The sequence below is a fragment of the Mizuhopecten yessoensis genome, unplaced genomic scaffold (genome assembly GCF_002113885.1).
Source record: "Mizuhopecten yessoensis strain PY_sf001 unplaced genomic scaffold, ASM211388v2 scaffold716359, whole genome shotgun sequence".
NCBI lineage: Eukaryota > Metazoa > Mollusca > Bivalvia > Pectinida > Pectinidae > Mizuhopecten > Mizuhopecten yessoensis.
This window is the reverse complement of record NW_018480077.1, coordinates 1,461,904-1,595,174: the sequence shown is the minus strand read 5'-3', so window position 1 is coordinate 1,595,174 and position 133,271 is coordinate 1,461,904. Positions and strand designations below refer to the sequence as shown.

Here is a 133,271-nt window from a genome sequence, read left to right as displayed (position 1 = left end):
CTGTAACTGTACGATAACGCAAAGTGTACGTGTTGGTATATATTTGGTTTTATTTCCATCCTTAAATCATGGTAAACCGATTGACATGTAAACGTGAAGACTGCAAAATACAGAAACAAAACATCTATTACATTTTGGAATTAAACATTACTGAATTGTTATATGGACAGAGTTATCTTTTAAGTAAATTTACCTGCTAAATGTATCAGCACCAGAAACATGTAAATATGACCGATTTTAACACTAATATTGGAATAAAAATACATTGGTCGACCTCTATAACATAATGAGAAGGAAATACAGAAAACTTCGCTTTACAGAGGTTTCAACATACAGAGGTTCCGGTCTGCACAGGTAATATTGTATACTGGCACTGTGCCATTACACTCAACACATATGAACTGATAACAGTTATAATTATCTATATTTGTGTTGGTTTCTAGGGCAATGCATACGCCGACAACTAACTTATGAAATGTACAAAATAACAACATAATTATACCTTAGCTTGCATGTCATAAACAGTGAATTTATAGTATAAAATAGACTAGAAAACACATGACTGGTTTCTGGGCCGAAATGACTTAACGACCACGTGCTTTGACATGAAAGGAACAAAATACATAAAATATTGCAAGTTATCTATATTATCAAGGTGTAAAGGATTATTATTTGAGTATTTACTATATTTGCCTTATTTTGGCTAGATTGACACTTACAACTATGGCTCAACCAAGTCCACATTTCACAAAACAAGGTATGTTGATGAAGCGTGCCTCATTGTACGCTCACAATGGCTGCTCGATGATAAAGAGTAAAAGAGTTCCACAAAGGGCAGTAACTCGTAGAATATTATACAAGAAATATATATAGTAGACACCAAACCAAGGGAGGTAACTCGTGAAGTCTTGTATACAAACAAATATCAGTAAGCGTAACGGAACAATCACTATCAATTGACATTCGTTCTTTCCAATCATGTTCCTCTTTCAACAAAACAGATTTATTCACAATTATTTTCCATTGCCGTTTTAATGGGAATACACTCGTTCGAATATACTTGTTCAACATATTATAAAGATGGTACTTTTAAAAATTCTCAAAATATCATTTAAAAGTCCAAAATGGTCACCAGATCTGTTCAGCATTGATGCGTATAGTCTTCTTAAAAATATGCGCGATGACAATGTATTTTTATCTAAATAACACGACCTTCCAAAAAACAACAATTTTCTTATATCTATATAACTTTCTATGGATGTCCATCCAATCAATCCATAGCACATATCAGTACGTGTTCTGTTGCTAAAACCTTGCATTGATTTCAAAATAAATCTTTGCGCTCTTTCCAACAAAAGTAACTCTTTCTTTGATAAAATCCATAGTTCACAACCATACAGTGCTGACGTATATACAACTTGTTTGATAAGTTTTCTGGCAGTAACTGGATTTAATGCACAAGGATGTGCACCACTCTTAATCAAACTCATTGTACCACTTTTCAATTTGCTACAAGCACGCATTGTACGTTCATATGTTTGGAATTTATTATTTAACATAATACCAACGTGAACAATATCTTCCACTTCCGGTATAATATTTAAGCAAGTGCGCACCATTCAGTTTGTCTGTGACACATGTGGCAGTTATACCAGTTGGTCTGCCACATCTATGCAGTTTATTGCTTATATTTATATTTCAATAATGAGAATTCGCAATTTTTTTTTTATGTCTTTTCCAAATTTCAAATTTCCCGCTTATTACCGTCAGGTCAGGTCAGTATCTAGAACGGCAAAAAGATAACAACTGACGTCATGCGCTATTTCCCATACAAAATTGAAAAGACTCCGCAACTTTCGTTAATAATTCATTTGATTTTGATTTATATATATATCATATTCTCGATTCATAAATAGTAACAAATGACATTTTGTAAGTAACTAATCAAGTGTCGTAAAACATTTTTCCGATTTTATTGCGACCTATATCCGGCGCACGAACTCAACGGAAGCCCGCAGTAATCAGGTCAGAGTTATATTTACAGTCCGGCATGTTGTTGATGTTGATCGTGCAACCGGAGAAGGTTGATTGGTGAAAAATCCAGGCGTAAAATTGTTTGTTGATCTCACAGACACTTGAGACAGTCAGCTGGTGTTCGGGATCAAAGCAGAAGATACCGATAAGTTCGGTAGTGACACTGTTAAGTCGCTCGGAGGGGCAAAGACCAACTTCAGTTATAGTCTCATAAGATGAAGCTGCTATTGGCAGTACGTTAGTAGTAATATAGAAGGGCTTTGCCACACCAAATGTAAATATTATCATATAAATAAAAACTAGTAGCACATTTCATTTTTTTTCTTCTTATTAAAATACATAATCTTACTTTTGTTGTTAGAAAACAAAAATCTCCATTTTTACCATAATCTTCACAAATCCGTAGCATATATTCCAAATCAGTATATGTATTGCTTACGAGGCATATATCATCAGCTTGAGTGGGTATATTAACTCTAATGTCGATGATCATTGATCCCTTGCCACTCTGTTCAATATTTTTCAGCAATATATTAATAAAAACTAAATACATATTCGCAGATAATGCGCTCCCTTTTTAAAATACCTTTCTCCATGGGTACCCATCTTGATTGTAATCCATTAAAAATAATGCAACTTTTGACACCAGTATTCATTCCTTTCAATATTTCCATACTTTCAAGTTCAAGCCAATTTCATAAAGTTTGTATAGCAGGCCTGCGTGCCATACCGTATCAAAAGCTTTATTGCTATCTAAAAATCCAACACTCATTATCATCATTTTCTAAGTTATATCTTATACATTCCTGTAAATTAAATGATGTACATAAACTACATAAACCTTTCTGATAGGCTGCTTATTACCTACTACCTACATGGAAATGTATCTGATTCAAGAATTGAACTTATTCTTTCTGATATTAACATTTCAAAAACTTTAAAAATAACTGGTAATAAAGTGATACCTCTGTAATTATTGGGATCATCTTTTGGTTTATTGTTCCCTTTATATAACGTACCAATATTTCCTTTCTTCCAATCAGAAGGTATATATTCATTATCTATTACAAGGTTAAATAACCTCGTTATGTATCTAAATAACTGTTCGTTCCCATTAATAAGATGCTCGTACATTACTCCATCAAATCCTCCTGCTTTTTTGTTATTTAAACTTTTACAAATTTTCTCGACTTCTGAAGCAGTGACTTGATTATTAAAAAAAACGTCGCGCTCGTTGTGTATATTCTTGTCAATATCCCTTACACTTTTTAAAATATTATCGTAAAACTGTTTGTCGAAAAGATTACACTGAACATCTTTAAAAAGGTTTTCGAAATGTGTAGCCCAAACTTCCACTATATCATTAGGTTTGCAGAATGTTTTACCGCCATATTCTATTTTAGTCTGCGTATATCTTGACCTAGCTTTCTTACTCTTAAATAAATCCCATAACAGTTTCTGATCTATTTCTCCAGACTGATCTATTTTTTCAAATTGCTCCGACATGTACCGGTTAAAAGCGTTCCGCAGTCGTTTTCTAAAATCAGCTTTGACATCTTTATACTCTCTATAACTGTTTACAGTAGGTTCTCTAGGTTCATTTTCATCTATCCATCTTGTCCTTTTTTGAAGCATAATTCCGTGTACCTCTTTTAACTCCTGATTCCAATAGGGTTTAAGATACGTCTTATGCTTTACTTTCGGAAGTGTAAGCTCGGAGGCTTTCAATATACACGAAGTGATATTCTGTTGGAAAAAATCAATGTCACTGTTACTTACACGTACATCTTTATCTGGTACTACTAATCGTGATAACATATCATCCAAAGCTATTCTGTAGTTTTCAATGAATCCGTTCGATATCGATTTCTTCCAAATGTATCCTGTGCGCCACAAGTAGGAATACTAACTGTGCATATCACCGGACTGTGTTCGGATAAATTCAATTCACAGTCATTTAAAACATAACATTTATTCACAAGATCGTATTCACTAGACTCTATCAATATATGAACTATCACAGTATTGAACCCCGTTTGTGGCCAGAATGTAGGAATTGGCCCTTCTCACACAACTTGCACATTTACGGATAATAATTATGCTCTATCCAAGAAATTTTGAAAATAAACGGTACGTTCGTCGTCTTTAAAATCATATCTCGGTCCTCTGACCTTTACATTCATGTCTCCGAGAAAAAACACATTCCCTTTATCCGAATACGTAAAATATAAACACTCCAAAATATCGACGTACTCAAAAAAAACATCATTGGACTTTGACGCTGCTGGCATATAAACAGCAAAACAATTTATAGTTTGGTTTGCGGAAACAATTATTTCCGCACCAACAACTCGCGGATTGCGAGTGAACGTAATAATTAATCGGGACGCGACACAGGTATTGGCGGCGTAACAAAGGACCCTACAATACTCTACAATCTCCTTTCCAAACCACAGTATTTGTTTTGACTAGGATATCAAAAATTGTTCAGAAAAATAACAGTATATCTTTATTCTTCGTTGACAAAATTTATTAAAACTGCTTCATGTTTCATTCAATTTTATAAGTCAGACACAGTATCTTTAACTTTGAAATGTATTGTAAGACTTCATAGACTTTATATTCACAATGTTTTAAATGGAAACATGCTAGTTATCAGTTTACTGCTGGTTTCTGAAGACGTCTCCAATTCGATTGATTCCATCTCTCTTTCCGCCAAAAAATGTGTATTTTTTCACCAGCAGGTATTGTGAATTAAATTACCATGAAAACCGCTTGGTTTTAGAGAGTTCCTTAAACTCTATCTTCACGTCTATTCATTCCCTAACCGCAATCCTCTGTATTACATAACAGTATTTTCCATCAGATCTTCCTGTTGCTACTACTTCATCCCCTCTTCGTCAATCTCCTCCTCATATCCCTAAATTCTGCCTCAGCCCACTCCGCCCTCTTCCAATCCATCGTTCCGTTCATTCTCCTCCTCCTTGCGCTGTTGTCTCCTAATCCAGGAGTTCAGACAGTCGTCCCCAGTGGTTTTCAGTCCGGCCACGGTCAGTTGTTGGCGAGACAGTTCTGGGCCGACAGTCAGGTTTGTTGGGTCATCGCCATGTTCCGATGTTTCCGTTTCGCTAGATACACGAACTCCTTTGGCAGCTTTCGGGCGGACATTTGCGTCCGTAGTAGAACACCCGGGGATAGACTGTGCTACCATAAGACTGCTCACATCATTCTCAAATGCGCGGATTTTCCTGGTCATTTCCGGTGTCCGATTTCCTCTGGCCAGCATGGGGTCAGAGTCCGATCCACTACTGCTCCTAATGGTGGCTGATTCCTCGACATCCTCGTCGCTGTCGTCGGAGCAGTTATATATCTCAACGACATCAGAAATGTCATCGCTGTTGACATAGCTGAACCGTTTGTAGTCTTCCACCTGACGGATGATTGCCCTAGTAATACGGCCATCTAGGGTTAGTGACGACCCCCTGAACTCGTTACTTCCGCTACGAAAGATATCGACCGTATCTTGTCCTCCGTCCACAAGGAAGTCTTCAACACTTGAGGCTGATGCGCAAGACTGACCAGAATTAGTCTGGCTAATGATGACGAATGTTGTGTTGCTGACAGATCTAGCGAGACGAGGCGGGACCGGCCTGCTCGGCCTTGAGCAAGGATGTACTTGTATAACTCGAGCAGGCGGACAGGGGCTGGTCTTTCTGGCTGACACTCGAGATACTGCTGACCTTTGAGATTCTTGCGGACTCTGTGATCTTCCTGTGGTGGTGTTCACAACTTTGCTATTTTTACAACCCATTATATTAAGCTGAGTTTGACGTCGAACACGAGGAATTAACTGAAGAGATGAGAAGAGTATGGCTATGTCGTTATTAACGTGCATAGAGATGGGCGATCCCGAAATACACGTGATAACTTTGTTGTGACGTCATCGATATTGTTGCGTCATAGAAAATGAAGGCCATGGAACAATGGACCCTTACTGACTGTTCTAGTTTCACAAAACAAAACAAGACATACTATCTATCAAAAGATTCATTTCATTTGCGAAAAAAGCCTCCTCCTACGAGAAGTAAAAATATGATTTTATTGCATTGGCGCTGTACGGCGTCCACCATGAAAATGGGTTAGAAAATAAGAATTGGACTAGATATTTAAGTGGTCGGACGTGCAAATTCAAAAACAAAAACGATTTTTGCAAAATGATCAGCATAATGAGAAAGCCTAGAGTTTTACCTGGATGAATCTGCGACTTTAACAAAATGAAATATAACCGGTTGTGATTTCTGTTGAATATTAAGTAAAATTGATCTAACGAGTGTACAAGTATAGAAAAGATCATCCTACAGTCTATGTTTAATGTTTATTTTGACGAAATGATAACTTTTAATATGTCGGCACTGATTAATGCGTTGACAAATTCGTTGTTTGTTTAACAATCATGTTGTCCAAATGTCACAATAATTAGGAACATACATGTCTTGTTGATAATGGAGGCAACATTCACAGATTGAAAGAAAAAAACACATCTTTTAACACGAAAAACTGTTAAAGACATACGCCATATACATAGACGATCCATCTACTGGCCAATTGACACAATCGTTGCACAGGGACATGATATATGTAACGAATTATCAGGTCCCTGTGAATCGTTGTGTACAGTCTACAGTTTAGGGAGTCCATGTAAAGTACGAAACGAAAGCAAAACGAAACGTAATCAAGCGAAACGAAATGCAATATTTTCTTAATGTATGACACAATTAGCATACGAATATTTAATACATGTATTAAACGTTAAAAACGGATGTAATAATGAAATTGGTTTGAGACTGAATCTCCTTCTGTGTCATGACACAAATTGTATGAAGACTGAGCCAAAGGGACAAAACCTATCCGACATTCAATTAATTGCTGGGAAATAAAACGAAGTTTGCGTAATTTAGAACACTATTTGTTTGCGAGTTGTCTCCCTTTATACAATATCCCTGATGTCCCAGGGAAGAAATCTCTCCGCCATCGATACTTTTTTTTTAGTCAATTGTAAATATTTAGCAAATATTGTTCTTCCTTAAAAAAACATATCGAGAGGGGAAAGAATCTATAATAGTTTCGTTTGTCAAAACAAGATACCGACTCCCACTTATTTTTGTAGTCGTTATGTACATAACCAGTGCTGCAAGTCAAATGTTAGAAACAATGGCAGGTTCAAAACTGCAACCAGTCAGTAAGAAAAAATCAAGGACATTGATGTAATTAATAAGAGAGGACGAAGATAGCCAACGATGGCATGATGGCAAGATAGGAGAGGATTGTGAACGTTATCAGGCAATCCATAAAGAATCTTGAATTTGTTATATATGTCGGGCGATTTGTCATAGCGTTGTGTGATAGATCCATGCAGTTTCAAACTCGTCGATAGATTTTTCAGGTTCCCTGGTAAGTTACTAATTATATGTAAACATTTACATTACACCTTACACCAAACATAACCCTATGGGTTTTACCATAAAATACGTCAAAGGGATATAAATATTGCCTTATCGTATCTGCCGAGTTTCACCATAACATACGTCAAAGGGATATAAATATTGCCTTATCACATCTGCCGAGTTTTACCATAAAAAACGTCAAAGGGATATAAATATTGCCTTATCGTATCTGCCGAGTTTTACAGTAAGTCTTCATTGACGAAGTACTCCTACCCCTTTTAACATTGGGGTTATATTTCCAATTATACTATTATACTTTATTTTATGCCTAAGACATTTTTATACTTTTAATAGAAATCGTATATCATGTACAAAAGCTAGTTAATCACGAGTTACTTCCCTTCATTCAGTAATCCAATTTAAATCATTTTCAGATGATCAATTTTAAGATAAACACGAAAAATAAGGGAAAAAAACAACATATAAGCATGGGTAACCAAAATAAGATATAAATAATTAAAAATGATAAATTATTTCAAAAGTTATAAAAATGGATTATTTGAGTAATTTCTTTTACATTGTCAATTTGTTGTATTATATACATTGTAGTTGTCAATTTGTTGTATTATATATGTCAATTTGTTGTATTGAATACATTGAAGTTGTCAATTTGTGTTGTATTATATACATTGTAGTTGTCAATTTGTGTTGTATTATATACATTGTAGTTGTCAATTTGTGTTGTATTATATACATTGTATTTGTCAATTTCACTCAGATTAAATGCATCATGTTCATTGTAAATACATTACATTGCTTTTTTTCTTGATTTCATTTACAAGTAAAGGAAGGCATTTAATTGAAGTACATTCTGACATTCTGCTACCACTAGCCCTCCACCTCTGTGTCGCGGGTTCGAGACCTACGTGGGGCAGTCGCCATGTACTGGCCGTAATCGACAAAATATGTGGTTCAAATTAATAAGGGAAGGAATTGATGGAAAGTTATTAGTGTTAATAAGGTCTTTGTATAATAACGTAAAATGTTGTGTTAAGTATAATGGTTCATTATCTGACTTCTTCAATTGTGTAAACGGATTGTTTCAAGGGGAAATTTTGTCTCCATTATTGTTTTCATTATATGTAAATGACTGTGAGATGCAATTTTTAATTGACAACTGTCCATCGATAGAAATTCAAACTTTAAATCTGTTCCTGCTGATGTACGCAGATGACATGGTAATTTTTTCGGAAACACCAGAAGGCTTGCAAGACATGTTAAATTCTTTAGAAGCATTTACAAAAAAGTGGGATCTAACGGTCAATACAGATAAAACAAAAGTGCTGGTTTTTAGAAATGGTGGTATTTTAAGAAACAATGGAAATTGGACATATAACGGATGTCCTTTGGAAATCGTAAATGAATTTAATTATCTAGGTATGTTGTTAAATTACAACGGCACTTTCAGAAAAACACAGCAAAAAATAGCAGATCAAGGAAGGAAAGCTTTATTTTCAGTTATGAATGTATGTCGTAATAATTATTTTAATATTGAAACCCAACTATCAGTATTTGATACATATGTAAACAGTATTTTGTGTTACGGTTCAGAAATATGGGGTTTTCATAAAGCCCCGGATGTTGAAAAAATACATATTATGTTTTGTAAAAAATTACTCGGTGTGCGTAAAAATACTTGTAATGCTATGGTTTATTTAGAGCTTGGTAGATATCCATTATCACTGCTGAGGAAATTCAGAATTTTTAAGTATTGGATAAAGATTATAAATACCGATAATTGCATTTTAAAATCATGTTATGAAGACATGTTAGTGCGTAACGACAAATGGGTAATTAATATCAAGAATGAATTATATAGAATAGGTCTAGGTTACATATGGCAAACAGATAACATTGATAATAGCTGTTTGATTATAATTAAAGAAAGACTTTTAGATATTTATAGACAAGATTGTATAGAACAAATTAGAACATCATCAAAAGGATTTTTTTATACATGTCTTAACAAAGAAGTTGGTATACAGGGTTATTTAAGAAAATCGTTTATGAAAGGTTACTTAAAAGAAATAACAAAAATTCGGCTTTCAGCCCATAATTTAAATGTAGAGAAAGGTCGTTATCAAAATATTCCGCGACTTTTAAGAATCTGTACCGCTTGTGATATAGATGATGTCGAAGATGAATTTCATTTTATTCTTAAATGCCCCTGTTATTCTGATTTACGTGAGAAATTTTTAAAAAAGTACTATTGTAAAAAACCGAGCATGTTTAAATTAATTCAGTTATTTAACGGACAAAACACAAATGAATTAGCAAAATTGGCCAAATACATTAAAGCTGCAAATTCAAGAAGAGCTTTATTAACATAAGTAGTTATGCTCTCCGAGTGTTTTGTCTCGTCTGTGTATTTATTAGTATTTTCGATATTTGTCAATGTTATGAGAAAGTATATATATATATATATATATATCATGTATATGTGTTACACTGATGAGTCGCAAGACTCAAAGTTAATAAAGAACTTGAACACTGAGGTCAGTGGGGGTTTTCCGGCTTTTCTCCACCACCGAAACCTGGCACGTCCTAAAAAGACCATAGCTGTTAAAAGGACGTAAAACACAAACAAACCAAGCCATTCAAGGGAAGTATCAGTAGGGGTTAATGTTTCAAGGAACTCTGTGATTTTCGATGACGTTTTGAAGTACACACAGGCAAACAGGGCCACAGCATCTTCGGTAGCATCATCTTGTGCTCATTTTCTGTTAGCACAAGATGATGGGTTTATAGAACTTGTAATAATCTTCATCGTATTGCTTCATTGAGTAAAAACAAATAATTGATTTTTAATTTTTAATTTTATTGTACTACACATGTTGTATTTTCAGTTCGATACTTATTTTGATGAAAAAGAAACAGACACATGGTGATATAAATTCGCCCACTACGTTACGTGTTTTAAGTGTATTTTCGTGTATACCATGGACGTTAGATCTCTACTGTGTCGATTTCAATCTGAATAATATGGAATCAAGTTCATAATGTGACTTGTAGTTTTCACTTTTGTGATAGGTTCAGCAGGTTAAATGTATATCATCAATTTTGTGTTTTCATAGTTCATTATAGGGTTAATCTTTATGATAGGGATAGTTTGGACGACGTGTTATTTTTTCATCGACACAATGCACGCTAGAACACTACTGCGTGGATTTCAATCTAAACAACTGAATATCTACGTATTATTTAACGAATATTATGTATAAGTCGAAGTGTGCAAATATCTTAACATGCTAATGTATTCAAATACACTTTCAAATTAGAAATTTCTAGTCTTCCTCCTTCCCGATACCTTCGCTGTTACTAAGGCCAAATAACACTGGACACCAGTATATCGCTCATCGCAGTTGACGATTGAAAGCTGAAAAGACAAGCGTTGTAGCGTTCTGTAAAAATAATAATTGTTTTCTGGTTTTCATGCAACCCCCTCCCCCCCCCCCCAACCCCATCAAACACTCCAAAATAACTCTAACTACTGTGATAACATCATTCAATAAACATCAATGCAGGTTTCTGTTGATTAAGATTTACATCGTAAAGAGGGAGCTAGCGTCAGCTATATGCATGCACGAGGAACAACGCTCCAACAGAAACTGTACATAATTTATGCATAAAAAATTATGGTAAAATGTAGAATTGTTTCACGTACTCGAACTTCATCGACGTCAAGACAAGATACATAAATCTATTGAAATTGAAATGACACGAATCTTCGCTAACATAGATCACCAAAGCTCAAAACGGTCTTGGGTTCACATAATATAACACGCAATGGTGTCATGTTTCACACTTTGGGTACTTTCGGTCCTATTTTGAATGCACATATCATTTTTTTTTCCCCTTTACACTACAACAGACATTTAAACATACCACGCTATGCTAGTTGTATGTATTTATACAAAGACTGTTCGTATGTATAGCACTAAACAAAACAAAGATACGCTTGTCTGGGTAAGCCACAAATGAAAACTATCTATTTAAACAGTTTACAATAAAGCTAGTCTCTATTGGTACTTCTACAAAGACGAACATGTTTACCTCGCTACTTAAAGAAAAACGTCACAGTGACCGTACTTGTAAAATTTGAGTCCAAAAAGCTTGCAACATGTTCACAGCGAAAGTGAAATACATGCTAATGTATTAAACACACTCGGTTTGTCAAGCAAGTCATTGCACGTATTCGCTTTTACGATGGCAATTGTCCTATCGAAACTGAAAAGTAAACTCTCTTTCCCAAATTTACGAGCCATGTATTAAGCTAACAATGTTTCTGAAATAGTACCCGGCTGTGTATACCTCTGGCGTTGATAGTTCCAAAGGGAGACTTTCAATTAAATACGCCTCTTCTCCTGGATAGTGAGCGAACCGGGGATAGGGACCTCCTGACGTGGAGGTAAAAAGGCACTCGTGTAGGTAACATCCTTAATGCATCCGGTATTTTCCGGCCTGGAATCCCCGGAGTTCCTCATATTTCTGTCGTGTGTGGATTGTAAATCGATAGAAGGCTGTCATTATGGAGACGACGGTTTTCCAGGGGGACGTTATACAGAGTGAAACTGACATAGACGTCAACGGGGTAAGTCGTGTCACATTATGTCCGTGTATTTATGTTTTTGACTTCATTTTTATGTTAGCTTATGCCCGGGCGAAGCCTGTACACATCAGCTTTTTTTGCATCAAGTAAAATTACCGCTGTCCACAGTTATGTTTAATTTCGGACGTATGAATAATATTACAATAAAAAATACCATGTATCATGCATATTTACCTTTTGAAATATAACTACTTAGTTGATATCTCCAACGCAACACAATTTTATTAGTGTGGTATGCAAACATTTTAGATACAAATGCAATTCACCATTACTAATTTTTGGTGCATTACCAGGGGTGGGCGTGGCCTTTGATTACTAGACCAATCTATCCAAACTACATCCTAAGCATTTACTATTATATGTAAGCAAAATAGATAAATTTACATTTCATTTTCGATGAGGGCGTTTCGCTTCACTCGTTAAATTTAACACTAGAAATGCAGTTCATATGAATATAACTGCATCTTCCCTCCCACCTTCCATTGAATTGTCCCTCACTTTACCGTTTAAAATGTCTCTGTCACCTCTTACGGTTTGAAAGGTAGCTCGCGGAAGAAACATACAAGTCTACTGTCGGTAGAGTTCGAGACTGAAATTATAGAATGGGAGAAAAATAATCTCCCTCCACCATCCCCTAGCGGGTGTGCTTGTGTAATTCTCTAAAACCCCAAAGAGCCTTGGATTATATTAATCGAAACCCAACTTGGTGACTTCAAACGTGGCACTTGTACAGGGTTAAGGCTGTATGTGTATAGACACCTATCTCCCACGCCTCCTTTGTTGTCTGATCACGTTTATCGGTCATGCGTTCATACGTACAAATACACACAATGGCAAACATTTAAATCAGCTTTCGTGCAGTACAATAATTTATCTACCAAGGTTGAAACATTGTATTGGTAAAAGGTAAACACCCATAAGTTTACATTTTGTAAGGGCAACATGATTGAGGATTTTACAATGTATTTAAAATACTTAGACAAATATATCGCAGTTTGTGTTTTGACAAACAGATGCCGCTTTTGTTATTTAACGAACGAGTCACAATTTGTCATCTGACGAATGGGTGACGCTTTTGCTGTTTGACGCATTGATCTCTGTTTGTTGTGTGACGCACGGATGACGGTTTGTTTTGTGACGCACGGATGACGGTTTGTTTTGTGACGCATGTATCATAGTTTGTTGTGTGACGCATGGATCACGGTTTGTTGACTTGTTTTGTGACGCACGGATGACGGTTTGTTGTGTGACGCATGGTTTACGGTTTGTTGTGTTATGCATGGATCACAGTTTGTTGTGTGGCGCATGGAACACGGTTTGTTGTGTGACGCACGGATCATAGTTTGTTGTGTAACGCATGGAACACGGTTTATTGTGTGACGCACGGATCATGGTTTGCTTTGTGACGCACGGATTAAAGTTTGTTTTGTGACGCACGGATTAAAGTTTGTTTTGTGACGCACGGATCATGGTTTGTTGTTTTATGCACGGATCACGGTTTGTTGTGTGACGCGCGGATTAAAGTTTGCCGTTCTTATTTGGTATGTTGTTATCTACACATGGGACGAGGATGATGATGACGACGATGATAATTTTAATCCTACATGTCTACCGAAAATAAATCTTACAGCAGACGTGATCTGTGTGGCCCTCCGACCCATTCGATTTGTATACACCGCTTTTTTCCTACTATCACGAGTCAATGACACATTGAAATTATCCCGCCTCATTGGCCGGCTTATTTAAGCTTCAGCCGGCTCCCGTGGTTTATAATTATGCCCTTTCTGAAATATGGTATCCAGCGACTAAGAGTTGTTTTATCTTTATCAAACTACGTTTTTGCTCAGTTACTTTGTACATTTTTTTTGTAATTACAATTGAACTTCCTCAAAATGAATCAATTAATACGCAGCTTTGTTACCATAAAATTACGGTTCGCCCCCCTTACACCCATCGAACCGTTAACCAAGCGAATATAAAAATCTTCCTAGTCATCTGGTAAGATAGGAGTGGGTCAATGCTGCACTATACAGTGATTGTTTTAACTCAAAGTGATGAAAACAAGAACATCTATGATATACTGGAAGCGCCAGTTTTTTTAATTTGTTTTGTAAGCAAACCAATTTAAGGGGGACTTTTTATAAACTTATTATCTGTTTTCCAGTTCTGTTTATTGATACATGCAAAATGACGCAATTTCCATCGTCAGTGACATCTTTTTTTGTGGTACAGCACAATGCAACTGTCTGGCTTCCGAGAGTTAGATTTTGTTTTCTAACAGAGTCAAGATGCGGGTATGTCTGCACAGTTTGGTTGGAAATAGAAAGCACTGTGGTATAAATTGTGACTCAAAATTCACCAGTAATATTTCAAATAAACTTGTAGCGTTAAAGGGACCCTTCGCAACTCAGACGTGCATGATTCACATGTATTGACACTCTATTTGCACATAGCGCCTGGGTTAATCAGGTTAATTAAAAATTCTTCCAATTACGTCATGCTTTAAACACCTCAATGCTAATTGATGTCGACTGTTTCCTCGCCAATTCTATCGAACATAACAACATTAGCATTCAAATTTCATAAAAACTACACAGTCAAAGCCGTAACCCTTCAGGCAATTCTGAAAAACAAGTTCATGTCTTGAATTGTAATTATCGACTTTAAAAAAGAAACCGCAGATGAAAAATTATCGGAAAGCGACAACAACGTATTAAATTAACTAAAATGTCGCCAAGACGTCGCTCGCTCAGAGATATTGCTTCAGACTTGTCAGTCACTGTAATATCTGTACAAACAGGTTACTTTGTAGTGTTACTGACATTACAGACAGAAAACGGGTTAAGGTACATGTATGTGACAGGAGAGAAGTGAATTGACAGAAACATGAATAGACAAGTTTGAAGTACTATTTTTACAAAAGTTTTGAGGAAACTGCTATTACCGAGTTGATACGGCTATTCCCGAGTTGACACGACTATTCCCGAGTTGACACGACTATTCCCGAATAAATAAGCTATTTCCGAGTTGCTACGACTATTCCCGAGTAAGTTATTTACGCACAAAACTTTTAATCATATACATGTACCAGGTTTCCTTAGGATTTTCCAATGTTGACAGTAGACAATATGACGGGTGCCACCTGTTGTATCGAATACGCTCATCAATCCATAACACCAGTTCGTGCCTGTTTCTCATGCTTGTGTGCACTGCCATAGTGGATGCCTGGATTGAACCAAGACTTTCTGGAAATGACTACATTGATAACGTCTATAGTAATGTTACTATTATGTCAAGATAGAACTAAGATGAAGCAAATATGAAAAAAATGGAATCTAAGAAATGTAGTGTTACCAACTTTGATGGTACCTACCGAAATGAGATTGTTTCTCTTTGTTGTTGTTATAGCCATTGTGAGGTGTCTTACCAAATCAAGGCAGTCTTACGTTGTTCGCCTTTGTATAATATTGTGTTTCAGACGCTAATATGGTGTTTCTGACATTTTGTTGGGTCCTACCGAAGTGAAACAGTTTCCGTATCCCCAGACACTGGTTTGGGAAATATAGCGAAAGCAGACACGTCTCACGTCTTTGATGTAGGTGAGACTTTCAAATGAAAGCCTGGTTAAAACGTTAAACAATCGCAAACACTCATATACTTAACCATTGAACACAGCCAAAGGTAAAACACATGTATACATGTTATATACTGTTACCTGAATAATTGATCTGAAGGTGGCGTGCTTAATATAGTGTAAACAAAAAGGGAAATAACTGCCTACCTGTATCTAGGTCATTTGTTATTTTATAGACAAATTAATTATAGATTCTGTTTTTGCATGTCTATCTACCAGCATAGACCGAAACTGCTCAGGGACGGTTCGTGAGATAGAAGTTGTTGTTATAAACCTTACACACATGTTACTGCTATCACCATCTTATTTCTTTTTGTCCAATGCCTAGATACATTAGAACATGACTGTACCGACATTATAGAATAGAATGCAACCAAACTTAACTGACATAATGTAAACAATACAACATGACGTCACCGAAATAATTTTACACATAAAACCTGACTTTACAGACATAATTTAATAGATTGAAACCTGACTTCACCGACAGAATATACTACAATGAAACCTGACTTTGTCGACATTATTCGATAAAGTGAAACCTGCCTTTACCGACAAAATATATTACAGTGAAATATTTTTTTACCGACATAGTGTAATACAGTGAAACCTGACTTAGCCGACATAATTTAGTAATTAAAACCTGGCTTTACCGACATTATAGGTTACAGTGAAACCAAATTTTACCGACATAATTTAATACAGTGAAACCTGACTTTACCGACATAATGTAATACAGTGAAACCTGACTTTACCGACATACATTAATACAGTGAAACCTGACTTTACCGACATAATTTAATAGACTGACACCTGACTTTACCGACTTAATATAATACAGTGAAACCTGACTTTACCGATGTAATCTAATACAGTGAAACCCAAATTTACCGACGTAATCTAATACAGTGAAACCTGAACTACCGACATCATCTTATACAGTGAAACCTGACTTTACCGACATAAGTTAATAGAGTGAAACCTGACTTTACCGACATAATTTAATAGAATGACACCTGACTTTACCGACTTCATATAATACAGTGAAACCCGAATTTCCGATGTAATATACTACAGTGGAACATGAACTACCGACATCTCATACAGTGAAACCTGAACTACCAACATCATCTAATACAGAGAAACCTGACCTTACTGACATAATGTAATACAATGAAACATGGCCACCAGCTGATATTACCTGGCTCTTAAGAACCCGGAATATTGGTTTCTCTGTCATGAATTGACCAAGGCACTGCCACTTCTGATCAAAAGTCTCATTGATTTTGCTTGGATAACGAAATTTCACGGGAAAATGGATATATTTTATAATTTTGTTCGTATAACTAGAACTAGAACTAAATAACGGAAGGAGAATTATGTGTTTCCGGTATCACATGTCGCACACGTCATGGAGTCGCCTGTCATATACACGGAAGTGTGTAATCCTGTAAGTCGTCATCAAAATGATAAATCTGGTATTGGTACATATGAATGTAGTACAGTAAAAACGAACGTTTAAAATGCTGTATGTTCTTGTCCACCGGTTGCCCCCTTTTCGCCTGTCAGGGGAGGTTACTGCGTAAATGTGTGTTCAATAGCTACATTTGTTCTCATTTAAACTTCCACGCATCGACTTTTTGTAGTTATAAATGTCATATTTACTGATAAAATCGACGCACTAAAAGCAGAATTGAATCATTCAAAATAGAAAAAAGTGATCAACTTAGGAAAACATAGAACAATCCATGACGAAATAAATATGATTATTGATCGATTTTAATAGCTCTTGTAAATGCCATGACTGATATACATATATTTAAAGTAACCACGCCGCGACAACTTGATCCCTTTTTGACTATGAACATGCACTGCCTATACCCAGGGGAGATAATTTATGTTAAATGGTGTGGCCGAGATACACTGCAGTAGTCGGTATCTCGCAAAGGAACTAAAGGTACCTTCTAACCACATGTATGCAAACATGTGTTACGATTTTCTGTCCACATGTATAAGTTGTGGAATTCGTTAACCCAAATTCGCGAAATACCCACTGAGGAATTAAAAGAACATTTCAAATGGTACATTTGGGAAATATTATATTTACGTAATGGTCGCTGACGAATAATTCATATCATAACTTGCCTTTTTAGGTGAAGTACTTGTATTAGTAAATGTACATTAATGTTGGGATCCACATTGATAAACTGTATATATTTGACAGACATGATTTCTATACGACCCACGCAGTGCCCCAGAAACGCTACTTTATGACGTTCGTATCGTTATTTTCGGCGATAGGGATGAAATCTGAACAACAGTGGCGCCATCTTAACGACATTTATTGGCACAGTTTAAACATTGCTGGTTGTGTAAGCTTTTTATACACACTTCACTTAATCATGTCATTCGTTTTAGAATTCTAAAATTTAGTCACAGAAATATTTGATTCTGGTTTTCGTTCACGTAAGACTTAAGCCATTTTTTTTCTATTAAATAGGCTACAAGAGTCCAGTCTCGGACGAATAACTCAAAATATCTTTTGATATAAAATACATGTTAGTTGTTTCTGACAAAAAAATGTACATGTCATGACTTTTTGGAAGCATTCATCTCCCGGTTTGACATGCGTACATGTTCATATTCTGACGATATAATACGGCTACGGTCCCTTGTCTCTTTGGGAAGTTGCTATATGTTTCTGGCTGTTGGAAAATGGAAATTGTAATTGAATGTACTGTTGTGTCTCATTATGGAGTCTTAGGACAACGTGACAAAGACCATACAAGTTTTTCAATAAGGCTTTTATTTTTCGCGTGTAAACAGCTGAAAATCACAAAACGCCTCGCTTTCAGTTAAGAACTATCCGATGCTGAAGTTCGACTGCAGCTCATGCCATAATTTCTCTTTGCTGCAGTTGGTAGCCCTATTCTCTTAGTTTTACGTTCCCTGTCTCCGGTACACATGTAAGCATTGAGCTGATTTCAGTTGGCATTCATGAGCAATAACAGTGCCAACTGGAAAAAGGCAAATTCAATAAAGCCCGCTAGCATGAATGCCAACTGAAAGCAGTTCAATAATTATATTTACCATTTTTGGAATCTGTTCATCTCAAAGACAATTAAATTACTCTCATAATTATTCAGCAATAGTTCAAATAATGTATGTATTGTGTATAATTTTTAATGAATAGAACAGCCAACGCCTAGGGAGGGTCAGTGGTATCCAATGAACAATTATGACGTCATAATGATGACGACGTCAACAATCGGTCCATGACATTCATAGCCTATATGATTGCCAGCTGGATTTGGTACGGTTATACAGCGTTGATGTCAATAGATGGGTAATACACACACATGCACTCTTACACAACACACATGGGGGCACGTCCTCAATTACATGCGCTGTTGATAAGACGTGAAACTCTATAAAACCTAACCTATCATACACGGTTATTGTCAACATGGTAGAATTTGTATAATATGGAGTGCCAGTATCGGCTGGGGCAGTTCATTTAACATTGTTACTCTTGTCCCTTGCGTGGAGGAAACATAAATGAACTGCTGAAATGTACCACCGGATAATGAGTCATTAGGGTACCATACCATATGATTTGTAAGCATCTGAATATGCTTTTACTGACGGTCAAAGAACCATCGTTTCATTATTAAAACTTGTGAAGTAGCATCATCCAGCTTCCATAAGCTAACTGGCTAGTAGGACTTAACCATGTGTTATATAAAGTTGAAATATTTGAAATAATATCGAAGAATACCTTCACATCAACTCGATTTCATGACGTCACTGTATTTGAAATCGTTTTCAATTAAACTTGTATGGTATCGTATGATCAGTTAGAATCGAACCATACTGTCCTCTCCATGTCACGTGGTGTGAGTTGACGTGTCAACCAAATTACTGTATCCAGTTGGTACTAAACTAACTGTTGTTGTATATGACCATGGCCTTTGTCCAAGACGGCTAACATCAACACATACCAGTACATACAGATGGTTATAACGCCTTACATATGTTTACAATAATCTATAAACAATTTAATTCAACACCGAGGAATAAATTACTTTTTTTAGTTCGGAAGTTGGAACAATAGGTTTCAGCGACAACAGTAAGTAACGCTCATTGTAGGGTATGGAGGCCGGATTGATCCCCGTGTAACATCTGTCGTGTGTTGACACTACTGTACACATCGATCCAATCGTCCTATTGTAGGAATGCATAACTTTTATATTTATCTTGCTATGAAATACAGTTGTTCACAATGCTAACAAACTATAACCTCACTGCAAGATCCGCTATACAAAAAAACATACATTATTAATTGTCATTCCGATCTTTGCCGAATCTTGCTGGCTAACCGACCTCTTCTGAAGCTTGCTTGCTTTCAGATGTGTCTCGTCAGTTTTTACAAGGGACTTTGAAACATCTTCTCTCTAAATGGAAAATCCGACATTTGTTATGGGCGCTAAGGAAAAGCATAATGTGCTCGTACCGACGGTAGGTGTGTGTTTTTTGTACTTCTGACATTTTCATCTCTGCATTCCCTAAGGTCATATTTTAAATTAATCCTTTTCCAATTTTAAAACTAGGACTTTCTGAAGAGGTGTAGAGCGGATTTCCGTTTTGTAAGATCACTTCTATCCGACTCTTGTAAGATGAATAGGTCACTGGATTTATGACCGTTAATATCAAGGGCCTTTATTCATGAAACCGTTATCGTGCTCAAACGCAGAGCCTGTGCTAAATTCCAATCGACAATAAGTGAAAAATTCATAAAATGATCATATTTTGTCAATAATATGTAAGAAATTTGGAGAAACTTGAAGCCGAATACTGTTTACAATGGTAACACTTGCCTTTTAATCGTGGTACGCGGTTTGAGCGAGTTGCACGAAAATCGGATTCAGCCCAGAGGTCTTGCTTCCACCCTTGCACCAATGATCCCCATAAATTTCGTTTTTTTCTGCAAATAAAATATGTTATGCAGGTATTTTCTAGTATGTAGACAGAGGAAAATGGCATATACATACATTTGTAGGGTTAATAGCAAATATATAAAACTATTATAATTACTTGTGTATTTAATATCAGTAACGTGGTAGATTGCGTCAGAGTTGTCATTGTGGCGTTCAGCAGATTGTCAAATGTCATTAAATGGCAAACACTCCATAGTATTATCTTGGTATCGGTTTCAAACCCTGCTACAGATATGCTTTGAAATCAGAATACTTTCGGATATATATAAATATTGATAAGCATGTATTATGACGCGTTCAGTATGTTTTTATCCGTCATATTATCCGCAACCAGTTGTAAAAGTATAACTATTTTTAATTGTGTATTTTGTGTAAAAACAAAACGAAAATTATATATGCAAGTGTTGCATTTTCAATGCTTGTGCTCGCTCGAAATAACAGATAACGAACATCCTTTCATTTGAATAACTAAGTTCTGAAAATAAAATTGATTTCGATATATTGAATATGAATGTGATTGATAATTCATCGATAGCGTAGATTAAATAGACACAGAAAAATCAAATTCAGGTAACAATTATTTCAAAGTAACTTGATATCAATTATTTTGTGTTGAGACATATTTGTTTTCGTTTCGGTTGTGGGATCGGTATAGGACCGGAGTTCAAATAAAAATACTAAAATCAGATCATAGATTGTTGTTATATAGCTGGCAAATACTGTAATCTTTTATTTGTCTCATATGTGAAATGATGCCAGCGTTTTAGAATTTCATTAATATTTTTCAAGTATTTTCAAGCAAAAAGCGATGACAAAGTTGATGCCACGTCAACAGAAATATATTTCCTTGGCAATATATCCGAGGACCTGCTGATCTGAGAAAAGCAGCTCTGTTGACCTAGAAACTGTTCCTATTGACAGTCTTAAGAACGTAAAATACTATTTATTGGCAGGGTCTGCATATTCATATTAATGAATGAGACCCGGGGTACAAATAATGTTAATTAATTTCCACGAACATACCCGTCTATTTTTTTCTGTAACACTATCCTTGTCTAGGGTAAGGCTATAGACTTGCTTATTTGGAGATATTTCTTGTTTTTTTTTCTCTCAGGAAAATGTTAATGAGTGCAACAAATAGTCTGATGTATCTCTATAATTTCTGTATTATTAACTTTTTCACCCCAGAAATTTCATAATGAACTACGCCAACCTTTGAAATGGAAGAGCTCAAATGAGTCTTCAGGGGTGAATGACGCTTTAACCACATGGCCACCGCGGCCACCTTGGTAGGGTTATAGGTGGCAGACCAATAGAGTGGGAAATATGAATGCAACGTCAGCAATAATCGACTAGTATCGGAGGGGACAGCTCTTGGTTTTAAACATGCTGGATATGTATTTCACGTGCTGAATTTCCTTTGAACAGGCTGGCTTCGTTGCAGTATGGACACAATTCCTTCGGATGTCATTAAGTAATAACAATATATATTTACAAAAATAAATAAACAAATAAACTGAAGATTGATAATGAAAGCCGATAAAACGTTTTTTTTATTTGTTTTATAACTTTCCACATATTTACGAATAATTTTTAGTGAATTTCAAAAAGAAAAATGGATCTGTTTAATATTTGTTTGTAGCTCATGAGATGTGACATGACGCTAACGAGATGTGACATGACGCTAACGAGATGTCAGTTGACGCTAACGAGATGTGACATGACGCTAACGAGGTGTGACTTGACGCTAACGAGATGTGACATGACGTTAACGAGATGTGACTTGATAATAACGAAATGTGACTTGATAATAACGAGGTGTGACTTGATAATAACGAGGTGTGACATGACGCTAACGAGATGTGACTTGATAATAACGAGGTGTGACCTGATAATAACGAGATGTGACTTGATAATAACGAGACGTGACTTAATAATAACGTGATGTGACTTGATAATAACGAGATGTGACTTGATAATAACGAGATGTGACTTAATAATAACGAGGAGTGACATGACGCTAACGAGATGTGACATGACGCTAACGAGAAGTGACTTGACGCTAACGAGATGTGACATGACGTTAACGAGATGTGACTTGATAATAACGAGATGTGACTTAATAATAACGTGATGTGACTTGATAATAACGAGATGTGACTTGATAATAACGAAATGTGACTTAATAATAACGAGATGTGACTTAATAATTACGAGATGTGACTTGATAATAACGAGATATGACTTGATAATAACGAGATGTAACCTAATAATAACGAGGTGTGACTTGATAATAACGAGGAGTGACTTGATAATAGCAAGGTGTGACTTGATCATAACGAGATGTGACCTGACAATAACAAGATGTGGCTTTATAATAACGAGATGTGACCTGATAATAACGAGATGTGACCTGATATAACGAGATGTGACTTAATAATAACGAGGGGTGACATGACGCTAACAAGATGTGACTTGATAATAACGAAATGTGACTTGATAATAACGAGGTGTGATTTGATAATAACGAGATGTCACTTAATAATTACGAGATGTGACTTGATAATAACAAGATGTGACTTGATAATAACGAGGTGTGATTTGATAATAACGAGATGTCACTTAATAATTACGAGATGTGACTTGATAATAACAAGATGTGACTTGATAATAACGAGGTGTGATTTGATAATAACGAGATGTCACTTAATAATTACGAGATGTGACTTGATAATAACAAGATGTGACTTGATAATAACGAAATGTGACTTGATAATAACGAGGTGTGACTCGATAATAACGAGGTATGACTTGATAATAACGAGGTATGACTTGATAATAACGAGGTATGACTTGATAATAACGAGATGTAACCTAATAATAACGAGGTGTGACTTGATAATAACGAGATGTGACCTGACAATAACAAGATGTGGCTTGATAATAACGAGATGTGACCTGATAATAACGATATGTGACCTGATAATTATGAGGTGTGACTTGATGATAACGAGATGTGACCTGATAATAACGAGATGTGACCAGATCATAACGAGATGTAACCTGATAAAAACAAGATGTGACATGATTATAACAGGTGTGACCTGAAACTAACGAGATGTGACCTGATAATAACGAGATGTGACCTGATAATAATGAGGTGTGACCTGATAATAACGAGATGTGACCTGATAATAACGATATGTGACCTGATAATTATGAGGTGTGATTTGATGATAACGAGATGTGACCTGATAATAACGAGATGTGTCCAGATAATAACGAGATGTGACCTGATAAAAACGAGATGTGACATGATAATAACAGGTGTGACCTGATACTCACGAGATGTGACCTGATAATAACGAGGTGTGACCTGATAATAACGAGATGGGACATGACGCTAACGAGATGTGACATGACGCTAACGAGATGTGACATAACGCTAACGAGATGTGAGTTGACGCTATCGAGATTTGACAAGACGTTAACGAGATGTGACTTGATAATAACGAGGTGTGACTTGATGATAACGAGGTGTGACTTGATAATAACGAGGTGTGACATGACGCTAACGAGATGTGACTTGATGATAACGAGATGTGACTTGATAATAACGAGGTGGGACTTGATAATAACGAGATGCGACTTGATAATAACGAGGTGTGACTTAATAATAACGAGATGTGACTTGATAATAACGAAATGTGACTTAATAATAACGAGATGTGACTTGATAAAAACGAGATGTGACTTGATAATAACGATATGTGACTTAATAAAAACGAGATGTGACCTGATAATAACGAGGTGTGACTTGATGATAACGAGGTGTGACTTGATAATAACGAGGTGTGACTTAATAATAACGAGATGTGACTTAATAATAACGAGATGTGACTTGATAATAACGAGATGTGACTTAATAATAACGAGGTGTGACATGACGCTAACAAGATGTGAGTTGATAATAACGAGATGTAACCTGATAATAACGAGGTGTGACTTGATAATAACGAGGTGTGACTTGATAATACCGAGGTGTGACTTGATAATAGCAAGGTGTGACTTGATAATAACGAGATGTGACCTGACAATCACAAGATGTGACTTGATAATAACGAGATGTGACCTGATAATAACGAGATGTGACCTGATAATAACGATATGTGACCTGATAATTATGAGGTGTGATTTGATGATAACGAGATGTGACCTGATAATAACGAGATGTGTCCAGATAATAACGAGATGTGACCTGATAAAAACGAGATGTGACATGATAATAACAGGTGTGACCTGAAACTAACGAGATGTGACCTGATAATAACGAGATGTGACCTGGTAATAACGAGGTGTGACCTGATAATAACGAGATGTGACCTGATAATAACGAGGTGTGACCTGATAATAACGAGATGTGACCTGATAATAACGAGGTGTGACCTGATAATAACGAGATGTGACCTGATAATAACGAGGTGTGACCTGATAATAACGAGATGTGACCTGATAATAACGAGGTGTGACCTGATAATAACGAGATGTGACCTGATAATAACGAGGTGTGACCTGATAATAACGAGATGTGACCTGATAATAACGAGGTGTGACCTGATAATAACGAGATGTGACCTGATAATAACGAGGTGTGACCTGATAATAACGAGATGTGACCTGATAATAACGAGGTGTGACCTGATAATAACGAGATGTGACCTGATAATAACGATATGTGACCTGATAATTATGAGGTGTGACTTGATGATAACGAGATGTGACCTGATAATAACGAGATGTGTCCAGATAATAACGAGATGTGACCTGATAAAAACGAGATGTGACATGATAATAACAGGTGTGACCTGAAACTAACGAGATGTGACCTGATAATAACGAGATGTGACCTGATAATAACGAGATGTGACCTGATAATAACGAGGTGTGACTTGACGATCACGAGATGAGATTTGACGCTGATGTGATGTGACCTGATAATAACGAGTTGTGACTTGATGCTGATGACATGTGGCCTGGACTGGCAATGACGAGATATGACCTGCTTATAACGAGATGTGACCTGGAGATGATGAGATGTGACTTGACGCTGACAAGATGGGACCTTATACTGACGTGTTGTTACTTGACTTTGACGAGATGTGTCCTGACGCTGATGCAAATGATATGAAAACGTTTCGAATAATTTATGTTACACTATCTCATAACAATATAACTGTGTGAGTTAATTAACGATTACGGTTTTTGTTTTTAGAATTCACTACACGATGGGAAAGCACATAGCAGCAATTAAATATCAACAAACTATATTTCCATGCATCGTCGGCTATATAGGGCCGTTGAGCAAAAATAAAAAAACAACCTATATAATATTGAAGTATTCAACTTTAATAAGAATTTTAATAATCCGGACAGCTGTCACTGTATGACATTAACTTACATCTGTGCTGTTTCCATGAGGCTCTAGAGGGAAGCAATTTATACAAAATATTTATCAAATGAGCAATGCAAAATATTTATCACGGACCTTTAAGGAAACATAAACTTATATATATACCTACATTGCATCAACCGATATGTTCCTCCATCGCTATTGTCTCCGGGTTACAATAGGAAAGGCAAACAACATATTTTTTTTCATAATAGAACCTAATGTTTGTATATACCTACCCAAGATACATCTCGCCACTACTTTACAAAACACTCTCAAAAAATTCACCTCGCTCTACTTCTGTATATAAGTCCTGTGTAATAGTCAGCCCAGCTCAAAGCCACCTCAGGGGTGATTCCAGGATTTTTTTATTGCAAAAAAACTTCAAAAGGTGTCTGGTGGCATCCCCCCCCGCCCCCTTAGGACAAAAATAGAAATCAAGAAAAGCTCTAATGCGATTTGGGCATTTTGAGAGTGTAATTTAGCTTTATAATTTAATCATTTTTTAAAATTTATTTTTGCTTTTGTTTTTCGTTTTAAGCAATCTTTCCCAATGGAAATGGTTTAATTAAACATTTCAGCATGATTAAAAAAAGCGATCTTAACGAGGCGATTAATTTCTTTTTCAAACACGAATTAGATCCCCATAGAACGTTTGGACCCTATCCTCTTACAATAGTTAATAATATTCCTTTGGGAGACAAATATTTGTAGCTAAACCAAAATGGCAGTTGTTCCAATAAGGAAACAAAGCTGTCCTATGTTGCTTGTCCCCAGAGTCCGTAAAATACTTGTTCTATGCAAGTGATGTGTTCTTGCGGTTTATTTACCTGTTAAAACTGATAATGAAATAAGGTTTCTAGATAAAAACAAACTTTGACGAGTAGGACCTGTCCGTAAAATGAATTTAATGTAAATCGCAACATTTCATCGACACGACCGCTGCACCACATGGTGAAATTATCATTATCATTTGAAGTGCAGTATGTCTTAAGAGTTCGTACAACTCCCTCGTATTTATATTTATAATGTTAGACATTTTATTGTATTTCACATAACATTTCTCTAGAACCAACACTCATTTTAATGACCTGTGATATTTTCCTTTACTCGTCTTGAAAATGATAGGGTGGACATTTATTTTCCGTTTTATTTCGCAATTATTAATAAAACTGTTATCATATTTAATGACTCTAAACTGAAAGTTGAAAAGTGAAAGCGCTGTTAGGTTTAATTTTGAGATACCAAGAAAACAAACGAAAAATGGGCAGGGCAGGGCAGAGGGCAGGGCAGGGCAGGGCAGGGCAGGGCAGGGGCGGGACTGGTTGAGCCTATGGATAGTTGAACCGTTGTGGCAAGAACAAGTACGTTATGTTTATGACGTCTTAACATTTTTTTTACATCAAGAGGTTTCTTTTTCGCCTTGGAGATTACGTCATTAGTTGGTATTTATTATTTTATTGTAATATTTCGCATTTGGATATAAATGATGAAGATATTGGAAAAACATGTAGAAACACGCATCCCTCGGTGTCAATTTTTTTCAGTCGTACTCCTAAATAACACCGGAGATAATTAAATCCTACCGCTACATATATTTTTCAACTGTCAGCATAATGAGATCGGGCGGAATGCTGTGCTGGGCGCCTTCGGCATGGTATTTCAGTAAGATGGCACTATAAAGTCGGCATCAGATCCGTGCTATCACAAGGAGGCATTTATACCAACATACACTGCATCCAGCACACATACACAGATGTAGGCATACACAACACACATGTATTATAGGCATACACCACACACATGCAGGCATACACAACACACATGCAGGCATACACAACACACATGTAGGCATACACCACACACATGTAGGCATACACCACACACATGCAGGCATATACCACACACATGCAGGCATACACAACACACATGTAGGCATACACCACACACATGGAGGCATATACCACACACATGCAGGCATACACCACACACATGCAGGGATACACCACACACATGCAGGCATACACCACACACATGCAGGCATACACCACACACATGCAGGCACGTCCTTAAATGAGGGCGAAAAACCTATAAAACAAAACCAAATTCTATTTTTTGGGCTAGTTTAGCCAATTTGACCGTTTGACTAGTTAGACTTATACTCAGTACATGTAGCTCAAATTGCCCATAAATTGGTGCAAGGCGCTGGCACTAAATTCCTGCCGGAAGGCGATTCACTTTCAAGGAATAATGCAAAATACACATTCGTTTACGCAGCGTAGATAGCCATACGAACAACTGAGTAGCCATTTTTTTGTTGGAATGATCCTGAAGAGTCTGATGACTACATGCCTTAGTAAATTAGATCACAATTTAATCTATAGTACTTTATTTTGTGATACAACCGCTGTATATTAGAAAAACAGTCTTCATATAAATAAATATAAACAGCTCACTGTCTATTCCGGTAAATAAAATATGTATAAAGAAAACATGAACATTTGTTTCCTCTAGATTAGTCACTACAATACCCGAATCCCTGAGAACATATGCACTTTTAATCCAATTTTAGCGACGTATACATTTATCAAACCCCCGTTGGCGCGGATGATAAAGCGGATGCAGTCTTAATATGGTAGAAAACCGGAATACCCGTAAATAAACAAAGGTGACCCCGTACCTTTTTACATCCGATCGGAGAATCGAACCCTGGACGCCTTGATGAATTGCGTTAGCATATTTTATTATGCCAGGATATACCACATACGCCATCCGACGCAGGGCCCGGGACTATGCTATGACAATGCATCTAACGTTACTAGTTGTATTGAAGATTATTGCTGAACAGCTCATACAATTTGCAGTCGATGTATTGCCTAATTGTTCCATCTCCTCCATGACGTGGTAATTGTGATGACGTCACAATACTATTTACGTGCATTCCGGGATCGCCCATCTCTATGCACGTTAACAACGACATAGCCATACTCTTCTCATCTCTTCCGTTTATTCCTCGTGTTCAACGTCATACCCAGCTTAGTAATGGGTTGTAAAAATAGCAAAGTAGTCAACACCACCACAGGAAGATCACAGAGTCCGCAAGAATCTCGAAGGTCAACAGTATCCCGAGAGTCAGCCAGAAATACCAGCCCTTGTCCGCCTGCTCGGGTAATACAAGTACATCCTTGCTCAAGGCCGAGCAGGCCGGTACCGCCTCATCTCGCTAGATCGGTCAGCAACACAACATTCGTCATCATAAGACAAAGTCATTCTGGTCAGTCATGCGCATCAGCCTCAAGTGTTGAAGACTTTCTTGTGGACGGAGGACAAGATACGGTCGATGTCTCTCGTAGCGGAAGTAACGAGTTCAGGGGGTCGTCACTAACCCTAGATGGCCGTATTACTAGGGCAATCATCCGTCAGGTTGAAGACTACAAACGGTTCAGCTATATCAACAGCGATGACATTTCTGATGTCGTTGAGATATATAACTGCTCCGACGACAGCGACGAGGATGTCGAGAAATCAGCTACCATTAGGAGCAGTAGTGGATCGGACTCTGACCCCATGCTGGCCAGAGGAAATCGGACACCGGAAATGACCAGGAAAATCCGCGCATTTGAGAATGATGTGAGCAGTCTTATGGTGGCACAGTCTATCCCCGGGTGTTCTACTACGGACGCAAATGTCCGTCCGAAAGCTGCCAAAGGAATTCGTGTATCTAGCGAAACGGACGCACATGGGGGAGATAAAGACCTGTCAGACACACCAAGTCTGATCGCCTTTCCAGAACTTTCTCGCCCACAACTGACCGTGGCCGGATTGAGGACCACAGGGGACGACTGTCTGAACTCTTGGATGAGCAGACAGCAGCGCAGGGAGGAGAGTGAAGAGAATGAGGTTGTAAAGGAGGAAGGAGTCGGTTGATGCATTAATGAGGAGGAGGAGGAGGAGGAGGAGGAGGAGGAAGAGGAAGAAGAAGACTGTAGAGGTCTAATCCACAATGTCGTGCTGGAGTCGTGCTGGAGATAGTTGTGAAATGAAGGAATGTAAAAAAAAAGGACATCCATTTCTTGAATAAAAAGCGAAGGCAGGAGAGCTACCGAACTGAAAGAAAGATAGGATGGGTTGATGTTCCTTAAGACTAGAAGCTACAAGTATGCGGGGAAATCCACAGAGTTTGGTGATGACGTGCACGAAGCAATAGATGTAGCATATAATAAGGGTTGATAGATTAGGCCAGAATCAGGATGGGCATTTCCTGGTATGGAAAGGAACAACTTAAAAGAAAATCTTCTGAACATTTTGTAAATTCTCTTCAGTTATCATGAATTCCCCATGGTCCCTTTTATAGAGAGCATGCCAATCTATGTTTCCTATTTCAAAACTGTGTTACGGCGATTTAAAGTGCCAACATGACATTTGTTCCCGTGCTGGTCTTCACTTAGACGCTAATTGTAGATTTAATCAAAGTTCATTTACACATTGAAACTATTTGGTTTGAAAATGGTGTGTTTGTTTTTATTGTGTTTGGTTTTAGAAATAATCATAAAATGTGTTCACTTATGACAAAAAGCCCTAATGAATAAAGAGTAATTAAAAATGAAAAGTAATTAAACATTATCTATTTTAAGATCATTCTGAGCGAACACATGTACATAACAAAAACTGCAGTACCCTAATTATGTACATTTAAACATGCCTTGAAGGTCTGGTGAGACGTCGCCTCTTTGAATTATATAACCATAGATTACTAGTATTGACATTTTGATCTGTATCAAGGATGAGCAGGCATACAGAAATACATAACTTATAATAGTTTTTTGACAAGAGACGACATTTTAAAGGTAAGTGTGTAAGTTTAGGAAGGTGGGACACCGTTAAGGTCTAAAATATAAAAAATCAATGCCCGTAACTGACATGACCCGTAACTGACATGACCCGTAACTGACCCGTAACTGACATGACCCGTAACTGACGTAACTGTCATGACCCGTAACTGACATGACCCTAACTGACATGACCCGTAACTGACCTGACCCCGTAACTGACATGACCCGTAACTGACATGACACACATGCTATAAGGTATGTAACTCCAAGTTCATCGATCGACATTCTCTTATTACACAAATTATTTTCGTTCATGATTAAACTTTCTTTCCTTTAGAATATAGAAAATAATAAAAGTCCACTAAATTGGAATATTTAAATTTGATCTGCTTTGCTTCTAGATAAACCTACAAAAGTCAGCTGAGTTATGAAACCAATCATTTGGCATTTCTCACAGCAAGGGACGAATCCCCTTCCCTATCAATCTATAATAATGATATCATTATTTAAATAGTTAATAGCATTTGTTATCTGTGTTTATATTGATTTGTATGTATGGTTTCTGAGTGTGACGTCATGTTTGGTTGTTCCCGTGACGTCTTAGTATTTTTCTACTTTCTGAGTGTTATCTGTCATACCCTAAGGAACGACAGATACATGTTAGTTATATTCCACAGGTACAAAGGGAGACAATTCTGAGACTGGTTGGAGAAGTCATGATAATAATGTTGCAGATCGCTGGCCAATACTGTCCGTTTGTTGTACCAAGTTATTGAAAATCTACTTCACATTTAACGACATATGCGAAGTTATAATATCAATTAATTGTCAAGATCAAAAAAACCAGAAATGTTAAAATTCGTTATGAAAGCAGGATTGCAGTGAAACAATTATAATGCTCGTTATTCGATTTGTCTGCAGGCCGGTTTAGAACTATAGGACCATAACGCTGTAAAGAATGCAGTTTAATGCTAACTGTTACTGTATAAATTTAGCTGACGCCAGCACACATGGCACTTATTCTTCTCACTAAACTATAAATATGTCTCTAGTATTTCCATTTTGTGTGATATCCGATTTTATATGCGATGGAATATTTTAAGATGACATCAGTAATATCGCATTTTCGCTGTAACTGCACAGCGCACTTTGGAGACGGGATCTTCGATCTAATAGCCATTAACACACTTTAGGAGATCGTACTACATAATAATTCTGTTTCATTCTCAATCTCGAAATATTCAAGAAGTTTATTTTGACAATAATTACGACATTTTGTTTTGTTTAATTTTGTTTAACGTCCTATTAACAGATAAGGTCATTTAAGGACGTGCCTCCATGTGTGTAGTGTATGCGTGCTTGCGTGTGTGTATGCAGCAGAACGACGTTTGTGTCGTCTGCAACTCGAATTTGACATTACGGAATCGTCGCCCGCACAAATGATTCCTGTTCCTGTGCGATTTCTCTCGTCAGAATCGTTTTCCCGCTCTGGTTCGATTTTGACCCGAACCGAAAAAATCAACATGGCCACCAGCGGCGATAGGGGCACATACTTGGAACATAACTATCATTTTCTTTAGAAGAATACCATTTACCGTTATTATTCGCGTACATGTTTTGCTTTTCTGTCCCCTCCCCCCCCCGTTTTATCCAGTATTCATTTGAAATAAAACCCGGTTTATACGTTTGTTTCAACGTATATCTTATGTTAGGAATGTGTTTATTTTTTTATGTATTTTTACTTTTATAATAGTTCATATTATAAGATGTACGCTTCTCTTGTTGAATGCATCTATACTTAATTTTAAAGGAAAGCATTTCAATCATTGTATTAACCTTTTTGGGGTGGTTTTTACCGCTGCCGGATTTGTCAGGCGATAAGCATCAATCGGGTTCACATTTGGAATTTCCGTCATAATTCGAATTAGACATCACACCGATTCCGTTTGGAAACCTTTTCTCATGCACCACGTGTAGTTTTCGATGTGATTGGTTGCTTACAACATTTCATTTGGTAAGTTTATCTCGGGAATGGAAGTGAATTGTCGTACTGTGTCCTAGTGTGTGTGTTGTGCACGCTATGGATGTAGTTATTTTGATCTAAACGAACCGAATATAAAGACTATCTGAGTATAAACCTCCTTAACTCACGTGCTTTAAACTTTCAATGTGTATTGTCCAATATGTACAGTCAATCTCGTTATCGAAGTTTAAATATGGTTTTAGAGGTCTCGTAGCTGCCCGAGGCTGCCCGAATCATTCATTTGAACACCATTATAAAGCGCTGCCATTCCCACAGGGACATGAGAATTGATACAATAGGTATGTATATATAATGGGCATGTTGTTTAGAGGGTACTGTATGGCGTGTAAAGAGTTTAGATCAACATTAGGTAAAAACGCCACCCAAATGATGTTATATAGCCTAATAAGTCTATACAATATTATTATCTATACAAATGTACATCAACAAGTTACCGGCTCCCAGGGGATATTGACTCATTCACCCATGGAATTTCATAATGAACTATTACAGCCTATTAAGAGTTCAAATGTGTCTTCAGGGGTGAATGAGTTAAATACATTGTCGCTGACAGGGGTTTTAGAGCTAGTGTTTTCTATTTGAAAGGATTCGATCTATATAAAATAAATCATATTGTCTTCCTGATGACCTGCTATCCATCCTTGAGATCGTATTCTAGATATGTGACGACTTTCCTATTGTCCTGTATTTGACCGGAAACATCATGACGGGCGCCACGTGTGGTGTAGGAAATGCTTAACCTTATTTAACACCCGATTTTCTCTCCGTAGTTCATGTTGTTTTCCCATTTGTTTCGGTGTTCCTTCGGTTTGTGATGCTGTCAGTTTTGAGTTCTATTTTTTTCCATAGGCCTGTATGGTAGTTTCATTTTCAATGTCTCCTGGTTTCTCTATCGAATGAGAATTATTTGAAAGGTGAATCTTGAGAAAGAGATCACGATTCAAAATGACATATGTGGTCCACTGTAAGGCATACACTCACGGACGATATGCATGAAATAGAGTCGGGACACTTTCGACTGCAATTGTAAATGACAACATTATGCCTAAGCAGTTATATTCCAAAAGACGTATTTCAAATACCAAAGTTTGGCATTTTCTTTTATTGGTCCTGGATCATTTGCCATTAATTAGTATCCGGGTTAACCGGAATTCAGCAATCCGAGGACAGAGTCATACGACTTGACATATCTCTGTGGTAGCTCAAATATATTTAATTTTGCCTTTTCACTTTGTCACCAATTTAGCTTTAATTCGTTATTTAGTTTTAGCTCTTTTTGCTTTTGCGGGTTTCCGTCTTTTCGTTATTTCGTTGGCGTCATATATGAGCTACCGTACCGTCTTTGAAGGCCCACATTGCATTTCCGGGAAAGGGGCGCAACTCTTGCATGGCCTTATATCCAAACGCTCGGATATGCACGGGTACTGTAATGTTTTCCTATAGATAGATTGCTACATGTACATGTATATATGCATACAGCTTGTACATGTGTCTAACAATACAATTCTTTTAGTTGTACTGCCGATGTCATAGTTTTCAATTCTACCATTTTAAACAACAGAACACGCAAATTTGAAACTAATTAGGATCACTGGTTACAAGAACACCATGACAGCTGATACTGCTTTGTCATTCACAGAACATCACTTACGATATGGAAACGTGGAAACGTGTTAAGATCTCACTTGGTCCTAACAGCTTTCCGTTTAAGCAACATTGGGAAGATTTGACAGATTGAAATTCGTAATGGAACACATACATTCGATTAAAGTTGGAACGTCCTAAATAGATAAGGAGATATATCCTTAGACTATAATGCGTCCGATTGGACATCTGTTTGTCGTTTTTACGACGGTTTGAAGTTAATATTCCTGCACGGTGTCATTACCAACATTGTATATACTTATTTTATCGGTGAATTTTTATTTTCTCATTCGCAACAAATACTGTTAGGTGAGACTAAAGGAGTATCTTCTCTACTTTGGGGGTATGACCAAAAAATCTCCAGCCCGATATACTGCGATGCTCCAATTTGAATTAAATAATTATTATTCATAAAAAATCAAGATTATTCTGTTTATTAAGTTTTCCATCATAAAATGCATTCGCTTACGTAAACAGAAAGTTCATCTCCCGTCAAATACGATTGAGTAAAAGGAATTCTGTATTTCGCCGCCGTCACAATAAGAAAAATACACGTCAGGACGTCCGTGACGTTACATTAAACCATTAAACACTGCTCTCTGTTTGGTCAGTTAAATGTGAAAATATATATATAAAAAAACCGTATTTATTTATTATAGAATTTATCATTTCACTGTAAAACCTTATATTTAACTTATGAAAATGTAATGATAATAATTCTCCAATTTGGGAGGAGAGAATAATGTATCTCCTCTAGATAGGTAAATCTCAAACATCGGGCTGACGTTCTCAAACATCGGGCTGACGTTCTCAAACTTCCCGACATAAAGTAAAGATTAAATGAATTTCTGACACCTCTATTCCTACATATGTAACTCCTTAAGTCCTGACTTCATTCGCTCAGTACTATATAACAAGTATAACGTTATTTCTCCTCAAAGACTGAATCCTAGACTTTTGTTCTGGCTATTTGGTGATTGATGGTAGACAGTGTTACCGTTATATATACATGTCTGGCCAGTGCATGTAGCTTTACAATTTATTTTGATCTTCGGGAAAAAAAGTGAGCATGATTTGAGAGCTTCATACATATTCATATATGTACGTATACTTGTATTTCTACAGGGATTTAAACAAACAGCGATCGTATATAAGCCGACTGCATCAGGTGATACTGCAGTGAAGATCTTGCTTGTTCATCATTGATGTCGGCTAACGGTTAAGTCAGGTCCAATAATTTATATATTCAAATTTCCATACGTATATATTAAGTTGACAAATTATTTTCTTCAATTATTTATGTTGCGGCTTATATCTTGTGAATGTCTGTTCTAAACGCAGGGCTTAATTGTCCGGTAAGTACAGCCACGAAGTCCGTGTACTCGAGGAAATCCCTCTGTCCCGCGAAATAAATGAGAGGTCCATGATTTATTTATAGTTTTCACAGGAGAGAAATGCTACCGTGATTAAAACGGTAGGAAATGTAACCGGAATAGGTTCGCGCATTTCGCTACTACATGTGCACACCTTTTCTTGTTGTTTATTTGTGATTACGACAAGTTCTGCGCGCAATTTCCCGCCGTTCACGTTTTACAGCCACGGGAGCAATTTGTTGCTGCCATAATTTGGATGCGGAAGCTGGCATCGTGTGGGATTGTACAGTAAAGCGGATATATCATGATCCCTTCATCTCCATAGATTATCGAGATAAATCCCGCGTACCTACGACCCTCAAAGAATAGGGTATATGTTCATGTAATTTCTACTGTAGTAAAAATCTATTTCATCTTCATCTGTCACACCAAGTGCGAACCTAAGGTGTAATACGTGGAGTCCATCAGTATTTGACCTGAATCCAAGGACAGTCAGTTTATAGCGTCACGAACTGCATTTTAAAATCAGAATTGGTCAGAACGACCTTCATTAAGTATCTGATTCCAATGTATATATTTCTCTTAGCTATTCAGACATAATATATCAAAAACACACACAGATTTATAGTATTCATGTATTGTTTTTTTCTCATTAATTTTGTTTGGGAAAGTAACATCATACGCCTCAAAAGTCAATTGCTTGATACGGTAAAAAAGTCAACAACAGACGTTTTCAAGAATATAATATACTAACATAATCACAAAATGTATTGAAGTCCGCGAATATAGATGTATCCGTGTTTGGTCCCCTGTTCTAATCTGTTCTGGCTTAATTATGCATAGTGTGTCTGCCTGTGTTGGCTAATCTCGCGACGTTCATCTGGTGCCGTTCTGATATAGGTTTCTTATACGATCCAAAGTAGACGCATTTCTAGTGGCGTGCTGACTAAAACTGCAGAAATCTGCAATCTCCAGCTGGTTTGGACATAGGGTACATTTCATTTGCGATAGCATTCAGGACATTCGACAGTCAGTGGCCACACTTGGCGAAGGATTTAAAGGACTGCATATATATATAACCAATAAAACAGTGCAATTTGATAATTGGAAGTCTCCATTTTGGTTTTGAAATCATGCCATATAAATAGTTCAAATGTAAACAGACGTAAAGGCTTGGAGAAAAAGCTCGGAATTTTGTTTATTTCGGATTAATAACATATTTGATGACGGAGACTAATAGAATCTATCGCTACTGGTTGTGTAAGATAGAGAAATCTCAACCCGAGGACTAAGATTTAAAAATCTAGCACCGGCAAAACGGGAGATAAATCTGTCAGATGTGGGAGAAACTATTATACACGTGTAATTGCAGTAAGTTTATTACTCACACGGTTCTGACAAAACATGAGTATCCCGGGGTTGTGTAATGACATACTTTTAACGGCTACGTAAACCTTATTACCCCGGAAGGTAAATCTGACCACAGCGATTTGTATTTTGTGAACGGTTTGTGACCTTTTCTGCCATTAAGGGAGTTTTCATTAAGCATGAGAAACCCATCGGTGATCTAATGATACACTGTAGGTATAAGTAAGACACATTGACCGGGTGGGACGGATGTTGTCGGGCTGCAAAATCAATAAGTGTTTGGGAAAACAATTAATACGGTGCAATATGAGAAAAACCGATCGCCTTGCAGCCTTGCAGCTGCCTCACCTGGACGACATAAAAACAGAAAAAACAAATGTTGGTTAAGTGAAATGATCCGTTGCCTTTCATCTTTTGAATTTTCCTCAGGTGAATATCGGAGACATAAAACGAAGCACTTTTAAGCAACAAGACAGATTAGTTGATTAAAACGGGTCACAGAAGAGAACAACTGATTCGCCATTAAGTAATTGAAAATATGCAAAATTCCGCTACACCTTTAAATGTCTTCTGCACGTTAAATTCATTCACTTCACTATGTTGCACTGTTTGACCTAGAATTTTTATAATTGACCCCAGGCAATCCATTCTAAATTCGTGGTTTGAAGCTTTATTGTCTAAAGAAAAGTATGGTTTAATAGACGAAAATTACTTTCATATAGATTGAAAAATGGAACGGTATGTGTTGGACTATACTGTGACCGAACCATTCTGTGAATGATCGGCTCAGCCGTTCGTACCGCACAATTGGAAGCTTCTGTTATTGAATATATTGAACGAAGTTGTAAAGTGCGTCAGTTAGTAGTGAACTCAACTGAGGGTTTATTGATTACGCTGAATACACACATGATAGAGTAGGTGTTTTTTTTTATATTTATTGTTTATATCAATGAAATTGCCTCAAAGACATTTGTTAGAAAAAAGAACTTCAAGATGAAATACATTACTTATTAATAAAATCAATATTATGATTGTGTACTTGACAATGTTAAGTTTAAATACATGTACAAACACCCACGTACATATGATACTAACAAACGTTGATTATTGTTTTGAAAAATAATCTTAGAAACATAATGCATATACACGACTTTCGAATTTGGTGACAAATATATCTTCATTGTTATTCATCTAATGATGCTGTTAAAATTCTCCCAGAAGTCCATTGCTATTTCTTTGTGTGGTATGAGGGTCGATGTTTTTTCTCATGCTCATTAGAGTGACTTGTGAGTTTTGTTGTCACTAGCCTCGCTCTCGATGCGCGTACGTGACATCACTTGAATTTGACCTAGATTTAAATGGTGGGTGTTGTCGATGAAGCAGAAGACACCTACCCTTCTGGAATACCTGGTCTCATCCTCGTATTTTTCAAGGGTCTCCATGTTCCTTTGTTCACAGTTCCTCTCAGTTTTATCGATTCTCGAGTTCAAATTTGAGTTTTGTTATCACTTTGAAATTCTCAGTTCGTATTGAATTCGTCTCAACACCAACACTATTCTTCCTATGAAATCGACCAAAGCAGGATTAAATTCTTATATGTTTATTGTAACATGATTTTCATTAATTGTAACTTGTAAAATTCGTCATTGGAGAATGTGTAAGTTAATATTTCAATAAACAATATTATCTTATAATGAAATACAAAAACAGCTTACAAATACCATATTTGCTTGAAGTTAATTAATTCCTGCAAAAATCTGAAGACATGTATTCCTACGCACAGGTTATGGTTGAACCAGACAAGATTTGGTAGTATCACTGAGTCCAACTTGAGTAGAAATTGAAATATTACGAGATGAAGCTAATGTCCCGTTTTAGTGATGATTGGTTTGGTCAATTGACAAAAATGTCAGTATTTTACACTTTCTGCACTTGCAGGCTTTCAGATTTCAGATCATGAAGAAAAATAGCGCTATATTAAAGAGGAAACAGATACTGTTTCTGTTGTGTTGCTTATCTCAGTATCTGTTTCCTCTTTGCTGTTTGGATCTGCTTTCGCTTCAACTACTCCATGTGTGCAGGCAACACGCCTATCCTTCAAGTCCTAATACAACACGCCTATCCTTTACGTCACAAAGGAGCCGCTCCGCTCAGCCCTTCACAGACAAGGCCAATTTGATTTTGCTTAGTGACAACGTGTGGTTTGAATTCACGTCCCTTGTCGCTCTGTATGATATGAGGTCCACCAAATCTAACAAAAATGAAATGTGATTTGGTCGATGAGCCATTTCATATTCTCCCTTGTTGTTTAGATGTCGTAGTCTGCTGAACTTCGTCAGGAGGTGATGTTCTGCCTGAGCCACTTATATGTAACATGACTGGAAGTCTGGCCACACGAGGTTATGTCGTTTGACGTCAGTGGTTGCAATACCAGTTTAGTTGTTTCCTGAAGTTGGAACCTCTGAACCTGTGATGAGTTTACTATTTAAAATTTTCTCCTTCAATTGACTACACGATATAAGCATAAGCCTATGGTCATCAAACAGAAATATTTTAATATTATAAAATAAACGGGAATATAAATCGGTCGTGTTTTCCTTTCGCGATATCAAGTTCGCGAGAATGTTTATGGAAGGGAAGTCGTGATTAAAATTAGTAATATTCGCGAGAATTAAGTGATATACGTCATATATTTGGTGGTACGTTTGAAATCTTGTCACTACTTTAACAGAAGAATGTGATTGCATTAGGTGTCACGCCATTGTATCCATGTCCTGGCATTTTCGTTGAGATAAACGATAGCATGTAACACCTCCAGTAGACACTGTCGAATGCCATTTGCTGCTTTGAAATGTATTTGTATAATTTAACAAACAAAAACATGTGGTCAGTTTTCAATATAATATTTAACTAATAACACAGAGGTTCCCAATATATTTCGTTCTGTTTCCATATTTCTTCTGTAAATTCATTTTGGCCTTTCTGGTTTCCTTTTGCGTACTGAAGTGTTAGTTGGAATTTTCTTCACCGCTCTTGTTAGTTCACTTAAATTATCCGTTTTGCAACCTGTGCTACAGCATTTAAAGTTATAAGGGGAAGCAACTCTGTTACACACGCATGTGTTTCCATTAAAGAGCTTCGCTCGGGCGCCTTGACGTTCTGAAGGTAAATTCATATTAGTAAAAACACGTTTATTCGGAGTTAAGCTTGTAATGCTTAAACAGCAGCCGTAGCATTATTACTTCAGTATTGCTATTGGATATCATATGGGACATTTGCCAATATTCTAATAGCAAACAGTTTCTACTATCAGAAACAAAACGCTTTTGTTGATGGCACGTGTATATAAACTGATATGTACCGATACTATTTATCGATACTGTTACTTAGAATAGCAGGCCCACAGTCCCACCGCTAAAAATCGCTAATTGCTCATAATTGTTTTCAGTGCAATATAACGTGTCATTACGACTAAGAAAAATCGAATGTTTTTCAATACTTCATCAACATTCACATAAATAGATCCTAATCATCTGTAGCGGTGACAAGGATACTATATGGCGTCACTCAAACCACAAGTGGCAAGAAAGTTCAATATTTTGATTAAGAGATACCTGTGTCAATTGCTCGATTGAGAACGTCGGCCCATACATAGCCACACACTCCCGAGTCCGTTCTTGTCAGCTACAAAGCAAGCAGCATGAGAAAACGTATTGGAACACATTTCCCCTCAATCAATCGGGCCCCTTCGCTTTATTATTTATTTCCATAATGAGTGCAATTCTCCAATACACTGCGGTAGTTCGGTGGCTGAAGTTGTCGTATAGGACTGCCTGGAACAGGCCGGTCTATATATATCTAAACTATATATTGACAATGTCATTTTCGTAGGCAGATTTCACACAGATTCTGACACGGGGCTCCGTCAGAGTGATCCGGTATTACACAAGGCCGTCGCGATGCCTGATTGTAGCTACGAGTTCTATGGATTACAGTCAATTTTATAGTTTAACCTGTTAAGTGTGAATTACGACATGGTTGATCAAGTTGGAATCGAAAAAGATCACTGCCAATTCAAACTGATATTATAAACGCTTCTGGGATCTATTTTGATTGTGATAAACGCTTAACGAACCCAGACAATTATTCTTAGTTTTACAGTATGAGCTGGTCATCGAAACACTAGTAATTTGTTTCAGATATTTTTTGTCATTTTTCGAATGGGATGCATAGAGTAGAACTTTGCTTCAGAGCTACACCATGGATAAATACATAGACATCCGGATGCGAATTCGCCATATCGTGCAATCGGCTGTCGTAAGTAACTTTTATTTTGTTATTTTGTTTTTTGAATTCTTTGTCTCTAACGTAACAATGTACCAATCACTGCAAAAAATAACAGGTTTTTCTTCTTCTAGAACTGGAGTGTAATTTTGACACGTCTAGGATTGTAATACAATTAAATTGATTTGATATGCATTTATATTTTATAATTTTCAGACAATATGGTGTAATCGAGATCACTTTATGTGTGTGCTTCTGCTATGATTTCAACTCTAAACTGCCGATAGCATTTCCACCAACTGTTGCATGCATAAAATAGAATCGTAAATTTGGTTAGAATCATCGGGTGGAAGCTAAGATTCCTCTATGCCGTTGATGGATATTCATTTCATTATTGACAATAATGTACCCTGTTTCTGGCTTGTTAGTTCAGTAAACACTGACAGTATAAGTGTTCTTAATTTTCAAATACTTAATCTTGTTAGCTAAATCTGAGATCCCTATGCATATTTTTAACGCGTTTAGTTGCAAGCTGAAGCTCAATATCAGATAATCAAACTTAAAGCAAAGCCTTTTTTAGATATTGGTAATTCCTGTCAAACTTGTTCTCTTATTTGTTACTGTCATTGAGGATTGCTGATCTAGCAATTACATGTAGCTAGATTGAGATGAACTTTCGTTTGTTATTCGAGTCTGTTACATTTTTTGTCCATTTCTTCCATTGTAAGTTTTGAGTATTCATTCATGTACCTGTACTAGGGATACATACCAGACTCGTATAAAGTTTTCTACCCGAAAGATTGATTGAAAGAATGAACGTAAGCACACATAAAATTCAGTAATAGATACATAGATGGATACCGATGTGCCAAACACACTATACAGCTGCGGTGTCGTCATTCTAGGACCCAGCGTCGAATGTAGGGGCTAAAAAGGTGCAAATCTTAATTGGTATAAACTACAAATGAAGCAGAGTGGCAGTGGCAAAAAATAAAGACAACACCGCGGCTTAACTACATCAACTGTAACAATTCAAGTGTATATAATATAAAACGTGACACTACTCAAAAATTATAAAATTGGCTATCAAAGTTACATCATGCCCCGGGGACTTACAGATCGACAAGTACAACCTACCGCCTTGATTTTCTAAGGATGAAAGCACACTCAGGTGATTGCACCGATAGGACTTGGTAATAGATACAGTAGGACAACATAGAGTAGACTGCACCATACAGATGTTTCGTCCGCCTTGGACTCATCGGTGATGCTCGGGGCCAAACAGTACGGGGGGATCCAAATAGGTCTAAAATGCGGTTTAAAACAGAAGGGGAGGAAAAAAACCCCTCAATAACATGAACTAAAAAAAGTAAGAAGATGTGTCACAAACAACTTTCATACTGCTTCACTCTTAATAAAAAAAAATCATTCGTGGATGTGTTTCATTAGAAATGTCTCCTAGCTCTTCTTTTATGGTATTATTAACTGCTTTTTAGATCCTTCTTTCAAAGTGTGTTTTAGGATTTCATGTATTTTTCTATAATGGCGACGAAATGGCCAAATGTAGTTATGTTACTAATGATTAAAGAAAATTTGATTGTGTTTTATTGCATATGTTAATAGTAAAATGACCTTAAAGCTTTTACTATTCAGCCCTTGGATTTAAGGTGTCAATTTAGCAGCTGATTTGATAAAGTTACCAAATTGTCTGTATTCTAACACTGATTGTACTTATGCACAATGTAATCTAAGATTTGAAATCGTAGCTGTTTTAAAGCCCTTTACAATAAAGCCATCCTTATAGAATTGTAACTATTCCTTAGTGACCCTGCATTAGCTGCAGATTTTCATAGAAACCGGTAATTAGAGGGGATATACGAATGTTGAATTGGTCGGTGGGTGGGAGGAAAGGTCATTGGATTATGTTTATGGGTTACTGATTTGGGAGAAAGGTAATACATTTATGGGCATTGGGTTATCGAATATGATTTTAACGATATGTTCATAGAGGAGGTCAGAGGTTAAGTGGGAGATATCAAGATATCATAAAGCAGGGATACGGTGTGAGTATGGGATATAACAGCACAGCTCATATACAAGATTTCCTAACCAAACTTGCCATACAGAGCAGTATTGTGAGTCTTGGTTCAGCGTAAACTTGTGCCTACGAAGAAAAGTATAAAACCTATAAATACGACAAACCTACTGGGACTTATCATTCGGCGAGGAATCTCTTTGTAATTAATCTCAAAGAGGAATGGAGCTGGGGCAGTTCGTTTCTGTTTGTTTATAATATTAACAAAAATTCAACATTTTTTTCATAATGTAAAGATGTAATAACTGACGATTTAATTGTGAAGTTTAACTGAACAGATGCGCAAGTATACGATCGTTATTGGTAAAACATTAGTATCTCAAGGACGTTTGCATGAGAATGGCTCAGGTGATGATTCCTATTGGAGTTTTTTATGGCATCAGGGAAATCATCTGATGTTTAGAATTCTATGAAGAGGTCAGTCAGATCTGGAATTAAAGTTAAAGCTTTACCAATCGTTCTTTAGAAAGTACTAGGAAGTCAGACTTTCCCGTATAGATATTTGTCAATCATTACGACTCCTAGACTAATCTCTTATCTCAGACTGATATTGATCGCAAAAATTAAGTTATTTTATATTCCCCAGAAAACTATTTTTGTGGACTTTCGATTAAACCGTTTTACTTTGTCAGGGGATGACCGTTTTTTTTGTGGTCTGAAAGCAATTAAAATCAACTCGCTGAGCAACGGTATGGCTAGTCGCTGACATCGGCTGTCAATATCGTATCGAGACATTTCGCTTCAGGTGCACACTAATAATACCACAGTCAGACAAATGGTTAATATATTGAACGTACTTTAGAGTTTATTTAAAACGGCAAACTGATCAATCTAGTTCCGGATTTATCAACGAACGACTTAAAGAGTTGTTTACTTTTTTAATGATTTTTACCGGAAGTGAGTGGGCGTTACATTCAGTGTCGACTGTCATGAAATACTCACTGTGTTGAATGTATATGAAGTAAGTGAACTACAAACTTACATAGGATTGACGAGAGAAATCATGACGGGGGCCACATGTTGAGCAACAGTCAAATACTCTTCTGAAACGCATAAGGACATTTTCTATGTTGTGTTGGGGTTCATGATGTATCTCCTTTTGTTTTGGTGTAAATTTCTTTCCTGTTTGTGATATCTTCTTTAGACTTTATCTTCAGATTTTGTCCATGTGGTTTAGACATACACTATTTATATACCGACTACAAAGATACCTTTCTTACAGTTGTACTGTATACGGCATACCACATATTTAGAATAAGCGCTGATGTCATGAGATTATCTAAATACATTTCTATTGCCACTAACAAGTGTAAAAATAATCAGTACACATGTGTGTTAGATGGAGTTGTACATGTATCAGAAAACCCTTCTTTTGCCAACCGAAAAAACCACACTACATCAATATTGGGTATCATTTCCTCCACTGCTAGAGCACGAAACAAAGCGTTGGGTTCAAACACTTACCAGCCAATATAGGAGACGATTACATGTACATCGTAGAGGTGACTGAAAAAGTGGAACAAGGATGAACTGTAACGAGAATAAACGATTCCAATCAGTATATACTTGAGGCTACGTACTTGTCTACCTACTGAAATGGTATTATTATACTTCATATCATTTCAAAATATTTCAAAATTCAATTGAACCTTACATATTAAAAATCGCGAGTCTGTCAAGCGGCCTGAGGTGATCTGGTCTGACCAGATAATTCTCAATCTCACCCGATGAAGTGTGTCATGATTGTATCATCATTGTCTCCCGATACTGAAGTTATACACTCAGTATGCCCCGAAATCAAGACACAGAGAAACGTTTACATCCGTTATTAGGGAAACAATATCATGGTCACTCATATGTGAAGCTTCTTGTTGCTTGTAGATGTTGGGTGATTGGCTAATAAATCTCTGATGATAGTAGGTATTAGCCCTTCATTGCCAATTAATTTAGAGTGCCCGGTAGGCAAAAATAGGATTGACGTAGATAAACGATAGATAAAACTATATCATTATGATATCACATGTAGTATTTATTTACATGTGGCACTATAATTTAATAATTTGCACCGAATTATTATACCAATAACAATAATGACGATCAAGACACAGGTTTACTGAAACCGGAAATACTTGAGTATCTATCAATTTTTAACCGGAAATGTATGAAGAGACTTTAAAATCGGAAATGAAAACTTAAAAAAATTTCAGGATATGATTGTGTCGTAGTCAGTATGCATTGAAAACAATGCCTTTCAGTTCTTATAGTTCTTACTAATTAATATCTTTATAATGTCACATACATCCGAATAGTCACTGAGAAGAGCTTCTTGTATTTGGAATTTTCTGCTCCTTGTTAGATGAGGACCAAATATTCATCTCCATAGCAACCTGAATGTAGCTGATAAAGCTTGTGGATGGTTGTGTATATTAAACGTGTTTTCCATGATGGCGTTTACAAAAGTGACGTCACAGCAGCCAGCCACTATTGCACCGGCTTAAAATCGGGAATAATTAGACTACGGCCAACTATGCTTAATTCATAGGTTATAAACATTGGTTGAAGGTTGGGGATTCCTGATTTGTACTTTTATCAGACTGCTGTTCATAAGTTATCAAGTGTTTTGTTGTGTAGCTGTTTGGTTGTTCAGGTGGACAAATTTGACTTGTTAGGTCTATCAGCTCTGACACAATACCTTTCGGAAAGTCTAGCACACCTTCCTTTAAAATATTTTGCCAAATAAATTTGCAAGGGTACCATCCTATTAATAATGGAATCACAGTAACCCCGCTTAAGAAATCTTTCACAAGGATGTGGACAAACCGTTGCAAAGTGCACAAACAATCTTAACAAAATCGCCAATTTAAGGATATGGCTGCTGTGTAAAATATTTCCGAAAGCCTTCGAATGTTTTATCCAGCTGTTTGTCTACCCAATTGTTCAACTAACCTCGGCACATTTGCTTCTTCAACAAAATGCTGCATTTTGCATATTGGTAGAAAATGAGGCATTTCTATTTTGAAATTATTCCAAAAGAATTTAACACTCAATAGCATCCCGAAAGCTCTAACTATGATAAGGTCATCATCGTTGTTTTACCATATCTTCATGTTTTCTAATTCGTGATTAAACATGTCTTAAAATCATCCGCCATATACCAGTACGGTCCCGGAATGGAACAAAGGTTTGACTCGGGGCTGAACTTAGGCATACACAACATGTAGCCACTGAAAGGAGGAGTTGTGACTTACTTCTATTTAACGCCACTCTACCTGAAATGGCACACGGTCAGAAAATGGTTCGACTTAAACTTTAATTGGTGTATTTTCCTCTAATGGTGTACCAAAGAAATAATTACCTGCATTTTTACTAAATAGTTTTGTTTTCAGTGGTATTAAAGGGCGCACGATGACTTCAAAGGTAGAAAACCAGAAGGGGTTCATTACAAGTATCTTTCAATGTTAATTTCTGGTCCTTATAACCGAGTTATGTGGTTATACAATTGTAGTTCAGATTGGTATTTATAAAAGCAATTGGCAAAAAAACTTTAACATGAAATAAAATCAAGTTTCATTACCTGTGGTTTGATTTACCGATTTGGGTACTAATCATGGACGAAAAACGGACGAAATCTCACTGCGAGATTAGCGTTCTATGTTTTTTAAACAAACGTTTTCCTGAAAATGAACTCGCATGGGTTCTCTTTGTTAAGAATCAAGAAACATTCAGCCACACGATCTGGATGTTTTAATATCATCGAAAACTGTCACTATCACTCGAAAGTGTACCAATTGTGGACGTGTGACGTAAGATATCAGCCCTGTCTTGGCTTATATTCAAAAACAAAATATGTGGTATAATTCTCAAATACGTCATATATATTTAAGTTTCAAATACCAAACTGATCAGGGACAAAGTACGTCATTAAATGCTTGTCATGCAAAATATTTTTGCCAAATAGAGTTAAAAGTATAAAGACGAACCGGGGCGGAGTTTTCAACAATAAAAGACACGAAACACTTCGTGCACTCTAGTTTGTCGATGATCGAAGAGAAGGCTGAACCTTGTTGAACAGATCAGAAAACTGAACCCTTATTAGACGAGTTAAACAGAAACAGTCATCATCATTCAAGCTATAACCGGATTGATTATTGAGATCCTGAATTACTAAATGTTATACCATACATGTACCATTACAAAATAATGATAAATATGATACTGTTAACAAGAAAAAATAACATGAGTTGAATACTAGTAGATTATTTCATATTTTGGACACGATGATGACATTAATTAAAAATACAATGCCTTTTATAAGTTCAAATTCATTATAACTTTGAGCTTTACAGCTCATCTTTAGAGTGATAAACCGTGGCTTATTTACTGCCTTCATACTCTGTTTTGAACATTGTTTGAAATACAGCAGCTGGATCAAGAAAAAGACGATTTCACTCTTTGCAGTAATAATAATACAGTGCTGAGAGAGCCCTTATTACTCTCTTTGGAATTGTTAGTTATTGTGTTCTAAATTAACAAACAGGCAGTGCAGGACTATCAAGTCCCACACGTACAAACCATAATAGTGCCGTGATTAGTCCGCGGAGCGCGGAGGCATATACAATACATATATTATTTACAGTGTATAGTTCGTACGAAAAGTTGTTAGGACATTGAGCGAAATAGTCAAGGTATTAAGTACCAGGTCCACTCGCGGATTTGTAATCAGAAAAGTGTTGCAGATATTAGATTTTAGTTTTAGAGTTTGTTATAATATTTAAGACACTATTTCAAACAAGTCACCGTTATATAATATATTACATGATCAATATGAAATAAGTCTCGTTTTATTCATTTTATAAGAATTAACCAAATACAATAACTTTTTGTCACAAAATATGATTATAATTACTTATAAAAAACACAGGCTTAACCTTTGGTGCACCGTGATAATATTTCATTACTAGTAACTCTGTTGGGTATCATGATACTTACACCCTCAATATTTAAAACGTAGCGCCTGTAACGGTCAGTGGTCAGTATCATCAGTTTTCTCCCACACACCAGAAGGATCGATCAATTACCGTGGATTTATGAACCTTCCTGTATATACATATTTAGTCTGGCATAATTGAATAGCAATCGTATAGAGAGGCTCGATTTCTTACAACACATTTGACAGCAATATCGAACGGTCTCTTTCCAGTGTTCATCAAGCTCTATAATCCGAAGGCCCACTTGTCCGGAAGTCCGGTAGTCCAAAGGCTCGTGTTTCATTTCCAAATAGAGACTGTGTTTTGTTTGTTGATATGGCTCATTAAATTGTTCTCATGGTTTATATTCTTATATAATCTATGCAAATGTACCTTTACAACTACCTCGGGACAGCCATGTCTTCGGACATCTGGGACTTCGGATGCCGGATGCTGATAGAGCGAGCCTTCTGACTATTATGTAGTACCTAGAATATAGAGTTGGGATGGCGTGGAGTGATTTGTGTTATACTGTGTGTAGTGGCGGAGATGGAATCGTTGTGTCTGTATCGCTGACCGATAAGGAGGGTGTTTTTTGAGGTACGTACGAATATTTACAACAACTTATACTGTGTTGTGTCCTCAATGATACTTTCCTCTGATTACGCCTCCGCCATTGTGCATTCTGGCCTGTCAGGAAATCCAACCAGCTCTTAAAGTTATGTCCTCAATTCATTCACTGTTTTTTGAAATCCTAATGTTCTTCTTGATGCTCTTTGCTGTACGTTTAGCATGGATACCTTACCCATAACCTCAACACAGTACCAAATAACTGCCCTTACGTCCTATGAACTAAGATGACATTTTCCGTCATTGTTTTGTATTGTAAACTAGTTGACCTGTCCTTAGTAGTCATGTGACATGGTGGAGTTTCATGCCGGATGCCTTCGGTATGATATTCCAGAGAGGTAGCTCTGTAAAATTGGCATCAGTTCCACCGCTCCATCTCAAATTACGCATTGTGCTTGAATGCATTAAAGTTGGCGTTAATAGAATAAACACAAATCAAANCCCCCCCATAACTAGTCTCTCATTCAAAATGGCTAAGTAATGTATACTATTCAATACGACAAGTTATCGACTTACACTCGAGTAAGTCTTTTCGACAGCGAGGTCAATGACATCTGTATAAAATGTGACTTGTGCAAGTCTACAAATTAGGAAATCGATGAGGTATCGTGGTATAACTGGAAGTCCAATTAGGACCACTAGACAGATGTTGTATACCGCAAATCACGCATACGTTGCGTAATGTTGCGCTTATTAGTGAAGATAGTTGACAAAGCTGAACACATTTATTTCCCTTTCACGAAATTCTGTCAATTTCTAACACGACGAATTCTTTTTTTAAATGTTTAAAACAAATTGACGAGAATTAATAAGTTTGTTGCTGACTTGAGGGAATTTTCTTTAACCACGAAATATTCAATATTCGATGGAAAAGTGCTGAATATGCATGGAGCTAATCAATCATGAAGTGAAAAAATCATATAACAAAAAGAGCTGTAGTTTGAAATTTTGAAATTTTGGCGAAATGAAATAAGAATACGTTGAAGTATACTTGTATGTACAAGTTCATATGCAAAGTTATCATAAAAGCATCAAATAGTTTTTGATGGAATGTAACAGTTTTAATATCACCCGCTAAGTCCTCACATGGCGTCACAGATTCACGCCAACAGCAAAAATACTGCTGCTTTCCTCCGATTTTAATGTGATGTGCTGTTTAACATGCTTTAATATAACTTAATTTATTCTACAACAATTATGAAAGAAGTTATTTCAACTTATATTAACCACTCTTGTAGGCCCGGATTTGTAGCGCGCGCAGGCCTTTGTGTGGGAGGAAACCGGAGTACCCGGGGAAAACCCACTTGGTCGGGCAGGCGACCCCATACCTTTTCACGTCCGATCGGGGAATCGAATCCCGGCCGCCTTGGTGAAAGACAAGTGCGCTATTCACTGCACCACCCGACCACCCTGCTTAACATGCTTAGAAAATACGATTAAAAATATCAAAGTCATTCAAACTGTATGTATATACGACTTTATGAAACTTATTAAGGATCGTTATATACAAATAAAATGTAATGGTAGTGGGATTCGGGTCATCTATACTTGGCTCGGGTTGATACACCGATCAACACGGTAATGTGTAAAAATTGTATATTTAATGAAAACAATTATTTTATTTGACTAGCCATTCCATGCAGAGATGGAATCGATCAAATCGGGTCTGTCTGTATCTAAGTGGCACAACTGCGGAGTATAAGTTTGTTTTATACACGATACAAACACAGAAATTATCACGCATGCCGGTGAGGTCTGGGGAGACAGTTCGGTTCTGTCTGCACTGTGTGATGTAGGGAGAAGGTTTATTATTTGGCCGCTCCGATGACCAGGTTTTTCTGCTGTTGTATTCAACATTTACAGTAATGAACCAGCTATACCACTATCCCACACGCCATTTCGCACCAGGGTGAAACCTTACCGGTGCTATTTTCAAATATAAATACTACCTTTCAGACGGAAACTGTAACCCCTAAAACCCTTGCATGAGAGAATGCTATAATTTTATGGAAATCCGTGGATAGTTTTTGAAGCATTTATGTTTTATTATCCATTATTCTTGCTTTATGTCCCGATCTCAATGCATAGTCTGCGCATTTCAAACGCTTGTATTATACGATTGATCTGATCCAAACACCCAGTCTCTGTTACTCAAATGTTTGAGCTACGTGATCGATCCCCTAGTCTCTTGGCTGTCGTATGTAAATGGTATTTAAAAATATTGAAATTTACAACAGAATCCTGTCGGACCGCCCCATCGATTTTCTCCCATTAAAAATTCCCTGGTAAAAAAGTCAATTTTGTAATTTGCATCAATAATGTGTGATTTCCAACTTGTGACTCCGGCAATGTTAGCGGGCGTTACACTTTGTCGTGTTTCCTGCACGACACTCTCAGATAGCTACTGAAGTAATCATGTTGATGAGACGCATGTCAAATATCGATAATAATTTTTTAAACTTCACAAGATTATATTAGCAAAATGTCGCCTCGTATTGTTAGCTACAGCACAAACACTTCGGCCGTAGTGAGATTGCAATGTGTATTTTACACCGGAAGTGGAATGACGTCATGGTCTTCGCCAACAGAGACACATACAAAGGTTGTTTGGCAATTGTGTTAAAACGCCACAGAATGTCTATTTTTATTTGATGTGAACAATTGAAACGTTATTACTGAAGTATCAGAGGGAGCATTCCTTCACCAAGGTAACACAGAAACTATTTACCTGTTTACATTTGTAGTTAATATAAAGCACGTGTATCCAAAGAATAATGTCAGTTATGCAAGGAGAAATCTTAAACTGCCTTCATTAGGAATGGTATCATTATCTAAGGCATTATAGTATTAGCAGATATCTTGGTGGTGTTGCATGAATACTCAAAATGCATCTAGATCGTTCTTAAAACAGAACCCACTTCTACCTAACTTTATAACCAGATAGGAAAATTTGTAAGTCTTAGTATTAAGGAGGATCACCATAAGATAAAATGCACAAATATACTCATATCTCAATAAAACATTGACAATGTGAACACTTGACTTAGCGCGTCTTTAGATGTAGTAACGTAAGGTTTATGATGTCATTCTACCTCCAATTTATTTCTGGAATTAGTAAGTTGTTTGTTTGATTATTTGTTTGTTTAACATTGTTAAATGCAGAATACAATAAATTGATGTTAACATTTTCTTTTCACTTTTCTTGCATATATTTATTATTTCAAAGTGAACATTTCGTTTGGCTGACGATAAGCTGACGTTAAGCTGGATATACACAACTGACCTTATTACAACTGTCCTTCTACTTTAACCCCCAAATACGCCGACACTGTGGTAGTCACGTGAGGTGTACACTGGTATGTACCTAAAAGTAACCGATTTCTAGACAGGAGACATTGAAATCTAATAGGAGATAGTAAAATGTCCAAATTAGGAAATAAAAAATGCACGAGGTGATTGTTACGTAGATTGTGGGAAGGGTGAGGCGGGGGAGGGTCGGATCGATAGTATCAGATGTTTCAATACACCCAGCGACACAGCTATACGTGATGAAAAACCTATATAGCTAGCGGGTGATACCACAAACACTTAAACAACTACATATAGGTTTTTGTTAATGGGATTTTTGATAAAAGCCTCACAGGACTCAAATTGTTTTATATTTAGAGATAAACATCAAAAATAACGTTCTCTACAAGGGTGGTCATGTTGAAAGGGTTTCTATTCCACTCAAGGATTGAAAGTAGACACAAGACATGTTTTAGCGTTAACACTTGTCGCATGGTATTTAGGTGTGGATCATTGAGCGATCGCCCTTACCTTTAAAAGAGTTTGTTAACTATGTTTGAACTACGAATCCCCTGAGGACGATTTGTGCTTTTTCTTGACAACATTTTCGCAATAATCCAGCCGACTCTCCAGACAAGCCCCTAGGAAAGATTTTACTGCCCGACAGTTTATATGTCGTTGCAAAAAAATGTCACGTGATTTTGTTCTGACGTAATTTCAATGTTTGACGCCTCTCTTCATTTATAATCGATGACTGGAATGCTCTATTGGTACCATTTCAATGCTAAAGGATTTCAAGACACACAGAAAAGACGTCATCAGTTTTGATTTCATAATTAAACAGATCGTAAACACCATTCCGGTATTTTGGCGACATTACCGTAGATCTATCAAGATTAGAATGGATGGACTGTTCAATAGTGCCATATTATCTGTTCGCTAGGTTAAGCTCAATTGATACAAAAAAAAACAGGGTCAAAGCTGACCTGTCAATTAATTCACGAAACGCTGGTTCGTTTGGACTTTCGGAATCCCAATCATGAATTTGTTCACATTGGAAACGTGTATAAGATGAAGTTATTGAAATGAATGTGAAGACATTTTATTTCAAATGAACACTTTCTAACCGTGTCTCCGAGTCCCGGTTCTCATGGCTGATACGAAGTTTAAAATAGGTCACAGACACGCCTAATGTCTGACTGAAATAAACATTCTCGATTTGAACAGTCAATTTACAATTAACAGTACACAGAAAAAGTAGTGACATTTCTACGTACGTGATATACTGCATAACGGGAAATTTTCGCTCAGTTAATTTTTTCGCCCTATGTATTAAAGGCGAATTTATTACGAAAGTCAAAATAAGAGCACAACAAACTAGAAATAACATGTGAAGGACGAAATTAAATTGCGCCAAAATGGATTCTACCTGTTAAGGGCGAACATTTGATTTGGCGAAAGTTTCTCGGAAAATAGTAGCGATCGTCAATAAATAACTTTGAAATTCCATGAAAATTTCCTAGACGCCAACTTGAAATTTCCTCGTAGACAACGTAATTTTAAGCCAATGAAAGATTTTTTTTTTTATAAAATCTAGAAGAGTAGAGAGATTTCTATAAGATACGACATTATGTTGCCTTATATAATGTAAAGTCTGTCACCTTTTTTATTCGGCAAAACGTTGAGTCTATATAATACATTTGATGACGCTCTAATGCGGCAAATTTTGTGATATTATATGTTCATATTGGAATTGAATAACGTGTCTGTTATAATTAAATCATTAATATTTCATTCAAATATGACGTAAAGGAACCCGTTCAAAATGATAAAACCTGTCAAGTTTGTATCTATGTGTAATTAATAAAGGCTTCTTACGTGTCAAATCCACGTGAGCATTTTAATAACTTGTCATTCATTTTTGATTTTTTATTTCTTTCAAAGTAAATCTGGAAACGTTGTCTCCTGTGAAGATTGGCTGTACGTTTAGTGAGAAACTCTTACGTAATTTATGATTTAGTGGAAGCGGCAAAGGAAAGTCCATGCTTTCTGATCAATTTAACGCAAGATAATCATTCTTGGAATTATATGGTGCAAATTAGTTATCAGTTATTGTTTTGGTCGTTCAAGGTAGCTACTTAAATATCTCTTTTTTTTCAAATTGGATTTTATTCCCCCAGCATCTTTTGGGGGGATGCCACGGTTGGGGTGCCCCGGGTTCATACCTCTTACGTAATGTATCCTCTCGCAGGCAGCATATTTCCCTTCATTCCCTCTTTCTTTTTCATTTCATCTCTCATACTCCCAATACATATCTGAGATGACAGACCAGAAGTCGATACCAAGGCTTTTTGCTAAAAAAACAATTGATTTTCATGAATATCTTTCTTTTACCACCATATACAAGTATTTCAATCTAATAGAAAATTTAATTAATTCGTCAAAATTAAGCATTTAGTTCAAATAGGTGTACGATTTGTGTATGTTTTTTTTTATGAATACAACAACCATCTTCAACGTAGAGTCATGGTAATCATCGTTATAATAACGACGTCATAACAAGGATGACGTCAACACGTGGACAATGACATTCATAGCTGATGTGAATGCAATATGAACTTGAAAGGGTTAAAAAGTGGAGGTGCCGAAGAGCGGTAAATATTTGAAAATAAAAGTACCGTTATGTGTCACTATTATTTAAATGTGTCTGAATATTCGCGAGGTCTTCGCGATCATCACCAACTCGAAGTAACGCAAAAATAGACATATCGCGAGATGTAAAAGATTAACAGTACAATATTCCAAGGAAATGAGTAAGTCGCTTCAAATTGATCAGAATACGGGGATTTTACTTTGTCACGTTTCATAAATCATTTGATTTAATTATAGTTACTGGTGTCAATCCGAACACAATGTATATCATATATATAACATAGTTATAACCCCAAGAGCACTTCGATCCCAGAAGACGCCTTCCATACTTCACCTCTTATAAAAATACAGTCATGTAATACTACACACTTAGTTTTAATGGTTTTAAGGTTTAACCTGTTGCCATTTTCCCCATTTCGTACATATTTCTATTTACAAGAATTGTCCTTGTCGTTCTATTACGGTACCAGTGACGCCACATGCATAAAACAGGTTTATGTTTGAGTGTCTGCATTTGCACTTACTCTATATATATACTCAGAAAATAGCGATGCTTGGGTAACATAACAATCTTGTATCTCGTATCTGGTGTATGCCAGATTTGTACATTTCAAATTGAATTCCTTGTACATGTTATTAAAGTGTTACGGTAATATAATTTAAGATTGATTTGTGGAAATTCTCATTGTTTAATGTAACTGGAAGCTAACTATTTCAATGACAGACTGATTCAGTGTATATATTTGGTTTCTTGCTGACTCCAGAATTAGGCAGACGATGCTGCTACAGACAGACAGTGAATGGAAGTCAGCCATACATATAATTACCTCCGCAGACAAATTTACGTTGTCCGGATAGAACGCACCCTACCAGACAATCGTGCACTATAGACCATTATGTAGACATACTTTTGTAGTTCTATACCTATCACTTATCTCGTTTCTGAAAGTTCGATTGATTGTCATTTGCCGGACCGGATGTCAAACGTAAAACCGTTTGAAATCCAATATGGCCACCAGACCTGCGCTGTCTGTGACGATCTATAGTCTGAATGACGGCGGATCTCGTAAGATGATTTTAGCTTTGTTCCCTGTAATGTTATTGACTAATTTCTTGGTCCTGCTTTTTGTGGACTCCGACGCAGTAATATATCACAGCAACCATTGTTAGGGCGTTCGATAGACACACACGCGCATAAGATAGAATCTAAAATGACCCTTGCCCCTACTTGTGATAACCATGCCGTTAAAGACAATATACGAGTTTTGGGAAATATCAGCAGAGAAAAATCCTTAAAACTTCCCATAAAAAGGGAAATATATATTTTTATCAGCCAGACCGTTTGTCTTTTCAAATTAGAAAATGGGGGAAATAGGAGAAGGTAATAGTTTTTTTATATTTAGTTAAAGAAATATTGAGCGGTAATTTAATTTGGTTTTTGAGCAATTGGCCGTTATGTATGGACGAGTTGACTACATTTGTCGGATAATACCCGTTCGCAAAGGTTAAGTCTCGGAAAGGATCATTCACGAAGATGAACTGTCACAGTTCGTTCTAAAGTCTCCTTGTATCGACTTTGTGTATTGACGATGTGATACCTTTTATTTTTTATTTTTTACTCTTCATTCTTGCGTGTCATTGTCAACGCATATTTAGGATATTTACACTTTAAGCCCTAAAATTCAAACAATTGTAAATAACATAAGTCTATTCTGTTAGACGGAAAGTTGATATACGTGATCTTCGAACAAGACCTTAGGAAAGCTTGTTAAATATAAAATGCCAGCTTCCCTTTGATATACATGTTCCCTGATCGAAGCTATGGGAAAGACTTGTTACAAATAATCTGCTTGAGACACGTTGGTGTATGTGAACTTCAATCGAGGTATGGGAAAAGCTTCTACAGATAATTTAATCCCCAATATATCCCCAATCGAGATCTATGCAACTGTTATTTTATGAATCTGTACAGCAAAATATTCTTTTCAATTGACACTCGTACTTTCAAGTATTTTGTAAATAAGGACAACCTCATTATTTTGATATAGAATTTGTACATGTACCAACAATAATTTACATGACGAACAAGTCGTTTGGGAATTTCTGCTTCCTCACATGATTATTCACTCTCTTCGTACAATCAATTAAAATGTTCGTTTTCCTTGATGTAATATATTGGCATTAAATATTGCAAAATAAACTGCATCTCCAAACATATATCAAAAGGTCATAAACAGGGTAAAACATAACGAAGTTCAACATACATTAACATAATATAACCAAGTGTCGACACACAATGACATAATATAACCAAGTGTCGACACACAATGACATAATATAACGAAGTGTCAACACACAATGACATAATATAACGAAGTGTCAACACACATTACCATAATATGACGAAGTGTCAACACACAATGACAAAATATAACCAAGGGTCGACACACCATGACATAATATAACGAAGTGTCAACACACATTGACAAAACATAACGAAGTGTCAACACACAATGACATAATATAACGAAGTGTCAACACACAATGACATAACATAACGAAGTGTCAACACACAATAACATAATATAACCAAGTGTCGACACACAATGATATAATATAACGAAGTGTCAACACACAATGATATAATATAACGAAGTGTCAACACACAATGACATAATATAACGAAGTGTCAACACACAATGACATAATATAACGAAGTGTCAACACACATTGACAAAACATAACGAAGTGTCAACACACAATGACATAATATAACGAAGTGTCAACACACAATGACATAACATAACGAAGTGTCAACACACAATAACATAATATAACCAAGTGTCGACACACAATGATATAATATAACGAAGTGTCAACACACAATGATATAATATAACGAAGTGTCAACACACAATGACATAATATAACGAAGTGTCAACACACAATGACATAATATAACGAAGTGTCAACACACATTGACAAAACATAACGAAGTGTCAACACACAATGACATAATATAACGAAGTGTCAACACACAATGACATAACATAACGAAGTGTCAACACACAATAACATAATATAACCAAGTGTCGACACACAATGATATAATATAACGAAGTGTCAACACACAATGATATAATATAACGAAGTGTCAACACACAATGACATAATATAACGAAGTGTCAACACACAATGACATAATATAACGAAGTGTCAACACACATTGACAAAACATAACGAAGTGTCAACACACAATGACATAATATAACGAAGTGTCAACACACAATGACATAACATAACGAAGTGTCAACACACATTAACATAATATAACCAAGTGTCGACACACAATGATATAATATAACGAAGTGTCAACACACAATGATATAATATAACGAAGTGTCAACACACAATGACATAATATAACGAAGTGTCAACACACAATGACATAATATAACGAAGTGTCAACACACATTGACAAAACATAACGAAGTGTCAACACACAATGACATAATATAACGAAGTGTCAACACACAATGACATAACATAACGAAGTGTCAACACACATTAACATAATATAACCAAGTGTCGACACACAATGATATAATATAACGAAGTGTCAACACACAATGATATAATATAACGAAGTGTCAACACACAATGACATAATATAACGAAGTGTCAACACACAATGACATAATATAACGAAGTGTCAACACACATTGACAAAACATAACGAAGTGTCAACACACAATGACATAATATAACGAAGTGTCAACACACAATGACATAACATAACGAAGTGTCAACACACATTAACATAATATAACCAAGTGTCGACACACAATGATATAATATAACGAAGTGTCAACACACAATGATATAATATAACGAAGTGTCAACACACAATGACATAATATAACGAAGTGTCAACACACAATGACATAATATAACGAAGTGTCAACACACATTGACAAAACATAACGAAGTGTCAACACACAATGACATAATATAACGAAGTGTCAACACACATTGACAAAACATAACGAAGTGTCAACACACAATGACATAATATAACGAAGTGTCAACACACATTGACAAAACATAACGAAGTGTCAACACACATTGACAAAACATAACGAAGTGTCAACACACAATGACATAATATAACGAAGTGTCAACACACATTGACAAAACATAACGAAGTGTCAACACACATTGACAAAACATAACGAATGTCAACACACATTGACAAAACATAACGAAGTGTCATTACACATTAACAAACTAAATCCAATTGTCAACAAACAGGGACAAAATATGAATAGTGTCAACACACATTGACATAATATAACGAAATGTCAACACACAATGACATAATATAGCAAAGTATCAACACACAATGACATAATATAACGAAGTGTCATTACACATTAACAAAATAAATCCAATTGTCAACACACAGGGACAAAATATGAATAGTGTCAACACACATTGACATAATATAACGAAATGTCAACACACAATGACATAATATAGCAAAGTATCAACACACAATGACATAATATAACGAAGTGTCATTACACATTAACAAAATAAATCCAATTGTCAACACACAGGGACAAAATATGAATAGTGTCAACACACATTGACATAATATAACGAAATGTCAACACACAATGACATAATATAGCAAAGTATCAACACACAATGACATAATATAACGAAGTGTCATTACACATTAACAAAATAAATCCAATTGTCAACACACAGGGACAAAATATGAATAGTGTCAACACACATTGACATAATATAACGAAATGTCAACACACAATGACATAATATAGCAAAGTATCAACACACAATGACATAATATAACGAAGTGTCATTACACATTAACAAAATAAATCCAATTGTCAACACACAGGGACAAAATATGAATAGTGTCAACACACATTGACATAATATAACGAAATGTCAACACACAATGACATAATATAGCAAAGTATCAACACACAATGACATAATATAACGAAGTGTCATTACACATTAACAAAATAAATCCAATTGTCAACACACAGGGACAAAATATAACAAAGTATCATGACAGGTGAACGATAAATGGAAGTGTCAACAAACAGGGGCAAAATATGTCGAAGTGTCAACACACAGGGAAAACATATAACAAAGTATCAGGACACATGGACAAAATATATCCAATTGTCAGCACTCATGGACAAAATATAACAAAGTATCATGACACATGGACAAAATATATGGAAGTGTCAACAAACAGGGACAAAATATGTCGAAGTGTTAACACAGGGGGACAAAATACATCAAAGTTTCAACACACAGGGACAAAATATATGGAAGTGTCAACACGCAGGGACAAAATATATAAAAGTTTCAACACACAGGGACAAAATATATCAAAGTTTCAACACACAGGGACAAAATATATGGAAGTGTCAACACGCAGGGACAAAATATATAAAAGTTTCAACACATAGGGACAAAATATATCAAAGTTTCAACACACATGGACAAAATATAACAAAGTATCATGACACATGAACAAAATATGTCGAAGTGTTAACACAGGGGCAGATTATGCATACCACTGAGTCAACACAGTGACAAAATATACCACGGCGTCAACACACAGTGACCGAATAAACCAGTGCCTCAAATCACAGGCGCAAATTCCAAGTCGAAAGTCGAAACCTAAGGTAACAATAGGAAGTAAGGAGACGCCAAGACAGAACGGAAGTCATCATAAACCCTGCTAAAGAGTAGGCGTGTCCGGTACCACATGTGGCATCCGTCTTGGTGACTTCCGTTTTGTGAAACTAGCGATTATCATGATTGTTTATTTTATGTCGTGTAAAGCATACGTATTTCGTTTACATGTCAAATTTAAGAAGAAATTGATATACTAGATATACTCTCTGATGGAAATTTTCCTTATAATGTTCTGTAAAATAATACATGCCTTTGATGCTGTATGTGATAGGGTTCTGTTGTGATGGTTCTTGTAAAATACAAGGAACTTTACAGCGTCATAGTGATCACGATCGACAAGTTGCAGTTTATCAGTTAAACGCTTTGCACTTCAATAATTGCGCAATGATGTAATTTCCGGTGCTACTCCGAGAGTTGCTGTTCATTGCGAAATTAGGTTTCAGCCATTTAAAACGACCAATATGAGGGATTGGAAGACAAGAGAAGTACATATACGGGCTATGTACACGTCTGGACAGTTGAACACGTGATAATACACTTCCGGCCTAAGTATTAATGGTGTCTAGTTGTGATAGCACGTGTTCCTCTTCAAAGCATTCTGCATGTATTGTTAGCTCAACTAAATTCATCGTATTTTATTAAAAAAACACTCTCAATATATATTTTATTGAAATTAAAACAAAAGTCAAACTTCAATTGCATCTATTACTAAATTTTAACCTCATACAATGTTTGTTTGAAACCTGCTTACTAGCACCTATATATGTGCTTAAACAAAACGTTAAGCCTACATTTCTGTCAGATTTTGACCTGTGTATTCCGACTTTTTTCACTCAGAAAAAAAAAAAAATCCTCAATGAAACTTATCAAATCCCACCCTTGAGTGTTCGGAGATCCTGCCTTATTCAGCATGTGATGATTAAATCTCCTTTGTACTGAAAACTACAAATTAAAACCTCTATATTTGGACATTCTAATATAACGAATGGGCTCGAGTCCTACCGGGTATTTGGATTAGGCCGGTTTCACTCTATATGAATAAAAACTATCTTTGTGACAGTGCTTAAAATCAATAGAATGCGGTGTAAACCACGCCAGATCCTATATTAAACCCGCTCACAAGAAATAGACATCTGCAGATGAACGACAATATTTAATTAGTAAGAACTCATTGCTCGGCTTAAGGTAATTACCTATGTAGAGGTTCCCTAGTCATTAAGCTAAGACTTCATGATAGACGAAATGTGAGAGCTTAAAATGTTATTACAGTTTAAGTAAGTTTTTACAGCGACTGGAGTTCAAGGACACATACTTATGTACTAAAAGCATAAAAAGTAACATCATAAACCCTGCTAAAACATACTAAAAGTAATCAATTTAAAAGGCACTGTACGTATACTTTTCTTTCTTTTATCGTAAATGTTAACACCTCTGTATGTATTTGATCTACGTTTAACAATAATCACCTGAAACGCCTACGAGAGCAATTTGTTATATATTAAACCTTACTATCAGTTAAATGAAAGTTAGAACTAGACATTTTATTGAATACTTGATACATCTATACGTATAGCATCTAAAGGCTTTAAACAAACTGTTTCTTCCAAAAACGAGAGATAGGAGAATTTAACCGGAAGATTGAATACGAAACTAACACTTGTATATAGATGCTAGCTACAATACATACACATCCCTTGCTTCTAACGTCACAGAAGATTACTGTAGAAATGATGTCCTGACAACGTTCCTGAGAATCGAACTGAACTTAATCAGTGGTCGTTTTCGTAAATTATGTGGTTACAAAACTCAAAAATAAAATTTAAAAACGTAAATTTCTTCCCAAAATATCATGAAACAAACATAGTTTGTACTACCAGCCAGTCAACAAGTGTATAAACAGTCTATTAGGTCAGAAAACTATCTAGATACACAAGATTGTTTCACATAATGGCATGCACATAAAACATCTTGCTAAAACCAGTTGATTTTTGTTCTGTTCTTTTCTTAATTTTGAAAATATATGACATCACCGGGTTATTTTTAGAATGGGTAAACACATCTAATCCCTTATGAAATTACTACGACCCGTCTGCCTCAAATATACTTAAAAATCGGTAATTAGACCAAACTTGATCACTTGGGACCTGTGCCATTTAATTAACCTAGCTAGTCTTTGTTACCGGTGGTGCCTCCCCAGGTACCTCTGGTGAATATACCGCGTCTAACCTTTGACATTTCAGTGTGGTATTACCAACGTCGTCATCAGTTGACACCGTGATTCTGCTATCTTAACTGTTACTATAAGACGTTAAAAGATAGCACACAACCCGAACACCATACAGTATTACATACATTGTACATAGAACCTATCTTACAGACTGGAGACTGGTTGTTTCAATCTCCTCTCAGTTATAGCATTGTTAATGTTATTACAGGTAAACCTCGATATAACGACCCTCGTTACATTTGCCACCTCGCTTACAGCCAACACATTTCAATGTCCATTTTCTTGGGGTTTTTGTTTTTCCAAAGAATTTCTACATACGTTCATAAGAGTATCGTATATCAAGCCACATTATCGTATTCGTCCTTCTGTGTTTAAATTAATACAGCTACTGTCTAGCATAAAAAATAAACTTATTAGAAATTCAAGTAAGTACTTGATTCAAGCAACTGTTAAGAGAAGTCGTATATTATGATATATAAGCTGTAACAAAGTCTTGCTATTGACGTTTTGTTACTGTATAATGCGATTGAGATCTGTCTTTCACTTCACAATGAGTTATAATTTCATTTCATTATGTAATATATAGTAATCGTTCTACCGTAATATTGAGGTTGTATGATTGACTTTGAAGTTATGTTATTTCCTAGAAATTAGGTTAGCTTAAGGCTTTATTTGTATCATTTCATAAACAACTAAATAAGGCTTCATAAGAGTCCACTATGATACCTTAGGAAAAGCTTTTCCCCAACTTATGACTATTTCATGAATTTGTAATTATTATGTATGTAATTGAATCTATTGCATATGTTCTCCGCCATTGTACAAGATATTTGTAAAGTATTGATCAATTATGTATATTTCTGTACGCCTATATGCAATGTGCATTTGATAAATGAATTGAATTGAATTGAATTCAATTGCATACCCTAATTTATCGCCAAACCCCCGTTATAACACCAAACGTTCTCTGGACAAATGGTGCAGGCAGTATAATGAGGTTTTACTGTATTATATATAGGCAAATGAGAATGTAGCTAGTAGTAATTACAATATTGAATCATAATGGTATACTTTTGATGCAAAGAAAAAGAGGTTAATAGCCAAGGGTTCTTTACTGTGAATGCATGTCAGAGAAGCCTTGCAAATATAGAACGAGAGAAAACTACACAAACTAGCCATTGGTTAATAAGCTATTGTTGGTACGAATAGAGAAAAACCTTGGCTTGATGAAAGCTTCGAGTTAGATAATCAGTTATATCAACACTCTGATTGGAAATTGCTCCGTCATACCCTCAAGAAAAAGGTTTAGTCTCATAGTTACTCTCTCAATTTAGGGTAAGAACCTGTAATCATTAACTGTCTATCTAACTCGACAATCGAATATCTTACAAAAATATTTTTGTATAACAAAGCCATTTTTTTCTAAACTAGTATCTGCCTGTCAATATTATTAGATGAACTACTTAAGTAAACTGTATTGTTTGTGAGACAATGCTTGTAATCCTATTTATAACCCATAGACACTTTCTAAAGACGTGATTTCTAGATCTTATTATAGATCTGTAGTCGACGTTTTTGGTGTATAAACTAAATGGGTGCTAATTAACCTGTCCTGTATTGGGTTCTTAAATTGCGCAATAGAACGTACGATCAAAGGTTTACTGTAGGATTTTCTACTTGTCAGCAAACCTTCTTTCTTTACATTAAACCACCAAAATTACCACAGTAAATGTCTTACTACAGACGTTTCGTGACGTTGCTTGTGGTTGCACAAGAAAAATTGTAAAAATCAGAGGACTTCCGGAAAACCTTGAAAATAGAGAACTTTCGAAAAAACTCGAACCGCCATCATTATTAAAAAGACTTTTATTGAAATTTTCAATTTGTATATTATAATTACTCTTGTTAAGCTAAATCGTGTCTTTTAAATTGTGTAGGAGTCCTGCTGTCTTAATATTGCAAAGGCAGATTAAATATAATTTCGATATAAATGAGATTGTTTTAAGAAAGTATCACACAGTTCGTAAGAAAAATAAGGCATTTAGTACAAAGCCGTAATTATGATTCATTTGATTTTGGATAAGAACGATTTTGCTACGATTTGATGGCAGAATATATCAACAAACTATCATCATTCAAATGCGAATTAGCTGTGCGTCACTCCAAGCTAATTTGCGTTTGTTTTTCTAATTAACCTGAATTAATACAAATGCTATTCAAGAAACGAGATACTATACATGCGTGATTATTTGATTAAATGTTACTTTAGTGATGGATTTTGTCATTGAAGAGCAAGAGTTTCCAAAAATTACCAGGATATCGGTTATCCCTTAGGACCCTAAGGGAGGTACAGCAACATGTCTTTATTCACCCTGGCATCTGTACAATTCCCTGCGGTATGTCGATAATTATTACGTCACTCCCATGCTCGAAGACAAACATGGCGACCTTAATTTCGCAATGTCAGTTTTCATTCACGCAGATGTACAAATCAAAGCTGCCCTTCTTGTCACATTAGATTCATGACTCCACATTTGCTTTCATGATAAGGATTTACATGGTAGATTCATTCTATTGACCAATATACGGCTTAGCCACGGTTTTCTACCTCAAAGGTTTCAAATAACACCGAGGAAAATATCTTGGTCATCATGTTATGAATTACAACGATAGGATGTCAGTGCTTAGTCATCAGGTTTAAAGGTTATTGGTGACGTTCATACCCTCCTCCATAAGACCAGTGTTATATATAGTGCGCAAAACGCTGACCCTTCCGGAGAACCTGTTTTTACACCGTTAATTAATGTTAATTTGTTCATGACGTCTTACTTTTGTATTGGTGTCTCCCCATGCCAGTTAAGGTTTTTGTAATTGCTTATGATTGTCTTTGTTTATTGACGTTGCATCTCCTCACACCTCATTTTACTGTTCATTGTAAAACGTACACCGACAATACATTGACTGACTAATACAAGGACCTCATTCGTTTTTGAGTCATTCTCCTGAAGTTATATCTAAAAACATTTCAGGCTTTTCAACTCTCCATTAGAACAATACAACACCTTGATAATTGTGCAAATTTCATTGTCATAGTTGAAATTACCTTATATTATTATGATAATTTACGTAGTGTTGTATTGTCCTGCATGCATTCTGGTTGAGCAGTGGTTAGAGCATTATCTTCCACATACACACACTTTTCATTTAAGCATATGTTATTGCCTTAAATAAGCAAACGAACAATCGGGGTTCTATTCTAGATCTCTGGTCGACAATGTAGTGAAACGTTGACAACTTCTCGACCACTTGGGTTTTCTACGGGCGCTCTGGTTTCCTTATAATATTTAAAACCTTGCGCAAAATAATCCGAGCCAACCATAGTTATATATATTCATAATTATTGTCAAATAGATCAAGTTCAATACCACATTTGAATGCCTTATATAAATAATAATTGCAAATATCGACAAAACAGCAAAAGTGCAATGATTTGTCTGGGAACTTGACCAGGCAAATTTCCTTCGGCTCTCCTCGGGAGGTATCGTGGTTTGAAGGCGACAGAAATTTGATATGTTCCCAAATCCCATACATTATTTATCTAAATATACCAAAGCGACATTCAAAGCGGAATTTTAAAAACCTGTCGGGAGTTATGTCGGTCCCTTACGTTTGTATCCCATCTTCCAGGAGTGAAGACAATATCAAATAGTGGTAATGGGAGAAATACATTTTTACATGTTCACACTATAAATATAGTTCAGTTAACACTTAGTTATTTTAAAGATATTATATGTCCCAGTGGATATAAAGGACACTCACATGTATCACACGTGTGATTGATCTAAATATACAAAGGAAACAAACCGTGACCTCATTTAACAAAATGTTGTATTAAGACTGGAATATAGTTGGCACCATAATTCGGTAATTGAGTGAATGTCAACATTAAAAACAAATACTGGACATTAAATACGACAGCTGACCGGTCAAGTTCGGACATTATTGTCACATATTGACCGCAGGGTGTATCTAATGGATGACCACCGGTCAACAAAAACTCTACGTCCCACACGTCAACATGTCGCCATGATAGCAGGTCAGGGCCGTGGTGTAGAAATCAATAATAACGGACAAGGGATACCGAACGTCCAACTGAATAAGTCACAAAGATTTTTAAACGTACAGAAAACTGAGTTTTTTTAATGAACCATGTCTCTAAATATATCTAAATATAAACCTTGGACATGGTTCGTGTCGTAAGACCTTTTCCGCTTCAGTGGTTTTACATTCAAATGTTTGCTATGGGTTTTGTTCATACAAGACGCTCTTTGTTCAGGCAATACGATAGAGGTAACTTGCCCTTCTGCAATATTTTAAGATTAATTAATTGTTTTAGTTGAAAAGTTTCCTTTCATATGAAACCAAGTGGACAGAAAGGCTCAGCGTTTTCTGCACCACAAAAAGAACCCGTCCTGTTACCTCACGTCAAATCCTTAGTGAATAAACTGTGAAGCAAATCAACATTCCCGGCGAACAAATCTTGGGACTTGTTAACTCTGTCCTTGTCTAAATGCTTTTAACAGAACCGTGAATAAAAAATTCATATTTATTCACTTACTTTAAAATGTAATTTAGTCTAATATACGCTATTAGAATACGTAATCGCGAGCGATTAACCTTGATGACGTCACCGCCTCTACCATTTTCTGTAAATCCTCCTTTTATCATATGCTTGCCCTATGACCTTTCCCCACTGTAATGAGTAAGTTGTCGATTAGATCCCTGTTTTATGACCAAATCTGTAAAGCAAATGTCTTCTCATTATAACCGTCATATAACGTACCAACTCGTTTTCCCGTTAGACAAACAACTTAGCGCTCATGTATACCCCTCCCTACGACATTGGATATCTGATTTATGGTTTCGAGATCGACATCGTCTAGACAACCTTATTGGAGCATTCAGGATACGGGATAATCGTCATGGAACAGGACGAAAGATGTCCGAACGTCACAATCTAAAGTGACATCCTACAAACACCACGTGGTTCGGTCGGTCATTTTTTACCTAATATATAATTGGTACGCTTCATAAGGTCACAAACATAAGACAGCTGAGTTTAATTTGGTGACATTTTCAAACCTCCTGGCCCTACCTGTTACTTGAAAGATTAAGCTCCATTCTATCCAGAAGTATAGTCCTATAATCCGAAACGAAATTGCAGACACACGGAATTGCGCACGTCAGCGCATCACAAGTCTTTGTCTGCAGCTCTGTGTAACATTATAAGGCTATATTTCTGGACAGAATGAATTTCAATACTTAAAGGTTGATATTTGTGTTTTGTCAAATTGAATTTAGTTTATAATAAATGAATCAGTCAAAAACAAGTGTCGGCAATATGTCTCCAAAGTAGAGTTTACAAATGAGTGAAACATATCGATCAGTTGATTTCGACAGATGTTTTTTTGTTTGTTTTTCGCTCCTAAGTTTCTTTCCGATTGAAAACACCCCACCCAGTTCATGCACACACAGATAAACGTACGAGGCAATGCTGAATTCTACATTTAAAATGAACAAACCCACTCTCTTTACTTCTATTGACGTTTTTATGAGTATTGAGGTTTACTCAATCCAACAGACTGGTAAATATTCAATTGTTCTTGCAGTTAACCTCTCATAGTCGTTTTAAAGGAAATCCGCCTTAAATAACTGTGTTGGTGTTGATTGACGTCCTCAGTATTCATGGTGTTGATTTCCCGGTATATGGTAACCTTGTGCATGTATATGAATATCACTAACCTATTGCTAGTATCGGCGATGCTACTTTTTTTGAAACAGGACCATGAGAAAAAAAGACAATACAAGAAACGTAATTAAGATATATAGTATCGATACGGTTGGACTCGTATTTACAAACATATACATTGATTTTTCCATTGATGTACTAATAAAGGTGTGTGGTTATGTTTGCATAAGAATCAATTTAACCACGAACCGTATCAAGTGACAAAATGTCAACGATTATCATTTACAATTGCAATATAAACATATTAATGTGTTCAGGTAACACTTTTATGTCGTTAATTAGCGCGTGCTACTAGACAGGTGTTACAGGGGAAAGTGACATCTTTGATCTAGGGCATCGTTTGCCTACTACGAGATTTCCCCCTCGAACGAAATCGTTACCGGACGAGACTTTATCAACACCACCTTGTGAGAGAGTGATTATAAGATTGGAATCGGGGTTTACTATTAACTTAGCGTGGGAATGTAATCAAACACACAGGAGTACGGAAGCCCTACCGCACTATACATAAGCCTGCAGGGACTTGGCTTTATATACCGCAATATAATCCATACATTTCATTTTCTGTTACAAACACAGTTACGTCATTTATGATAAAGCCAGCTGTATTTAACATCAATCTCGATTATTGTTTGAAATTTCCGTTGCTATTTAAGAACTCATCAGGTATGATTGCTAGTGCTATGTGTTTAACAGATATAGGAAATCCAACGGTTATACCGGTATTCGAACCCGAAACCAACGAATTCAAGGCATCCATCATAACAATTGAGCTGATTAGCCATCAGCGACCGACTCGGTCCAGTTTCACTTTGTACAAGCTTCGAGTGTTTGAATCTAATTATTGCCTTATGGTTTCGGCTTTGAATTTTAATTTGACTTTGTGTGTTGTCACTGGTATATTTTGTGTCATTTTACATTTTATCTCCGTAAGTAATGCGCTGGTCTGTTTATCTGTAGGTTCGGGTTAGACTTCCGGTTGCAGTTGTTGGGTTAAGCAACCTCGGTAATATTGACGCGTTCTTTGGGACCGGAGTACTGTGCACGATATTCTCTTTAACCTTGCTTTCACAAGTATGGTTATATTCCTTCTTTCCATTTAGGACGGAGTATGACACAGTGCTGAACAATGTATTTTGTGTTACCGAAGCTTCAAAGAAGTTCCTTTCTGGTCGAACAGGGTAGTAATCATCAGAAATACCGAGTTCGACTCCTAATAGAGGAACTGGAAAATGTTACATACAGATTTTGTTTGGTTATGTAAGTGACGAAGTTTATGGCAATTTTAGCTATCCATAATTATATTCAATAGCATCCTCTGTTTCCTTGACAATACTCTCAAGTCCGTTGTCGACTGGAGACACAACTACCGACCGGTGATATTATTGACAAAACCGAGACCTTAAGTGAAAGTAAACACCAGTTACTCAACTGTCAATACCTCGCTTTAATCGAAATTTGTTATCATATTGTTGAAGTTGAGTAAACCCATCCTGTTTCGTTTCGCTATTGTTTGTAAATGATTCCGTAAAATTGATTATTCTTCTGACAGAATTAATAAACACCACATACACGGTGACCTAAATGACCTCAGCTTAATCAAACGTATGCAACAAGATGATATATAGTAACAGAAGCTCCTTGAATCCTTCTAATAAATCAATTAAAACTCAACAGATACATAACGAGCAATTAACTCACGTTGTGTCTAATGTCATTGATCCGTGTCTCGATTTTAATGGCCGACATGTAAATTATCGAAACCTGAAAAACACGTTTCTACAAGGAATGATAATGTTTTACTTCTATTGTAAGAGTAAGAAGACCAATTCAATATCCATGTAGGTTTGTGAACACTTTCAGCAAGATAACGCGATATTTATGTTATTGATCATCAACAAAATAAAATATTTTAGCTAATTACTTTGTTCTTTCTGTCATTCATTTCTTCGTTCCTTCATTCATTAACTTTCATTCCTTCTTTTCTTTCTTCAAACAAACACGGCTGTCTATTTAAAATGATTTTGGTGGAGATATTAATGTTAAAAAAGTGTTTTACAATGTTTATGTAAAGAAAGTTAAAATCAGTACAATGGTATAAAGACTGATAATACGCTACAACATTCCGTGTAAGTAGGATTTAAAAAAAAAAAAATTGTAGGTACAATACTATACTATTATAGATACGGTCCTCGTTTATAGAGAGCTCGCCAATAAATTACACGAGCACTGTTTGACAGCTTCTGGTAATAACTTTGAAAACAACCATCGATTGTTCCATGGTAAATTGCCGACCCCGTGACCTCGTCAGAAGACGTGCACGCCGCCAGTTTATTCGCCTCACATCAGCGTTATTAATTCGCTGGGCATAAAGAAACCCTGGGACATATTTTCCGATACGTTCGGGATTCTATGACGTACAAGGAGTATATACAGCTGGCTTTTTATGAACATGCTTATATAAAATCAACACCAGTAACTTACGTTCCTTAGCTGTTGAATAAGCAATTCATAAGCAGAACTCATAAACAGGACCTCCCCGTGAAGCACGACATTGCAAAGATCCTATGTCAAAACTGGCGCTTTATTTAGAAATATTGCAGCTTTAGCTATAATCTACTCCATTTTCTGTTTTTTTTTAAACTCAGAGTAAGTATTTTAAGTGCCTAACCAGCTAAACAGTGAAACCTTTTGCCAACTTTGAGCATTGTATGCCTGATTTATTGCTAACCAGTCAGCTCTTTATTCCAAATGTAAAGTAAATTGCTATAAAATTATAGCATGAAAATATAGGAAACCATAAATGCGGTACACGCGATTTCATTGTTTGCAGTGGTACACTTTTAACACGGGCCATGATATTCCGTCCTTTTGTATTGCAGAGTTATCTGCTCTTGTGAGCAGGTATTGATTGTTACGTCATTGGTTTGTGAGAGTAACGTCATCAATTTTTGAGAAAATGACGTAATTTTCTCACACAAACCAATGACGTATCAATCAATACCTGCTCACAAGAGAAGATAACTCTGCAATACGCAAAGACGGAATACACACATCACTCATTATAAATTTAAAGTTAACCTGTACCTAAATAATTGGTTTTAAAATTCATATAATTAAGCCGTTTTCAACACTAAATATGTACTTTTCAGTTTTGGCATACTGTATCTAAACTATATAGGGAAAGAAACAATGAAAGCAAAGTTATAAAAACAATCTACACACAGCATCACAGAGATCACGTTTTAGGAACCTCCACAAAATTCCCATTGTCTGATATCATACTACATTACATCAGTAAAAGTTTTCTTTCTCATCAAGAAAACCATATTTTGCACCTTGTTAGAGACCACTTTTTGACAAACCACACGAAATACCACTCATGTAAGTTTAATTGATAATGTTAAAAATGTATTATTGTTACATACAACCACAACCCAACATTAATAAGTCAAAGACGAAACAGGCAGTCAACAATACCGAGTTCTTAGAATATTATTAAAAAAGGGAAGGTATTAAGAGTTCGATAAACTTGATTCGAATCATGTCGAGAAAATACAAATATGTGTGCCATTTGGGACGCCTTGTCCACCAGCTGTGTGACCAACGTAAGCGTAGAAGATATATAGCAAAAAGAGATATGGTCACCAGTGTGCTTAGCGATACATGGCAACGGCGTTACATACACAAACAACAGCCCATCTCGTAGCTCTAAACGGTGAACGTTAAGGATAAAAGGCTCGATATCATGACAAATAATATTTAAAGACAATCAAAAGCAATGACAGTTTATCTGTGCTTTTTACTCTTTTCACCGAACTTTCTGCAACAGCCGCTGTCATCTGAAATGACCTGAATATCGTTAAGAAAAGACTGGCTTCCAGCTCCTAGGTTTTTATGAAGATTTTCTCGGCTGCATTTTACTACTAGCTCATCTCCCCCTAGTTTAGAACTTCGGAACCTAGAATCAGACATCCAAGAGAGCAAAAGTATTAGTTATTTTTTCTTCTTCTAAATAATTCAATATTCTAACAACGTGGGCCAGTCTACGTTAAGAATGATAAAGTAGACAGCTTTCTAAAACTTGTGGAAAAATCGCAAAACTTGTGATGATACCGTCCGTTTAAGTTAATAAACTTGGATATATAATTACGTGTTACTTTTAATATTCGAAAACTACACATAACCTAAAACAAGAGAATAATTGTGTACGCTTTCACGTGAGGATAACCTTACATTCTCAACGTTATTGTAAAACGTTAGAAAATATCTGCCATACTTGGTTTGCCTGTCAAGCTCAGCTGCACATCATCAAAATATTCCAATTAATTCAGATACATGCAGAAAGAGTGGTTCCAGTTTTTTGTTAGACACTTCAGTAAGATAATGAAAAGCATTTCAGATGCACACTCACGTATATCTTTCGTTTATTGAGAAACAAATTTGCATTTTAAACATTTTAATTTGCTAGAAAATCAATAACGTCTTCATTGTCAAGCAGAATGCTACTATTTATGTATTTGTTATTTCGCCGCTGTTTGTTCATAAAGTTACTAGCTTGTTAATTGGTTATTTTGGTAGTTTTCACATGTTTCAAAGTTTTAACTGAATGAAATCATCTTATTTCGTTGTTTTGCAATTTCTGTATCCTGGATTCACGGCAAACCTTCATTTTTAGACGACTCTTTTTTAACCGTTTGAGTAACACGTATACTTTTACGTAATTAAAAAATCAGAAACCTCTCTTACAGAGGACTGTGTTTCATTCAGTCATTTGTTGTAGTGCTTCATTCGTAATTAATTTATTATTGTTTTTCAAGCCTTTTACACATTAAAACGAACAAACCTGTTGCTTGCGTAATTCAAGTGACAAGGTCAAAAATTAAACTTAAAACACGAACAAAAAAGAAGATATTTGGCTTTAAATATCGCCTAATTTTTTCAACCCAGCAGAAAAACGTCAATGCTTATGCATATAGCAAAGGAATACAACAGTGGACTTGAGCACAGAATCTGAGTTTGAGCTTAAGAATGGTTTCGGGAATACGGGTCCGTGGTATTATTTGGCATTTCTTGTCATAATTTGGAGTTGATTCCTCTCACTACTAGACGGTTTCGTCAGTTTATAGAGATTTCTTACCTTACTGTCAGAAACACATTCTTTTCCAAAACGTTACACACTTTGAAATCTTTGAAGCATATGTAAAATATTTAAATTTTGACTTAAGATTCGAAACCGCACATCAAATTGGAAAGTATCCAAAATGAATAAATATCCGGTAAGTGTGTTATAGCTCATGTTGTTAGAAAATGAATCAAGGGAAAATATACTCCGATAAAAAAAGCAAGCGTTTTATGATGTTCAAAGTACCATACAGCCTTAATCAAATTCGTACATTAAATCGTTCATTAATTAAGTGGTTCGTACTCACACATATTACAAATCGCACCTTAATATATGGGAAATAGTCTGTTGGCCTCTTTTAAACAGATAGCGTGTTTAACCTTTTCCATTTGAAGCGATATTTCCTGTACGAGTTGATAATCAGATAAGCCGGACCTCCCTAACACCTGACGGCAGAGTTTAACTGTGTCTAAAAGGCCAATATTTTATTTTTGTGCAGATACAACAAACACTTCTCCTTTAAGTGAGGAGCTTATTTGGCTCACATGTCATTTAACACTTTTGGGTCGAGATGTTGAAAGACCGTTGAGCTTAAGGACTAACTCCCAGAAAATGTTGAAATGATGAATTTTTAAAAAATCTACAAAAAAGGAATTTTTGAAATAAGAATTTCAATGGAATTCACAAAACGTGTAACTTTGTGAAACGATTTTATGTTTAGGACAATAATAATAATGTTTCCGTCATCTTGTGATTAAGCTTGTCATGCTCTTTATAAATAGCTCCTGTTCCGTTTGGACCATTCGGAATCCGATTGCTTCTCCAATCCATCTTGTTTGAAACGCAATTTTGAAATCCAATCAATGCAAATTTGTCAGATAAAGCAAACTGTGCACTAGACAATTTCTCGCCGGTGTCAACGACATTGGTACTCTGTTCTACTAAAAGTCACCAAATGCCATTCGTTTTGTTGATTTGCACTCTCGTTTGATTTGCATGACGATATAATATATAACATATTGTGTTAAGATGAGAGAACTATTACTTTTCTCGGAGAAGCATATTAAAGCTCTAAAAGATATGTTTATGATGTTCGTGTTACCCAAACCAAAACCAAAACCATAAACGTCTGGAATACTCTTATGGAGTGACTGATACCGCACTATGCTGGATACAGTTTTATCTGAGTGAACGACGACAGTGTGTTGCCAACAACGCCACATGACAAAGTCCTAGATTTCAGGGTTCCTCAAGGGTCGGTGTTAGGACCCCGAAAGTATTGCCTGTACTCCAAACCGATTGGAGAGATTTGTCGCTAGTCTTCACTAACATTGCCATGCTGATGAAACACAAATTTACATGGTCATCAAACCACAAGACAGTTGGGATACAGTTTCAGAAAATCTGACAGATATTAGTACCTGGACGAACGCCAACATGCTAAAGCTTAATAAGGGAAGGACGGAACTAATCATCTTTTCCCCAAAGTGTCAGCAAACAATGGCTCTCCAGCTCAAGGTCGGTGCCAGAACTATGGAGACTGTCCAAGCTGTTAAAGACCTAGGGGTATACTTTGATAGTTCACTGAACATGGAGAAACAAGTGAACGCTATTGCCAAATCCTGTTACCACCAGATCAGGAACATCGGTTGTATTCGGCAGTTTATAACTAAAGATGCTAGCAAGATTTTGGTGCATTCACTTATTACCTCTCGATTGGATTATCTATCAAACTAATTAGTCGTCTGCAAAGGGTCTAGAACACTGCAGCACGGCTGGTTACTCGTACTAGAAAGAGAGAGCACATCACTGCTGTGCTACAATATTGCACTGGTTAGCTGTACGATACAGGAGGCAAGGCACCGAATGAAGCAGCTCCTCAGTACCTTCAGGAGCTTGTTGCCCTGTATCAGCCGTCACGATCATTGCGGTCGGAGTCAGAATCATTAATGTGTGTCCCAAAATCTCATACTGTGACCTATGGAAACCGGTGCTTTGGGAGGATTTCATCCACGTTGTTGAATTACTTACCATCTGCTATTAGAAAGTCAAATACACTGATCAAATTCAAGAGGGATATAAAAACCCACCTCTTCAAGTTTGCATTTTAGGGTCTCTGCAAAGACGTCATGTAAATACGCCCCTTTATTTGTTCAATTATGTGCACATTGCTTGCTTAAATGTATAACAGTGATTGTGAGCATTTGTTTTTGTTTCACAATTATAACTATTACTATTATCCATATGTTGTAAAGCGTTTTAGGGTAATTTAACAAATTAAATAGGGCGCTATATAAATGTTGTATATTATTATAATTATTATTATCATTATATATAAAATGTTACATGATAAATACTATACCATGGGTTTTCGGGTGGTGTAATAGATAACGCACTCGACTTTGACCAAGGCGGCCGGGGTTGGAATCTCCGATCGGACGTGTTGGGTTCACCTGCCCGACAACGTTGGTTTTTTCTTCGGGTGTTCCGGTTTCCATCCGCCTTAAGACCCTCTACGCGCTAACATTCGGGCCAAGCAAGAGTGATAAATATAACTGTAAAATAAATGAATTTAATCCTTGACAATTACGTTATGGTCCTATTCAGATCATAAACAGCTTTCAACCATCAATCCACTGGTGAGACGATAAGGTATTTTGGGGCTGTTATCATAGGTGTGTGTCGTACGCTCATCTTTATCATGTACTCATGCACGGCACATGATTAAGACAAAATCAGAATCTTTTCCGTTGCCTCCGAAACTGGCAGGCTCCAGTTACATTGAATTATAGGTAACAGTAACTCGTTGAAGATCCTATATGCCTATATGCCTCCTCTAATATGTTTCAATTGTTCTAAGATATGTTACCACCTGGAGGCGCGGCAAAGGGAGTGTATGCATATATGTATGCAAGGATAATTTGTACGGTAACTTTGAATGTAAGTTTGAATGTAAGTAAAAATGTTAAATAAGGCAGTGAAAAAATAAAGAAATAATAATATAATTACTAGTAAGTATAAAAGAAAGTATGACAGCCCTCTTGTATGAGGACACATGATTGTAAAGATGCTGATCCCGGGGCTCCCCAACCTCGGCAGTATCCTAAATGTGCTGGGGAAGTAAAATGTTTGAAATAAAAAAAACAAAAAAACACCAAGATGTGTTTCCAACAATTTACCTAGTTATTGACATGCATGTATCGTCGTAATGCTTTAAAATAAATACATGTAAAACTACGATATTATTTAAGCATCTCAACGAGTTCTGATCGCTTAATTGGTCACCAATTACAATCAGCTGCGACTCTGAACACATGATCTGCTTACGGTGTCGTCCATCGTGGACAGATGGGACGTTTTGGAGGTCCATGCATGCTTTTCACAATACAATTTTGTTTAGATAAAATCATAAGTCGATAAACTATTTATTGCAGGTTAATAAAGAATTCATCAGCCAATACCATTGTTTTCTCAGAAAGGGGAAACTACACTTTGACCTTACATAACAGGCTGTAAAGCTTTGTATTTTATTTTTGGGATTTGTTTTTATATTTGATTAATCTGTTCCGGAATCTAGCTGGATGATTCGACGTCAGAGTGTCTCCATCAAAAAAACATGTTGCAAGGGAGAGTAGTTCTAAGATAAAAATATGCACGAAGTAATTTTATATTTGTTTAAAGTTAATATCAAATTTTCAGTATATTTAAAAGCATACGGTATGCTTGGAATGTTTAGGGTTGATGATTCACTGATAAAATGTTGAAATTTAATCGTTTCAAACAGATAGTTCAATCTAAATCACTCGACACTGACAAAATAACCGTTATCGCGGGATCTAGCTTTGGTGACGCATCGTTAGTTTCTATCAAAAACACTATTTATCAACATTTTCCTTGTTTAATAGTACATAACATTTTTTTTGATAACCAAAATGTTGTGCCATTAAATAAAAGCTGAGAGACAATTTAATGTTACATGAATCCCAGTCATCCGGAACGTTACTGTTAATGTTATAATGGTCACATCTACAACACACAATTTGTCTGGAGATATATGGATTCCAGGTATAAAACGCGTTGGTAATGACTGTGAAAGATAAATATTCGGGAATTAAGACATCATATGTTTTGATGTGCCATGCGGCGTCTTGTCGCTATTTTAGGCCTGAATGGATCTTGGCGATGGTTTTGGGGATATAAATTCATTGCGATTGGTTGTAAATTGACAAAAGTCCGGGGTGTTATTTGGAATCTGACAAGGGTTCGGTTGATATCAGGGGAATTCTTTGAAATTTTCCGAGGGTTCGAATGATTTTCAGGTAGAGGGTTCCGTTAAAACTTGAATTTTCATTTATAAATCATGAAGTTTTAACCAACAAGTCATAGTGCAATTATATACTAATAAACGATTATATATAATAACCGATTATATACTAACAACCAATTACATACTAATATCCGATTATATAATAATAACCGATTATATACTAATAACCGATTATATACTAATAACCGATATTCAGGTCAATGAAGCATTACACAGACTTAGAAGTCTTCCTTTTAAAAAAAGTTTCTAAAAAAAAAGTCCCAAATGACTATATGTATACGTATGTAAAATATCATTGACATTTGAAAGTACGAAAGCGAACAACCTTCAAATATGGTTTTCAATAATTGTTTTATAGTCTTGGTACCATATGATTGAAACAGTTATTGCATGTATGCATCCAAGAATCGTTTTTTTTTTAATAGCTGGGTTTCTGATAAATGATGTTTTATTGTTCTGTGGTTCTTAGATAATAAGAATCATGTGCGCTGGTGAACCACATACTGTGTATGGGTTGCTCCTACACCTCGTCTACAATAGCTTAACGTAACAAGAGTGATGGTGTTGTTTCGTTTAGAATGTATTAACCTTTGATTATATCACGCTTGTTAAGTTAATATTTCCTGTGTAGAACGATACGTTAATATAACTACACTGGATATACCCCAAGCTTGACGAAGCTTGATATTACCAGGGAAGCTTTCAATTTTCATTATCAAGACAACTATAACTGATGCTTTATTTTCAAATTGGGGTACTAGTTAACGTTTGGATATATGCTTCGTTTACAACATTCGGATTCTAAATATTTATTGCTCTGATCAGACACTCAGGTATTTCTCGACGTCATTGATGACAAGCTTTTGTTTGATGATGACCTAGTGTATTATTCATAAAGGCTTCCATTCAACAGCTATAAATAGCGGTGATTGAAAATCTCACATATACAATATCTAGGTGAATTTATGCCATTATAGCGTATGATATGATGTAGTAATTCAAAGAAGTTTCATCTTGTTGGAATATTTTTGAGCGTAATTGTCACCAAATAACAACTACCTGTCGATTCCACCAACAGCCATATCAACCCGATAGGTGTATAAGATAGAACTCCTAGACACTTTATAATTGATTCAAAACGCGTTGTTCGAACAAACTAAAACCTTCCTTTTAATTCTTAATTTTCAATTCTTTACATGTTAAACTATTTATACACCTGGAATGCGATATTGTCATTGGTAAACCAACCGTACATTCAAACAGCTCACCAATATTAATTAATCATGTTCGATTTCATACCCTTGTAATTTTTGCATCAAGCAATATACACGAACAATGATGTTTTGTTACAGGAGGTTAAACATACATTTCCTTTGTGCAAGTTAGCATTTCTTGTGTTTGATTAACAGTAGTTATATATGTTATTTAATCAAGGTCACATTTCCAAAGTGTATCCGTTAGGGTTTGAACAAATTGAGCTTAATGATGCATGTTCTACTGCACTGTTTTTTTAATTTGTAAATAAAGTAATTCATAATAGAAGTTCCAGGAGAACAAGACCAGATAATTAACAAAATGATTAACAACAATGATATATACAGTGAATCAGCTTGATTTCTTTAGATTAAAATATGTTCTCTATACTGTGGGATTTGCGGAATTCAGTTGTTCGTATATATATTTTGCAGTGTAAATAGTACTTTTATCATACCGCGTTTTAGGTCTTTTCCCCTAATGAACGTGTAGTGTCGTATTATGAACATCTGTTGGTGTTTTTGAGTGTTCAATAGGAAACCGCCAAATGCATTCAGAACACTTTTAAAAATGCTAGCATCAATTGAAATACAATGCAAACATTTTGTCCAATTTCTTATCGCTCCAGATGGTGTTGGCTAAAAACGTCGATATCTATTATCTACGTTTGACGTACATAAAGTTTATAAATAGCATTTTTGATAGAATGTGAAGAATACTTAAGACTTAAATGAAAAAAGAACGCTCACGCTGTATCATGCTACCTAGTCACTAAGTAATCTGTATTCAAAAAAAATAAAAAATGTAGAAAAAATCGATTTTGTCTTTAATCTGAATGTGCAATACTCAAGCACAGATGTGTCTGGCTGGAGTTTGAACACAATGGACGGAGATTATATATGTATCCTACAACAAAGCGGTATAATGGATAGTGGACCTGACTATTAGACGTTATTGATTGATGACCGATATCTGTCGTTAAAAACAACACATGGTCTTTCTTAATCAACTTGGTCATTTTATCTCAGTATGTAATAATTAACATTTTGTCGGTAACACAAATTATTTACATAAAGATGTTTCTCGCCTGGTTTCTTCAAATTTCCATTGATAACTTTTCATAAGAAGACTGACTCTGCCGACGGACTATCAGTACCCGAGGTTGGTTCATAAAACCGTGTAGCTGGACTATTAGTCCCCGAGGTTGGCCGTAACCTTGTAGCTGACTATTAGTCCCAGAGGTTGCCGTAACCTTGTAGCTGACTATCAATCCCCGAGGTTGACCGTAATCTTGTAGCTGGACTATTAGTCCCCGATGTTGCCGTAACCTTGTAGCTGACTATCAGTCCCCGATGTTGGCCGTAACCTTGTAGCTGACTATCAGTCCCCGAGGTTGGCCGTAACCTTGTACCTGGACTATTAGTCCCCGATGTTGGCCGTAACCTTATAGCTGGACTGTTACTCCCGAGGTTGACCGTAACCTTGTAGCTGACTATCAGTCCCCGAGGTTGTCGTAACCTTGTAGCTGACTATCAGTCCCCGAGGTTGGCCGTAACCGTGTAGCTGACTATAAGTCCCCGAAGTTGGCCGTAACCTTGTAGCTGACTATAAGTATCCGAGGTTGGCCGTAATCTTATAGCTGGACTATCAGTCCCCGAGGTTGGCCGTAACCTTGTAGCTGGACTATTAGTCCCCGAGGTTGGCCGTAACCTTGTAGCTGACTATCAGTCCCGGAGGTTGGCCGTAACCTTGTAGCTGACTATTAGTCCCCGAGGTTGGCCGTAACCTTGTAGCTGGACTATTAGCCCCGAGGTTGGCCGTAACCTTATAGCTGACTATCAGTCCCCGAGGTTGGCCGTAACCTTGTAGCTGACTATTACTCCCCGAGGTTGGCTGAAAGCTTGTGGCAGTACTTCTCCTGGCATGATCTACAAGTATTTATTATCTTATTCGTCCAAAGTTGAACATTTGTAATGTTATTAATTGTTTGTTATCCATCTTTCCCTTACCTTGTATTTCTATATAGGGTTCGGAACATTTCATGTAGGGATTTTCATTCTTTTAACTTAAGTACCTATACAGAGTCCTAAATGTACGAAACGGCTATACGACGTAGTGAAAACGGTCCCTTGTTTGATCTCGTCATCCCCATCATCAACAGTTTGAAAAAGGTGTTATCTCCACCGTAGTTTAGTTTCTAACTGCAATACATGCAGGTTTATGTTACAAATGAACACCGAATTTTGCTTTATTACAATTAAGCGGATAGAGCTTTGAACGACTGGTCGTATATTTATACTAGATGAATATTAAAACATAAGTTTACATAAAGCCTAGTTAGCTTTCAAAAATTGGTAAATGATTCTCTTATAATACTTGTTTCATAAATATTTGTTATTCTGTATTCATATGATTAAAAAGCTCTTCAAAGTTAACAGCTCATTTTTTGTCATTTATATTTAGTAAGATTTATGGTAGTTCGCAATGGACTTTGCACAGTTCACTTAGGAGGTGATACGCTCTACCATTAGGAAAATTGGAGTCGGTTTAGAACGTGATTATCGAATTAAGTGATAAGCATCGTGCCGTTATAAAAAAAACAACTACATCGATTGGAGAAAAGTGTTTAATTCCTTTTTTGTTCTTAAAAATAGTTCTTCTTAATTTCATTAAATTGTTATTCGTTTTTTTATTATTGCGCATATTATTGCATTTATTGTATAACTTACTCTAGACTGTTTCAATGTGTAAAAAAGTAGGGCGGTTGTATTAATGCTATATCAACCTGTATTTTATTATTAAACTAAGTCTTTTCATCTATTTAAATTTTGGATGAAAATGTAATCATGGTAATGTTTTTGTTTATGGTTTTATCGACATTTTACATCATTAGGAACATCTCTATATCACAAAAAAGGTATCTCAATGATTCAAAGTTAAAGTAATGTAACGGAGCTCATTTATGAAAACAAAAGAAGATGTAAAAGGGCTTTGTACTAACATTAGCTTTCCTGATGAAGCCGCCTTCACAACGGAGGATGTAAAAGGCAAATTAAGTAATTTCTCGGTATACAGAATGGATATCATTGAACACATGTTGTATTGCGTAGGCGGTATTATCTGTTAACTGTATACATTGAAATTTAATCGATCCCATTGGTATTGTATCATATGTCTATGCATGTAAATATGTAAACACGCCACCTAAGCACAAGGTCATATCACGTTTTGTGTGTAGCAATTATAGTCCTTGATTATAGTACCTATTGCACAGTTGTTGGTGTATTCGTTCAAAGCAGAGTTATTGAGACGTAATATTTAAGAGGTAAGATCAATTGTAAGGTTGCAATTGTAATGAATTTTCTCTTATAATGTATCGTTTTTGATTGTTTTGTTTGGCGTATTTTGCTAAAGGGGCATCATTTACGCTCTCCGGACTCCTAGAATACATCATGGCTCCGTGTGTGTTACCTTGTGGATGAGACAAGTAGACTAGTTTGATCCTCTGATGTACACAAAAGAAGCTTGCGGAAGCTTAACATTAAAATTGACTGGCTTTGAAGTCGGGTGTCGCTCCTCTGCAAACAGGTATCAGCCTAGCGATTGGTCAGTTTTTTTCTACACGAGATCAGTCAATTAGCTAGCAGCGTGCCTTTATGTTTTGCTATGGAAAATTCATATTAGAGGGGTGCAGATAATATAAGTGAGTGCAACCCATGGAGTATCGAGGATGCTTAAGTGAAGGAATAGTATGGCGGGTAAGATTAGCACAATTATATTGTTTACAAGTGTATGATGTAAATCCCGTTATTTTGAATATGAATGGTCAGTTCTTTAAAACTTGATTGATGGACTGTTGAGCAGTGCTTCAAAAAAGTTCGTGGTATCATGAAAAGCATGTCCTGTAAATGGCTAGTGTGCTTACCTTATTCTATTTTTGACCAAGACTCTTAACATATTTTTTTGTTGTCTCTCTTTTTGCACAGGTTGTCATTTTAGATCAATCGAATTTCTTGAGACGTTGCGCGCTGTACAAGCAGATTCAATACTGAAATTATTTTTAAAATGGTACTTACACAACATTTACAATGTCCTTTTTAGTGAGAGAATCCAATTGACACGTGTTTTTCTGTCTAACTATTGTAGCTGCTGAAAATGGCGATCTTAAAACAGACTATCCTTTCCACATGTTTTGTATTTATAAATAGAAATCGGATGTGCAAAAACTATTGTCTATTTATTGATCAACATTCAATTCTACCATGTTTGTACATTTTGATGCCTTTTTCATTCATCGCGCACGTTTTTCCTCCGTGTGGCTGTATATTTCATTATGTGAATGGTCTATTAAAATTGTACCATTTCATACGATTGGACAGTATGTATATATTACTTTTTGAATTAAAACAATAGCTGATATATAAGTGGAATAAAATCTTGAATTGACGAAGCAATAAACATCACATCGGTGCGTGCTTTTCTCATATGCAAATGATTTGTAGAACTCATAAAAGGTCAGACGTAAGTCCGGGAAAAAACACTCGAAATAAACCAGAACTGTATATACAAACATGGCAACAGCATTGAGTAAAAGTAAAAAATTATGGCTATATTGGACATTTATTATTTGCTTTTATTACAACAGAGCGTATAAAATGAGAAACACTCCAGGACATATACTATAAAACTGTACAAAACTGTTGACTGAATATCAGGGAAAGCACGTCAATTAACGGACACGTTTGATTTTGTCTTTGCAGAGTAAAATGACAGGGAGCTCTCTTGTGGAGGATCCTGGAATACCACTTGTTGATCGACGAAACGGGAAGTACAACAAATACATGGCGGACGACAACACGAGCCAGACCGATCTGGTCTCCACTTTAACGCCAGCATCCAAATTCGACAACATCAGTTACAGATTAAGCCGCCGTAAGAATCTGATAAAACGACGGCGACATGTCGTGTCCCTGGAATTCATTCTTGCTCTGATTGGTATCGTCTTCATGTTGGTGGAAACTGAACTCTTCTTTCAACACGTTATTACTAAAGAGGACGCGATTTCATTGGTTTTAAAGTCTTGCATTTCAATTTCAACAGTATTTTTGTTAATGGCTGTCATTGCGTACCATGTGACTGGAATTCAGCTCCACATGACAGACAACAGTCTAGAAGATTGGCGCCTTGCTGTCACCTTTCCTTGGACGTATCTTAAAATCGGCTGCGAACTTCTAATCTGCGCTATACATCCGTTTCCAAGTAGCATTACAATTCCAGGCTTAAACCCGGACGGGAAAACCAAAATGGTGTCAATAGATCCGATTCTTTCTATTCTCATGCTGCTCCGCCTGTATCTAGTCGGCAAGTTCATGGTTGTTAACAGTCGTTTGCTGACAGACACAGCTACGCAAAGTCTTGGTGCTTTAAACAAAGTCAAAATCAACACCGCGTTTGTTTTTAAAGCACTTATGTCATCCAATCCTGGGACAGTCTTGGTTAGTATAATGCTTGCAATTTTGATAGTAGATACTTGGGCCATGCGCACGTGTGAAGTATACTATCACCCTGATGAGGCTCATTCCAGTTTTTTCAATGCCATGTGGATGATAGCTATAACGTTTCTAACAGTAGGATATGGTGATATATACCCCAATTCGTATTGTGGGAGATTTGTTGCCGTGACAACAGGATTGATGGGGGTCGGTACTACGGCTCTCCTTGTTGCCGTCCTGGCTTCAAAACTCGAGCAGAGTCGTGCTGAAAAATACGTCCATAATTTTGTCTCACGTGCTCAGCTGGACAAGCAAAGGAAGCATGCAGCAGCCGATACAATCAAGTACGTCATACAACTGTGGCGACTTCGTCGACAGGATGCCGACGACAGCCGGAAGCGGATACGATTACATGGAAAGTTACTGCAGGCTATTGCAAATATGCGTGATGCGAAAAATGAAAAAGCCTGCATAGGTGAAAGCGCTATAGGATTTATCGAGGTGGCCAAATCGGTTGATGAAGTTTTCGAAACGGTGGAGGGGATACAGGAAAATCAGAAAGGCATGAAGGCAAAAATAAACGAAATGGAATCTAAGATGGATGACCTTGCCAACAAAATGGATGCCGTCTATCACGCTATTACGCATAGATAACTGTTTGCTTAATTCTTTGTGGAGGTATGAGTGATCTTAGGATGCTTTTGGTGATGGTTGCCAAGGAAAAATACGAGTGATGTTTAAAGGAATCACTATAAGCGGGTATTCGACGGATGCTACTTAATTTAATAGAAGCCTAGATGTCTACATGTAACCTTATTCAATTTACATAGACTCTTAGGTATCAAAAATGTACATGTGACCTCATTTGATTTGAGATGTTGACCAAATTCATTTGCATATTTTACACATAAATTATTTAATTTGTTTTACAAGCTGTTATCTACTTGGATACTAATCGTATGACAAGGCGTTTTGATTGCGACATTATCTATGAGACGTCATTGTTTTATTATGTCATAGGTGTTTATTTTTTCATATGAAATCGGCTTTTTAGATTGTTATATCATAAAGCAGCTGTGAAGTTTACATGAGAAAATCACATCATATTTGCGATTTTGTTTTAAAATGTCAGATAATGAACAGAAAGGATGTTGTTTCCGGTTGTGACAATATCATACTTACAGTGAACAGGTGTTACTTTGTAATCATGTTTCATCGGTTTAAGAAAAAGCTAGCTTTGTTAATTAGTATATTGATAATAGGGAATAGTACATTCGTTGAAAGTGGCTATTTCGACAATTGCATGGCATGGTAACTTGTTTCTATTACTTATATAGCGCAAAGATGTAAATAACCACATTCATACATTCCATTCAACAAGCAGAATAGAATACGTAGTTTTTTCCGAAATACTTTTTATTTAGTAGTTTCTTTCTGTCACTGTTATTAATCTTGAAAGAAACAATTCGTAGTTTCGAAAAATACTAAATATTTTATTACAAATATCACAAAAAAATACTGTACATCGGGAAATATTTGTGAAAGGGTTATTGCCCCTTTTCGACCTACGCGATATGGGCTTATATATTTTGACGACTATTATTATTACACATCTTCCTGTTCAGAGTTGTTGTACAGCCTACACACTTAACGCTGTATTAAATGGATTGTATCGGTAAAAATGGAACATTAGACATGTCTTTTGGTACAGTATGTTGGTATTCTCAACAGCAGTTTGTCTACACCAAAACATGTATGTATTGACTAACTTACTTACCACATATGGCAGTGGAATACACTAAGTTATAGATGAGAAGGGCCAGCTGTGATAATATCCTTATTTCAACAATCAATTATATCAACATTTCTGAGGTAAGACAGCAACAGAATGTTTGTTTTATATAATGTTTATTTGACAAGCGTTTATGTGATAGCATATATTTTATTTTATATTCATTTGTTTCGTTTATTTCTGCAGGGATTTGTTTAGGTATATTTGGTGTAATCATTCATCTCGTTTGCCATTCATTGTCATCGCGCTGACTAAATCGCTTACATTTCATGGCATAACTATTCTCGTTTAACTCGCGATTCATAATGAATTAACTTCAATGTGTTAAACTCGTCCTATACCACATGAAAAAGCATCAGCTGTTTGGTAAGCGTACCACCAATCAGGATGGTATTTTCTAAGCGTATCTTAGGCAGGAAAATACAGTTGTATGCTGTAAATATCGATAGTTAATGCATTGCAAGGAAACAATATACAAGACATATTCCACAGCTTAAGATCGTAGGAGACCGACTACTCAGTAATTTGCTGGATTTGGATTGGCACTTGTAGTGCGGATAGTATTTTGCACTAGAACAGTCAGTGTAGATTTTGCAAATTGAAATATTTGTAAAGATATAGTTTGAAGAACCATCGCAAACATAGATATATTAGGAAAGAATTTTCAATATGCGATAAATATTCGTCATTTAGTATCACCTAAAACATGACGTGGGTAGCTTCTTGCATCGTCCATTTAGGTATGGAGTGTTTTGAAAACTGAATTAAAGTTTCTCATACACAATTAAATTGTATCAAAAGCTATTGTCTAAGTAGATTCTAATTTAAGATGAATTTTAGTGTCACAAATTCAATGATTCTGAAAACATAGCTTGACTTCATCCTTGCAAAATATTGAATAACTGAAGGAAAATATTGTTAATACTAAACGTTTCCTCTTCAGTAATCAATTATAAGTTAACATTGTAAACGACATTGTCATGCTTCCCTGTTTACGCTTGTTAAATGCCAATGACTTAAGAATAGATAAGTTTGATCATGTAATACTATGGATGTGAAGAATTACATGATCAGATAGGGAATTTGATTAATTGGTCTGTACAATAGCTTAATCTGTTTTGTTGGTTTTAGAATTGTTTTATTTAGAAAATGTTCAATACAATTAGTGTTGGAATACGAAACAGTCAACAGGGGCATCGATACCGCTTTGTTAACTTTATAAATGGATCTGAGATATTTTGTAATACGCAACTGATGTTTTAACCAATCACGATCATGAGTCTTGCAACTTTAGACAACAACTAACCAGGCTCTAGAGAGTTTCATATTGACCTAACAATTATCGTCTGTGAGGTCATGGTGTTGATATATTAAACAGACTGTGGTATTTTGACGTGTTGATATCTGAAAATACAATTGACTGGAACTGCGCCACAAGGGATAGAACTTTACACTTCCCGACAGCATATTAGCTCGTATTGAATTGTGTACGCTTTAGTAATTCAAGAAGAGTGAAATGATTACGGTTTTATATTGCAATCTTTGATATTTCATGCAACTGTGTTAATTTGTTGCCATGAAAAACATGCTTATACGAGAACAAAAAAAAGATTAATTTGGATACACGAGCACAGTCTGATACTCTTTCTATATATGCCTATACTCTCTGATAATTGTTTGGTATTTTAATTGTCATAATTTGTGAAAAGTAATTGATTTTTTTATGTTATGCCCTATAAGGAATATGTTTTTATGTCATGTATAAAAGTAATGACATTAGGAGGTTTCGCTAGGTATCATAATGATAGCACAGCTACGTGCTCTCTGACGCTAAGTACTTGAGATTGATGCAGAAATGAATTCCATCATGTTTCAAGATAAACTCTATCTACAAATTGTTATAACAGGTTAAAAGGTATCAGTGCATTGATTATTGTTCTTGTGCACATTTTATATGTGTCATAAATTAACTATCAAATGTCTAATGATCCTTTAATTATGATAAACCTTTTTCAAGGTTCTGAGTGTTGGAAGAAATTAGTTTAAGATGTGTCTCTCAGTTTGATAACTCTCATCATTAAATACAAGTAAACGACAAATCAATACCAGTAAACAAGAGATCGAAACCAATAAAAACGGATCGATAGCAGTTAACAAAAAATCGATATCAAGAAACAACAGATCGAAAGCAGTAAACAACAGAACGGTATCAGCAAACAACAGATTGGTAGAAGTTATAAATAGATCGATGCCAAAACAATAGCTTGATATCAGCAACCAACAGATCGGCACCAGTAAACAACGGATCGATAGAAATTATCAACAGATCGATACCAAAACAGTAGATTTGTATAAACAAACAACAGATCGGCATAAGTAAACAACGGACCAATAGCAGTTAGCAACAAATCGATACCAGTAAACATTATATCATTATCAGTAAATAACAGATCATTAACAGTAATCAATAAGATAATAACCGTTTACAATATAATAATATCAATAAACAATATATCGATACCAGAACATATCATATCAAAACTAATAAACAGTAGACCGATACACGTAAACAATAGACCGATAGACGTAAACAATAGACCGATACACGTAAACAATAGACCGATAGACGTAACAATAGACCGATACACGTAAACAATATATCGATACCAGTAAGTAACAAATCGATAACAATAAACAATAGATCGATACCAGTACATATCAGATAAATACCAGTTAACACTTTATCGATATAAGTCAACAATAGACCGATACCAGTAAACAGTATATCAATATCGTACAGTATTGAAGTCGGTATGAATCATTAGGAATAATATCATGTAACGAAATTTCACAACAAGGAACAATTGAATCGATTTGTAAAATATGGAATATGTAAATATTAGCATGTCACAAATCCTTATCTCAACAATCAATTTGAATTTGAAAAAGAGATATCCAGTATCACACTGGATATCTCTTTTGAATTAGTAGTCTCCTCATGTGATATTTTGTATAGGGCATTCATATAACATGAAATTTGATTTCGAACTCACTCAGATGTACCAGTAGGGCCCCATACATCACTTTGTGATTATATAGAGGAAACTCGTATTTCTGACTCTATCATGACCTAGTTTAGATCATGCAGTAACCATGGGAAGTTGAAAAGTTTCGGTAAATAACTCGTGCATGAGTAATACATGTACTTCATGACATGAAAGGTTATTTTAGATTTTTGTATGTTGAAGATACGGTATTGTCACAAATGTCCCAAGGTTATGTGTTGTAGTATGTTGTCAAAGATTGCTTTGCATAAAAGAGAACCCCTATGTAGGTGTGTGGAACGATTTCACGTTTTATATAGTATAGCTTAAACTTTCAACTATAAATGATTTTAGATGAAATTAGTATCGGAACAATTGAAAAACTTTAAAAAAAATACGTTATATTGTCTGAAAGATATCAAATTCCAAAACAGATGCTTCCTGTTTTGTTATGAAATGCCTATATATTCGAGCATATTTTTGATCAACTATTGTCAGTTTGTGAAGGTAGATTTTTCATTCATTAAGAGTGTACGGAACGCGTTACTTTTCTCGGAATTAGAAAGACTTATATACACAATGGTCAAGGTGGTCAAACATTGATTAGAAAGTCACGAGAAGGTATTGTACATTTGCTAAATGTGAATTCAGAGTGAGAGAAAAACAAGAAAGAAACATTTGGACATCTTCGTAGCTTTTTGTTTGTTTGGGTTTTTTTTCATTTTTTTTTTTCAAACAATTATTGTGAATCATACTAATTTTAGCTTAAAATTATTTTTGAACGATAAAAGTTAATGTTAAGTTGTTGTTAAGCTGTTCAAAGTATGATATTGCAGTTAACTTAGTGATATTCATAGATTGTTTAATTATATACGTGTGCGTACTTGAATATACATTCTGAATAATTTATGTATATTTATTAATGTAGATGCAAGATATACACATCCATACTGTTGCTTTGGTTCAAATATGATACATTGCTTGCAAATCATTGTATACAGAAGTTGATTTTGCTGTGGTGTAACTTTTACGAATTTGACGGTCCTATAAATCACTTTATGATCGACAGAGATCAGTTTTCGTGTATTTAAACATATCGGTAATATCTTGTCTAGACATAATTACTATCTGTATTGAAAATGCATTTTTTTCAATCTCGAATTACGGACATATTTAACAAAAAAATTGCACGCCAGCAGTGATTTACGGAAATTCAAAAACGCGAAATGAAGACGGTTGTGAAAAGTCCCCAGACTGCGAAGTTTACATTGTATTTGTCATAAAAGTGTGAGAAGGTGTGTTGAATCCATTTATAGTCCTGTCCTGAATGATGTTGGACAGTGCAAAGCGTGTTAGAGAGTAGTATATAGGCTGCTGGTCAGTGTTAGGCTGTACCGACAACTAGTGATCCGCCAAATAAATAATAATAAAGAAATGTATTCGAATTATGTTGTTATTGGAAAATTAAGTTTACACAAAACGTACATTAAACAAAATATGTGCCTATGGTGTTAACTGTTAGATCGTTTCATGATAAGCACAGGTTGGAATAACCCTTATGTATATATACATGTACATTCCCCGAATATTCTATGTGATTGGTTCTGCCCTGTCCAATATTATTAGAGTACGTTTTGACATCCATAGTTACCTTATCAATAGATTCAAATTAGATCAATTCTGAATTGACAGTCTATGAGAAAATGTTACGATTAGGAAATATTTAAATTCAAAACAATTGCTTAGTAAGACTTATAAGTAAGCTTTTGCTTTAAACAATTTGTTTGTGTATAACCTTACATTTATTTATGAATAATACTAATATGTCATTCACGTGCGAAAATATTTAGATTTGCAGTTTCTCATGAAGCTGAGTAAGTATGGACCTCTAGATCTGTTGCCTTAAATGGGATGCATACATCAGCACATTGTAACAAAGGACAATTCAATGGCGTTTTGAAAGAAAGAAACCAGCGTATGCAATCAATGCCAGGTATGGACAAGATCTGAAGGATTTCCCTAGTGTCAGACGACACGGTTTTATCAATAACATGACGTGAATGGATTGAATTAGCTCAATAAAGTTTACTTTACCATGCGACAGAATAAAGGACATTTTCATCGTTCAAGCTTTTACAAATTAATCTCAAAAGCTTTGTGATTCAGGAGAAATCATTAATGATCGAACGCTACTCCAGCTAAGGTAGACTAAATAAAGATATATTGTTGTCAAGGTACTTCCCCTTGTTTGTTACATTATAGACATTTACCTATATATATAGAAAAAATAAAATTAACGACCGACTAAAAAACTAGCTGCTTTCACCCTTCACAGGGCTCTTCAGGTTTATATATATATAATGAAGACTTGATTAATTGAAACTACTCCGGACTGATACAAAGGAGCTAGGTAAACATGATTGAATAACTGACAATTTGTTTGGCGGCCTACTGTCCACATCTATTCAGAAAACAATCTAACATGTACGTCACACCTATAGTTCAAGGACGTATGTGCGCGGGTATCGAGATATATAAGTTCACGTACAAGTAAACCTGTGAGAGACGAATGCGCGTCATTTTCATCTATGAGAATAACATAGTACACAAAATCATCGAAATACCAGGGCTACGTTTTAGATACACTTAATTATCTTTTTTGCACCCTTTGAATATGCCATATCAACAACAACAACAACAACAACAACGACATCAACAACAACAACGACGACAACAACAACAACAACAACAACTACAGAACGATTGCTTATCACTCTGTTATTTTTTGCAGGTTTTGTACCCGATAACTTTGGCCTTTTCTCTAGATATTATTTAAATAAAATACCACATATTCACTCCAGAAAGATTAATGGCACTGCCGTACAAGGTCTTTTGGCATTTCGCCGGTTGGACAACTGTTTCTTTAACTTGATAAAACACAGCACTTTACAAACCACTTACTCTGACAGCGATGCTAAACAGGTTTGAAAATAATGTAAATTGTATTCAGATGCAGGAGAAAAAATTCAAATGAGATGTAAATATAGAAAGGGAAGGATGTGTAAACCGTGGTTATATTGCCTCGAAATGTCCTCGTAAACATCTACAGCATGTGTCGCCACTCACTAACGACATTGGCCTTAATCATTTATTCGATTTCCTGAAATCTGTTCCTCGTTTGTAGTCGATAATGTAAGCAATATCCCTTTTTATACATTGTTGTGAAGCCTGGTCAAAAGTGGCGGTTGTCAATTGTGGAGCGAGGCACATTATGGATGTTGGTGAAGTAATACGTATTTATTAAATTTTGTATAATCCAGGAAATCGAATTAGGGGTACTATTTAATGGTGCGAGATGAACTGAGGACAATTACATACAATGGTAATGACCAACTGTTGGACTATTTATTGCATCATTATGGTTTCATATTATAATGTTTTCATCGGTGCATTACTATTTCATGTTCCATTATTCTTTCCTAATTACGTCCCCTAAACGAAGTTGGGGACATATTAATATGTTGCTGAATCCCGTACCACTATTCTTCTTCTCCTTCTTTTTATAGTTCGACACTACTGGCCGGATGTTTACGACACTTCATATGAGCATTGAGATGCGCGTAACGTTTTCATTTTCCACTATGCCATCAAACATGGTCGCCTTGGTCTATATTTGATTGATACATTTATAGGTGTAAGGCAATTTGATGTCATTGGTCCTTCTCTTTTCTCTGATATTGCTTGAACTTTGTATGTAACGATATCATGACAATGCAGATTTATGGACATTAGGAGGGCATCTGTAAGGGTCCACGTTACAATTAAAACTTGTTATCGCGTACATTTGCAGTCGACGCAGACTCATTGGAACCTTTGTTTCTGGCTTTCTATAACACTGGTCGGAACAAGCTTGTAACATGTTTGTGAGAGACAATATTGCCATTGTGTTGTCGTTACTGTAACGCTGTATATAATTTATTTACAATGGTGCATTTTCATGAAAGCAAATGCATTCATAGAAGGAAGAAACGATATTGCTAATACAAATGTAAGTGTTGGTCGAGTATTTGATCGCTTGCATGACCTAGTAATTTTTTTATTTTGTTTTGTTTTTAAAGTTTAACTTAATTTTAATTTTATTGTATAGCTCAGCTGAACTTACCAAATTATTAAAGAGATCAACTACACCTTCAATTCATGAATTACTTCTGAGCTGTAGTATGTAAAGCCCACGAAAATTAGTAAATTATCTTATAGGCGATTCTTCCTCAAAATGACTAACTGTTAAACATATACCAGTATTCAGTATAAGCATTTAAATTTCCCTATCTGTTGGAAGATGTTCTTTTTTGTTGTCAAATATCGAAGTAAGTCATTAAAATGAAGAAAAGCGAGCCTTGTATTAAGCTAATTTTCCAAAGCCAATGTTGACGCCATATCGACTAATTTTCTAAGCAACGTACCAACTATGATTCTGAAGCAGCACGTCTTCTAGATTTTGTGACAGTCGATCTATCTACATTGCGAACGCCACCTGAGACAACTCACAACTATGTCATTATATGGATCTGTACTAATTAGGTCCCTGTTTTGGTTTAATATGGCATGAAGGATTCAATCAGGCTACATTCAACAATCATTTATCTTTCACGGCATTTTGATTTTTTTTAATAAAAAAGTGACACTTTTCAGTTTTCATAGTGACGTCACAAGCGCGTGTATATTTTTTTCACAGCTTAGTGATTGACAAATAAATCATTTTCTCTCATTTCCGTGTGTTGAAGATAGATCTGTCCAGCGTAAGAAAGTGATGTGGGAATTTCAATTTTACACTCCATTTTACGTGACGTGGCGTCAGGAATTTGGAACACGCCAATGCCGCAATGCGGGAAAGGGGACATGATAAAATATTTTTATAATAAATACCTTTTAGGATATATTTACCGTATTTGTTAGAAAAAAGAGATTCTTTTCTGCACAAACTCTGTTTGCAAATATGGGGTATGCTAAATATCGCTGCCGATTCGTTTTCGTAAAAAAATATCAGGGAGAAAATTGATATTTTCAAACTGGAAGCAGTCCAGACGCATTTTTATGGTTATTGAGCATATTCACGTAGTTGGAATGAGAGAAAAATACTATTTCATGCCACATGGTGTAGGATAGGGAAATTCCATTCTCGGGATATTCAAATTTGGCAAAACCTGAGGCTTTGCGGAGGGTTTTACCAAATTTGTAAACCCCTCGGTTGGAATTTCCCTATCCAACACCCCGGGGAATGAAAGATACTGATAATCTTAAACGAGACACAAAGAGACCACTTCAACCTTTGACATATTTTATCTTGGATATCTACTTAACTATATCACTTTGAGTAACTAGATTTAGTATGTAAGACATCCTGGGATGGTAAAATGTCAAGTACAAAAAGTAGGGCACTGTGACCTTTGCTTGACCTTCACCTTTCACCTTATCCCTTTTTTAAAAACTTGCCTTGCGCATACATTCTATACGATTTCACATGAGACTACCAGATTTGGCGTGCATGCATGTCTTTGCTGATTGAGTACAGAGTACAAGAAGTATGTCACTGTGAATGATATCCTGAGATAGGTGTACAGCTCAGTAAATAAAGAAAACATCGCCTTTAAGGGAATGTTAATTGTCTTGCAATACCTTGCCTTGTTCTGATACACTATCATCAGGATATCAAACCTTTCGGAGCTATCGACTATTATGTTTTAACCGTTAAGTACCGCATCACCTGCTGCCTGTAAATAGCGTAGGTGAGGAAAGCAGGGATTTTACTATGAAGAAGGGTAAATGTTACGATAGGAAATTCAAAATCATCATGCTTATCACATAGCATAGCAGAAATCTGTCAAAGTTGGCATTATTTTAATTAACTATGCATATCATGCGAACTCTAGACTTCATACGAAAGAACATGTTTATGAAACAGAAAACCATATGATCGAGCGGACTTACATGAAAGAGAAGCATACGTGGGATTGCTGTGCCAAACAAATCAAAATTATTGCACAAGAATAATTGTAGGTTGTTTAAGAAATATATTGTATCTTTTGCTATACATATTTATTACGCACTACTTTATGTAGGTCATTGTGTAAATAATTATGTATATAAGTACATGTTATACATAATGTAACGAAACACAATATATGCCAATATATACTGCTATATCAAAATATAGATAGATTGTACACCAGATGTTTGAATATCATATGTTGACTATATTGTATTTTCATGTAATATTAATCAATATCTTAACATTTTTATCTGCTTGAAGCACTTAAATAGAATGTTTTCATGGTGTACCTTTAGCAGTGTAGAACGTGAGTCAACACATTGCTGGTTCACACTTTTCCTTTTACGATACAAGGGGGATAACTCATATATTCGACTGGGATATTTCTAACTTCCATTTCGTTGTCGGAGTACGCAGGCGTGATTCCTTTTCGCTGGCAGAGTTAAATATTTCTATTGATTATAATTGTTTTTCTTTATGGGAATACATTCAAACTGATGCTGTTAACCATTGAGCATTTTCAAACAAGTCAATGAAAGTGTAAAAAATATACGAATGTTTAAACCAAAAAACACGCTGGTGTTCAGATGAACCAGACAACAATAATCCGGTTGTCCAACTATATAACCACGGATTTAGGTGACATATGAAAGGTGTCTTGATAATTGAAATTCTAATGTACTGAATAATATGATTTGTTAACGCAGTTTTTATTAAAAAAAATTCGCAACAAAGTATTTAATGTGCATGATTAATCTCAAATCAATCATCCGTAAGAGTTGGAGATGTGACACGATAACACCATTGTTGACAACGAATCCTATATTTAACTTGTGACATCACGTGTATTTGTTACATTGATTCCCACTTTGTGAATCCCTCCATATGAATCAAGATCAAAGATAGCATCTTCAACAACGAACACGTGCGGAAATGTCGTTAGTAAACAAGATAGGATAACCCATTAAACAATACTATCTGAGTGTAAAAGCCAGCATCTCTTAACTGATTCATGAACTGAACCGTGTGACGTGTGTGACGCGATGTTACCAAGAATACAATTAATCACTAAAGCAGATTCCAACACTAGACAACGTTCAGTTTTAAGCATTTTTGATTTATTTTTTTATCTGAATGTTCTTAACGCTTGCACACACTCAACAGTACATGCTGTTTTATAATATAGTGCCATCTATGGCGTAAAGGTTACACGAATACGCTTTTATCCTTAATAGAATGCTTAAATAAAACTGTTCGCTTATGTGCATTACATCATACAGTTTGTAGATTTTAAAAGACCGTGTTCCAGAGGGTGAATAACATTCAATTTTAGTATCCCCATGAAGCATGCACTTGTATTGTTGTTAGTAGTATAATTGGTATGTTAATCGAGTGTACAGTATTCCTTTTATCAAATAAATAAACTAACATGATATATAGAACTTTGTTTCTACGGTAGATGTGTAAAGGTAATGGGTGCTGCTTTAACCTCGATGCTTAATGAAATAAGACAGGGAAATGGATATGTGTAAGGGCTGACGTGGAGTTGATTAGGATAGTGTGGTGAGAATGTGTTCTAAACATTGTTGTCATTATCACTGATAAAAAAATAGCACGTGCGTATTGATTTTATCATCAACGTTCTAAATTAATAGCCATACAGAATAGACGGGGACGGGTTTTATTTGTGTTAATATGAGTTTGGTAGTTCGGAACTGATATACTTCATAAAATACCAATAAAAGCTACATACACAATGAATTATTGTATATTACATTGTTTTAAATATGGTAAACGATACACGAGAAAGTACTAACATTTCATCATTTCTAATTAATTTTCCGGACAATTCAAGTTTTAGTAAGCCGAAATATTTCGGGTAAAATACATTCGGTAGAACAGTATTTTTCTATCTAATCGCAATATCACGAAAAATCAAATCACAATAAAATCCTACCTCAGTGTCGATAGGAAAGACAAAAATAGAAACTAAATCAAAGAGTCAGCACATAAATGGGAAACATCATGAACCTCCAAAATGGACAGGGAGCGAAATCAGGCTTTTGCATTATAAAAATGATATGTTCTTAAGTCAAAAGATAGCTGTTATATTCGTTAAGTGTCATACCTTAATGTGATCGTACGTTTGTCACTTAAGGGCAGATAATGTAAATATGTATCCGAGCATAAAATCTGAAGAGATCTTAATGCAAACATTCTAGTTTGTCCATAGACGAAATTTAGGATTATGCTTAAGACTGTTTCCATCCCCAGGTCATCCCATGTGCTCTGGAAAGGCCAGGTTTGCTATTATCAGACATATTAGAGTTTTAATTGGAGTTATATATGATTTAAACAATTTGATGCAATTTTATAAATACCGCCATTAACGAGGTAAGTAATAAGATAATGTCAAACTGCTTTAACGTTCAAATCATCAAATGTTGATAAATTTAAAAAAACACATACTACTAGTAATATAACACATTTATTAATGTTTAACACAATTCAATTCAATGTTATTATAACGTTAACTGCATAAAAAACTTTCATATTTACACAAATTAATTTCAATATTTGGCCACACCAAAAAAAGTATGTTATCTGTCCTGCCAGATAAAGACAGGTGTGTGGTTTTGCGTGTACTAAAGACCTTCTTTACATAAACACTTACATTTCCGCGCTGCAAACTCTTATATTAACTCTACGAAAAAACAATTAAATTCAGAGGACTATGAACGCAGATAGGTTAGTGTTACTTGATGCTTATAATCTCGCTTCGTACAACATGGACTATTCGTACATCATAAGAAGCAAACATCTAGATGTCATTGAGCTATTCCAGGAATGTTATTTTAACTTATCACTGAGAAGCTTTAATATGGTAAATATTAAGAAACATTTGTATTTAAACAATTGATAACTGTAGTTTTTTATTGTAAATATACGATTTTGTTTTTTTAAACATTCATACCCATATGTATGCAAATCTGTTATGTCCATATTTTATTATTCATTAACCAAATAGACGCAACTTATTTGTGTCATACCGGCATAAATGTGAAAATTAACTCCATTCAATCCCTAGATGATAGTTTGTACAAAGCACATGTACCACAAGTAAAGAGGTTTTAAAGGTATTTTACTTGCTTTCCAACATCTTGACACAAATAAAATTGACGTCGAGAAAAAATAATGACGTCGTGCTTCTATAGTGTAAAATGACATTAACATATTCACAAATTAAGTTGTTCGTGTTCGTTGATAATTGCCAAGCATAGCAACCAATGGCTTCCAGCTAAAAATGAGTTTTGAGACTTCTAGAGTAAAACAACACCTTGTTCCGACATAGTGATATATACAGAACTTCATATTACATGACCTGAAAACTGATCGCAACACTATATGACAATTCACAAGCCATGTGATAACATTTATAAAAGCAAAATTCGATGTGTGTGAATCTGCCAATTACGGATAATCCATGCTTCACAACGTATCCCTGCTACAGTTTCAAGTAATTCCACCATATTGTTACAGGCATTAAAGCAAATACAAATGCGCTAAGCCACATTGGTATAGTTTCGTCTGCCTACAGGGTCATCAAAACATACACAAAACTTAACTACGCCAGTCGTCCTTTCTTTACTAATGGAGGTCAACACTGAGATATACTTGAGAAGGGTCAAAATACAGAAGAAAACAAGTATTTGTAACGCTACAGGTTGTTATGAATAAATTGGTGATGCGTAATAAATGTTTCGCATATAGATAACTCTAATACAATTCATACAATGATTCAGAAAAACGTTTTGTTTTAAAAAGTATGAATTATTTATGCATATTTTATCATATTTTATATAGAATAAATTTATTTCAATTAGTATACCATCGACATTTGTATAAACCAAGCATAAGTGAACGTTCAATTTAAACAAACGCATAAATAAAAGATATGGCGTTAGCATTTTATAAACACAGCGAAACGATGTCAATAAAGGAATTTATACTGAAGGAGGGGGATAAACCGATTCAATAATGTTAAACCCTACTAATTAGGCATGGCAAAGATCTAAGTCTTACTAATAATCACCTGATGCATGAGTCATGTCTGTTACAAAACCATATTGAATTCATTTAGGATATGAAAAATGCATTGATGCAATGAAACAAATAATTCGTAATGACATTTAAACGTTGTTTTTCGAACATTATTAATGACAGCTTAACCTTACCCAGTATATGTTGCATAGTTTAAACTTAATACAATGAGGGAATTGATTTCCGTTTGTACATGTAGTTGAGTAAGCTAGGTTTAGTATCTACCTGTTGCTACATTAGGTATACCATTGCCTTGTATAAATACCCTCTGTGAAATATCAACTTGATTATTTTACCTTAACTTTGCGGATACAAGTGTTCTTATTTCATTCAGTTTGTCTTCTATATTAGAGAGTCGCATATCAAGGGAGTTAATTCTCATCTCTAGTTTATTCAGTCCGTGAAAGTTCCTGTCGACCACGGTACTGATCCGGTCTACCGTGTGTGCCACGTCAACCATCCCTAACATTCCATCTCCAATGTGATCCATTTCCTCTCGGGCCACTTTTATTTCTTTAAGAGCATGTTTTAAACGGTCTGTGTATTTCCTTATCTCTTTACTTTGACCTCCATTCTTCTGCAGAGTCCATATTTTCAAAACATTTTTGATGGCATTGGCAGCGGCACTTTTCTTTCTGTTCTCAATTTGCATCCTCGATACGAAATTGAATACGTACTTTTCCTGTCGGGATTGTTCGAGATTTCGCGCCAACATGGCGACGAGAAGTGCTGTTGTGACCACTCCCATACTACCTGTGATGATGGAGATGTACCTCCCGCAGTAACTACTGGGAGTGGCATCTCCATACCCTACTGTCAGGAAGGTAATGGCCACCAGCCACATCGTCTCTAAGTAAGTATTCTTTTTGTTCGCTGGTTCATAGTAAATCTCGCAAGTTCTCATTGCCCACGTATTTACAAGGAACGAAATCACCATGACAAAGAATATCAACAACCCTGGTTTATTTGTCATAGCCGCCCTGAAGACGAATTTTGCGTTGATTTTAACTTTACTGAGTGTTCCTATACTACTTGTAGACGTGTCTGTCAACAGTCGACTGTGCACCACTGCAAACTTTCCAACCAAATACAACCGGGTCATCATTAGAATGGACAACACCGCATCGATGCTGACCATTCGCTGGCTACCAGCCGGGGATGTATACACGATATCGTAATCACCCGGAAACGGATGTGGCGTACACACAATAAGCTCCAGAAGCAAACTAAAAACCATCCAAGCTGTAATTACGGATCGCCAATCTCTTACTCCCATATCCAGTACTTTGATCTGTATCACAGTGTAATAGTTGAAACAGATGGTTACAAGGAGGGCCATCGTAGTAACCGATATAATACACTTAACACCGAGTGATATTACACTTGTCTTGGAAATGTTGTGTGTTATGTACAGTTCCGTTTCAATCATCATCAGAATTATACCAGCCATTGCAAAGACAAATTCTAAATCAACAATCCAGCGTCTGCGTTGTATGTATTCTTTACGAAGGTTTATTCGATCTCCCAAACGTAAAACTTTTGATTCATCCCGATTTTTTATCCGGATATCACCTCTTTTGGTAGAACTGACGTCACCACCGGAATACGTCATCTTACTTCTGATGAATTTGAACAAAGGGGTCTTAGGTGAATCTAACTCCATTTCTTCATCCTCTTCGTCCCACATCCTGGATAACAGATGAATATACTTATTTAGGAACAATCACTTTACCAGAACACAAAGGAGTGAAATGTGTCGACATTCACACTAGTACATGTGATCTCCTGTTGTATGGTGTTGACCGTAAAGATATTTCCAATATGACTAATTCTGTTAATTTCTTCACTTTTTTGGAGCGATATTATCTTTCTACATCAAACAAACATTGATCAACAGTCCAAAATCAATAAAAACAAGATGTTGGCTTTGTACCTGCTGTATCTAATCCCTTTATTATTGTGATTGAATAATTTAACGGCCGCTTATGGTATAGAAATATACATTGTTGTCCAAACATTTACATATCGTTTATAGATATTTGAGGTAACAAGCATACACAAGGAAAACACAATCAAAATAGAATACTGTAAAGTCCTTATTTAAGGGATAATTTTCATAAATTTTCGTATTTGAAAACAAAATATTGGCATTAATGTCCATAAATTAAAAATTAAATATTCTTTTCTATGAAATGTTTTTATTAATTTAACCAAAAAGAATATGTGTTGTTTTATTTAAAAAGAAAACAAGCATAACCCTTCTCCTGTAAATCTGATATTGTTTAAGGTAATAGGTTTGTGTCACCATTTCTCAGTCGAACTTCTTCAAATTTTGTAGTTATATTGCTTTGAAGTACAGAAAATGTTCTGCCACAAAAAAAGTATAGGTTGTCAGAATTTTAAGGATTTTAAATGAAAATATTTATGTAAAAAGGTGTGAATTTTGAAAAAGACACATTTTTTTTTGCAAAATAATGTCAATAATAAACATACAATATTCATCAGATTACGCGAAAATTGTGATACTGTCCCCCGACATTGGATCTTCAACTAGGGATGTATTTCCTATTTCCGTTTATCAATACATTCATTCGACTTTAAAACGATTTTATGGCGTTCTCTTAATATTTTAAGACCTTATGTCGTCTTCAAATATAAAAAACCCGAAATTGAAGTCCGGATTTTGAAAAAAAGAAACACAATATAATTTACAGTTATCATTACAGCACGTAAACAGTATCACTGAAACTCACCTAATTCCAAATCACATGTACCGATACATTATAAATGTTCTTATAAATAAGCAGATATACCTTAAATATTATGTGTCACTCTAAAACATAAAACAACTTACCTCTAAAAGAAAAGCATAGTTCTGTCTGCAAGTTAAATAGCATCTTCCTTTTTCCATGTTTGCGTTGTTGAGTAAACACTGGCAAAAAGGGGTCCTCTTGGGTTGTTTTTTTCTCAGAAAACTAGACAGAACATAACATCCACAGGCAGAAAACATAGACACGTCATAATCAATACCAGCTACACTATTTAGTATTATACACGTGTAAAATATCAACGTACCATCTAACATAAGGATAATAAAATATTGATTCGTAAGAGGTGAACGATATTCCAATCTGTGACGGAGAAGTACTAATTTGATATGGTTTATTATCATTCAATAAAATCACGCCCTAGTAACATAAATGTGCAGGGATAAACGATATTATTAAACGTATGCATTTCTAATTAATAAAGGAAACTGAATAAAAAGATATTTATAGACAGAAAAAACAACTCATCTTTAGATAAAGATAATATCTCTATCAGTATTGATTTTTAAACAGGAGTTGTACTACCATGAAAATGAACATTCATATCTTTGAAGGTATACTTTACTTTCCCCCTTCATGTGCCTCTGTAGAGAACAAGCTGTCACCATACTTGGCTTTGTCGAGACTATGGTCCACACAAAACCAGATAAATACTCCTCGTTCGTCATACGGTTGGTCAATATATGTACACGTCTTTATGCATGGCTTGATGACCAGCTGTGCACGTATTATGTAGTAACTCCAGTCGACTGACTGTTCGTTCCTTCATTCTGTCATGATACTTCATCAAGAAATCGAGCCACTCTTAATTTGCAGTAATGCAATAATTTTATTTATAAAAAAGGAATTTCAAAATAGTCATCAAATAACTTCAAAAAATCTCAAATTTAAGTAGATAAATGTATCACGTTTGCATAGACTGTTTATTACAGTAAAGGTAGGCTGATGGCTAGCCTGTTGCGTATTTACCATAGTGTTCCAATATAACACTAAGGAATGATTCAAAGGAATGCTATGTAAGCAAATGATTTAACAATTAATAATCCACTAATCATGCTTTGCCTATTACCCTAACATCAAATAGGACATCGAGGGAAACAATCTGAATCTGAAACTTGTAAATAACAAAGCAACGTTATCTGGCATTATTTTATGATTATTATTGTTCTATTTTTATAATGTGTAAATTGATCTGTGTGATACAATTTCTGAACAATTCTTGCGTACTTCAGTATGTTATCATACAGCTTTAATTTGTAATTGTGTCTGAAACATTAATTTTGTATTCAATATTGTAAACACACGAGTTGTCTCCCTTCCAACAATTGGTTTAAAGATTATGTTTTCCTGTAATAACAGAACGATTACCTTTGCAAACGTCGGTTAATATTCCAATCTGTCCAACAAGTGTTATTTAAATAAGTTTATAATTTTTATTTTATATTTATTATAATATAAAATGATTTTATCCCTTTTTCCCTTCCTAGAGCGAAGTTATTTCAGAACAAGTATGATATACGACAATACTATACCGTGCTTGATTATACGAGTTGTCTAGCCTTGCATGTTACCTCGCCCCTTCAATAAGACGATGCCTGTAATAAAGGAATCAGGATATGCAATGCCACTATTGGTCAAAATCCATACTATTGCCATTTATCTACTGTTCAATAAATAACATACAATAACGCTGTATTTTACAAAATTCTAGAAAACGGATGTTGAACGGACTCTTACACAGATACAAGGTAGGCTTACTTGAACAACAAGTTTTTAGTAAATGACGTATTTTGATATCCTATTTTGTTGCATTTCACATTACCAAATACTTAGTCTCAATTTCAGTGCAGTTCGATCGTTCCATAGGTGAGAGAGAAGTGTCAAAATATGTCATTTATAAGACTAGTTGTTCGGCAGGGCTGCACAATTAGAAAACAATCATTTAATGTGATAAGTAAGGATGTTTAAGTATGCTGCGACAACAGTCAAATATGACAGCTACTTAGTTAAAAAAAAATTGCTTGTATTTCTGTAACAAACTCTATAAAATTTGAAATATAACACCAGGAAAATACAGTTTATGTTGCAAAACTTGTTCATTAAAATGTGTACCAAGTTTACCGTACTTCTTCCGATTGTTTGACTGAGCGACATTATTTTGCCATTCAAAAGACAACATTAATCTTTGTCTAATCCACTCAATAAGATTCATTTGTTTGGAATTATGTGATATCAAAGTTCTACACAAACAATGTACGTATTAAACGTGTCGCAACGTTTAAAGACCGACTGGTCTCTTTGTCAAGCCATGACTGAGTGAGCGATTTGCATTACGCTCCCTATCGATAGGTGAAACGTCTCGGGTCGAGCGACATGGAAAATATACAATTTCGTCACATCGTTGTACAGGTAAATATTACAAATCGCTCTCTCAGTCATAGCTTGACAAAGGGACCAGTAGGTCTTGAAACGTTGCGACACGTTTAATACGTACATTGTTTGTGTAGAAAGTAAAACTTTGATATCATAATATGTCTAATATACTTCCGGTTTATGCCAATGTCGTATTGCACCATTTCAAGGGGCAATTCATGTTCAGTCATTCCATTTAGAAACAGCAAGATAAAATGACATAACGTGGAAGTAAAAAAACAATATCATGTAATAACGTTTATGAAAAAAAAACATATGAGAGTTGTCTCCCCTCTTATACTCTTTCTCTACCTAGAAGGTATTAATGAAGCACAAATATATTTTCCAATTATCTTTCATCATTGAATTACGTACGTTATTAACATATTTCGTTGACTACGCTTCGATCGCCTTAGCTAGACAAATGCTATAATATTTCAGGAAATAAACTACTGCGCTTCGATCGCCTTAGCTAGACAAATGCTTTAATATTTCAGGAAATAAACTACTGCGCTTCGATCGCTTTAGTTAGACAAATGCTATAATATTTAAGGAAATAAACTACTGCGCTTCGATCGCCCTAGCTAGACAAATGCTATAATATTTCAGGAAACAAACTACTCAATATATTAACGCAAATACTAAATCGGATGAGCATATTAAAATACTGATTGCTAAAATTGCCAAATGACAGATGATTAGACCCAACATCAGGAATATTTACACATTCATCAGAACATCTTACCTTGATTCCACAAGATGCGGGTTGATAAAGACTGGTCGAGTTCTATGGTCGCTAGCCTGTTCTCATATGGAAGTAAGCTATTGTTCATTATGCTCATTAGAGTACCTTGTGGATTTTATATCACTACCCGAGTTTTCGATATGAGGACGTGACATTATTAAGATGTGACCTACATTGGCATAGCGGGAGGTGTTGATGAAGCAGAGGACGCTTACTCTTTTGGAACACTTGGTCTTATTCTTCTTGTACTTTTTCAAGGTTCTCATTGCAAATTTTTCCTTTGCTCATATTTTGCCGTAGTTTACCGTTTTGAGTTCGCATTGTGGTTTTGTGGACACTTCGGTGCTCTCTTGTTGTTTCCTTGACAACTATGTTTCAATAACATGTATGACACGAAATGTGATAATGAATTTATTTTTAAAATCACATTTTTCTACAATGTAAGTTATCTATATAATGTATTGGTCAACAACCTACACCAATTCGTAAAATCCTGCTAAATTGAACATTTTCTGTAATAACGAATCAAATGTTGCATTTCTGTACTCTTTAAACAGGGTAGGCTGATAGGTTGCCTCTGAGAAAAGGAAAGTAAACGATCATCAAATTAAAATCTAAAACCATAGTATTTGGGAATGAGGTTCCTAGGTAAGCGTTAATAACAAGTGCCTGTTGAATCTTTAAATGCACTTTCTAGAAGATGATTGGGTAATTCTAGAAATACGTTTTATACATCATTAATATAACTGAATGTAAACAAAAACTGATCAGCTAGAAGGCGGGTCGTACACAGCTACACCTTACTGTAAAATTGTTATTATTTCTACCGAATATCATATAATAAATGTGTCACCAGAACCGATTTATAGTATGAATGACATCTTCCACAGCGTTCTCCGAATTTTCATAAAAGAAGTATTATTTCTCTTGACACGAAGATATGTGTATTAGCGTTTGTCCGTTTTAGACAACAATTTTTCTGCGAAATCTTTTAAAAAGTTACTTTAATAAAAAGAGTAAGTTACATTACAACCGCCGGAAAATCATAACTGTGAGAGTTGGCATCAACTTTATCCATTCGTTCTCCATTTATTTGGAGGAAGACTTTACAATAAACAACTAAATCTCGTGATCAGCATTGGTCGCCGGTGTAAAGTAGATAGGAATCATTCTACGACATCAAACTCTTTGCATTCACATATCACATGGTAGTAGCCACATAAAAAACTACGATGTAATCAGAAACGTTGTCAGCTGAACGACTATAAGAGCTGTCATAAGGATAGGATATTCTCTAGCAAATGAGAAAAGAAAACCAGTTTTGTTTTGGATCTTCATATTTTCAATCATATAAACCTTCCGCAATACAAGCCATCAACCTGTTTGTTTTATTCTTTTATGATTTTTTTTTCCATTTCGTCGCTTAATAAAATGTCATTGTGAACTGGTGGTTATTGAATACGTATAATTTTCTGACGCTTGCAGACTTCTCAATACCACAAACAAGAGAAAACAATGACCTCACTTTAGGTGGCCAGTCTCTAATCATCTTATTTTCACGTGCACTTTAGACGGTTCCACCACAAGGGGTCATCGTCGTCTTCATATGTCTGCTCCGCTGGTCAAGGTCAGTACTATCCGTTTTCCTGATACAGTATAGCTACCTTGTTATTTTTACACTAAGCAATGTTATTACATATTTTAATTTTTGAATTTCCCTAAAAATATGTGAAGATTAGGAGTTGAACTCCGTGACATGTCAACTGGACCAAAATATTTAATCAAGACAAGGCTTGTTTTTGTATTTCTGATTTTGTTTTTGCTATTTTCGCGGTGAATATCTATTTGTGAAAAAAGGTCCTTTAAATGTAATTGTTATTTCTGACAATAAATATAGGAAATAAAATATTGCAAATAGGAAATCGAGAAAATGTGAATCATTCCATCTGTACAAAACAGATCTAAAATATATTTATGATTTATATCCTACTGTCAGTGTCCGCCATGCTACCAGACCACATGCCCACAGTGTCTTACAAGGTAGATCGTCGGTGACAGATGTTATCTGACTGAGCCACGGATACGTGAACCTTCCGGACCATCTATTTGCCTTTGGTGTGTGCGGTCTTCTCACTTCCTGTTCTTGTCTTTTTCCATTGACATACACTTCCGACAGTGTCCTTGTAAAATGTACTATTGAATATGTTAAATTGCATATACCGTTGTATGTTTGTATGCGAGTTTTTAACCTACATATATTTACATTTGCGATGCAACCCACTATATGAACATTACAAGCAGAAATGCATTTCATTCGAGTATGAAAGCATAAACTCTCGTGACGTAACACGTGGTTTACTTATGACGTCATAAATTAACATTGTTCAATGAGAGTCTTGTCGTTGCGCTTCGGACAACATGGAGAATGCCCCTGCGTGAAACGCTCAAATGACTACGGTTAACTGTTAGCGCCAATTTTATTTAAATAGGGCTGTTCTTCCAATGTAGTTTAAAAGACGGTGCATATACAAAATGCAGTAAATTAATTAATTATGTAAGAATAAATAAATAAAATCAAACAATTGTTCACAGTAAAAAATATAAATATATGGATTGAACGGCGTTTTTTTAATTTTCATGCCGGTATGAACGCAAATCAGTTACATCTATATTAAGTAGCGGGCTTCATGCAATATGGATGTAACCGATTTGCATTCATACCGGCATGAAAATAAAAATAAAAAAAGCCGTTCAATCCCTATAAAATCTATAGTAATACGAATGTAATTTTATCTCTGTTCCACTGCAGGCAAACACTATAGATCCCACTGTGGTTTTTCGTATATGTACAAGAACCTCCCCTACATTTCATTTTGGATGTAACTGTAGCGTTATTGGACAATACTTTTTTCTGTCGAAGTACCTCTGTATCCCAATTGGTCGGAGCGACAGTATAACAATCTGAGGTCCTGGGTTCGAATTCTGGTCTTGCTCCGTTGTAGTTGTAGTTTGACACTAAGAACACTGCTGTTGATTATATGTTGGTGGTTATTATTTTTTACATAAAATTCCTGTTTTTATTACAGCTATCATTATGCCAGAAAAAGCAGTTTTCAATGAATATTTACAATATTTGGCAGTAGTGCAGGGATCTTTAGACATTGCTATTGCCGTATCTATGCTTCATGTATTACCGACGCAATTTATCTCACTGGTTTAGTACCAAATTCCATAGAAAATTCCATTCATTACGGCGTTAAACATGTTAAAACGAATACCTTGATAGAACATGTCATGGTAATTTTAAAGCATTTCATTCACACTTGTAGTTATTTTCTCTCCCGATCGAACGAGAGTTTACATGATTTTGTTTGTTGTCGTAAATTTATGTTGTAAATTTGTTTCTGTTTACCATGCCAATTTTCAAACATGTAAAACATCAAGGTGCAAATATTTAAAGATTGAACGGTATTTTGTCAGTGTTGGTACGGGTTTGAACTTTGAAAAATGGTGCTCAATACATCCATTTACATTTTAGATTTCATAGTAATTACTGATTTAAATAAAGATATTCCTTATATTTTCGATATCGAAGTGTCTGTGTCGTCAGTGCAAACGACATTCCTGTAACAGCCTTAAGTCACACCAATGTTTGCTTCTAACAGTTGTATTACGTTCGTCGAAGCGGGAGGAAAAGCTTCAAAATGATGCTGATCAAAATGCGGTCATATTCCTATAAAACGCAACTGTTTTCTCGAAATGCTGGCAGAGGAACTTGCACTTGAAACGTATAAACAAATACACATGTAATGGTCAATAATCTGAATTAAAAACTGGACATGCGATTTACAGAACATATCTGACCCCAGAGTTATCTATCCTTTTAAAATAGTATCGTCGAGGATAATAACTCACGATTACAAATTGGTATGGATATTTATCGGTAAGAATTAATAACCGCGCTTACTATACGATCTGCTAATCGCTCTAAGTATTTTGTCGTAATGTTGATAATGACACCCCTGTATATATTTCTACTGATACACATGTTGTAAGTGGATCATCATGCTGCTACCTAGTTGAACTAGGCGACGAGCGATCAACTCGGAGTGATAATGATGTACTAAGTGTGTATATTTTGTTAGAAGAACATGTGACTCAGATTTCTGTCAGAATTATCAACCCATCAGTAGATATGGCGACTTTCAGGGAAAAAAATACGGGTCGGCAATATTTCAACAGCATAGATTATACGATATGCCGCAATGGATGGACGGATTTTTATAATTTACCTGAATTTTAATTGCAGCAATTTGCAGTGTGTATAGTGTTGTAAATGGGAACTTGTCTTTGTTGGGATGACGTTGTTGATGTCTTGGTAATTTCTTAAGGTTGTATTTTCTCATAATCGGTTACTGCCTTTTTCAATGGATGGAACCTTCTAATTTACAATTTAGTAATTACATATGCTGTTTCTTTGATATAATGTTATTTATTTTCTTTTTTATTTATGATTAAACTTATTCCACATTATCATAACGCTCAAACCTGCTTCATATCACCTACTTCAAACAGCTTACACGCACAGCGATAAACTGAGATAGAGTTATAACAATGTATTTAGTATGTATATTGTAACAAGAACACGAGGCTCTGTTAGATCATCAGTAGCTTACGTAAGAAGGTACAAATGATACCGGGCGGTAAAACCGTAATTATATAAATAACTCAGACATCTACTTCATTTCTTATGTTACAAGTCACTTACGTTTGATGCTTGAAACATTCGTAATTGGTTACTGATTGCTACTTATTACTGCGGTATGGTACAGAAATCCTACTGCTGAAGTTATTCCCTCTAATTTGAATGGCAAATTGCCGAGCCAGAACTCAACGCCATTAACGAGTGCACTGAGACGTATTTCCCTGACCAATTTGTCCCGTTTGAAATGCAGCTGCCACTGGCATTTCAATTTTCAAAATTCCGGGGAAAACATTGCTGCATCTAAAACAGCAGTTAACCTGATGTGAATAAAGGATGCAATTCGAAGGAATTTACAAGATTATTTAACCAAACATTTGGCTGAGCACCGAAATCACTCAGTGCATACTATAATGGTTTGGGAATACTGCTAATATTTAGTATGATCAAGTACACACAATCGTTTGCGAATTAGGTCACGTGTCCAATTACTCAAATCTGTGTTCCTTTAGTACGTCAAGTACAATGCATTTAAAAATAAAATAGTACTAAGCTTACACAATACATTTTAGGTTTCTTGACTTCAATATTATTTTTGATTCATTTACCATTGTAATTTCTTTCATTGCACTAACATATTTTAACGTATACATGGCATATCACTTTAAAAATATATATATTGTCGAGATGTCTCTTCCTTATCTTATTTTTGTGTGTGTACAGCATTGTCTGCTTACCTTTATTTGAAGTTATGCAATAACACAGTATGTGATATTACGTTGTTTGTTTTGTTATTACAGGTGTATCATACTGAATCTCAATACATAACGTTAAGCTGACTATACTTGTATTTGTTAAAAATGTGTAAAGAATAACCAGCTTACGTTAACCTAAAGTCATGTACATACATATATATGGTATATTTATTGTTTATCGGTGAGAGCTTTCATCACCATCGGTGTTGTAAGCTTGTGTGTCTGGTAAGCACCATGCAGATTCTCCAGAGGTAACGGTTCACGATCAGCCTTATTACTGTATTACATGGCACCTTAGCTGTGCATCAACATGTACCGCCATAGCTTTACAGTAACCGACAAATTCAGTATAGCCTATAAATGTATATAAATGATGTTTAAATTCAGATACCGGCTGTGAATCAACGGTATGCTCGCAATTGTGCTCTGTGGTTGTCATTGCCCCGATTTTTACATTGAGGACATGCCATTACTCTAAGTTGATCAAGATTTACATCTTTTCGATGAAGAAGAAGACGACGCTCATCCTTCAGGATTACCGGGTCTCATCCTTTTTGTTCTTTTCCAAGGGTTTCCGAGAAATCTGTCCTTTGTTCATATTTTGATTTAGTAATTTAATCAGCTTGAACGTCCTTTAATGACCTTAGATGTTAATAGGACGTTAAACAAAATTAAACCAAACCAAGTGAACCAAACCTCATCAGCTTGAGTTCGAATTATGGTTTTGTTTATCACTTCGGACTTCTCTTGCTGTTTTTGGTAACCAAAAAACAATGAAAATAAACGCCTGGAAATGCTTATATTACACCGTTTATGTGAAAATCCTGTTATCTGTTTGATCAATACAAAGTGTTCACCACTTAATATCAAATTTTGTAATATTTTGAGACAATGGGAGGGTGCATAACGAGGGCAATGGATGACAGCTCAGAACGACAGTCGAAATGTTGGCTGCGCAAAACAAGGTGCGTGTACGGCAGGTTTCCGCCGCTGCGTCTATTTATTGGGTTTTATTTTCCAGAGTGGCTGCGTCTGAATGGTCGCCATGATGTTCACATGTAACACTGATTCTGGTGGATGTTTGAGTTGTTGACTGATGTTTTTGTAGAAATGTGTGTGAGAAAAGAAATGTTATAAATTTCATATGTTTTTGTTATTGACTTTCTGCATTTCACAATAAATGCTGTATTAGGGTCATCCCATGGGTATAAGTGTCACCCAAGGCGAGTTAGAACGAATTTGTCTGATTTTAAAAATGATATTTTCCGCATGGATAGCTTCTACTTTAATATTTCGGTCTGCATTTCCGCTAATGACATTTTGTTAATTGACACATGCTTGATAAAGTTTGAAATTTTGTATTTCTTGTATTTAACTAGACCAGTTGGTTTTAACATCAGCAATGCATTTTTAGAGATATATACTTAATCTGATATCTCATATTTTTTTTTTATGAAAGGGGAATTAAACATTTTTCTAAATATGAGTAATAGACCTTTTTTATTTCTTCTATCGTTAACATTTGATATCATCCTCCGGCGACGGTTTTACGAACGTTTCAAAACTTCAAAAACTAATTAAAAGTTAATGGAAAATTTCTTTCACTTAACAAGTTTCCTAACGTAACCTCTTATAACACTTTTATATGGAAAAAAACTGAATCAATGCTCGTGCATGGTGGGCTGAACTTTAATAGAAACAATCATCAGTAACACTGCACAAACCGTGCACAATAAACGTCTGTCTGGGAATTGCATATAACGAGGAATAATATAACGGACTTTGATTCAGCATCAATATCATCACCATCATCGTCACCATCATTGTCATCAAGATATGGGAATATGTCTCAATTGTTCTTCGAAGACGCTCGTAACATTTCTTTCATCTCGTACAATTGGAAATGTATGTTTGTGACCAGTTTCTCCAGGTTTTCCAGTCTCTGATTCACATGGAGGTTTTCCTCCTTGAGAGAAGTAACTATGTCATTCACCTCGCCCACGCCTTTAGAAACCTCCACCGTTCCGATTGCACACTCGCGTAGATGAGACTTGATGAGGTGGGATTGGTTCATTTTCCTGATGGCGTCCAATAATTTCCGGCGATGACGTAGAATATACCTATGATTCAAAGCGTAACCCCGCTTTCGTAACCGCCACACAATGAAAGACTGTTTTACAACATCCGCCGCCGCGTGCCGCTTTAGTTTATCCATATGAATTTGCTGAACGAACGTATGAACGTATCGTTCAGGTCTCGTTTGTTCTAGTTTTCGGGCGAGAACTGCGACGCAAAGTGCCATTATACCGACTCCCATTAGTCCTGTTTGTATTGCTATAACTCTACCACAAATACTTTGTGGTGTGACGTCACCGTATCCTAAAGTGAGAAAGGTCACGGCCGTTAGCCACAACGCTTGTGCGTAGTGATCCTTCCCGTCCGCAGGGTTCGTGTGGTACTCACAGACTCTTAGCGACCAGCTGTTTATCAGCAACGTTGTCACCAAAATAGCCGAGAGACACGTGCCTGGTCGCGTCGTCATCAACGCCTTAAACACAAACTGGGCGTTGATGTTGACTTTACTAAGAGTCCCAAGGCTCTGAACTGTCGTGTCCTTGAAGAGGTCGCTGTGGACCACTAGGAATCTTCCGAGTATGTATAATCTAAGGAACATTAAAATGGCTAAAATGGAATTGAGCGGCACATACCGCGTGTTGAATTCGGCTCGTTCCGCCTCAAACTCAACAACAGTCATCGGAATTTTTATATCACCGAATGGAAATGGATGGAAGAAGCATACGATTGCCTCGGCGATCATTTTTAACACAGTACTATACGTGATGACGAGTTGCCAGTTGTCCAGGCCCGCACTTACGATCTTCAGCTGTATGCCAATAAGATTATAGGCAACTACGGACAACACTAGTAGCACACTAGTAACGGTAGTTATCGCGCGCATCGTGATAGATATGGCGTCCAAAGGGGAGACAATCCCTGCAAATTGAAGTTCCGTGTCGATCACTATTATAACGACACCAGTAATGCTTAATATAAACGACAAGTCGACCACCATGGACCGCTTACCGATTAGCTCTTTGCGTCTGCGCAATCTGTGTCCAAGATGTTGTTTGATTTGCGGGGACTTCATTCCGGAACTCATGGTGATTTTGTCTTCTTCTATTAGATGATCTGTGCTGACGTAACGAGCGTAATATCCATCACTTTTAACTAGCGGAATGCCTGGACCTTCCATCACTCGACACAAACACACTGGGATCTACAACACACAAAAAGGTTCAGAGGTGTGAAACATTCAGGATGTAGACGTGTCATGGTTAAAATTGAAATTACACTATATGTTTGTCGGTAAATAGTACTACATTGGCACTACTAACCATTTACCTCATTAAAAACAAGTCGGCTGTAAACCTATATAGACACAGATTCCACCACAAACAGATGATGCTGCAATTTTCTTTCTACCATTATCTTTATATTCTAATATTTTATCCTTTTGCATGATGAAGAATACCATTAACTGACTTCAGCTCACAAATAATAAACCCGAAGATGAAAGCCTCGCTATTTAAAATATGGGTTAGGAATGTATTTCAAACAAAGAGCGACTGCTTTCTTTTTCAAAGGTTTAATCACTACCAGGTATATGTAATGTACATGCGCATTTTGAACTTTAACTTTGAAAAAATAATCAATAGATATTCATCTCTACATCAGACGAATGCAGCATATCACTAAACAACCTTTCTCTTAGGCTGCACACGTTAACATATTGTTTAACCTGCATGCAGATGCAATACACAGTCTCCCACACCGTGTTTCATTGTACATAAATAATAAAAAGGGAACGACCTAACTGAAATATACACAGAGTTTGATAATCAGTTTGATGTCGTGTGTGAAGATGCGTTATAAAAGATGGCTCATCGACTACAACGTAAAGGTAAAAACGCAAGGTCGGTCGATCTAGGCAGTCAAATTGGACCGATGATACCAGCAAATACAGTCGAGAAGATATATTACACGAGTAACATCGGTTCATTTTGTGATCAAAATAGTGTTTTAATATTTTATGCATTGTCCTTCATACTTCATTTTGTAAAACTATACTGAACGTACACAATCGTTTCAGTATGCTTACAAAATCTTGCAATCGCATCCCAATGGCGGTATGTTTCAAACACTTTATATTAATACAGACGTTTACCACCACTACAACTATGCGCAAGTCACATACTGCTTTGAACTCCTTTAGCAATATGTGCAACGGGAAGTTAACCGGAAATGAACTGTAATGCCTGGAGTGTATATTCATCAAAACACACTCCTTCATGGAAAATAGCGAGGGTGGCAGGAGTATAGTTTGAATATTGCTCAGGAATGTTTGATTTGGAAGGCCGGTATAAGGTGAACTCCGAACAGACATTTTCTTTCCAATCAAAGACGCTGCAAGTGAAAGAAGACCTTTCGGAGTAGCAGACTGACCGGCCAGTCACTGTTGCTGACGGCTGTCTAACTCACCCTTGTGACGGAAGCTGCAGACGTGCCGTAGGATAGAGTCTGGACGTATTTTTGAATTTATACTCACCTTGTCATAGAGTGACACGTACGTTAATAATATAGGTCAAGGTAGGGCGATCTATTGATTTCAGAAATCAAGATGTTCCAAAAACTGGAAAAACAACCTATTTACATTAATGTAAAATTAATTTCTTTTAGCCCTTTTTAAACTGCTTTCGTTAACTTTTTGTAAGGCATACAGTGTATCAGTATTGAGGATTTGTTTTGTTTTTCATGAATAATGATCAGCTTTGGAAATTTAAGTCAACAAACACAAATTGCATTAAAGTAAACAAATAATCTGTCCGATGCAAATTTGTTTTCTCTGCCATTGGCTCCTGTGAGCATGTTGACAGAAGATAAATCATGACAAACTCCCCTCAGATGATGTAATTACAAGTTGTTGATAAGCGATTACAGATCTATCTAGCGAGGGCAAATTGATTCGTCCATTGCTGACATTGTGCTTTTGGTTGCTATTAATCTTTCATTATTCCTCGCACAGTCCAGTAAATTGGTAATGTACAAATCACGAAACGTTCCGAAAATAAACGAAAAGAAAAACACAAACTATCAGCACAATAACAAGAAACGAAACGCAAGACTAATTGTTTGTGTGCATACTTTAGTACAGATGTTGCCTACTCGAATCAAGCACTCATGCTTAAACTTAACATGAATGAGTAAAATAATACTTTCATGAGATGTGAATTATAGATTACCACCAAAGTCGGTCAACACGGATATTTTTCTAGACAGACTAAGTGAATCACAAGGCTAGAATACATATTTCGCTTTTGATTTGTGGTCATTTCTGAATCAGTCTAAAAGATATGAAGACTGTTCCCGTATAGAAGATTATATTTGTAGGGTGGGTGTTGTCAATGTTATTAATACCGACCGCGGGACATAACTTACAGTTACCTACAACTAAATCATTCCATACTCTTTAACATCGATTATATTGTTGTTACGTAAACATGTTCCTAGCTAGCTCATATGTCGACTTTACCTATTGTAAACGTACTTATTTTGGCCCTTCAAATTTTAGCCCGTAACAAATTTTTAACAGAATAATGCAATGATGAATTGGCGAAATCACAAAATAAGAAACAGAAGACAATATACATAGAAAGTTCATTTGACACAATGATAATTAAGCGCAATACTTTAAGCGCGTAAAATTCTAAAATAGGATTACCGCTAAAATGTGTAAGTATACAATACCACGAGTCGTCCTGACAAATGTGCATGAGAACTTCGAGTGAAATATTACACTAGTTTTACCTGTGACTGACGACATGAAACGCTCGAAGGGCACAGACTCTATAGTAACTGGTTTCACGTGTCTTGAGTTTTCTCACCTGTAATTTTGAGAATTATATCCCCTTTGAGATGTTCCATGAGAACGGGACCTCCTTCAAAGTAACAAACAACGTGTACTTGTACGGAACCACTAGTTAAGTAATGGTACAGTATCATGACAGCGTGGACCAGGAACTTTAACTAAAGATTCGTAACATCGTCTATTCACGTCTAATGCTTGCATGAGACAGGAACCAACTTTACTGGCTACCGGCCATGTGGGGTAGGAACTAGCTATAAACTGGTTACACGTGTAATCACATGTAATGCTCGAATGAAACAGGAACTTACTTCACTGGTTACCAGCAGTCTGGGGCAGGAACTAACTATGAACTGGTTACACGTGTAATCACGTGTAATGTGCGCATGAAACAGGAACTTACTTTACTGGTTACCAGCAGTCTGGGGCAGGAACTAACTATACACTGGTTACACGTCTCATGCTAGAATGAAACAGGAACTTACTTTACTGGTTACCAGCAGACTGAGGCAGGAACTTACTATGAACTGGTTACACGTGTAATCACGTGTAATGCTCGCATGAAACAGGAACTTACTTTACTGGTTACCGACAGTGTGGGGCGGGAACTAACTATATACTGGTAACACGTGTAATCACGTGTAAAGCTAGCATGACACAGGAACCAACTTTACTGGTTATCGGCAGTGTGGGGTAGGAACTAACTATAAGCTGGTAACACGTGTAATCACGTGAAATGATCGCATGACACAGGAACCAACTTTACTGGTCACTGACTACGTATCCCAGGAACTAGCCATACATTGGAAGCCACGTATAATCACGTGTAATGCTCGCATGCACGAGACAGGAATTAGCTTTACTTGATACTATTTTAACCAAGTGCATCAAAGTGTTACATTCGAAGGGGATAATGACAAAGAGATTGCTTGTAAATGTCATCACAAAAACAGAGGTGTTAGCCTGAAATAACTTTACTGGTACATGTAGCTTAACACCTTTAACGCTGGTGTCTGACAGTCGTTTCTATCAAACCACGACATTTTACAGAGCGTATTGTCTCCTTGTGTTTACGTCAACAGTAAACAATTCATATTCTGAAACGAAGGCATGTCTTCATAAAGACAAGCTATTTGTTTACACCAAGCCTTGAACGTGACCAATTTCGTAATATGTGTTAATAGCGTGTAATATGGAATGCGTTTATAAACCATCCTGCCCTTGACCTTTTACATTTGTCTGTGATATAGTAGAACTGTGACGTTCTGACGAGTGGATACTGAAGAACAATGGTATCGAGTGGATACTGAAGAACAATGGTATCCAGGGAATAGAATAAATAAAGTAGATAAATCAGACTCGTCTGATCCAAAATAGTATCTCGAAAAAGACGCCTTCTAGATATTGAAGTACAGACTGATCAACTTAGCCACCTACCTGTACTCGCCAGTAACCCACTGGTATTCCAAGACAAGAAAGCAAGAAAGGACGCCATTATTCTCGTGAAAATCTCGTTGAATATATACTAGATGCAGAATATGTCACGTTGCATGTGTTTAGTGCTAACGTGTTTTAAGACTACAATATACGATAACATCGGCTGTAAATAAAAGCATGTTTGTATGTGACAGTGAAAGGCATTTCATTGCCTGGTTCAAAGGGAATGGAGAATAATATACAGAAATGAATACAAAAATGTTTTTGTTGTGTAATATTAGAGTTTTGTGTTGTTTAACACTGGTTTGGTTTAATACAACCCGAGAATACGGACGACATCCTTTTCAATTTTAAAAGAATGGCATGAATCATTTAACCAGAATTCGCTATTGATATATACATGTATACCTAGCAATTTCAATTAATAAAATACTGATAATTAATGAAATTAATTCGAGGTTCTTATATACCGCTTTATTACAACCTCGTTCGTTGGTCGCTCATAGCGGTTCACAAATTAGCATCCGTGATCAAACACATTGCAATTTGAGCAAGAACATCAAGTTAGAATTGAAACAAAAATCCTTCTGAACAATTAAATTTCTCCGTATTACATTACATATTTACATTATTTCAAGTGCTAGGGACTCATCTTACAAAACAGTAGTATGTACAACGTTTGTCGTATAGGGCCTTAATAACGAACCTTTTTTCGGTTTATTGGATTTGATCTAACAACGTACAGGTACTTACAATTACGTTATTATGATTGATACGCATATCAAATATCAATAAATTGCATCAAACCCGTTTTTATGATTATTTTTAAAATTTAAATTTGCTTCATAAAGAATTATATCAGCGTTATTGATTAGTATATATTGAGAACAATTGTAAACTGCTTCACATGTCGGAATGCGTGCATGTATACATTAGCCAATAAAAACGTTGAGAAATTATTTTTCGCCCCATCGCCCCAGGGAAGTTCTCTTCACCGCTGAACTTCATTAAAGACCAGCTGTGGCACTTCGTCATCATCAATAATCACACTGCATGCTTCCGACATATTCTCGAATATGAAGTGAAATTAAAGGAGTTTAATGTGCCAAATTATCAACGAAAGATGTTGGACATGGACGTAACAGTCCCACTAGCGAGCACGTACCAACCTTAAACTTCAGGTTTCGTGGGATTCAGTTTGAATATCGTCCCCAGGGGATTCGACGCAACAGCACTTGGAAATACGAGATGTGGAAAATGGCGCCCTGGCTTCACCCATTCGATCTTATTATTGGTAAATTTTCTGCCAGGCACGTTCTGTGTCGATACATTTATTAGGGACTGGTCAGGCGAACATCCCATCAGCTGAACACACGGACAGTGTCGATTTTCATCCGAATTGTCATTAACGCTTTCGAAATGGTACATCTCGTGGGGTCAATTTCTGTTAGTGGAAGACGACCAATCACCAGCAGCAAAGAAATAACCACTTACGTCTACCGTTAACGACGTTCATAGTTTACAAAGGTAATTTTTTGGAAATATCCTCCGGGACACGATGATATTCTTGGCTAATGAGTCTTATTTTCATAAGAAATTACTTAATAATTTAAGCTAAGTAATTGAGCAATTTCAATAAATAACTTCTTATAAACTCTTAATATAAACAAATTTTATAGCTGCAATGACGTCACAATACTGTGATCACGTGTTCTAAATACAAACATACCTCATCCATATAAAGGCATTTATGATTACGTTTGATTATTCACATAGTGTGAAATGTTAATATTTTCCCTCGTGCGATATTTTGTTATATATATTTAAACATAAATTTTCGTCACATTGAAAAAAGTAGTTTCCGATTGCTTTAAATCTATATTTGTCGTATTCGAAGCAAAACTATTATATCAAAAAGGATTTTATTAAATTAGCATAAAGTTTTGAGTAAAATACAAATTATACTGTCCTGAACTCGGCGGGTACGGAATATTCTACATATTTTTATGCATGTGGTACTTTTGTGATAAACCGATGTCAATTTCACACAGAAATCGATTTCTATACCGACAACACTCGAGTGAACAGGAAGTAAATTTAGAAATAGCGTTAGTCTTCATGGTTTACTAGTTTTGACAGTTTCTAGTTGAAACAGAATCGTATAATGAATAGCCATACTGTATTAATTGCTTTTCAGTTAAAGCTATTACCTATATTCGTAGGGGCGTATCCGACACCCGAATGCGCTTACAAATCGATAAGGTAGTTTGTACTATTGACGTGGTCAGTCCGAACATAATGACCTCTCCCCTGTTCTCCCTTGTGTGCACTCTTCGTTGTAACAGAATGGTCAGACCATTTCAATTACATCGAAAGTTTACGACATGCTATTGAGTACGGCATTTGAACGAAGATGTTGTCCATTGTGTACGCTAGCATAGAAAATGCATGAGTTTGGTTTGACATCACAATATATATGAATGCGTTGGGATAACGCTATTCTCATATGGCCAGATACAGGGATATTCCACTCACTTAATTACTTCACCAGCATGCCAAGTGTATAACAACACGAACAGTTACAGTGTGAAGTGTTATTATAGACATCTAGTACCGACATTTGGTCAAAATTATAGTCATATTAGGACTGCATGCTGCCTAAGATTCAATGTGACATACGATTACACCGAAGTGTCGACAAAACCTCTTATTATCCTTTTAATTTTTTCAATTGCCTCTATGTATGTCCTGGTTTGATCGATTTCGAGTTCAAATTATGGTGGAGGGGTAAGTGTCTTCTGCTTCATGAATGGTATCCGCCATGTTAATCTAGGTAAAAAACATTAAATCAATTAATTCTGCCTTGCATGAAAAAATATCAAAACAAATCGGCTAAAAGAGGGATACAGTTTGGTTTGTCGTGCTTTTCAGTAAATATGCTCAAAATAATTTTCAACAAGATATTTCTCTCGCTGTTCGCCTTTCTTGATAAAGAAAGCACTCATAATCAGAGAACGAAGGCGTTCCTTTACTAAGAGGTTTCTAAAATGTTGGCAACATTTTTTACTATTTAGATGTGATGAAACGATTTTGCTTTTTCATCCAGTAACAAATAAATTCTGAACTTCACAGGTTCAAGAGAGTTCTAAAGAAACGTGTAAGTATTAAAATGAAAAGGATAGTTCGAGACTTTCATTCAGCACACATTCTGAAATATATAGCTGTATTGATACTCCAGCAGAAACGTTGACTCTATATGTGCTGTTCATTTAAGGACATGCTTCATGTAAGAGGTATGGTTGTCATTGTTTTTATTAATTTTACAGGTGGAGACCAGGGAAAAGTTGAGAACCCATATATTTGTAAGTAGAGACACCCTGTTCACAAAAAAAGGAAAAGTCTTGGTTATGTTATAGCCGAGCTAGAAATAATTTGGCGTATCAAAACGAAATTAAATTACTTCGTAGTAAAATAGTTATTGCATTTTAACATATGTTCAAAGGAAATACATAAAATGCAAAATCTGCGAAAACACATCTGGTTATTGTAAACCCACATGATACATGTAATACTGTACATACATAGGTCATTTCTGGCAAATCTTTCTAAACGGTAACTTGAACAGTTTACTTTCCCTGTTTAAAATGTTCCTATTGAAGGCATATTTGTCATAAAAAGAAACCGGCTATAGCTTCAAAAACCAGCAAAATTTTAATCTCTCTGGGAGCTGTAGCGAAAAAAAAAAACCAAACAAAAATCAAAATCTTGTTACAAGTATTACAAAAAAACTAAGCCACTTGATCCTGGCATTCCCATACATATTTTTCTACTTAGGTACCAATATCGATTTACATATATATCACTATGTCCCGAAATCGATCTCCGCACTAATTAACAGCGGTATAATTGTAGCTCCTTGTCTCAGTCCGTATAGCAGCTAAGTTGCCTCCTCGGAAGGTGTGAATGAGAAACACGCTGGGGTGGTCTGTCAAGCTCTTAACCGACAAGTAGTTGACATCTTAATTCCCATATATATCGAGTCCACTCGTTCAGAGAGGAATTTTCTAATTAATAGGATACTAAGCCCAGGATATTAGGTTTCCGGGTTCCTGGAATGTTTCCATTTTGAGTACGGTTTGCCAACGATGCTGTTCTAGACCCTGCTTGTGTAGTTCGAATTATGAGACCTGTTTCATGCAGTTTCTGAACTGTCGACTTCAAAAGATATATGTTTACCATCTGTATGCTACTTTATACCACCTACCAGTAGCATGATAAAGTAATTATCACAGGCTTTTATTTTGAGAAAACTTGAGTAGAAATTGCGAACGACTTGGAGACCAATTGAGAAAGAAGTTTTCCATTTTGGGAATGATTTTTTCTGTCAAAATAGAACGTTTGCTCGCTCAAATTAGTGACAACGTAAACACAAAGTAGTATTCACACATCGGTGATCTGTGTAAAACAATAGCCCGTCATAAATATTCATTATAACTTGATTGAATTTGATATGCGCTTGTTGATGAAAAGTTACGGAGGACAGACTTCCCGTCCTCAATATTGCCGATAGAAAAAAAACCTAATAAACGGGTTTTAACATTATAATAATAACAAAACTTATTGGTTTGTTGTGTGTTAAAGAATAACGAGAAATATACGACAGCAAAACAATATATAAATTGAAATTTGTATGCCATTTTAAGATTTATAATTAGGAAGGAAATGTGGCCTCTGGTGAAATGCGACTGTCAGCAACCAATATATGTTTTTGTTATTTGATCAAGTCTGGCCAGGCCAAAACCAGTACAATAACAAGCTCACAATGCGGAGGTTTTAACCTACCAATAGTATTAAGCGTAGGCAAATATCACTCCGCGAACACAGTCCACGAGGACAAGGACAGGTGAGAGCATTGTGCCCCTCGTTTCCTGGTTTAGTAGAAATTGTGTCCCTTATTACTGTAATGTAAACATGGTGTCCTTTATTTCTATTATGTTATAAATGTGCCCCTTATTTCCTGGCGTAGTCATTTTACTCCTGATTTTAGCGATAAGTTATGTCCCCCTTCATTGTCCCGAGTGAACTCTTAGTCATACTCCCCGCAATTGTACCATGCAATGAAGGTACATACACCCGTCAATATTGATATATGTTACATAGGTCACGTTATTTCTTAGTATTGTTTCATGTCTACATGATATTTCCCATGTGATGTTTGATACAAAAGTTTGCTATCATCCATCTTTATACTAATAATGCTAATGTACCAAATCCTACTCCAAAATCATTAGTCGGATGATTCCACCTCTCCCAAACTGACATCTGAGTCAGACATCTTGCCAATTTACAGTGTCTCAGGCAATAAAATATATATATATATATATATATATCTTAACCAGTCAACAATAATGTCAATCAAATCAAAACTATAAGCCTGTTATCCGTATTGTCGTTATTACTACAAGACACCCCCAACACAAATGGTAGGTGAGTGTCGTTGCGACGAATACAGAAAACTACCTAATGACTTCCCTTAAAGAGTCTGGTGTTGGTGCTAATCGTTTATGGTCAAGTCTGTGTAGGTAAGTGAGGCCTGTAAAAGTGTCCTGATCTCGGACATTCACTGGACATGACAGGTGACCAGTCAGCGATTTAAGTTAACACGACAGCTCAGACGCCGGTCATTACAGCCCACGCCATACGTCACATTTCATTTATAAAATAGAATGGTCGATGACTGAATAGTACAGTGCCAATGCGTTTGTAAAAAAATGTATTAAGGTTTGTTCTCTAATGTAGCAGGTACATGCATCTAGTTTCTTCCACGGAAATAGAGCTTGTGCACAATTTTATTATTATTATTTTTCAGCTTAGCTTTTTTATGATACACACGATATATCACGAAACATAAAACATTACATCAATAGGTTTTATTTGGGTTTTTTTTTCGTTTCGCTACGCTCTACCTGTGCTAGTTAAACCCATAATTAATAGCATATTTATAAAGGTAGTTCATACCATTGGCTGGTTTCAGATGAAGTATATTGATGACATAAAGGCATTCACTTCCCCAGTGTAAAGTATTATATAATTTTAAATATATATTACGATTAATTTAGTAAGCAAATTTCAACACCATTTCATGCCAAGCATTAAATACCTATAAGAGACATCTCTAACCTGTAGCAGACATTTGTTTTAGAGATATCTCTGTAACAATCAAATATTAATTTTTTTTATTCAACGATATCTCTTTTAATATATCTCTATTTGAATCAATGATATATCTATTAAGTTATGCATTAAAAATAATTCCAATTCATTTAAAGATATATTTATTTAAATAACATTCTGTTACGAAATTAAGTATTGGTAATGCTTGTGCGATCCTTCTTTTGGTAACATATATGTTAAGGCTTGCCATACAGCTCCCCCAGCAAAGATATACATCGATAAATGACAATTCCACATTATTTAGTGCCCAGCTACAGCTTGACCATGTGGACGGTATAGTCAACAACGTAGAGGGGGATAAAGACACCACTCAAGATGTTGATCAAGAGGGTTGTGTCACTGACCCTTGCCAGACACGTGAGCCACGTAATCGTGTTCCGTACAGACGTGTGATGAATGTCACTGTCTTCTATGGAAAGGTCATTGACACCTTCTTTTCATCTGAGGCTACGTGAAACAGCCTCATCATCCAACACACAATTATCGACATAATAGGTCTAATTAAGGGGATAATCATATAATGCCTGATGGAAGTTCGACTTCTAATTTTTGTAGTGAAATAATTACAAAAATATTTTCTATTGTTACATTTTAATTGAAAAGAATAATTTAAATTTTAATTTTAATTTATTCCTACACATGCATCATCCCATGGCCACTGTGTCCCTAAAACGTATGTTATATTGAAATGACGTCCTTGTATTTAATCTATTTAATTTCATGCGTATCCAAAAAGTTAACCTAGCCAAATTATCACTGATAGAGGAGTAAAAAGACAAGGAGAATAGAGATCGGGAGAATATTGCATTATAATTAGTGGGCTTCGTTGGTCGATGTAAGGTGAAATGGAAGAGTTCTTAATTAATTGGACAGAAATGAGAAAAAGCGAGATATTTTTCTCGATTTGGTCAAAATGGTTGGACAGGCCATTGTGAAATGTTTCTCATGCAGGGTTCTAGTAAATAACACGATCATCACGAGGACGTTTTTACTTAAGAGAAGAATCACTTTAGTGTAATTAAGATCGTTCCCATGTTAAAAGATATTCCCTTCAGCGATAGACTTATAATTGAAACCTTGGATTTCCCCTCTTTTGAATATGTTTCCCAAGAGCTGGCATGGTTCATGTACAACTGTACAAAATCCTTAATGGTATTGATAGCGTTGACAAAGAGAAGCTATTCACCATCGATATATACTCGGTCGCCTGTAAGAGCCTTTTCATCTAAACTCTTCAATCCAAAGGTCAAAATTTATACCAGGAAACTCTATTTCAGCAGTAGCAGTTTTGAACTCATTTCATACTGTGATGTCAAATTAAAAATGCAGCATATCGAATCAAAACTTTCTATGATGTAATGACACAAAATAAGTTACATTTTGTCCAGGAACTACTTGTTAAAACCAAGAACCTTCGATTTATCAACCGAAACATCCAAAATGAGAAATTCTGAAATATGAACATTTGCAAAAAGTTTTGTTATAAAATCAGCATCTAGAATCCCAATACACATAACAATGGTAATTAGTTTCAATAAAAAACACGCTATATCAGATATGGAATAAATAGAATCAGATTGAAACATATTTTAATAGCATCAAACGACCATTTCTATTATCTCGAAGTTATCAATTAACATTGGATTCGTTATAAACATGATAGAAGGAAGGATTATGGCCAAAACAGGTAAACATATACACCCGAACAAATCCAATTAGCAGACTATTTGCCCTCTCGTATCGATTACAAATAAAAGGTAACTCTGAGTATTTGTAATGTTGTTTTAATATGATTAACCGCCAGTATGATTTACAAGGTGTAGTATAGGGGGCTATAAAGGTCGTGGAATTCATGTGTAGGGGCTTCCCTCTGGTTTCAATACTTCCAAGGGGTAATTCCAAATCCCATTTCCAATTACTGAAGCTTTACCCATCACACCAATAATTCATACCTCTCTAAAATTCAGTACTATGTTCACTCCTTTTGACATGTATGTCCTGTATTAATATTTCGTTGCACCTCCTCCAAATAAGCCTACCGACTCCATAAGTCGTAACCGAAGCACAACGCCAAGACCTATCATATGTGAATGTTTTTGAATCGGTTTGTTTTCCGATTGACTGCATGACGGAAGTGGTAACCACAAATAGCAAACACAACCTTGTTCTCGCGAATAAAAAAGTATTTCCACCATTTGATCAAACAGTTTGTTTAAAATGTAGCATGTACCAAAACAAACGGCACAGAAAGATAACATAGAATTGTTTTCTTTTTTCAACGTAAACGTAAGAATTGGAATACATGCTCTTAACCTTTATAATGGTACTATCATGAAACCCATGTGTTGTACTGCGCAACATGGAATATATTTAGTTATATTAAGTAACCAGATTCCCTCATTGAAGTTAAGACTATACTGTTTAATGTTTAAACAGAGACAGCAGTAGTGAGGGATACATTACATGTCATAACTCAATATCATTCAACTTAAGGTTGGTACATTATAGAAGAACTGACCAGCTGTCTCCCTCTGCATTGTAACAGGTGACAAATATGGGACCTCCGAAGTTGTTTCCCCTTTGCATGTCCTTCATAGGAACACAGAAGAACCCGAACCTGGTTAGATACCCCTATTATATCACTTAAGATTGATATCTTATTTTATCTCTAAACTTACTTTGTTCAGATAATGGCGTGTTAGTGAGATTATACATGTACTTTAAAGTACCCTTATTATCTCTTACCACCGTCATTATAACTTAAGCGAAACATATAGAGAGGTAAATTTGAGTTACCTTGATCACAGGAAGTATATACATGTTTCAGCTTTACCAAAACATTTCATATTGCATGATCTTAGAAAGTTATGAAGTTCTTTATTTGTGTTTTCTCTCAAACGAGGTAGCTGAAGACACTCTGATTTAATTCTTGCTGCACCCGTTTCAATATGGAATATCGGGGCACTTTCACCAAGTCAAATATTCGCCCATTTCGATAAAATCCATGTTCGCCCAGTGTTAACTTCGCCCTTCACCTGTAATTACTATATAGTGTATGTTGTGTGTTAGTATTCGCTGTCATGATAAATCCGCCCTAATAATGGAAAGCGGGAAAGGCGGAAAAAATCCCGTTGTACCGTATTTAACAAATATGAATTATTTTCATTATTCTATTAATCCCCCCCCCCCCCCTCCCCCTTGTATAATTGATGGTGGTTTCTTTTTTGCCTTCTACTTTGAGGACATTGAAGAGCCAGCAATAGACCTGATGTGCCCCACTGTATGCGACTCATGGCGGCCCCTTGCAGAACCGGGGTGTTTCTTGTGTCTTCTATGAAGCGGTCATGGAAGAGACCAAACTGGATCTGCTGACCCTATTGTAGCATTTGGAGTCTTATTCGTTTCCTATTTTTTCTGTCTACCTACTTTGTTTATATTTACGTTCTCTTTCCCGCGATGTCTCCCTAAGTACCCGCCCACATATGACCTTGGCTGTTGCGAGGATGTTAAACCGCAAACAAACAAATTATCCATTTTCTTTATTTTTTCTTATTCCGTGTCGGCCTGTGCAAATTCACCCGATGGCTCTGTTTGCCCTTTTTGTGTTGTTGTTAACAATAATTATAGGGTCAATATAATGAATCCTACAAGTGACAAGAAACAGGCACCGTTCGCCCACCAGAGTTGTACAAGCTTCTTACTAAACCATCAATAAGTGTTGCTATTTTATATAAGGTCTCGTTGAATATGACACTAATTTTGTTTCCAAAAGATTTCTTAGATATTGTCCTGAAATAACACAAGGGTTTATTGTCAATGCGGAATGCAGACACAGTACATTGTCCTCAAATGTACTGAACAGTTCGTTCTGTGTCTCGTACCAGTCTCTACCGAGAAGCGACCCCGGTAACGATCAGATACGACGATAAAACGCCTTTATAACGACAAGCTACATCCACAAGATGGATGTCGCTTTTTGTATCCTTTAAAAGCCATTAGTTATAACTTTGTCAATAATACGTCAGTGGGTGGTCACTTACTCCAATATCGTTTTTCGTAAGTAGCTGTCCATACATCCCTTCACGTGCAGTCTTTGGTTACACGTAAAGAATACCATAGAACGCCTTTATTCTATGTACAATATGATACATTTGTACCCACAATTGGCTTCTCTGGATCGATATGCGTATATCATTCGTGTTTATTGCCAATGAAAAACGGGTCAAAGAAGGAGTCGCAATCAGTATAAATGGCTTCATGGAATTGAATTATGCGTGGACATTGAGAAAATCAATTGATGAGCTCGATGAGATTATTTTTCTGACAAGTTAACGATTGGTTATGATATATAGATATCGTTTTCGATTATGGATGATGGTCAATAGGCTGTAAGAGTCACTTAAACTTACACATGGAGTATTTACATATCAGGAGACTACTTGACGCTCAGTACACTCTCATTTATTCTGGGACTAAGGTAATTGAGAAAGCTGGCTTCTTGTCGTTTATACACATATTCCAAATTATAACTTGCATGCGGTTGCAAGAGCAAGCTTATAAAACGGTGATGAGTATGAAAAGTAGGGCTGATGACCGGTAAAGATTTTATACATGTATATATAAACAGTCCAACAACCTATGTGGAGTATAACATGGTCTGGAGGTGGATGTTGTGGTATCTGTGCTGTAACGTTCAGGTGAGGTGGAACTATAAATGATACCATTGGAAGCACGGTCAAACTACAAACAGAACACAATACATCTCCAGCACACACGCAGGCATACACACATAGGGATATATTAGCCAGGTGACATAGGACTACTAGTTAGCGCCTGATAAGGCAGCTCCTGCGAATTCCTCAGAATTGTATTGATTTATGTATATGCTGATTGTATTGATTGTATAAATTGTATATATATGTACTATACAGCGCTTTAGAGTGGCTTATTCGCTAGATAGGGCGCTATATCACATATTATTATTATCATAACAGAAATATAGTTGCTATTTGATATAAGAGAAGATACAAATACGCATTGTTTGTTTTCTTCTCTATTCGTAGAGTATAGTATTATGCGAAAGAGGCAAAATTACTTTTACGATCGTATGGTTCCAATTCAGTTCTTTATGACAAATTTGAATGACATATTTTGTCACTATATCTCTCAATGTTACCTTCAATATCAGGACTACAGCACACGTGAACTAATAAAATACGTATAATGTTGATCAGGACATCAAAACGATCGTGAAACTTAAACCCAATGAGTTTTCCTCAGTGGTATTAACGTGTAACCTGATATCTAGACCACAAGTAATCCTGTCAGTGTATGACGGGTACACCGAAATTCATTCTAAACTCATAAAACATGATAATATATCATAGCGTTCATCTTTGTTAATAAAACCTCGAACAACAATACATTACCATAGCAACAATCCTCCCCCCGCCTTTATTACCATAGCAACAACCCTTCCCCGCCTTTATTATCATAGCAACAACCCTTCCCCCGCCTGGATATATTCTTCTCTTGTAAAGCTCACATAATGTAACCGCTACAAACTACAAACCAAAGGTCACCATAAACTGGTCTCGTCCCCACAGACCCACCAGACATTGCTGTTAGCCCACGAAAGATACTGCGATCCCACCTCACCATCAAACTTACATAATTACGTTTTAATATTACCAAGTAACTGTTCGTCAGTGGCAAGAAGAAAACCTGAGGTTAGCACTTTCGACCTGGCATGCACAATCGTTGTAAGAGTGCGACAAACCTGGTAAGATCTATTGAACCTAACGAGGAATTGTTTTAAACCGTCATCGGCGACAATGGTCTTCGTACTAAGTAAGTGTAAGCTTTTTGAATGGAAACATCGATGCTCTCTCTGTGTTTTCAAAGCAGTTCAGAATGAAAATCAAACGTAGCTGTATAATATTGTTTCTCAGTCATTTAAACACACCAAAGGAGCGCCGATGGTCAAAATGGTTAATCTACTTGCAGGGAGTATTCTGACCAAATATAAGTTCTCCCTGCAGCTCGTGCCTCCGTTTAAAGTTCCCTTTATACCTTCCTTCAACTTGGACTGTAAAGTCCATCCGACAGGGGATTATCATCATTTCTATCTCTTAAAATATTCCGAATAATGTAAATGTATATGTTCAAAGAATAAATATTAAACATTGACATAATACTAGTACACGGCCGGTACAAAAGCTGAACGTATTGCATCAAAATCTAAGAAAAAACAAAGACACCAAAACACGTTTCTTATCGTTTCAGACGAACGCAGAACATGTCGGTTATATTCTGACAGAGAACGAAAATGTTTTCATATTTATTATATACAAACATGCCAGCAGCATCGCACTAAATCGTTCTTAAGGCAAGACTTTAGGTAACTTTGAAAATACTTCATAATTATAGACTTTGGAATCAAGAAAACTAATCTGAAATATTTTAATTATATTCGTATCAAACAGCTAACCCCTATTCTGTATAACGAATCTTATAACGTTTCGCCAGCAAACCGAATATTGCACGAAATGAAAGAGCGAGATTTTAAAACAAGGTTGTACATGATGGATTGTAATTATAACAGACGGACGGATATAAAGAAGCATTATAGCTAAGTTTTAGCATGTTTTGTAATGTATTGAATACAATTTGGAGTGTGGTATTTTGGGACTGAAGGTCAACTGTATATTTGTATACTTCGTTTTTGAACGACGAATACCTTCTAAAAGATTAGGTGTACATGGTGATAACTACTCTGGAGCAAGGCAATCGAACATCTGATGCAAAGGTTTAACTCACACATACTCTCACAATATTCATTTCACTATTTAATCTTGAGAATCCAGCACCCATTAACCCTGTTTCACCTCCATCCATCCAGTACTGTAGAAGACATGCCCCTTTTCTATTCCAAAATTGTACTAGAAACCCAGCTGTCTCCCAACCAAGTTCCTTTTTGCTGAGAACGAATGTGGAGAGGTTCTCAAGGCTCTATGGTATTGATACACATACAAGGGTTCCATGTATACAAAGTCTTGCCTACTGATTTAATTGTATACCGTGACATCATCAGGACGTTACGCCGGTTTTGTTCCCTTTACTGAAATAACAACTCCTATTCGTTGTAAGCATTAACATTGAATGCACGACGTTTTACACAAGGATAATGCTTATAAAAAGTCAGCCGGTTAATGACAGTATTACCCTCTATTTGACGAGATTTCTGCCGAGCTGCGATAAACTTTATATTTTGGATGAGGACAAGGTAATTGGTTGGATGACCAATCGTTAAGATACAATACATCTATATGTAAAGTATACAATAAAATACAAATATTCGGCAGGAACAGGCTTATTATACGCTAACTATTGGTCCTACGCCAGTAGGTTAATACCTCCTCATATGTGCCCGCCTGTGTGTACTAAAGGTATTGGTGTTATTATAGGTGAGCTAATGCTTCCATCGGCATCTTTTCCCGTAACGCAATCACACTTGAATGACACAGCACATGCACTGTAGCACCCACGTCCGATCATTATATACCCCTCTTGGGTTATTATTGAAGTGGTGTAGGCAGGACAAGAAATTCGTTTCCGAAAATTCATACTACGACGTCTTCTTGGATCACAAATACCAATGCTGTTCCATTTAAGGATCAGAATATGCTGAACGAGTTCGATTATCTCTTTTAGCCTATCTGATATATAAATATATATATGGATTCCAAGTAATTACGTTCTCATGGAGATCTTCGAGTCAAACCGCACAATGTAAGTGCAGATAAGGCCTGTATAATGATGTACATAAAGTACAAGGTAATTCACTTTGATCGCTATGTAACCCCA

The 133,271-nt window shown here is 35.9% G+C and overlaps 3 protein-coding genes across 11 annotated transcripts in view; 1 reads left to right on the top strand and 2 right to left on the bottom strand.

Annotated features, from left to right (window-relative positions):
- The first annotated feature begins 11,979 nt into the window (after nt 1-11,979).
- On the top strand, nt 11,980-91,654 carry LOC110443791 (small conductance calcium-activated potassium channel protein 2-like). Of its 4 annotated transcripts, none has more exons than XM_021488205.1 (2): nt 11,980-12,129; nt 84,652-91,654. In XM_021488205.1, exons 1-2 carry the CDS (start codon nt 12,067-12,069, stop codon nt 86,035-86,037), a joined length of 1,449 nt encoding a protein of 482 aa, XP_021343880.1. In that variant the 5' UTR covers nt 11,980-12,066; the 3' UTR covers nt 86,038-91,654. The 4 variants fall into 4 exon arrangements, with proteins under 4 accessions (XP_021343880.1, XP_021343881.1, XP_021343883.1 ...); XM_021488206.1 differs by lacking the exon at nt 11,980-12,129 and adding an exon at nt 20,088-20,299; XM_021488208.1 differs by lacking the exon at nt 11,980-12,129 and adding an exon at nt 20,257-20,303.
- Nucleotides 91,655-98,745: 7,091 nt separating this feature from the next.
- Nucleotides 98,746-103,371, bottom strand: LOC110443725 (small conductance calcium-activated potassium channel protein 2-like). The gene is made up of 2 exons (XM_021488101.1): nt 103,224-103,371; nt 98,746-102,057 (listed from the first exon to the last, which is right to left on the bottom strand). Exon 2 carries the CDS (start codon nt 102,054-102,056, stop codon nt 100,662-100,664), a length of 1,395 nt encoding a protein of 464 aa, XP_021343776.1. The 5' UTR covers nt 102,057; nt 103,224-103,371; the 3' UTR covers nt 98,746-100,661.
- A 10,113-nt stretch (nt 103,372-113,484) lies between these two features.
- LOC110443767 (small conductance calcium-activated potassium channel protein 3-like) overlaps nt 113,485-133,271 on the bottom strand; it is a 96,889-nt gene continuing 77,102 nt past the window's right edge. For all 6 annotated transcript variants that reach the window (XM_021488164.1, XM_021488169.1, XM_021488167.1 and 3 more), the window contains one exon: nt 113,485-115,088. In XM_021488164.1, the coding sequence (XP_021343839.1) occupies nt 113,661-115,064 (1,404 nt within the window). In that variant the 5' untranslated portion in view covers nt 115,065-115,088 and the 3' untranslated portion in view covers nt 113,485-113,660. The remainder of the gene's footprint in view (nt 115,089-133,271) is intronic.

What these genes read in the sequence shown, in the direction of transcription:
- LOC110443725 (XM_021488101.1), bottom strand. Translation starts at nt 102,056, where the DNA reads ATGTGGGACGAAGAGGATGAAGAAATGGAGTTAGATTCACCTAAGACC.
- LOC110443791 (XM_021488205.1), top strand. Translation starts at nt 12,067, where the DNA reads ATGGAGACGACGGTTTTCCAGGGGGACGTTATACAGAGTGAAACTGAC. An exon ending in CTGACATAGACGTCAACGGG is followed by an intron (nt 12,130 to 84,651) that starts GTAAGTCGTGTC and finishes TTGTCTTTGCAG; the next exon opens with AGTAAAATGACAGGGAGCTC.